Raw genomic sequence first — 102,725 nt, forward strand, 5'->3', positions numbered from 1 at the left:
AAGCAACAACATTTTACTGTACTGAAAACTTAAGTAGTTTTTCCTTTGATCATTCATATCCCTGAACTGAACTGGTAAAAGTGGCAAGGTCCCATTAAAAGCATAAGGGACTTGCATTTGTGAGCAGTGTTTGTGCATTACCTAGAAAAATGGGGTCCTGGCTTTGTTTGATCCCCAGGCACTTCCATAATAAATAATAATAATAATAATACTATTTAAATTCATGGAAGTTTGGCCTGTTTAAGCATAGCCTCAGTGATGTGGGGATGTTAATCTCTCCAAAGCCAGCAGATGGCAGTGTACTAACAACTTGAACACAGACAACTGCAGCTGTATTTTGGGTTTGTGCTGCATTTCATCTGTAAAAAAAATGTATAATTAACTGTGTTAGATAAATGCATATTAAATAATGTTAGAGAAGTAGCTAGTATATATTTAACAGTGTTATAAGAAAATATAAAAGGGACTTTTTCTGTTTTCTTTGGGTGTCTTTTTGACACAGATCTCAAAACTCTGCTAAGACAGCTTCAGAGGTTGTAAAAAACAGAAAGCTGGTTTGTCCGGTCTTATCTACAGTGGATTCTTGGTCTGTGTAGATAATAGGGCAAAGCAACCCAGACAAATGGATGATTTACTAGCCAGGTGCAGATCTCCCTAGTGAGACAAGCTAGGTCGTAGACAGGCAGTGACTGATCAGAAGTAGCCATCCAGAAACTCCCAGGCCACAAGAAGCATATAAGTAAGAATAAGACCGTTGTAAGAAATAATGGAACACAGAAAAACAATGAAAAGACAGCTGGATTGAGTAATGAGGAAGGTGAAATGGTTAAAAAAATATAGACAAGTAGGTACCAGTTAAAATTTTACCACTACCAGGATAAATAAAAAATGTACTACAAGGATTTGGGGTTAGTTATTATGTTGTGTGTATGAAAATATACTGTTGGAAAGATCATAAACCTGGGTCATGTATACAGGCCAGGGTAATATGCTTGCTCAGCTAACTGACTTTGGCCTAGTCATTGTTTTTATTGCACAAACTTCTGTTGGTGAAAGAGACAAGCTTTCGAGCTTCTGCGGAGCTCTGCTTCAGGTCTTGGAAAGAAAAACTCCTCTCGCTCACCTACCTACAGAAGTTGGTCCAATAAAAGATATGACCTCACCCACCTTGTCTCTCGAATATCCTAGGACCAACATGGCTTCAGTAACACAGTATGGTCTTCGCTTGACATGAGTGTTGCCTCGTGTGAGCTTGCTTAAATGACGCTGCTAGGACAAAGGTGATGTTTGGTAAGATCAAGATAAAGTGAAGCTAATCAGTACCCTCTTTGTACTCCAAATATAATGGCCAAAAAGTCACTGTACTGGGAAAAACAGGGAAGTGCCTGTCTGGAGGAAGGTGACATGCTAACATGAAAATAGCGTGGTCAGCAAACATTAAGTAAACTGTAGCAAGCGCATGCATATTGTAAGGTTTATTGGACTGTCACACTGTGGAAAAAGCATAAACCTGCTAGAGAGTAAGGACATGGTTGGAGACTCGTGGGAGAAATCCATCATGACCCACCTTTGCCCCAGAAGGTAATTGGCCAATATCCTTTTCTGTATCTCTGTCATTCGTTCCTTTCTAATTGTAAACACAAGGCCATGCTTTTGGTTCAAATAAAAAGTTTGAATTAACAAACCAGAGGGTCTTGGCCCCATGTGTGGCATGCCTCATCCAGCAATATTTAGAACAGAATCTTTATAGTTAAGCTCTTTTTAACAATCTGCACCGGCATAAAGGATGTGTGTCTAACACGGGGATGGAGCAACATAGGACAGCCACTCAATTGGACCAGATGATGGCAGAAACAGCCTACCTGTGCCCAGGACTGGGTAGCTGATAATTACGCTATCCTGCTCTGTCCCTTATGCATGATTCAGGTAGTGATATACGCTCTGGGCATTATCTTATTAAAGCTTTAAACTACAGGTAGTTAAGGTTCGTAATTGATGGGGACTGGACTTTTCATCCAACAGGCCTCTGCATCAATCTTAATTATCTGTAAAGCAGAAAAGAACCAGGAGGGCGGATCAGTTTTAATCCCTCTTTTACAGGTGGAGAACTGAGGTACAGAGAACCAAAACGATTTGCCCAACGTCCCACAGTGGCTTGACTTCTATTCGATGGCAAGCTGGACAAGGGTTGCTGGCATGTAAGGATAGGACAACCCCCTTCAGGTATCTGTCAGAGGCCGGTTTGGTCTGCCCAGGGTAGAGTCATGTGCTGTGTTCAGGGTTCCATCCCCCCTGTCCCTTTGTCAGCAATGTCTATTTCTGAGCTGGTGGCAGGTGGCTTTTTAGGGCAATGCCATCTGTGCCATCTCTCTCCATTGCCCAGAGTCAGGCACAGTTTGTCCTCGTTGCTTTTCAGTGAGACGCCTTTTTCCGGGTCCTGATCATCTAAGCAAATATCTTTCTCACCCTCCCTTGTATTTGGGACACTGGAATAGGAAGTACCTCTCTGTTCCCATCTCCTAGTGTCATAGCTAAACAGAAGCTACAGCTTCACCAGCCAATGTTCTAACATTAGGCAATCCTCCCTGCAGGCACTCAGGAACCAGAAGAGCGGGGCGGCAGGTCTTGTATGACATCTTTTTTATATCGATTGCTGGCATATTTGCATCGAGACACAGCTTTCTGATGTCTTCTGTCTCAACCAGGGCAGTGCATACACCAAGGGTGCAATAGAAAGATATGGAAAGAGTGATAGATTTAGGTTGTTTTCTGCAGAATTTAAAACCCCGGAAGAACCACACACACAAGTAAAAGCAGCAAAGAATCCTGTGGCACCTTGTTAGCCAAATTAGGCTCGTTCTCCCTGGAGCTAGCCAATTACTCCAAAGAGAGACACAGAGAGCTTTACTGTTTATTGTACGATCAGCTGAGCGGGTGTCCCCCTCAACTAATGCCAGAGGAATGGCACACCGAGACAAGCTTTACAATGTATATTTATAGCATTTTATACGTCATATTGGACCACACTGGTCGGAACATGTTTTTCTTGAGTCATCCTGAGGCAGAGGTCGTGAGTACATAGGTTCATTTACCTGCTGATGTCTACATTCCACGTTGCTCTCCTTGACCAAAGTACTAGCAATCTTTACCGACCAGTGCTTGTGACAGCAGGTCATAGTCACAGCAGGTCATAGGCTAGTATTGCATACAATAAATTTTCAATTCATCGATTTACCTATCAATCCCCCCTTTGAATAAAGCATTGAGAGAGCTAAACCCCCCAATCTTCAGGTTTTATTGGCTGATACAGCACCATTATTCGTTGATAGACAAGTTGATTAGCAATTCGCCGGACTACTGCAATTAAACAGGGAGCAAAGTAAGCTAGAGTTAATAGGGCTATAATAAAGACTGCACCGATAAGGAAGCCCTTTCGAAGCCACCCTATTTGTGGTAACCAGGACGTAAACCAATCCATATTCCACCCTCCCCATGTCTGAACTGGGACGTGGGCTAACTTTCTCATTTCCTTTGTTAGCTGTTTTACCACTTTTCCATTATCATCGATTTGTATACAGCAGTTAGACTCATTTAATTTCGCACAGACTCCCCCTTTCTTCAGCCAGTAAGTAATCGAGGACCATATGATGTTGATAGATCGCATTTCTCATTTGAGTTGATTGATCGGCCAACAGATCAAGGGCTGCGGCCGTTTGGTTAGTTATTATCTCCAAAACAGCCTGTAACCTGATTATCCGATTTAAATTATAAATAGGCTCTGTGGCCCCTGATATTAATTCATTTGGGTTCCAAGTCGCTGGACCATAATGTTTTATAATTCGTTCAGGGGGCCATTCCTGAGCTTCTCATGTTTGGGAGCTTCCGGCAGCTAGGGTGGAGTCTACGAATCGTTTTTCTCTAACTAAATCATCATATACTTTAATTCCTAATTTATTTCCTTGCGTTTGAGGTAATAAAAAGAACAAGGGCATAATATATCCAACATAACATACTCCTGACCAATTTGGAGGCAACCTTCGGTAGGCATATTGCCCACAAATCCAGTAATGGCCTTTCAGGGCCCAGGTTCCATTAGCAAAAGGGCCATCCCAGGTTTCGGGGTCCAATGGTTCTTCATAATACAAGTAATTCCCTGACCCTAAGGGCCCCCCTACTATGGCGTGTGAGCCGTTGGAAGCGCAATATTCACATTTCCATGCCCCAGCCCCTGGTTTCCAAGTACAATTACAGCCCCACTCTGGGTTGTTAGTACTAGACCAAAAGTGTTTAAAGTGGGTACGGGTGCCATTATGGTGCTGCCATGCCCACTGAAACCACTGTACTACGTGCTCTTTGCTCGTGGTATTATCTCATTGGCAACTTAAACAGAGGGCATCACAAAATCCATCCTGTCCTACCGCCCTGCAACCTGCACCTGTATGATGTTGGTAGGAACATTCTACCCAGCTATTATTAGTAAGTTTTACATGTGTATGGTTCCATCTCCCTTGATATTTAGAGCAGTCATACGGGTGGCAGTGGGTTTGGTAACAATCAAATCCGAGGGCTAGGGTCCACTCACACTTACTTGTCCCCAAATATACTCCCTCCTGTTTCGTTCGATTAAGACACAAGAAGCCCATTGCGGAGGAATAGAGCCGCCAGGGACTACTATCCGCTGTCCATATTCCTGTTCCATTATGCACTATACTTAAGTTACTAATCCACCACTTGGGTTGCACTGGCTGGGCTACCCAAGGCCATTCATCTAATTCTCCCGGTCCCCCACATACCCAACAGTTGCTAAGATTAAAGGAATTCGCTATAATTTCCCCTAGTTGCATGAACCTGTTTTCCCAACCATAATTATAATGAATGTACAGAAACAGAAATATTACTGATTGCTTCATTGTCTCTTTTTCTTAAAGAGTCCTTTTAGTCCGTCAAGTCCTTGATATTCCCAGGTAGAGTTTTCACCTGTGCCACCCCGGGCCTCCGGAGCCGGGGCGGACAGAGGGCTGGTCCAGTCGTCAGAGGTTTCGCCTGTGCCTCCTCGGGCTTCTGGTGCCGAGGAGGGCAAAGGGCTGGTGTCCTCTACTGGAAACTCAGTCCCTAAAGCGGGGTTTACGTACCGTTTTACCCGTGTGTGATGTGTCCATTTACTGTTTCCAAGGAGTTTAACTGCAGCCTGGCTGATGAGCGAGACTGTGTATGGGCCGTCCCACCGTGCTGTTATAGGATCATGTTTCCATTTCTTAACAAGAACCTGGTCACCGATCTGGAATGGATGTACAGGTTGGTCCAATGGAAGAGACTGGAAGGCTGCTGCGTAGTGATGCAATCGGGACAAGACAGTCTGTAGAACAGAAACCTGTTTCCATAAAATATCTTTTCCCACCTCCCAAGGTACATCCTCTTGAAATCCTGGAATAAGAACACGAGGGGGAAAGCCAAAAACCAATTCGAAGGGTGATAATTTCAATCCCTTCCGTGGAGCCCTTCGAATTTTAGTCAAGGCCAAGGGTAAAGCATCTAGCCACTTTAATCCAGACTCCATACATAATTTAGTAAAAGTTTCCTTCAAAGTTCGATTCATTCTTTCTACTTGCCCAGAGCTTTGAGGTCTCCACGAGGTATGCAATTTCCATTGTATACCAAAAGCTTGGGATATTTGTTGGGTTACCTTTGACAGGAAATGACTTCCTTGATCCGAATCGATAACCTCCGGGAGGTGATATTGAGGAATGATTTCCTGCAGTAAAGCTTTAGTAACAGCTCGGGCCTGGCAATGTCTGGTGGGGAAGCACTCTACCCACCCAGTGAGTTGATCAACAAAAACAAGTATGTATTTGTAGCCTCTGCATGGGGGCATTTCAGCAAAATCAACTTGCCATTTCTGAAAGGGTAGGTGGCCCATGGTCGGCTGCCCATGGGGAGGGGCGGACCACACCCTTTTTGATTTGTTTGTTGACAAGTAGGACAATTTGTAACAATTCTCTGGGCTTCCATATGCATGCCCAGTCCCTTAAGAGTTCGGGTGGTCAAATCAACCATTGCTCCCGACCCCATATGTCCTTCTTTATGTAAGAGCATAAGAATTTCTCTCAACACGGGTCGGGGAACAAAGATCTCTCCTCCGGGTAGTTTCCACCATCCTGAGGGGATCTTTTGAGCCCCTATGCTCTGGGCATATTGTATTTCCTCCGCTGTGTACTGAGGAGGCGGGGCCTTGGCTTCAGTATCCTGTGTCAAGAGGAGCCATGTGGCTCCTTCTTGCGCGGCTTCTTTTGCCGCTTGATCAGCTAGTTGATTATACTTGCGTTGTTCAGCTTGAGGGGTCTTCCCATGGGCACGCACATGGATTACGGCGACCCGCAGGGGAAGCCTCAGGGCATCTAGGAGGGTTTTGATAAGACCCCCATGTGCAATCTTTTGGCCTGAAGCCGTAATGAATCCTCTCTCTTTCCACAGAGTTCCGTGGGCATGCACCACCATGTAAGCATAACGACTATCAGTATACAAATTAAGAACCTTTCCAGCTCCCATTCTAAGGGCTTCGATAAGGGCTACTAATTCTGCTGCTTGAGCAGACATGTTAGGGTTCAATTTGAACTTATATACTCCTTTGTTTTTAACCACCACTGCTGCCCCAGTATGCCGCTTACCATTTAACATGTAACTAGACCCGTCTACATACACTTCGATATCAGGGTTTGACCAGGGCACATCGGAGAGGTCTGTCCGGGGTTTAGTTTCTTGCTGCAAAACTTCAACACTGTCATGAGTGGGACTGGATTCCTGGGAAATCCGAGGGTCTGGTAACAAGGTTGCTGGGTTAAGAGAGCTAACAGCCCTAAATGTTAGATTGGGGGCTAATAAAAGCCCTACCTCATATCGTGAGTGCCTACTGGGATTTAAGTGTTTCTCTCCGGCTCCTGTCCCTAATATTTGAGGCACTCCATGGGGAACCACAACTGCAGTGTCCCCACCCAGGGTTAACTTTTCAGCTTCCTGAACAAGGAGGCTGGTTGCCGCAACAGCTCGTAAACAGGCAGGCCATCCCCTGGCAACAGGATCTAATACTTTTGAATAGTAACCAATTGGTCCTGAACGTTGACACAGGACCCCTGCTGCTACTCCATTTCTTTCATGGACATACAGGGTAAATGGCTTTCGAGGATCTGGAAGAGCCAAAGCAGGAGGCTGAGTTAAAGCTGTCTTAAGCTCTCGAAATGCTTTCTCCATCTGCCTGGTCCATTTCCAATAGAGCAAACCTTCTTTAGTTAGGGATTCATATAGGGGTTTGGCTTTGTTAGACCCCCAAGTTGGGCCCCAGGGCCAGACAGCGGGTGCTCCGGCCTCCACCCCCCAACGGAATTTTCCCCCAGCCCCCAGAACTGCCACTGATCACGTAGCTGCTCAGAAAGCAGAACTTGTAACAGGAAACAGCACCTTGCGGTCGGCCGACCTGAGGAGGGGAAGTTCCCCCACGACAGTCGCTTCCTGGGTAGAGATGCTGGGGCCCGATTGCCTCCCTTGTATGGGCATGGGCCACTCGCGACCCCGCAATTGGCTTATCATAAATTATGACGAAAAATTCGTTATATATTGTTGGCCCCCTCCCGGGGACGGGTGGAGAGAACACGAATTCCCGTCGAACCGTATCCAGGCCTGATCACCCTGAAGATCTCTCTCTCGGCTCACGCGTTTCCTGAAGCCTGACTGCTTGCCGGCCGTAATGAAACTTTCGTGGTTTGTATGTGTAAGTAGAATTAGCTGTTAAGTATAACTGTGCTGCTAGATAAGAGGCAAAGACTGGTTCCAGCCGCCCCAAGGCTCCTGCTAGGGGAAACCCGTTGACCAGGAACCCTTGAAAGCAAGGGGGGCCAGTCAAGCCTCACGACCTGTGTTTAGTGAGATTAGTTGCTGCATTTATGGTTACTAATAGTACCAATATCACTTTTATTAACCCCTGGGACGACCTGCATAATTACTGGGACTTAGAAAAATACCAGGGCCAGCTTCTATTTGTAATTGTAGTGTTTGTGTTATTTGTTCTAGTATTATATTGTAAGCCCAAGTTGTAACTAATCGTGTGGTCCCTTATCCTTATCTGTGACTCATTTAATAAATCCTCAATCTTTAACACTACGACTGATTGCTTGCGTTATCCCCGTCGCTACCCTTGGGCACTTGTCACCCCCCCCCCCAGGGCATCCAGTGATCGAACCTCCGCCCTACCCCAACGCTCATTACCCGGTAGATAACGGGCACCTGGTGGTCATATCGGTGGAGCGAGGGGTGAGAGCAATCTGTAATCAACAGGCTTTTCCCCCATAGTCAGGGATCCAGAGTCTACAAAATCCGGTCAATCCTAAGAAAGCCCTTAACTCCCGGGGATTTCGTGGTTGGGGACAATCGAGTATGGCCTGGATTCTTTCTTTTCCCAATCTGCGATTTCCTTGGGAAAGATGATATCCAAGAAAAGTGACCTGTTGCTTCACTAATTGGACTTTTTCCTTTGAAACTTTATACCCCTGCAACCCGAGGTAATTAAGGAGCTTTACTGTTTGCACTTTACAGGATGTCTCACTGTCAGTACTTAAAAGCAGATCATCGCAATACTGAACTATGTTACATGAGGGGTGTTTAGCAAGGAATGGGGCAAGGTCTCTTTTTAGCTGGCTGCCAAAAATCTCAGGTGCACAGGTAAGTCCTTGTGGGACACAGTCCACAGATACTGAGCCTTGTAATGGGTGTCTGGATCTTCCCATTCAAATGCAAACAGCTTTTGTGAGTCAAGGTGTAGAGGAATAGAAAAAAGGCATCTTTTAAATCTATTACAGAGAACCAGCTATGAGTCTTGGGAATCTGACCAAGAACAGTATGGGGATTCGGAACTACTGGAAAGGGGGCTTCTATTTGCTTGTTCACCTGTCTTAGGTCTTGTACCAATCGATACTGTCCGTTAGGTTTGGGCACCCCTATTATTGGAGTATTGTATGGGGACGTGCCTTCCCTGAGCCAGCCACATCGCACAAATTTGAGAATTAGGGGTTTTAGACCAATTTGTGTAGCCAACTTCAGAGGATATTGTCGGACACGGATCGGACTGCTCCCTTCCTTAAGATGTATCCGTACTGGGGAGGCATTCCGAGCCCGTGGGACACTTCTCTTCTCTGCCCAGACCTCAGGATTAATCCCCGGTATCAGGCCCCTTTCTGTACTCTGGTATTCCGTATTTTTGGCAGACAATAAGGCCATCTGATAGTTCGAAGTTTGTTGTTTCGGAAGCCTAACTTCAATAGTTCCATTGCTGAACGAGATTTCTGCCTGCAGTTTAGTGAGAATATCTCGTCCTAGCAAGGCAATGGGGCATGAGGGGCTACAGACGAACTGATGAGAGATCTGATGGTCTCCTATTTTAACTAAAAGGGGAAGTGTTTTCTTTAATGCCATCTTTTGTCCTTCAATTCCCTGTACTATTTCATGTCCTACAGCCTTACTTTGGGGGGCCTCAGTACTAGGGAGTAAACTAAGGGCAGCACCGGTGTCAATTAGGGCCTCTATTTGGCGGTCCCCTATCTTAATTTGTACCGTGGGATCCAACTCACCAGCCTGTGCTGCTAAGAGGGGCTGCTGGGTCCCCCAGCCCCCCTACTGGGGAGAAGCACTGTCCGAATCTGTTGTGTTATAGAAAATTGGGAGTGCTGGAGCCTCATTCTTACGTCCCTTTTCCATAAATCGTCTTTTAGGACATTCATTTTTCCAATGTCCCTCTTCTCTACAGATGGCGCACTGATTGCACCCTAAGCGGGGAGGTTGCTTCCTACCTCTTTCCCCAACATACCCAACGCCTTCGTTTCCCTTTCTTAAAGCCATTGCTAGGGTCCGAGCTCCCTTCTTACGTTCTTCATCTTCCCGTCTATCATACACCTTTAGAGCAATTTGTAACAGCTCCTCTATATTCTTTCCGGATGCTCCCTCTAACTTTTGCAATTTCTTTCTAATATCTTCATAGGATTGACCAATGAAGAGAGGAATTAACACACGTTTCCCATTTTCATCCTCTGGGTTCAGGTCTGTGTATCTTTTACAGGTATCACAAAGTCTCTCATAAAAGGCGGCTGGATTCTCATTTCTCTCTTGTCTGATATTATACAGTTTAGCCCAATTGGGGGTTTTTCAAATGCAACGTTTCATACCCTGCACTATAGTGGCGGCATATCGAGCATGTTCAGCTCGTCATACTTTGGTATATGACCACTTAGGGTCACACTCGGACACTCGATCAGCCACTGAGGCTGACTGGTCCGTCTCTGCGACCCACTCACGGGCTTTTGCCACAACCATTCGCCTTTCCTCTGCTGTCAGTAATGTTCTCAAAGCTATTTGCATATCAGTCCATGTGGGGTTATGAGCTGTTATCAGCATTTCAAAGACTGTTGTAAGGGGGGCCGGATCGTCTGAGAAAGACGGATTTTGTTGTTTCCAATTATATAAGTCACTTGTAGTAAATGGGACATATACCATGGTCATTTTACCATCTTCTCCTAAAGTTTCACGTAGGGGCATTAGATATGCCGAGCCACCTTGGTCCTTACTTCTTAATTCATAAGTATGTATGGGCCCTTTCTGTGTGGAGTCAGGGGAAATCCGGGTGGAGTCCTGTTCTACGCTTTTATCCTCTTTGTCCCCTGCAGACACAAAAGGGGTCCTAGTGCCTGTTAGTGCCACAGCCCTAGGCAGTTTTTGCCTTGGCCTCCATGTTCAGGAAACGAGCATGCACGTACTCTCAAACGAGAAGCATTTCCCAAAAGTAACCGTTGGGGCTAGGCAAATTTTGTGGTCAGCCAGTTCCAGGAAACGCCCCCCCCCAAGGGTGGTAACGAGGCACCTGTAAATCTCCTAATTAGGAGAAACCTGGCCAAAAAACTGAACACGTCATTACCCTTATAAATTGCCCACCGTGCAAGTGGTGGGCAGGGAGAAATGCAGAAACCCGTACCCGTAACCGAGCCTGATCAACTCGAGTTCTCCCTCGGCTCCGTGTTCTCAGAAGCCTACCCGTTTGCCGGTGGTGATGAAACTTTTGTGGTTTGTGTGTGTAAGTATGCCTAGCTGCTAATTCTGCTAACTAACTGAGCCTGTAATTGTCTGTTGTAAGCCGGAGACGAAAGCCGATTCTAGCCGCCCCAAGGCTCCTGCGAGGGGAAACCCGCTAACCAGGAAACCTTGAACGCAAGGGGGATTGGCCGGAGTCTCACGGCAATATTTGACTGTCTTACTGCATTTTTTTTTACTTAGACGAGTAATTGCATTTATGCTTAATAATAGCACCAATAGCACCTTTACTAACCCTTGGAAGGACCTGAATAACTACTGGGACCTAGAGCGGTACCAGGGTCAGCTTCTGTTTGTGATTGCAGTATTTTTATTATTTGTTCTAGTATTATATTGTAGGCCCAAGTTGTAACTAGTATTAAGTTGTTCCTCATCCGCACTTGTGACCCATTCAATAAACCCTCAATTTTAACGCCACGACTCATTGTTTGCGTTATCCCCATTGCTACCTTCGGGGGCACTTGTCACCCCTCCCGAGGACATCCAGTGATCGAGCCTCCGCCCTATCCCAACGCTCATTACCCGGTAGATAACGGGCACCTTGTGACCATATTGGTGGAGCGAGGGGCGAGAGTAATCAGTGATCAAAAGTGCCCTCCCCTTTCTGCAGGTGAGAAAGGTTTGGGTACAAGGGAGGAGGAGGAACCACATATTCCGGAGGTTGTGGGATTACAGGGGGAGGGCATGGCCTTTTAACAGGGGTATTGGGTTTCTTAACCGGGGCTCGGGCCAACAAAATCTTAAGGGTCTTCTGCCTACATTTTTGTAACCAGGGAGGGGGATTGGCTACCAGATCCTGCCAAATGTCTATGTACGGATACTGGTCCCAATGCCCATCTCGGGTCACAATGCCATGCACAGCCTGTACAATGTCTAATTTTAATGTACCACCATCTGGCCAGTCTACCTTAAATGTCGGCCATTCTACCGTGCAAAATTTTATCAGATCTTCTTTACATAATACCGTCCCATAATCTGCCTGGCGTCTAAACGCTGTCCAGTTATCTAACATGCATCCTAGGGGTGTTCCAGAATAAGAACTTTGAGTGAACCCCATAGACCCCATACTTAAGACTCAAACGCTATGTACATACAGATTCACAACAGATATTCACTGAGGTTCGGCTGACCCCCCTTGCAATCAAGATATCCTGGTCATCGGGTTTCCCCTTGCAGGAGTCTTGGGGCGGCTGGAGTCAGCTTAGTCCCAGATATAACTAGTAGCACTCACTCACCTTCCACACAGAAACACCAAATGCTTATACACGAGTTGAACTTCCAATACACATTAAGGAGAAGGAAGAAAAGTGCGAGTAGGAGCAAAAGAGCTAGGAGTTGTGTTAAACAACCCAAAAACTAATACTACACAAATTATTCACAAAACTATAACAATGCTACTAGTAGTATACCTTCTCGTCGCAATTTCCGTCGTCCAACCCACACTTCGGGGGCGTTAGTCCTCAACCCTTTGGAGGGAAACGCACTTACCACCCGGAGTGGCCGCGTCTGGCTTGGGGACGTTGAGGAACCAAAAACTCAGTGCTCTTGTGTCCTTTTGGGACTTACTCTACAGAGGACACCGCCGCCCCGGTTGGCCGTGGTGGTCCGAGAACACGAGCCGCACAATCAGCTCGGGGTGGCCACTTTTCTTGGTACCAACCTACTAGCCACCAATAGCGTCAGCGCCCTCTATAGGGAGAGTCCTGCCGTGGTCGCCAATTTGTTAGTCAAATTAGGCTCGTTCTCCCCAGAGCTAGCCAATTACTCCAAAGAGAGACACAGAGAGCTTTACTGTTTATTGTACGATCAGCTGAGCGGGTGTCCCCCTCGACTAATGCCAGAGGAATGGCACACCGAGACAAGCTTTACATTGTATATTTATAGCATTTTATACGTCATATTGGACCACACTGGTCGGAACATGTTTTTCTTGAGTCATCCTGAGGCAGGGGTCGTGAGTACATAGGTTCATTTACCTGCTGATGTCTACATTCCACGTTGCTCTCCTTGACCAAAGTACTAGCAATCTTTACCGACCAGTGCTTGTGACAGCAGGTCATAGTGACAGCAGGTCATAGGCTAGTATTGCATACAATAAATTTTCAATTCATCGATTTACCTATCATAGACTAACAGACGTTTTGGAGCATGAGCGTTCGTGGGCGAATACCCACTTCCTCAGATGCATGACATGCAGACATGCATCTGAGGAAGTGGGTATTCACCCCCGAAAGCTCATGCTCCAAAACGTCTGTTAGTCTATAAGGTGCCACAGGATTCTTTGCTGCTTTTACAGATCCAGACTAACCCAGCTACCCCTCTGATACTTGACATACAAGTAAAGTTTCAAATCCCTTGCAGGTTCGTTTGATTCAGGGAGATGCCACCGGCTGTCCTGGTCCTTGGGCCTCGGGAACTTGTCTCCAGTGTCACACACTAACACACTAGCAACTGCAAAGGTGCAACCCCTAACACTTCAGCAGCACTTCCCTTCCGTGCGATGTGAATATACCAGTTCCTGGGTGGGACCACAACATCCATCCATCAAAGGCAATCAGCAGCCGCAGGCTTTCGTGTCCTCCCCTCCCCTCTCCAGGCGAGGCTCATTGCAGGGGAGTCAGAAATACTTCAAGTCTTCTGCTCTCTGCGCTGGAAGGAAACTGAAGTTTTCCGTTTCCCCTCCGCTCTGTGCAGTTGCAGCCAGAGACGGCGGGCACATGGCTTCTGAGAGGGCTGCTCCCCGCAGCTGCCCAGGAGCAGGCAAGGCCAGGCATGTGATGTGCGTTTATTCCTAGGCAGTGCTGCTAACTTTGCAGTGGGAGGTCCGGTCTCTCCAGTCCAGACTTAGACCGACGCCTGTTAGCTGTGGGGCCTGGAGTAGCTCCCCTGGTCCGACCCCACCCACTGTGGCTCAGCTGATTTGTGCCTGGGTGCCCAGCCGTGGCCGTTGGAGTTGGGGTGAGTAAACTGCGTGGGATGCAAGAGTCAGAGCGGAGTGAGCAGCCTTAGGATTTTTAATGTGTTTGGTGCATTGCAAAGCCTTGGGGATCATTGCAGAAAAAACCCGTGTGTGTGTGTGCAAAGTATCAGCGTCCTGATTATATTATATCCTGCAAAAGGGGTGTGTGTGTGTCTGTGTGTGCCGCATCTGGGGAAGGGTAAGGTAACAACCCCACCCCTTGCTCTATAGCAACGGATGCCCCCCTTGCAAAGGCTGGTGAAAATGTTGGTTAGCAAAGTGTTTTGCCTGTCCTGGCTTTTGTTCGCAAAATGCGCCCTTGCCTCCCTTCCTGCAGGGTGATAGGTCCCTTCGTGTTTGTAAAGCCTTTAAGGCAGGGGGGTCCCAAATTTCCCCCCCTGTGGCCTACCTGTGAGGCCTGGGGCCCACTCTTAATGCTTCTCGAGGACAATTATCCCTGTTAAGTGTTACATCCATATAAACCATACCACCGTAAATAAACAATGAATGTTTCCTTTGCATTGTAGTACAAACAATTGTTATGCTAGCAATCCCTAATGCTCTGCCCTCAGAGAAATGCCACAAAATCTTTCAAACAGTTTGAGTAAACTCACACTTTAAAAAAATGTTTAGAGCCAAATGGGGTGTTCAACACATAATTTTGTATAAAAACTGAATACTCAGCAACACAACGGTGTTAACAAAATTGTTGACAAACACATTCTGTTGTTTGATTTTAAAACAAAATCGGCGTCCAGCTTTGGACACAATACTGTGTTTTCAGTTTTTTTTAGCGTAATAGCTACATTTCTGTGCTGTGTAAGTAAAGACCCAACCCTATTCTCTACTAATTAGAAAATAATCAAATATTGTAAATACAAATATAGAATAACGTACAGACCAGGAGTCATCTTAATGTGATGGCTGTACCGGCTTCTCCTTGCACAGGGATGGGGTAGCTAGGGGTTGTATGGGGGCCGTGGGGGTAGCTCACGGTGCAGGAATGGCATAGCTAGGGGCTGTGTGCAGACAGGGTGGTAGCTCAGGGTGCAGGGATGGTGTAACTAGGGGTTGTATGGGGGCCATGGGGATAGCTCACGGAGCAGGAATGGGGTAGCTAGGGGCTGTGTGCAGAGAGGGGTGTAGCTCAGGGTGCAGACGGAGTAGCTAGGGGCTGTGTGCAGACAGGGTGGTAGCTCAGGGTGCAGGGATGGGGTAACTAGGGGTTGTATGGGGGCCATGGGGGTAGCTCACGGTGCAGGAATAGGGTAGCTAGGGACTGTATGCAGAGAAGGATGTCGCTCAGGATGGTGTAGCCCAGCCGTGCACTCAGTCCCTAGCTGGCACAGCGTGGGCATCTCCACTCCTTGTGGCTGTGTGCGCGCTGGGCTGGGCCATGCCCATCCTACACTGTTACCGCGGCCACTGGCACCCAGTGTTTCGTGGGCACCATGGACTACACCTATCTGAGCCTGGAAGGCGTGGTGGCCGTTACCCAACCCATATGAGGAAACTGCCCTGGACACACAGTGGTTGGCGTCACTGCTGGCCCCCCAAAAAAGCCTCTGCCCATGATGGCGGAGCACCCAGGACTGTGTCACGGCCCACAGTTTGGGAACCCCTGCTTTACAGTTTGTAAAGCGCGTTTTGTTCCTTGGCGGGAAGATGGGCCATTGTGGAAAGGCAGGCCAGGCAGATCGGAGTGCCAAGGGTTTGGCTTGTAGTCCTTCCCACAGACCCTGATTATGCTGGGTGCTGCGTGGAAACAAGAGACAGCCAGTTATTCAGGAATTGCTGTTCTAGTCTTATTCCTGGGCGCTCTGAAGGCTATTTCTACACTAGCACTTTTGTTGGTAAGACTTTTGTTGGTGAGGGGTGTGAAAAATCGCACCCTGATCAACAAAAGTTTCACTGACAAAAGTGCCCACATGAACAGCTCTGTGTCATTGGGAGAAGCTCTCCTGCAGACAGAGCTACTACCGCTCCTTAGATCTGTAGTGTAGACATAACCTTATTCCAGAATAAGGGCTTTTCTACAAATCCAAATTAATCCAGTGTAAGGTAACATGTGAATTTAAAGCAATAAACTATTCCTGATAAACTCCATGCGTGAATGCTCTCGTTCCAAACCCTACCTTAATCTGAATTAACTGTCAAGTGCGGACAAATCCTAAGTGTACAACTTGGAAGTCCACAACTTTTATTGGGAAAGTTTCAAACAAAAGGCTTCCCCCACCAATCTTAAATAAAAATGGGGTATTTATAAAAACCGACCTTGTCCCTGTGCTCAGCCTGCCTGGGAATTTTACGTGTTTCAAGTTCCCTTTTCAAAAACTGAAGTAATTGGTCCCGGAATCAAGTGGTCTATTTTGAGAGGCAAGTCAGTGTTGCCTGCTCTGGTGGTTTTATTGCAATATTTCCTGTTTGCCGTAAAGCTCCAGCACTCAGAGAGAAGTGGTTAGTTGAGAATCTTCATTTTCATTAAAAGACAAAATGGTGAAATTGTGACCTGAATGCACCCTGAAGGTCCAGAAAACAGAAGGAAAATAGAAAGAACCCCCCAAAATTATTTATTTTTGAAAACATTTAAAGATTTTGGGGGGCCTGACTCCATGATTTTGGAACCTTTGGGGTCAGCAGTACTGCATGTGTCTTGTGAAAATGAATGGCCAGTCCCCTGCTCTCAAAGCGCTTTATAAAGGCGCAGAAGTTTCATCATGCCCACTCTACAGGTGGGAAACTGAGGCCCAGAGAGGGAATGTGAGGTCACAGAGTGAGCCAGTGCCAGAGCTGGAATAGAACCATAACCTCCCACTCCCAGGCCTTGCTGTTTTTTGTTGCATCCATTTTGTTTTCTAGTTCCTGTCCCATTTCTCACAATGCAAGTAGGTGACGTCAGTTTCATTTTTGTTTATGGTCAGTTTCACTTTCAGGCTCTTAATGGGCCAGTGTTTGGAGTGCAGAGGGCAGGACAGTGTTTATTTATTTCAAACAGCTTTCGCTGGATTTTTGTGTGTGCAATATCCTTTCTACTGGTCATAGTTTTTATAAAAGCTTCTATTTACAGGGTGTCTAGCTGAGGCCAAATGTAAATCCGAGGCATCCATTTAAAATAGCAGGGGATAGTCCTGGGCAGTGCAGTGAATGAAAGCGGCTAAAAATAACAGGCCCCAGGCCCCTCCTGGGGCTAAGTACAGTCAGTGCTTAGCCCCTTCAGTAGGGGTAGAGAACAATCTGCAGTGCGCTGCAGGCCCAGGACTGGGCCCATGGGGATTTTTGGGTGTGTTCTCTGAAGGGCAGCAGGTGCTGTGGGGCAGGGGAGGGTTTTCCATATTTCTTGCTGCAGACGCTCAGCATAATGGATTGTACTGCCAGAGTTGCCCACACCAGTTTGCAAGGCTGCTCCTGTGATTGAAGGCTGTAGGATCAACCTCTGAGGCCCAGTCAATGGACAGTTGGTGTCCGTAGCCTTTGTATCAGGTCTTTGGTCGCCTGTCACCAGTGCTTTTCATCCATAGTGGGAATGGTAGTTAGGGGACATACTCCGGAGCTGTTCTTGAAGATGTGCAGTGGATTTCCATTAAGGGCAAGTGTCGTGTAGGCTCCACACATCCACCATCTGAGAGCTGAGCCGGTGTAAACTCGTGATGAGCAGTAAGGGGGCTTCTCAGTCAGGTTCCTCCAACTCCACTGAGCCAGCTAGGCTGAAAGCCAGCCTCTATGAACCTGTAGAGACAGGGCCTGGAAGGGGACATGGCATGTGCTCTACCACCCTATGGTGCTCTCTCGCCCTGTCATCTGGTGATTCTGGCCTACCTACTAACAGAGGACTCTCCTGTTGACCAATATATGCCGGTCTAATAAACATATATCACATTATCAATATATGCTGTTTGGGCTAAGTATATCAATATGCATTAAACACACAATAATTTACTCCTGGGGGAATTCTGCACCAAAAAATTAAGAATTCTGCGCACAATATTTTAAAATTCTGCAAATTCTGTTTGTCAAAATAACACTACATAATCACGCCGATTTCAATTATTTTGGTAATTTATTTCAAAATACCTGTCAGCAAGTATGTCTATAACAATACAGACCCACACAAAAAAATTCCCCCAGGAGTAGAGAGTTAAAGAAACCCCTATAACAACCCAGTTACTCTCTCCCTTCCCACCCTGAGCCTAGCTGGGGGAGGGGGGAGAGACACCCACAACCCTTCCCCTCAGAGCCCAGCCATGCCTCCCCAGCCCAGACATCCATACCTCCTTCCCCCTAGAGCCCAACCGCAGCCCCCCCCCCTTGTCCAGACGCGTGCTCCCTCCTCCAGAGAGCCCAGGGGTCCAGAAGGAGAAACAGACTGATGCTCGGTCCCAGGCTGAGTTTTCTGTGTGCCATACTCTCCTTTCCTCAAGGCATTCTGGGAACTGCAGTTGCCAGGATCCCTCTAGCTCCCTGCCCCCAGCAGTGTCGTCTATGTGCTAGTGGCAGCTAGCAGCACTGCACCCCATTTCTGTGGGGGAAAGGAAATTCTGAATGCACAATGTTAATTTCTGCAAAATTCTGCATTGCGCAGTGGCGCAGAATTTCCCCAGGAGTAACAATATCAACATACAGTAGAACCTCAGAGTTATGAAAACCTTGGGAATGGAGATTGTTCGTAACTCTGAACAAAACATTATTGTTGTTCTTTCAGAAGTTTACAGCTGAACATTGACTTAATACAGCTTTGAAACTTTACTCTGCAGAAGAAAAATGCTGCTTTTAATCATGTTAATTTAAATGAAGCAAGCACAGAAACAATTTCCTTACCATGTCAAATCTTTTTTTAAACTTTCCTTTTTTGTTTTAGTAGTTTACATTTAACACAGTACTGTACTGTATTGGTATTATTTGAGGGGGCAAGGGGGAGATGGTGTCTCTGCTGCTGCTTGATTGCATACTTCCGGTTCCAAATGAGGTGTGTGGTTGACTGGTCAGTTTGTAATTCTAGTGTTCATAACTTTGAGGTTCTACTGTACCATTAGATTATATTTCAATCGGTTACATGGCCTGAACTGACCTCTGTCTTTCTATAATCCTGTACGCTTGTGCTGAGTATCCTACAGCAACTTGTGTTAGCTGAAGTAAACTTTGGCCTAAGTAGATAGTAAAACTGTCAGGAACAGAACATGTGGATGTTTTACCACAGTAACGGGTAGGGTGTAACTCTCTCTGACCAAACCTGGAATTGTTGGGAGATGTGTATAGGTTATTGAGGCCTGGTATGAATGACGCGTGCTTGACCTGAATACATGTGTTTTAAGTTGACAACTGAAGCAGGAGCTTAAGGTCAAGGACTATTAGAACTGTTTGTTTTTGCACAATCTTGTTCCAAGAAAAATATGGAAAATCAGCAGAAAAGGAAACAATACTGGCTTGACTGATATACAATTGTATAAGAATTGGAGGAACTAGCACTTCTTGGATCATGGTGGCCTGCCCAGGATTCTGTCTTTGGAATTGCATGGGTGGAAGGCCTAGTAAACAAAGGCGAAGAACTGGCAACGTGACGGAATAGACTAGAAATGGTTGCCTATGATTTCTGCAAACTGGAGTCGCTTATCGATCCAGAGTCCTGTGTGGATATAGATGTGGTTTGCACCGGCTCCCTGCATCCTATGATCTGATGATTGGAAGGAATCTCAACTGGCCATGGGGACCATTCTAACCTTTGGACTCTGGTCTAGTATGTTTGGGGTGTGAATGTGGAGTGAGTAAGGTTTGTTTTGTAATCAATAAAGAGCATTTAGAGTATTATATACCAACCCTGTGTCCGCTATCTGCCTGCTCCCCATCCCGTAGGGAGACCTCTTTTGCGAGTCTAACAGAATGTCTGTCTCAAAGATAAGGACAAGATATATGAGTTTTCTACGCTGGTACAAGCCCAGGGCATGCTTTCACACCCTGGGCATCTGGAATGCCTGAGTTCAGAACAGAAAGCTAACAGGTACAGCATGGTACCAGAAAAACAAGGTAGAAAGATGATTGGCTAAATCTAGCCTCAGATGATGTATACAGTGTCTTGTTTCTTGTGAATGGGTTGGACAGAAAAGGATCGCTTGGGGGGTGTAACTTTGGACCCATGCCTTCTTTGTAACCATGGTGCATGAGCCTGCTTCCTGGAAACTGGTATCGTACTGAACCTTTTTTCCTCTGTTCCACTATTACTGACTTTGAGCCATAAATCTGACTGACTGGTTATTTACTCTCTTGAGTATATTTCATAACAAGCAATTGACTGTATGGTTTACCAATAAACTGTTGCATAATTCGGGTAAGAGAAATCATGGAAAATGAGTAGCAGCTGACTTTGGTGTGGCAGACAGGTCTGCGATCCTACTGAATTGTAGAAAACCTGCCCTAAGGGCAGGGAAATGTACTAAAGGCAAAGTGAGGAGTGTTACCGAAAAGGAAGTCAGTGGAGCTAACCGTCAATCTTCAGCGGTGATAAACAAGTTGGGTATGAAGGGCTGAGGTCTGGAGGGTAGTTTGGAAATAGCAGGACCCTCTCACTACCCCTGCCACTGAACTGTTCTCTGGGCTGGGGATGTGTGGCCTGTCTGTGCTGATTAATTGATTGAGTTATGTGGGGTTTCAGTTGTTAATCAACTGAACTCACAACACATTTTCCTCCCCACCCCTTTTCTCCCAGGGCTTGAACGTGGAGGGGTTTCGGCTTGAGCAACAGGATGTTCCCCGGAAGAGGGCACCCAAATGATTTCTTCCATGTAAGTGGCTTCGGAGGGAAGGAGTTGGCGGAACCTGGTGTTGGGGGCAGAGGTGGGACCATTGCAGAATCGGCTCGTTCCACTGGGGACAAAGAGTTAATTTCCAAATGGTTCAGCGAGCCCTGGACCTGGCTGGGGAGAGGGGGGAGTTGTAAGCATGGACAGAACAATAAGGTCACCAGTGACAGGAGACACCTGGTTTTCTCCCTTCTCAGTCTACCTTCCTCTCTGTCCAAGCGGGAGTGTGTATGGGGGAGGGAAATGGTGGTGTTCCACCCAGTCCCTTCCCAAGCTCCCTGAATAGCTGGGTTGTTTCCACCAATGCAACCCAGCAGCGAAATGGCTGATGGGGTCAAATATTGTACGTCTCCCTCATTCGGCTCCAGAGTTAATGGTCAGTTGAGATGAACTTGGGGGCCAGTTGCACCTCTTCTGGAGCTACACAGCAAGCTGCATCTCTGATGTAAATCCACTGTCTCCGAGTCTCCGCCAGGCTTTGTGTCGTGGCACTGGGAACAGCTCTGGCCTGCCTACATCAGAAGCTGCACTTTCGGGGGTCTCGTTGCTGACTTGTCTGTGTTTGCTGGGATGCTTTGGGGTGGGAAGAACGTGTGGAATAAGAGGAGTTTCAGTCTAGCGGTAGGTTAAAAATGTACCAGTTCCCACCCATGTAACTGTGCCCCCCACGATCCACCTGCTGAGAGGGAGCAAGGAGACCACTGTCACTGAAGTAAAGGAGAAGATCCTGCATCCCCATGTGTCATGATCATTGCTACCCTCACCCCCGTGCCACATGTCTCATCTTTGCAGTCTTGCCCTCAGGATATCAGCCCCTCCGCCTACCCTGCCGACTTTCTCAGGGATGACGAGGGCATGGGGTGGGCGCCCCAGGACCATCAGGAGGCAGCCAGCTGGGATTACCGACACGGGAGACGCGAGGAAGGCTTCAGGGACAGGTGGCACTCGGTAAGCGGGTCTGGGCTGAGCCTGGAGGGGTGTTGTGTCCAGGCAGAGTGTGGGAAGTGGGCTGCAGTTGAGCTGGGGCTAGGACATGATCAGGGGACGTGGGTAGTGAGGACGATGTCCCGGGGAGAATTCCTGGAGCAGGCATAAGCAATCGTTGCTTGGTCACAGCTCTGTGACCCGCATGCAAATGAGTGGAGCCTTCCTGAACCCAGGCGGGGTGGATGTTAGGCTGGTCAGGAAGACTGAGGCAGCGGGGTAGGGGTTCCAGACTGGTTCTGCCAGGAGTCTAGATCTAGCCTTGCTTCCCAGGGGTCACAAACCCTCCAAGCCGTAGGAATAGGCCAAGGTGTTACATGCCCGGGGCTTGATTGGTCCTTAGGAGGTGAGCCAGTATCCTTCCTGCTAATGCATCCCAGCAGAACATCTTAGATGTGTCGCCTGCCTCTGACTGCTGTTGTTCCAGGCCACTCCTGCCACTCGCTGCCATTGACGCAGAGTGCCCTAGCAGGGGCCTGGGTGGCTGGACACCTGGGCTCTAATCCTGGCTGTGCCACTGACTTGCTGTGTGACCCTTGGCAAGTCACTCGACCTCTTCTTGCCTTGGTCCCCCCAGCACTTAATCACAAACAAACAGGGCTGGCCCACCTACCTCGCAGTTAAATGCCCCAGATGCATCCCTTGCTGCTGTGATGAAGCAGCAACGGTGAGGCACAAAACAGTGACTGGCTGAGAAAAGGTAAATAGGTCGCTCCTATTCACCTTCCTTCATCGCACAGGAGCAAGAGGACATTGATTAAAACTGATTGGAGCAGGTCCTTGTGTTTACAGTACACGTAATTAACCTGGGGCCTAGAGTTCAGTCAGGTTCAAAGGGGAATAGACATTTACTGATGGGGATAATGTGAATATTTGCAGTTACATTCCACAGGATAAAAAGACCACATAAAGGCTACAAACCTTCATGCTTCAGGGTACGAGACAGCCGCTAACTGATGGAGTCAGGCAAAAAATTCCCCTCTGGGCCAGTTATTCCATAATGTTCATTGCAGGGGTTTTGCACCTTCCTCTGAAGCAGCTTGTGCTGCTCACTGATGGAGACGGGATGCTGGAATAGATGCCCCCTCCTGGATCTGATCCAGTCTGGTAATCCCGATGAATGAGACCTCAGTCCCTGTGACACAAGGGCAGGTCATGCATCCCCATGTGTCTCACTCAGGACTGCCCTCACCCCACGTGTTGGGTCTTTGCAGCCCTTTTCCCGAGACATCGAACCCTACCCCGCTGACTTTTACGGGGGTGACAAGGGCAGGTGCTGGGCACCCCAGGACCATCAGCAGCCAGCCAGGTGGGAGAACCAACCCAGGAGGCACGAGGAAGGCTTCAGGGGTGGTTGGCACTCGGTAAGTGGGATCCAGGCTGAGCCCTGGTGCACCGCTGTGCTCACACAGACAGTGCAAGGACTGTGGGTGGCAGGGAGAATTCCTGGTTTGTTTGGAAGTGAGCAGAGCAATCTCTGCTTGGCTGCTTGAGTTGGTCACGGCTGTGTGGGGGGAACGCCCATGAACGGAGCCTTCCGGAGGGGTAGGAAATGAGGAATTCAGACCCCAGTATTAAGGGGGTCAGGAACTAACCGTCGGAGGAGGTTGGGTAGGTCAGGAGCACAGTGCAGACAATGGGGAGCCCCGGCAGGGTCTGAGGGTCACCACTGCCTCTTGCTGGTGTCCTGACCAGCCTCGGTCACTCAAGGGCTATGAAGTCTGGAAGCAGGCCATGGTGTTACACCAGTGGGGGCTTGACTCTCTCCCAGCAAGAGCAAGGAGGGGAGGGAGGATGATCAGGCTTGTGGGAGTTAGCAAGGGCCTGAACTGCTAATGCTCTCCAGTTGAAGGGGGGCAGGCAGAGGAAGAGGATTGCCACCTGCCTGGGAGAGAAAGGACGAGAGGCTTCTATCTGGACCCGAGACCCCTGTCATCACAGGTGGTGTTCCTCTTAGTGCTCCCGCTCCAAGCCATCCGGTTTCGTACAGTTCACTCTGTGTTCTGGTCTGGAGTTTAGAATAGGGGCCTGGGCGTGAGGACACCTGGGTTCTGTTCCTGATTCTACCACTGACTTGTTGTGGGACCTGTGGCAAGTCGCTGCACCTTTGTGCTTAGGTGTCCCCCTCTGTGGAATAGCGATCCTCCAGCTGACACCCCTGGGAGCTCCCTTTGAAACCACCCCGCCCACCTTCCCTCTGTGATTTAACAAGGAGGGAACCCCTGAGAGAGGGTTGTAACATAAGGAATGGGGGAGACGGTAGATCGGGGGGCCCGCTGACCTTCCCAGCCGGTCCAAGAACAAGGACACAGCCAATGACCTTGGAAGGAAACTGAAAGCTCCTAAAAGAAAACACTGTTTAGTTCGGGGATATAAATTAACCTGTGCAACTCATTGCCACAAGGTATCATACTGAAGGCAAGAGCTCTGTAGGATTTCAAAGAGGATGAGACATTCATAGGGGCAGTGAGCTTCCACAGGTGTAGTCCATAGGATAAAAATACCATGTAAAGGCTAGAAACCCTCAGGCTTCAGGGGACGAGACAGCCACTAACTGATAGGGTCAGGCAGAAAATTCGCCTCTGGTCCAGTTATTCCATAGTGTTCATTGCAGGGGTTCCTGCACCTTCCTCTGAAGCAGCTGGTACTAGTCATTGATGGGGACGAGATGCTGGAGTAGATGGCCCCCCTCTCGGCTCTGATCTACTCTGGGAATCCTTGTGAATGAGATCTCAGTCCCTGTGACACACGGGCAGGTCGTGCATCCCCGTGTGTCTCACTCAGGACTTCCCTCACCTCACGTGTTGGATCTTTGCAGCCCTTTTCCCGAGACATTGAACCCTACCCCGCTGACTTTTACGGGGGTGACAGCGGTGGATGCTGGGCACCCCAGGACCATCAGCAGCCAGCCAGGTGGGAGAACCAACCTGGGAGACATGAGGATGGTTTCAGGGATGAGTGGCACTCGGTAAGTGGGGTCCAGGTTGTGCCCATGAGAGGTGGGCAACGGTCAGACTGGGATTTGTTGGGGGCAAGGAATAACACTAGTATAATCTCTGCAGGGCTGATAGTGCTGGTTACAGCTCTGGGGATCTCAAGTGAACAGAGCCTTCCTGTGCTGGACAAACCAGAGGGAATTCTGGTCCCACTCTGGAAACTGGGTGAAACACCATGTAGTCTGTCCTCTGTCATGTTCTGCAGGAGACCTGCTGGAGCTGATTTCTTTATCACTGTACACAGACTCTCATGGGGCGCACTGTATGTTGGTGAATCTGGCAAGTCTGAGCCTGCAGATCTATCCATCTGTCACTTGGCTCTGCCCTGCCCCAAGCACCTAGCTCCCTGCACTGATCCCTGGAGCATGACCCATGCACATCCGTGTCCTGATGGCTCTTTGCTGAGGGACTGGTGCTGAGCAAACATGTCCCCAGTGTGCACGCACCCACCCTCGCCCCTCTTATACTGCACTATGGCTGGTGCGTTGTCTCCCACTACTGTTGTTCTGAGTCGTCACATTTCGTAAGAGTCCCTTCCAGAGAAGTAGCATGGTCAACTGTATTAAGTAGGTGACTGGGAACCAGGACGCCTGGGTTCTATCCCCAGACCTTGGGAGGAGAGCGTTGCCTGGTGCTTAGATCAGGTGACTGGGAACCAGGATGCCTGGGTTCTGTTCCTTGCTCAGGAGGGCAGAGTGAGCAGGTCTCCCCGTGCACTGCCTTGTTGAGCTTCTGCAAAGCACCCAGAGTCACCCCGCTGCCCCCACAACCTCTGTAACACGTGTCCCTTTTTTCAGGCCATGCCACCTAACCAGCACTGCCCGGAGTCAGTATTGAGGGAGGAACATGGCAACTCCTGGGACAGGCAGGTGTCCGCAGGGGAGGCGCTCGGGTGGCGACGGGAGAAGGGTGTTTTGGCTGGTGGGGATGCTGGGCTGGGCCTATTGCCTGGGGAGCTGAGGTTCTGAAATTCCAAGGTTGGCCCAGCAGAGAGGTTCGCTGAGTGAGCTGGATCCCAGGCGAGGGCTGCCCAAAGAGCACATCCAACCCCTGCAGTGCTGGCGTGACCCCCGTTCTGCACTCAAGTGATCCCAGGATATCCCACTGTTCTCAGGCTCATCCCTGGCTGGCCTGTTCCCACCGCTGCCGCTTTCCAGCTGTGACTGTCTGGGCAGCACCACTCTAAGGGGGATAATCTCATCTGGAGGGAGAAGGGGAAGGACACGGGTGGGGCTGCCAGGGGGTAGATACCAGGGGAAGGAGAAAATGGGTGTGCTGGCCTGGGGAAAGGTAAAAGTAGCTGGCCAGCCCTGGAGGTTGGAGCGCCAGGGTGGGATCTCAATGCCAGAGGAGACCTGGCTCTGCCCTTTGTCTGGAGACCTGGATGGGGGTTGGCTCAGAGAGAAGCTACTCACAGGCCACCTGTTCCTTCCACAGGGAGCAAGACTTCTTCCCCAGGAAGTACCGTGGCCGCGGCTGGAAGCATCACCGTGGTCCTTTCCGAGGCGGCTACCGAGGGAAATTCACCCCTCACTACCACTGCTTTCAGTCCTACTCCTCCAGAGGTCAGTCCCTCGGGGATGGGGGTGCCTATGCCATATGCCATATGAGCTCCTCAGCCCTAGGAAACAGCCCCTGGGTGGCAGTGCCCCATCCCGAGCTGCATTCCAGTGGCTCAGCACTGGGTGAGAAAGTCCTGCCAGTTCTGCCTGCCACCGAGGTCTCTCTAGCCTGGGGAGCAGGGGCTGGATCCCCGGGGATCTATTACAGGGGTCCCAGAAAGAGCTGCAAGCAGGGCATTGTGGACCACAGCTGCTGGCATGTGGCTCTGTTAGGAGAAGGATTCAGGGTGGAAGGAGGAACCCTGAAGCCCATAGGAGAGGCTAGATGGCAGAGTCTACCTGGGCTGAGGAGTGGCCCAGGAGGACCTGTTTGATTTTTCTCCACCCAGCATGGGCTGAGACTGGAGGGCAGAAGGAGTCTCAGTGCTAAAACCAGAGCTCCTGCCCCTCACTCAGGAGGAGGAACGTGGCCCAGCCCCCGAAGGCCCAGCATCCCTGCTGCCCCCTGGTTCTGTCTGCCTCATTCTATCCCCATTGATCTCTTTGCAGAAAAGTTCAAGTCATCCAGGTCGTCGGCCTCCCGTTCCCCAGAGAGATGCTTGGTGGTAAGAGGAGAGCGGCGTGTCTCTGCTACCTCTCTGTCGGCTGCTTCCCACCAGGAGGGCGGCGGAGGGGATGAGCTGGGTCCTGGGGTCTAGTCCCTCAAGCTTCCCTGCACCCCAGCTGGGCAGGGGGCAGAGGAGCTGCTGGGGAGGAAGTGGTTTTGTAACCACCTGCTCGTGGCTGGGGTTCCTGCTTGCGCTACCTGGCCAGTCCCGGAGGGTGACTGCCTGTGGGTATCCACCGAGCAGACGCAGGGTGGGCGCCCCCTAGGTGTGACTAAATCCTCCCCCTTTACACGAGCATGTCCCAGTCAGTGGGGCTGCCTCAGCATAACCGAAGGGAGAACTTGGCCCGTAGTTGCTGTGGAGCTGATTGTGGTGGGCATTCCCCAGAGCAGCAAGCCCCACAAAGCTAGAGCCCAGTTGCCCCCACCCCCATCTGGTGAACTGCAGTCTGGAAACAGGCTGGTGCTTCCAAAGCTGACTGAGGGATTGGGATTTCTGGTTCCTGCGGCAATTGAATACGGACTGGGCAGCCAACCCCTGGAGGCGACTTTGGGAGGGTCAGACTGTCTTTCAGCCAAGGACCCTCTGTGGGCCAGGGAGGGGAAGGGAGATGTCCACAGTCTCACTGGAATTCCCAACCACAGCTAGAAAAGCCTGCAGACTGTTAGCCAAGGACAGGAAGGCTGGACCAGTGGTTAGGGCCTGAGCCTTGGAATTCAGAGATGTGGATTCAGTTCCTGCTCTGCCGCAGTGTCCCTGTGTTACCTTAGGCGAGTCACTTAGTCTCTCTGTGCTTAGCCCGACCTCGCAGGGGTGTGGCGAGGATAAACACAGTAAAGAATTTGAGGGGCTAAGATATGGCCGTAATGGAGGGCCACAGGAGGACATGAGTGATTCCAGCCTCTGCTCTTTTTCCTTCCTACAGTCGAGTAGAAAGAAAAGTGTTTCTTCTAAGACAGAGAAAGCGAAATCAGCAGCGCCCAAAAAGCCTGGAAAACCCAAGAAAGACTCTGCAGCTCCAGTGAAAGAACCCAAACCACCCCAGGTCAAGGGCCACAGGGAGGGGTGGGGCGGGGCGGAGAACGGGCTGGGTTTCCTGGGCAATGGATGGGTGTCAAGGACGAGGTTGTGTCCTAAGTCCCTCAGGCGTAAGGGGATTTGTGTGACACTCGGGTACTGCAGAGTACGGGGAGAAAGGTGGGTATTGTCCCTGCCCCAAAGAGCTTCCAATCTAAGGTGGGGCCATACGAGAAGATAACAGGCACAGCCCATTCCCCTAGGCACTTTTTGGTGCCTACTCACTCTCTTAGAGCAAGATCACTGTCTTATTGGAACTGCTTTTTCCCAGCATGCCTTGCTGGGATTGGCCCTCTATATTTGGCAAAGGCAAGCGGCAGCAACCTTGCCAGGGCCATTTTGCAGCAGGCAGCTGCTGGCTGCACCGCCCTCTGTTCCAGCAGAGAAGTCCCTGCTACGGCTTCCCCTTTCATCTACTTGCTGAGGGCTCAGTCAAGTTCTTGGGGACACTGAGATGAACCCCAGGCACAGCAGCAGCCTGCTAGGGGGAGATTCAATTCCTCTTTCTTGGACCCAGGTGCAGGCTGGCAATTGTTCTGCCGTAGCGAGGGTGTGAATTAAGTGCTGGTGAAAGCTGCTGGACTGGCAGCTTTATGCCCATCTGTAGCCTGGGCAGATGGAATGCAAGCTCACCAGTTTGCTATCCTCCTCTGATTGTCTAACCTCCTTCCCTCATCCCGTCTGAAACCTCTGTAGATCCAGCTGGATGCTAACCAGACAGCCACAGACCCTTCCAGCCAAGCCGGCTCTGCGCTGGATACTGAACCCCCAGCTTCACCCGAAACCACAGAGGATCTTCATCCCTTGGGAACGGAAGGAATTGAGCTGGTAGGAACTCACTCAGCTCTTCTCACTCTGCTTGCAGCAGATGTGTTGGTGCCCTAGGGCACTGCAATAGCCTCCACATGCTAGGTGCTGTACGTACCTGTAACAAAGGGACACTTGCTGCCCAAAGGAGTTTGCAGTCTGAGGAGGACAGGACGGGATTTGGTTCCCCTTGTCCCTACATGTTGCTTCCTTTCACTCGCCCACCATGACTTGTGCAGGGCTCCCCTTTGGATCTCAGAAGCACCCCTGCATCCTTAGTGATGGCTGTGGCAGCACAGCAAGGAGGGTGTCAAAGCAGCCAGTGTGAAAGATTCTGGGTAGCCTCTTCCCCTTTAATCTTGGGACACTTTGCCAAGACTCACTGTAAAGGAGGCTAATGATGATGTCAGCTTTTTGTGGCTTGGGCAGCTGTCTGGGGGGAGTTCGAGCTGAGACCCACCAAACTCACTTCACACAGGCCACCGGATGGCTCTGTGTCAATAGGCTGGTTTTCAGGGGGAGCCTGAATTCCCGTGCAGCAGCAAGCTGGAAATCATACACAAGGAACGTTCTGCGTGCGTCTCTGCAACACTCCCCATTGCAGAGAGAAATGGGATGGGGGCGGATTTTATTCCGGGCTTCTACAGTTGCGGAATCTCCTCTAGAACCACAGATTCTGATTGACTGTCAGCATTTCCCAGAACCACTGTTCACTCCTGCACCCACAGCTCCTATCCTGCCCTGGGACTGTCCTCATCTGTTTGAAATCTCTGCAGGTCCAGCTGGGGGCCAGTCTGGAGGCTGCAGACAATCACAGCCAGGCCTGCTGCATTCTGGCAACTGACTCAGTCCTGGCTGACACCCCGGAGGATCTTTGTCTCCCGGAGGAAGAAATCAAGCTGGTATGAGCTTATCCGTCCCCCCTTTCAGCTATTCCCCAAGGTCAGATGTGTTGGTGCTCTGGGGGGAGATGGGATTTGAAGTCCCTTCCTCATGCCCATCTGGCATTTATTGACAGTGGATTGCTGTTAAGTCCCAAACACACCTCATAAGCCTTGGCGCCAGCTGCAGTAGTGCTTCAAAGGAATTTCCAAGACAACTGGCTCAAAAGTTTGTGGGTAGCGTCTGCATGGTCCATTCAGTCCTTTGGACTCTGCTAAGGCAGTCCAGGAGACAGCTAAGTGCAAACAAGGGGGATGATGGGGATGGGGGCATATGTCCAGCAGCAGCAGTAGCACTGTTACATCGCTGGTGATGTCGAGGTGCAAGGCTGCTCAGATAGGAGTCTGCCCCCTCCCCTAACTTGGGTCGCAAGTGCATTTCATGTGTTCTGTGGTGTGGAACAGGAGGCAGTGTTGTCTAATGGCTAGAACACTGGACTGGGATGCAGGAGATCTGGAATCTGTTCTCAGCTGTGCCCCTCGCCAGCTGGGTGACCTTGAGTGAATCACTTCCCCTCCCCGTGCCTCAGTTTCCCCATTTGTAAAATGGGACTCATGATACTGACCTCCTTTGTCAAGCGCTATGAGCTCTAGGGATTAAAAGCACTAGCTAAGCGCTAGGGATTATTATTACAGTCGTCTTTGTAATGCTCCCAGTTGCTGTGAGACATCAGAGGGATTTTATCCCTGCAGAATCTGCCCTGAAGCTGCAAAGTTTGGTTGCAGTGTTGGAGCTTCTGGTGCTCCTGTTTTGCTCATGCACCCACAGCCCCATCCTCCCTTGGGACAATCTAACTGTTCCTCACTCCATCTGAAAACTCACAGGTCCAGTTGGAAGCCAGCCATGAAGCCACAGACGATCCCAGCCAGGCTGGCTCTGATCTGGCTGATGAGCCCCCAGCCTCACCTGAAACTACAGAGGAGCATCATCCCATCAGAACAGAAGATACTGAGATGGTATGAACTCACCCTCCCTTCTCCTTCTCCTTGGATCAGATGCACTGGGGCCTTAGGATAAGGTGGGGTTTGATGCCCTCTTCCCACACATTACCTGCTTCCATTTGCCTGCCCCATCCCATGGAATTGATGCTTGTTCCCAGAATCCTCTGCGCTACCCCAGCCGTGCATCAGTGGAGGCAACAAGACTAACTCGTGCTAAGGGTTCTGGGGAACATTCCCACGGCCCAGCTTTGATTTGTCAGTGTCTTCGCTGCTGCCATAGGAGGTGCCTCTGGAATGGCATAACCTCCCTCATCCATCCCCCCTGCAATCTCCACAGCTCCAGCTGGAAGACAACCTGAAGGCCCCAGATCTTCTCAGCCAGGCTGTCTCTGCTCTAGCTGCTTTACCTCCAGTCTCGTCTGAGATCACAGAGGAGCTGCCTCCCGTGAGAAAGGAAGAAATTGAGCTGGTATGAACTGACCTGTTTGCCCCATTCTCCCAGGTTGGCACCCTAGGCCTGGGAGAGATTAAGTCCTTGCCCAGCCCGCTTTTGTTTCCCAAAACACCCCCAGAATCCTTTGCATGGGTGCTTCAAAGCAGGTGCCAAGGCAGTAGATTCTGGGAAACATCCCCCGTGAGCCATTAATTTCTTGGCAGCTTTGCTAGGGCTGTCCGTGGTGGTGGTTTTTGTGCCAGGGGTGCCTGCCCACCGTGAACTGGACTGAGAGCCGTCAATCTCGGTTAAGGCTGGTTCCCCACTCTGGCACTTCGAGCGCAGAAGGTGGGGCCCTGCAAGGATTTTAAAAATCAATACTGGCCACTCCAGGCTTGTATTAAACTCCCAAGGTTACAGCTTCTCTCTGGCCTTGGATGGGTACATACTGCTACCACCTAAATGCAAAACCCCTTGGGACCCAGTAAGGTGCACTTGGGAATTCCTTCTTGTGGGATACCCTCAAGCCTTTTCATCCCCCCTCCAGGGAAGAGCTGAGAAAGAAAAGAAAGGAAATTAGCTGTTGCCCCCAGCTAATTAAACAACATATGCACAAACCTCTTGGGACACCAAAAATCCAATCCTGTTCTTAAAAAAAAAAAAAAAAAAGGTAAATTTTATTAAAAACAAAAAGAGAGAAAATACATCTGGAACTTAGGCTTTTGCTATATTTAAAAAACCCACTTACAAAAATTAAACTTCAAGAATAACCTTCTTGAGGTCCAGCTTCAAGGTTACAAGCCAAACAAAAAAGCATTTGGGGTTAGCATAGAGGAATCCGCAAGCCCATAAGACATAACCAAAAATAAAGCTAATCGCATCTTTCTAGACATTTTCCGATTCGTGAGGAGGTTTTAGGTATGATCTGATGATTTCCATACCTGCTAAAAAGCTTTTTACAGCACAGTCCCAGCCCTGTCTCTGCTCTTTCCCCTCGCTCCAGAGAACAACAGACCAGACAAAGGGAAGTTTTTTCCCATTTTAAAAAATTCTAGCCTTCCCATTGGCTCTTTTGGTCAGGTGCCCACTCCTTTCCTTTTACCTGGGGACTTTTTAACCCTTTACAGGTAAAGCAAGTAGAGAACAGCTACTAAGAGGGATTTCATAGCTAACTGGCTGGCTGGGTGTCCATAAAAGGGAGCTACCCCGCCTTCATTTATCACAACCTCCCTTCACATAAAGGACAAGAACAGCGATCCGACTGTAACGACTTTTCATCGCAGCTGACTTGGACTGGTGCCCGTTTCTGTCACCCCCTATTCTTTTTTTAAAGGGAAACTGCCCCTTGCTACCCAGACAGGAAGCTGGGGCAGGTGGCATAAAGCTCAGAAAAATGCTTTAAAATATTCTACAGCCATCCCTCTAATGCTCCCACTTTCACCAAGCGATGATGGGGAGAGTTTATCCCTGGCTTCTCCACTCACTATTGGATTTGATTTGGGGGACGATTTAATTTATCAGTAGCCCTGTTTGCTCATGTACCTGCAAACGTCCAACCCTGTTTTCCCCCAGAGCAGGTTAACCTCCTTCCCTCACCCTGTCTGAAATCAACGCAGGAGCAGCTGGCCGCTCATCAGGAGGACGCAGGCTATCCTTACCAGGCCTGCTCTGCTCTGGCTACCTCAGCAGAGACCATGCAGTACCTTCGTTCTGCTGCCATACTGGCCAGAAAGGAAGAAATTGAGCTGGTAAGTTCTAACAGTCCCCTCTTGCTCACCCAGAAGCAGGGTCGGACCTAGATGCATTGAGGCTCTTGATGTGTGTAGGATCTGGGTTTCCCTTCCCCTCCCAAACCACTTCCATCATCTGCATGGCCCGCCCCAAATCCCTTGCAACAGCTGCAGTGAGGGCTTCAAAGCAGGTGCAATAGGTTCAGGGAGAGTGTTTCGTGTGTCTGCTATCCATGAATGACCAGTGTGATCCTGGGTTGGGAAGAGTGAGGTTAGAGGTAAAACCCCAACGCCAGCCAGGAGCAGTTCAGGACTAGGGAGTTTGGTGCCAGGAAGTCAGAGCAACCTCACTCCTAGCCCAGTCCTCCTCCTTGATTTGTTTTTGGTGCCGTGATGGCCACAGGCACGGGAAAAATATTCTTCCTCCTGGATTCACACTCCTCTGGGGAGTGGCTTAAACGGCCAGGGACTGGGAGCAGTCTGAGGGCTTGCCCTGTTGTTTAACACTCCCAGGTGGATTGGCTAGCTGGCCCATCTGTCACCCCTTTGGCTGAGGCTCCAGAGCCTGACCCCTTGCAAGGTTCTCAGGATAGCAAAGTGTTCTGGGCGGAGGGAGGGAACGGCCAGACAGGAGCAAGGAGAGGTTCTCGGGCTGCCCAGCAGAGGTTCATCATGCCAGCAGCAGGGATCAATGAAAGCACATTATTGCCCCAGCCCTAGGGGGTGCCACTGGCCTGAGTCGTAGGGTGGCTCAGTACATCTGGGGGGAATCTCGGGCACCCAGGTTGAGTTTCGGAACTTGCCTGCCCGCCGCCTTGTCTGACAAGCTCCCCTTCTCCCCTCCCTACAGTCCTACCAGCAATCCAGCCTGGCCTTTGCTGTGGTGGCCACCATGCTGCTGCACAAGGAGCCCTCCATGGAGGCGGCGATGGGGTCTGCGCTGCGGGCCAACCTGCGGCAGGTCGGGGGCCACTGCCTGCGGGAGCTGGAGCGCTTCATTAGCAGCTACGACTCGGGCTCCACCCGCTCATGAGAGGCGGCACAGCGAGAGACATCTGCTCCGGCTCTGAGCCTGATGGGGGGGAGGAGGGGGGAGCGCTGCTGGGGACTGGGGCTGAAGCCCCAGCAGTGGTTCTGGCTGGGATGAGAAACCAGCAGCTGTGGACTTGTGCGGCTGCAGCTGGAGATGATGGAGTGGGAGCAGAGTCCCAGCGTGGAGGGCTGCAGTCCTGGTGCTGATGCTGGACAATGGCATGGAACGGGAAAGGGGCTGTTGGCTTGACATGGTGGGGAGGGTTAGTAATTTGGGAAGGGAGGGAAGGGGAGGGAAGGAGATGGCCTAGGGGAGGGCTGAGCGGTGCTAGGGCCGAAGGAGTCCGTAACCGTGGGGATGGATAAGTGGTGCCAGGGGCTGGGTACGGGGATTGTTGGGCGGGGCTGACTGAAGCCAACACTGTGAGTGATGGGCGACAGCCTCCTCAGAACACTTGCAGCAGTTTCACCCGACCAGGATCGGGGCCCCTGAGCCTCATGGTTTCATTGAAGGAGAGGAGTCCCTGAAAGTCCCTGCTTGTCTTCTCTGAACTTTGAAATGTGTGCGTGTTTGTGGAGAAAATTGTTTTAACTCTGAAAAATAAAATGGCAGGGGGCGGGCGGAGCGCCCCCTGCAGCTGCCCCTGTGCCATCAGCATTCCTGTGTAAAGGCAGCAGCTGTTCGGTTGAGGCTGTTCTATGCTTGTTTCAAAACATTCAATGTGGGGTATTTTTCCCATAGGAGGGACTGGTGGCTCTGCTTGCGTGAGGTGTGATGCAGGTAGCTACAGGAGGTGGGATTTTTAAAGGAGCTAAGGGCTGGATTATTTTCAAGCCCTCAGCACCCAGTGTGCTGGGCTCCTCGGGAAATCTCTCCACTTAATTTTCTGTCTAAATTGGAGCTGGCCTTAGGCCAGTTTAATCCTCAGTCCCACGCAGAAGCATGGCTGCCCTGCTCCTCTGTGTTTGCAGTCCTGGACTCCCCACCCAGCTCTGCTGATGCACCTCTCTTCTGACTTGCAGCTCCCCTGCTCTTCCTTACCTGGGCTCCTTACATCAGCCCTGCAGCACTCCCACCACCTCCTGTTTCAACGCTGTGCTCTGTCCCGCCAGCATATTCCATGCCAGTGGCTTAGATCTGGTCCACTTCTAAAATTTAGGCCAACCCAACCCCCTGTGTAGACGCAGGCAGGCCAGCAGAAGGATTCTTCCATCGAGGTAGCTGTCGCCTCTCAGGGAAGTGCATTAACTGCATCAAGGGAAAAAATGCCTTCCATGATTGTGGGAAGTGTCTACACTCCAGTGCTACAGCTGGAGCCCACAACAGCAGCTGTAGTGCAGACAGACCCTGAGTGGAAGGGAAGCCCCTTGCTTTGCCTTGGGCAGCGAGTGAGGCCCTTTTCTTCTTCCTCCTGCAGGAAGCAGTCAGGCAGGTGGCAGAGCATGTCCCACCTGGGACCTGCTTCTCTTATCCACACACCAGCCCCTTTCAGTCCATGTTGAACTTTATTGGTGAAGCTTAGGAACTGATCTCTGGAATCCCCTGGCACATTCACCGTCTGCCCCCCACCACCCCCAGCTTGGGGGCGCTTCGCTGCTTACAGTTTGGTTCTGGGATTTCAAAACCCTCCTTCCCTCTCCAAAGTCCAGTCATCCTCTTTCAGAGCTTTCATTGCAGATGAGAAAGCTGCACCCGGCCCTGAGCTGAAGGAGCCGGTGTCCATCTTCGATCGGTCCCGGTGGGCTGGCGAAAGGGCCAGGCCACCCCTGTCTGAACGGGATTCTCAGCAGGGAGGTCCTGAGAGCAAGAGTTCCCCTTTGGCGGAGCAGCCAAACTTTGCCGCCTGTGTCCTGCCCCTCTGAGCTCTCCAGTGCTTGCAAAAACCTAGGATAGGACAGTGGAAAGATTTGGATTGTAGGCAGCCTTGCTGTGTAAACAACCCCTCTCTGAGTTTCACAGTAAAATGGGCTCTGGAGAACAAACGGCTGGCTGGTTTGTCTTTTCCCATGTCTGGGTGTGAGGTAAGAGAGGGGATGTCTGTGCCCTCCGAGGGCTGTCTGCCTTCCCGTCCCCGCTCGCTGTACCTGTTCTTCACCATGGGGCTACTACTCGTCCCCTGGCTTGTCTGCTGGGGCGGACCCTCTGGTTAAATACACTTGGCTAAGTAACGAGTTCTTCCTCCCGCCGTCCACCCCCTTTCTGTCCTTTCCATGCTGCCTGGGACCCCTTGCTCTTTGCCCAGCCTTCCCCCTGCTAGGAAATGCTGCAGTGTTTGCGACTGCTTCGCAGCCTGGCCAAGTGCTTGCTCCTTCCTGCCGCTCTGCCAAGGCCACTCTGTTCCCTGCCAGGGAGGGCTGGCCCAGCCTTTGGGATCGGTTTCCCAAAGAAGAAACCCTCTGGCTCCGAGTCTGAGGAGGAAGAGCAGGTCGGGCACCAGGAATCTTCTTCCTCCATGACGTCTGGTGGGCAGGTGTCCGTGAGCGATGGGACCGGGCTCTGTCGTGCAGCCATATTGGGGTTGGTGGATGAACCGATTCTAAAGTGCGGGGCTCCACCACCTGGCTGAGGCCTGAGCCTCCCTGGGAGCTGGTCACCCAAGGCCCCAGGTCCATTCAAACCCAGTTCACTGGGCAGGGTGGTGGAGGATTGTTCCTGCCCTGTGGGGGCGGCATCTGGCTGTGCCAGCGCACTGGGGTAGGGAGTTCCCTTACTCCCCTCCTTAAATGCTGTCCTGTGGCCATCCTGGCTTCTGAATGTGGGGCACGTGGAGGCTTGATCAGGGGAGTCCTCCATCTCTGAAAGAGGGAAGCAGGCGAAAGAAAAGGATCTGAATGTGCGTCTCACCACCATACCCCCCACCCCCGCATGATGACAACTGCCGTACAGTGCTGGAGCCCAAGCCAAGTTCTGCCTTGACATGTACATGGAAGCCGATGGAGCTGCATAAATAATGGCAGAATTTTCCCCACCCTACATCTTACCCTGTGGTATCAGCTGTTGACCACCACTGGAGATGTTCCCGAGGCCCAACAGACTGTCGTGGTAGAGCCTGTGGGCCTGATTCTGATCCTGCTGATCATGCAACCTCCCAGTGACTTCACTGATGTGAGCAAGAGGAGAAAGGTCCTACGCTCTAGCCAGCCCTGATGCTATGTGCTGGCAGGAGCCCATGCCCTGGCCTCTAGCTGCTAAGGGAAAATTCCTTGTCCTGGCCATTTGGGATCAAAGTTCTCCTTGCCCCCAATTCCCCCCCACCCCCACTTTTGAAAGCGGATTGCACATGACTGTACCCTCCGCCTCTGCCCTCTGTTGACAGGAATCGCCACCCATTGTTGGAGCTGGAGGGGCGCTCCCTGGCCCCGGGACATTCCTGCCGCCCTCACTGCTGGCCCTGGAGATGGGCGTTGAGTCGGGAGACGGAGCCGAGATGAAGGCGGAGTCGGATGAGTCCGAGGCTGTGGAGGATGCCGCCGCCTTCTCCAAGCTGCAGGCCTCGGAGCAGTAGAGGAGGCTGTGATGGGACGTGACCGGCTGTCCTAGCAGTGGTTTCTGGCAGAGGCTGCAGCAGAAGCAAGAGGCCCGGGCGTGCCAGTGCCGGCCTTGGTGAGTGGCCTGCTCGCTGTCGACACCTGAGGCACAGCATAGTGAGTGACAGCCCACACAGAGCCATTAGAAGGATAGGAGGCTTTTGCTCAAGATGGTGCCCGTCCTCTCCCAGTGAGGCCTCAGCTGGGCCATCCCAGGCCCACTGCCTCCCATTCATTCTAATCCCTCTGCCCTGGAACTCTGACTGCTCTGAGCTTCCCGCAGAACCCTTCAGCCTATTCTGCACCCCCTCCAATGCCTGGTGTGATCACCGAGCTCAGAGCTGTGCACGGCTCACCTGCTACCTACCAATGAGCTCACCACAGGCCTGGCAGAGCTCCGCGTAGAGGCTCTCGAAGCAGCTGCAGCAGCAGAGTCTGCCGCCCTTCATGACATACCTCTGCCCCCCAAGAGGCAGGTCGCACTCTAGGCAGCAGAAGTGCTCCGTGTGCCAGCGCCTGCCCTCTGCCTCCGTGCACTCATCTGTGAAGATCAGCTGGTGAGAGAAGGCACAAGGGACACCTCAACTGGACACCAAAGGTGGAGATGGAGACTCAAAGCTGGTAGCATTTGGATCTGGATTGTAACCCCTCCTCCTGCAAATTTTGGGGGATTTGAGCTTATTTCTGATGCTAAAATGGGGATGATCAAACTTCATGCTTCAGGGCATAAGTGGGTAGTTGCAGGGGTTAGGAAGGAACTTCTGCTGCCTCTGTATACACCATGGACAGCATTGTACAACTGGGCATCTTCAGCTTCCTCTGAGCATCATTGGCCGGAGCCAGGATGCAGAAGTAGATGGACCAATGGGCTGGTGCAGTATGGCAGGGATACCGGACTAAATGGAGCCGAGGCCTAGCATGGCATAGCAGTTCCGGTGACTTCAAAGTGGACACAGTCACACACAGCCCTCGGTGCCTGTGCAATCGCTTGTGTGCCTACCTGATCACATGCAGAGCAGCGTGGCCGGAAGAACTCCGCGTGGTGTCGGCCGCAGTAGATCTTCCCATCCTGGTGGAAGTAGATCAGGTCAACCAGAGGCTGGTGGCAGGAGTGGCAGACAAAGCAGGAGGGATGCCAGCAGGACCGGTCTCCCAGCCTGGATGCAAAAACCCCAAGGTCCCCTGTGTTCAACCTCCTGCCGCACTGCAAGGCAAATGGATATCATCAGACCTGAGAATTGTCCTGGGACCTGTGAGCTGGCCAGTCAAAGGGGAAAGGGGCATAGCTGCAGGTGCTGATGGACCCCAGGCTACAGCCTGGCATGTCCTGGAAACAAAAGGAAGTTGGAATGGGCATGGCAATGTCTTACCTTTTCACAAAGGCAGGCAGAGGGCACAAGGCATGCAAATCCCTGCCCCAGTGACTCCTGCCTGCGACGGGCACTGAACACTTGCAGTTGTCTCCTCTCCTCCTCCCCAAGGCCAGGGCAGTACCTGTCCTGGAAAGGAAGCAGAAGATGGCATCACAGCAGCAGGAGCATTGGGGGTTTCATCCCTGCAACCTGGTGCTCAAATGTGGAAGAAATGCTTGGACGCTGTGGCGATGGGCATCACATCAGAGTGTAGGCACAAGTGCCAGGAGTTTGGTTGGAATCGGGAGCCCATGTGGCCGAGCAAAAAATAATAATTTAAAAAAGGCCAGCTGGCCAATCAGGAGTGGAGGAACTAAGCTGAGCGGCTCAGCAGTTGGGAAGTTGGGTGCAAGGGTGATGCCATGCTCCCCTGCCCCTCGAACCAGTCCTGGTTGGAGAGGTCACAGCTTTGGCCGCCATGGGCATGTGTCCACATTGCAGAACTAATGCAGAATTTAGCATCACTGGCTTCTGCTCTAGAGAGCCAGGACTGCGAATAGCAGGGGCAGCAGCAGGCCAGGGATAAGAGGCATTGGCAGAGCAGAATATGGGGGACCAAGGAACTGGAATACTGGCAGGAGGGGTGGAGAGGCTGCAAAGCAAGATTGAGAAGCATCAAAGCTGTCTTTGGAGTGGGAGGACTGAAGTAATGGGTTGCTCCAGGACAGGACTGAGGTGCATAGGATGATATGGGAGAGGGAGCTAAGGCCAGAGTAGCAGAGGGTGGCAAAGCCTATGAGGTGTGGAAGAACGAGATTGTCTCGTGCTCTGGAGTGATGGATGCATGAGCCATAGCCAGCATAACGAATCCCCATGGGAAAGTCACAGCCCATCTTACATTGCAGTCTTGCGGGGGCAGCTGCTGAAGGAGAGATTTGATGCGGAGCTGGCTCCTGATGGCAGCAGGTACCGTGTCTGCTGAGAGAGCCTTGAAGCACAAAGATACCTGGGGAATTTACACAGGAGAGATGGTGTTAATACTGACAAATCAAGGATTAATAATTGGTCAATAATTGATACAAACGTTAATGGTGATGATCCGTTTAGTGAGAGGGGCTCTCTCGAGTCCAGATTAGCTCAATAACAAGCCTCAGATAGATCAGCTCCGAGTGGATACATTGATTTAACAGTAAAGACAGCACAAACCCAGTGAGACAGACAGTTACTAACAGCTGCAGATGGTTGCTGACAACCTGCATCCACTCTGCAGATGCTTGTACTTCCCCTATGATTTCTTAGGTTAATTATGCCCTTATCTCATATTGTTTATCATTGCAGTCCTTCTCTATTTCCCTCTTTTGGTGTATATGTCTACTTAGGTTATTTTCTAAGTTCCCTTCCCCTTGTCCTTTCCAGCTGCCTAAGCAAGATCTGATTAGAGATTGTTTGTTTGTTCCTTTTTCGGTAGTAACGTTGTGTTGTACTGCCTGAACACATTTTGTGGTTACTGTTCCCACACTATCTGCTGCAGCAGTTTTCTAAAGCAACGGTTCTTAACCCGGGCTACGCAGAGGTCCTCCAGGGGATACATCAACTCATCTAGATGTTTGCCTCATTTTACAGCAGGCTACATAAAACACACTAGCGAGATTAGTACAGGCCAAAATTTCATACAATGATTTGTTTATGCTGCTCTATATGTTCTGCCCTGAAAGGTAAGTACAATATTTACATTCCAATTGATTTATTTTATAATTATATGGTAAAAATGAGAATGTCAGCAATTTTTCAGTACTAGTGTGTTTAGCCACTTTTGTATGTTTATGTCTGGTTTTGTAAGCCAGTAGTTTTTAAGTGAGGTGAAACTTGGCAGGCAAGACAAATCAGACTCCTGAAAAGGGGTACAGTTGTCTGGGAAGGTTGAGAGCCACTAGTCTAAAGTTATTGCTAAATTAGTTTAACTGCAAAGCAGCATGGGACTCTTGCTCCTAAAGCAAACCCGAGGTTCATTCTTTGGCCTGCTTTAAGAGGCAACAAGGCTCTAAAGCTCCATTGCTGAGTTAATCTCTCTCAGGTGAAAGGAGAATGCAGATCTGGACCTGCCGTGGACCTGAGCTGGGTCCCAAATAAAGGGAGTTAGATTGTCTCAGGCTGTGCCTGGAAGTTTTGTTTCTTTCATGTTAGCAGCCTGCTTGCTGGAGAAACCCGGGCCCGAAATAAACGCCTTGGCAGGGCTATCGGCAGCAGTTGGCGTAGTCCCCATCAGCACTATCCCCCACCTCCATTTGCAGGCGCCCACTGACACAAGCCCCTAAAGAAGTCCAGTGAGATGGCACCCCACTAACATAACCCTAGCTCTGCTCTGTCCTCTACGCTGTGGGGATCTATGGACTCACTCCAGGGAAGCCAATCAAGCGACGCCATGATGCAGCGAGAGGTTTAAACGGGACCAATCGCAGCCCTCTCCCCTCTTGCCTGCCACTGGGCGTGAGCCACTGTAGGGCTCGCATGGAAGTGGAATGAGTGGGGGGGGGGGGCAGAGCTGATTGTGGGGCAAGTGACATGATGGCTCTCAGACACAGTGACAACAGCGTCCCAGCAGGGACCGGAGGTGGGCTCAACAGCGAAGGGGCATGCTTCATTGGGGGAGGCGCAGCAAAGGTGGCCTGCTAAGTAGGTGCAGTAGCCCATGCTCAGATCCTAGGGGAAAATCTCAGCCCTCAATACCATCTCGCAGGATGCTGATCAGAGGAAAAGCAGTAGCTACGGCTGGGCCAAAGAAGGAATCCTGCCTACCTCTGCTGGGGCAGCGTCTGCTGTGGCTTCCAGGTACTCTTCCAGGGCGCAGCCGGAGTCACTGTCCGAAGAGGAGGTGGGTGTGAGGCCAGCAAGTGTCCCACTGCAGGGAGCTTTGTCTCTCTGGGGCCATGTAGGGCTCAGCAGGGACATCAGCAGGAAGCGAGAACTGAAAGAAAGCTAAAGTAAGATGGGACAGGGCTGTTAATGGAGCAGGCTGGTGCCTCTGCATCTGCTGCTTGGAGGGCTTTCAGGTGGGACCTGAAATCTTGTTATGGTGCCTCTATCCAGACCAGGCCCAGCTGGTCAAACAAAACCTATATGGAACCAGAACTCTTGTGGGGGTCTATATGGGATATTGACCTACATAGTGCCTGGATTTTTTTCCCCATACAGAACCTATATAGTGCCTGGTAGCATTGCAGAATTGGTCTGGTGCCTTGACCCATACAGAACACTTGAGTGCCTATGTAGAACCTGTATAATGCATGCTTAGTGATGTACATTTACTGCCTTACAGAACTGATATGGAACTTACTGTATGTACGTATGGCATCAAAAGAAAGCAGAGGACCTTCTGTCTTTACTGGGGGGGATGAGCAGTTCAACCCAGAGGTAGCTGCATTTCAGTAGCAGGCAAAGCAATGCGGGGGCATACCGAACTTCACAGGTCTCAAGAGCCTTTAGTGAAAGGCAAAAAAGAAATGGGAGCGTTTCAGCTGAAGAAAGAATTATTCAGAGAGACCTTGGAAAGTTAGCTGGAGATAACAGGAGCTCTCTGGCTCAACTAATGACCCTGGAAGGGCGCATGTTGCTTTGAAAAGCAGGGGAGACTGGATTCTGTGCTGAGCCATGGCTGGAAGGAATTAAAAGGGAGCCGTGACAGTCAGACAGACCCTGGGAGAGGCCCCTGAGGTGGGAGGGAACCTGAATTGGATTTCTGAACCCAGCTGGAATGGACTCTGGCTCTGTGGCGCGTATAGGCCAGGTAGGGGAGAGTTCCCCAGCTGGCGAGAGCCCTATGCTCCCATAGTTATTCCATGATTTAGCATCCTGTCACTCAGTGCAGCAGCAGGAAACAGCTTTAATCTGTCTACTCCAGTTCAGTGGAAAACGATTATTTTTCCCTGTGAGCCCCCCACAGGTCTGTTATTAATCATCCTTCCCTCCAGCCCAAGCAGTCACCTCACCCATCGGACAGCAGGCACCTCTCCTGGCTAATGGTTACACTGTGGAAACCAGTCCCAACCCCCACCCCCCACCCCCCACGTCTCTGTTCCACCGCTGGCTTCCTTCCGCACTTCGGTTTCCAAAACAAAGCCGAGATGTCAATGTGATGGCTCATTCAACTCCTGCAGTTCCTTGGATGCTTTCCCAGAAGCCGACGCTCTGCGACTGGTTTTCCTGTCCTAGCGCTGAGCAGAGAGAAACCTGGGAGACCAGGGTTGAGGAAGAGCAGAGGTGGTGGGTTTGCAGGGCCATGACTGATCAGCAGCGCTGCCCAGGGGAATGAGCGGAGGAATTTACGAGCCATACCACACAGATTGCAGCATGTGGGGGTTTTAAAGTGTTCTTTGATCCACGCTGCATCAAGCCAGTCGCCCCACTGGATGAGAGTCCAGAGCTGGACAAAGTGAGCTGCTGTGAGAAATCTCACCGGCATCAGTTCATTCATGAGGCCCAAGTCAGAGAAGGTGTCTAAGCTGCTGTAACTTATGCTTTGTGTCAGCGCCCAGCATTGGTGATTGTCGTGAACTGTGCTCGAGTTGCGCGGCCTGATATATGTATCTCTGCGGCACACCATGATCCCAACGTGTTCTCCATGGGCACCCCTCTGCATTGGGCAGACTCGTCTATACTCCGAAGTATGCCCATCTCCAGCATGCACATGTCTCTGTGCTCCCACGATGTTTCCAACAAGCTATCCAATAAACAGTCAACCTGTGGAACTCATTGCCAGGGGGTGTTGTGAAGGTCAGAATGATAACAGGGTTCAAAAAAGAATTAGCTAAGTTCATGGAGAATCGGTCCATCAATGACTATTAGTCAAGTTGGCCAGGGATGCAATCCCACACTCTGGGTGTCCTTAGCCTCTGACTGCCAAAGGCTGGGAGTGGACCACAGGGAATGGATCCCTCAATGATGGTCTGTTCTGATCATTCTCTCGGAAGCATCTGACATTGGCTGCTGTTGGACGACAGGATACTGGGCTAGATGGGCCATCAGTATGACCCAGCATGGCTGTTCTAATCTTGTTCTCTGTCCCCTTCTGCAATATACCTTTGGGCATCTGCCTTGTGACGAATGTGTACCCATCTGCAATGCCATTTCAGCCTGCCCCTCTGCTACACTATCCCACCGCACCAGGTGCAACACATTCCCATCCGCAATACAGATGCTACTCCAACTACATCGCACTCCAATGTTTGTGTCTGCAACATGCTCCCCTACCCTGTCGCCCACATCCCAGGATAACCTGTACCTTTCTAAGGTACAGAAATATCATCCACAAGGTAGGATCAGTCTTACAGAAAGCATGTGAAATAGATCCCCCCCCACCCCTCTGTTGTGCCTCCATTCAGAAGAACCTGGAATTCTGACTGCTCCATCTGTGCCAGGGGCTGCTCTAGGTATTTTGCTGCCTCAAGCACTGCAGGCAGGCTGCCTTCGGCGGCTTGCCTGTGGGAGGTCCCCAGTCCCGCAGATTTGGTGGCAGCCTGCGGGAGGTCCGCCGAAGCCAAGGGACCAGCGGAGCCTCCGCAGGCATGCTGCCAAAGTCAACCTGCCTACCACCTTTGCGGTGACTGGCAGAGCGCCCCCTGTGGTTTGCTGCCCCAAGCACGGGCTTGGCGTGCTAGTGCCTGGAGCTGCCCATGGTCTGCGCCTAGGATCAGGAAAGTAGCTTTAGGGCAGAGCGAGCATTGTACGGAGATCTTAAGGGGTGCACTGGGGCTTTTAAATCCAGTCATCGGTACAGCTTTTTGGAATTCTTGATTTTAATGAATTAACGGCTCTTTTTCTGAGTCTCATCCACACTCTTCTGTGGGCCTGAGACCGCTCCTCCAAGGTAATTAGCACAGGGAGCTCAGGTTTCTCTGTTGGATGCCTGGGTCAATAATTAACTTAGCAGATTGGCACATGAACAGGAGGAAAAAACAAAAAGGACTGATTGCCTTGTTCCCAGCACCCAGCCCAGGAAGGGAGCAGCAAGTGGCAGGCTCTAGAATTCATTGCAAACTTGGAAGAGGGAAGGGAAATCTGTGGTTCCTCCAGAGAGCCCACAATTACCGCTGGGAAAAAAGGGGGGAAAGATACAAACTTGCCTGATCAATCTCTGCATTTTGCTGACCAAATGGCACCCCCGACTGGCTGGGCTGGCATCAGTATGTGATGGCACTGGTGTTGCAATGCCAGCAAGGGAGAGCTTTGCACTTCAGAACTCCATCTCTGGTGCATGAGCCTCAGAGGACAGAAGCCTTTCCCTGGGCTGGGACTGAGGAGATCTGGACTCTATTCCTGGCTCTGCCACTGACCTGCTGCGTGACCTTGGGCAAACCACTTTGGCCCAGATATTCTGCTCAGCATTGTAACACCTAGCCCGGCCCCTAGGTGCCATGCTGTCTAGTGTTCGCAGCCCTCGGTGCCCACGCTCCCCATACAATGTATGGTCATAGGTGTGTTCCGTACACACCTAGAGGATCAGGCCCCCCAGCAAGATAGGAATTCCCTTGCCTGGCTTGAGAATCCTGCTTCAGGGCTTCCAGGGGTCCAAACGGCTGGTTTGCTGCAGGGCAGCACCGGGGCTTTGTGAATGCTGTCCAGCAGGGGTTTAGGGGATTTAGGTGCCTATGGGGTTAGGCAATAGCAGAGCAGCAGTTTTGAAAATGTTAAGGGTATCTAAATACCTAGAGCAGGGATACTCCAAATGAGGCTCGGGAGCTGCAAGTGGCCCTTCAGTGTGTCTCCTGGGGCTCTTTGCAGCATGTGATATTAAAACCTGTGATTTTAATGATTAACCAATCAGGATGCTTTACTTTGTTTATTAACCAATTGTAGAATACTTGGTCAGTCATTTTGCTGTGAGACTAATAGATATGCATGTGTATAGCTAGTAAATGAAGCCATGAATTCACACTACTGTGGCTCTTCTGAGTACAGTTGATCACTAATTTGGCTCCTGAACCACTGAGGTCTTGAGTCTCACTGGCCTAGAGGATCAGGGCCATCCTCTGTGCTTCTGTTTTCCTAACTGTAAAATGGTGATAATGCTTCCTTTTTCACATGTTTTGTCTGTCTTGTCTATAAGCTCTGCAGGACAGGGTCTGTGCCTTACTATGTTTCTTTACAGCACAGGTTCTCAAACTGAGGGTCAGGACCCCTCAGGGGGTCATGAGGTTATTACATGGGGGGTTGCGAGCTATCAGCCTCCACTCCAAACCATGCTTTGCCTCTGGCATTTATAATGGTGTTAAATATATAAAAAAGGTATTTTTAATTTATATTGGGGGGTCACACTCAGAGGCTGGCTATGTGAAAGGGGTCACCTGTACAAAAGTTTGAGAACCACTGCTTTACCGTGTTTAGCACAGTGGGGCTTGATCTTGATGGGGTCTTCTGGGTGCTACTGAAACACAAATAACAATAATTCCGCAGACTTTCAGGAACAGCTTTTCCCCTTGATTTCCAACCATGGCCTTCCAAATAGTAACCTCCCCCAGCTCTGCACCCTGGCCACCAGGCCCAGTTCTCTTCCTGCTACTGCGGCTTCTTGCTGGGGTGCAGGCTTCCACCCTACTGATGTTCCAACTGGGGATTGCACACCAATTTCCAAGGGACTGGGCCTTCCGTCACAATGGTGTCCTCCTGGCAGTCTCAGCAGAGAGGCCAAGGATGGACTGGAGTCTGAAGTCCTCTCTTCCTCCAGATCGGGGTGAAGGTAACATAAGAGGAGCTGGCATTGATGCTGCTGAGGCTGTACAGATCTCGGACTTCTGGGTTGGCAGGAAGGGACCTTCCATCAGAGCCGTAAATGGTGTTTAGAGAGAAATAACAGGGTGGTATCCCTGGCTGGAGTAAAGCCGTCAGGGAGGGTTAGGCTTGAGATTAATCCTGCCCCTGGAGTCCTGCCCTGTGTTTGGGTTTTATGTGACTAATCAATCTGGCCAGCTGCCAGCTGAGTTGTGGACAATTCCCTGCAATAGCTAGCACCTCCCTAGGCAGAGCCAGGCAGCTCCCACAGATTCATCTCCTCTGTTTCTCTTCAGCTCCTTCCCCCTCCTCAGTTTGTTGGCTCAGTCCTTCCTTCCCCAGGTCCTTGTCTCGCTCCCCTCCTGTCCCCTACCTGCTCTGAAGGCAGCTCCATTAATCACTGGTCTTGGTGCTCGCTCATCCATGTGAAAGAGGATTTAATGACCTTGTCCAGCTCGCCCCTGTGGAGCGAGGTCGTTCTCTTTGCTGGCAGGCTTATTCCTTTGCACAGAAGTGAAAAAATATCTGGGGAAAACTAGATTAGCCATGAACTTTAGGTGCTGAGTGGCTCATGGGATCCCTTGGGAGAGTATCTTGTTGTCTCCACACACACTCCTTGCTGGGGCTTTTCAGCAGCAAGGTCCCCAATTCAGAGCTGCTGTGAGTAGGTGCAGCTCCACCACTGAGTTTCTCCTGTTTACACTAGGCCTGAATTTGCCCTTAGGGCTTGGAACCCAAAAGGGTGAGGCCAGCCTCCTAAGGTCTGTTCCTGGCTCTGACCTGCTGTGTGACCCTGGGAACTTCCCCCTTTGGGGTTTGTTTTCCTAGCTTTAAAAGGGGCACAACAATAGTTACATGAACCTTTGTGAAGTGCTTTGAGATCCTCAGATGAAAGGCACTAAATTAATGTGAAATTGTATCTTGCTTTCCTACATTAGCTCCCCATGGGCCACGCGTGCTACCTTCCATCTCTCTTATGCCAAGACCATAACATTAACTTTCAAGTCATGCTCAATGTAACCTACTTCTTCCTTGGTTCCAAATGCAGTTTAAGACTAAAGCGATAAGGATTTACCTTCGTCTTTCATCACTCTCTTTCTGCGCACACCATCATCTTAGGACTCTTCAATTTCAGTTTTTATGTTATTTAATTTTTCCTGGGCATTTATCAGTGTTTGTTATCACAAAAATAAAAACAGGTGAAAATCAGTGCAAAAATACTATTTTTCTTCTGGGTAAATATTTGGGTTTATTTTAGTGAATGGAAAGACGGGAGTGGGAAGTGTTCAGTAGATTCATGTTCTGAATTACATTCATCAGTGTGGTTTGCTGCAGAACTAAAACAGAACTCAAAACACAATGCCACCTTTGAGTTTAAGAAAACAATAGCTCTCTAATCCCCAAATACAACTTTTCATTTGAATAAACAGTTTACTGTTGTAGACTTAGAACTAGTAGCCTATAAATATTTATGTTTAATAATTGGGCCACACTGTTTGCAGCGCATATACTCAACTTCATCCTTTTCTCCTGTTTTTTAAAACCTTTTGAATACTTCCTTGTGTTCTGAAATGTATTCTGATACAGATTTTCATTTTCTTCCCATTTTAGTGTGTGTCAGATCTTTAAAATGTTATCTGCTAACAGCTTGAACTGTGTACGTGGTGCGCATGAGATTCGTCAGTACGTTCAGATGTACACGCACTACAGAGCTTGCGTGCGTGCTTGCATGCCTGTTTGTTTACTGTATCTTCTAGACCAGGGGTGGGCAAACTTTTTGGTTTGAGGGCCACATTTGGATGGGGAAATTGCATGCAGGGCCATGACTGTAGGGCTGGGGCAGGGGGTTGAGGTGCGGGTGTGTGTGTTTGTGGGGGGCGTGCGGTGTGCAGGAAGGGGCTCAGGGCAGGGGGATGGGGTGCATCCGGGGTTGAGGTGTAGGGTGCAGGAGGGGTTTGCCTTACCTGGAGTGGCTCTGGAGTGGCAGCGGCACACACCGGGGCTAAGGTGGGCTCCCTGCCTGCTCTGGCCCTGCGTCATGCCAGCACCACTTCCCTGCAGCCCCTGAAGAAGTGGGGGCAGAGGGTTCCGCTGCACGCTTCCCTCACCTGTGGGTACCTCCCCCGAAGCACCCTTTGGCCACGGTTCCCCATTCCCGGACAATGGGAGTTGCAGGGGCGGTGCCTGGAAGCGAGGGCAGCACATGGAGCCCTCTGCCCTCCCTCCCCCAGGGGCCGCAGGGACATGGTGCCAGCCACTTCCAGCAGCGGCGCGGGGCCGTGGCGCCATGGGGGTGGCAATCTCGCAGGCCAGATCCAAAGTTCTGATGGGTTGGATTCAGCCAATGGGCCATAGTTTGCTCACCTCTGTTCTAGACTAATACATAACCTTATTTCAACAGGCAACTTTGCATATACACACAGACTAATACTAATGTATTATAACAACACATATATTTCATGCCCTGTATAGTACTTTCCTAATAAAACAAGGTTTTTTATATATTTGAATGATACAAAAGTAGAGTGAAAACCAGAAAAAGATGAATAATGCTTTTTGTAAAACCTGGGAATTTTTTTGTAAAAATGGGTTTAAAATGAAAACGAAGGGGCTTACATATACTGCATTCTCACTACAGCCTGTATTTTCAAACATGTCCACTAATTTTGGGTGCCCAACATGAGGCACCTGGGGGCTGATTTGCTAAAGCAAACCGAAGGTCAGCAGGCGCTGCAGTTACTTGGCACTCTGCGAATCAGGTCATCAGTGTCTTACTCAGAGCACCCAAAATCCCAGGCCACTTTTGAATATATAGATCTATACTCAATTTTCACCATATACAGTAACCTGCCTACTATACTAAAAGCTCTAGAGGATATGCTTGTGATTCATTATAACAAGAGGTGCTGAGCAATCTGCAGATACATCTCTTTTTTTTCCCCCTAAGCTGAGTTGAGTGCTGATGAAAGAATCCAGGTTGGCAGCCCTGAATCCATAGCAACGTGCAAGCAGGTGTCAGCTAATGCTAGTCAGAAAAATTCAAATGAAACTTTTAAAAAAAAAATAATAAATCAGCATTTGCTATTTCATCAAAATGTTCCATGGACGTGGAACGATTTCAACTAAGTTTCAACACATCCCTGCTTTCTCACCTGGCTTCTTGGCAGCCAGCCTCAGGAAACCTAGGCTGTGGCTATGGGGCAGCCCATGGGGTGGACTACCTTGGGGTCAGGATCTTTCAAGATCTGCATTAAACTAGGTGGTCAGGATTGAAAGAAGGACCTCCAGGCTCCAAGATAGCCCACCAGGTAGACTTGAGCCAGGGCTCCCTTCCCTTTGGTGGAATATTTCAAAATTTTTAGTTTTCATTCCGAATAAGAGCAAATGTTCAAAATATCAAAATCCCTGCAAGACAGAATGGCCTTTTCCCACCCAATGCTATTTCTCTCACACAGGGCTAGATTTTCCTTCCCCCTTAGGCACATAAATGAAGGGGGAGCTATTTCAAGCACTCAGTGCCCAGTGACCCCCTCTCCCGGCTGTGACAATTACAGCCAGATTTGCCCACCTTGCTGGGCTCTTTTGCAAATCGAGTAGTGTCTACATCAGAGCTGAGCTCTTTGCAAATACACAGACCTGGAGTGGCCCCCATTGTGGGCACTGAGCTCTATTGAATATCTGGCCCCTGTATCTCACCACCTTTGGGGAGCAGGGAGGGAGGTGTTTTACAGTCCACCACCCCTGCCCATTCTGTGCTTGGCCTGCCTGCTGGCAAGGGGGTATAATCAGTGCCAGTCTCAGTGGTGTTTTCTGTCCCACTCAGAAACAGGCAGATACGTGAGCTAGAAGTGAGAACGTTCTGTTTCCCCACTACTAAGCAGCTGAGCCACCCAGTTCTTGTTTTATGGGGGGGAGGTCCCCTCTTCCAGAATTCCTGAGGCTTGTTCTGTGGGAACTCCCTCAACTTCCCCAAAACCGAGGGGGTGCCTCTATTATACACCCTGATGCTATTTTCACAGGGGGAAACCCCCTCCCCAATTCTTTTCCCCTTCCGCTGCCAGTGCCTCCACCCTGCCCTAACTTCCCAGGCAGGGAGTGTAGAGATCTCCTCCGCTGTAGGATATTGCCTTCTATTCTTTGCCCCATGTGCCTGCCCAGCTCCCAGAGCTTGGTGCAGTAATGCCCATAGGTGCTGGAACTGGGGGTGCTCCTGCACCCCCTGGCTTTGAAGTGGTTTCCATCATAACCAGGGTTTAGTTTGGCTCAGTGGCTCTCAGCCCCCCCGCCCCACGTAAAATTGTCCCAGCACCGCTGAGCATGCCACCCCTAAAGGACCTGCCTGCCGGGAATCACAGCACCGCAACAGATCACATACCTGCGGCTTCCTGGGGTCCCCTCCTTCCAGCGCCGGAGCGCAGATCTGCTTCGCCCAGACGCCAAGAGGTTTGTATTCCTGCCCCTTTCCTGTCGCACCCCAGCTAGGGTGACCAGAAAACAAGGGTGAAAAATCGGGACACTTTTTTTTCCAGGGCGGGGGAGGATCGTTGCTTATACAAGACAAAGCCCCATAACACTGGGATGGCTGGTCACCCAGTTCTCCACCTGCTCCAAAGGGCCGCAGGCAGAGGGAGAATGGCTGAAAAGGCTGCGCAGCAAAGCGAAAGGAAAACACCCAGGCTACACCAGGGAGATTTTCTTCTTCTTTTTTTTTTTTTTTTAAATCTGCCTGCACAGGAACCTGGCTCTGTGTCAGCTGGGGTCCTAATTACGGGGCTTTGTAGCTTAAACCTACAGAGGCAGCCAATGGCAGCAGGCAGGGAGGAAAACGAGCAGAGGAGGCGAGAGGAGACTGTTGTTAACCCTGCAGGGGAAAGAAATGGGCGCTGCTCTCTGCGGCTCACATCTCTCTGTCCTCTGCCTCTCTCCTTCCCTCCATTTGTTGCCTAGTTCCCCCCGCTTCACTGGTGTGGTGCTTTCCCTCTCGGTGATGATTATTATGCTACACAGATCGCAAACTCTTTTGAGGCTTCAGGAAAGAAGGTCAAGAAAATCATCCCCTTTTTAGGGATGGGGAAACTGAGGCACGGAGCAGCGACTCCTTCCTTAAAACTGATTTCTGCCATGATGCCTAAAATAATGAAAGGAACAATGGTCAGGCAGCTGGAGAGCCCTCACTGCTGTTAATCACATTTATCATAATTGGCTCACTGATACCTTGAGTTCCCCTCTGTTTGCTGTGTTACCCATTGTCTCATATTTACTCTGGAAGGTCTTTGAGGCATAGATTGGCTTTGCGTTATTGGTTTGTCCTGCACCTAGCAGAAGGGCTGGGGGCTCTAAGAACTACTGCAACACAAATAACTCAAATGATGCTGCTGACTGTGAAGTGACTTGTCCAGGGTCACGCAGCCAGCCAGTAGCAGAGGTGGGAAGAGGCCTCCCCAGTGTGCCCTGCTTGTATCAGCACATCTGTTCACTCCTGTTCTATAGCATTTTATTTCCTTTGCTGTCCACCTGTCAAAAACAACAAGGGACCTATGCCAGTCTCTAGGTGTGTATGAAAGAATACTACCCCTCAGTTCACCCAGGATGGCTTTCTAAAAGGAGCTCCAATCCCCAGGCACATTCAGCTAGACCAGAGTCCTAAAGGGAACTATTCTACCAACTTGTACGCCGTGAAAGTTAATCTGTTGTGTTTGGGTTTGGTGTCAGCTTTATCTTGACTGCTTGCTGTTATGGACTTTGTCCCATTGAGCCGCTGGGCCTTTCTTTACTCTCTCTGTGTATTTTCTGCACAATTTGTACTATTGCTGCCTCCTCTACGTCCTCCTTGTCCATTCACTCACTGTCATTTGTGTCTATTCACACAGAAAAGGAAGCATTTCAATCACATCTGAGACCCCATCTCTACAAGACCAGACATTACAACACAACCATAGCGTAAGATTCTGCCTCGCTAGACAGAACCAGTCTGTATTCTAAGCACGTTAAGGGAACTGTGCTACAACCCTGAAGATATAATCATGTAGTCAACCTTTCACAGCGCTGTGCTGTTTGTTATTATTTGTACTCCAGAAGAGCCTGGAGGCTCCAAGTGCAACCGGGCCCCTGTTGTGGTAAATGCTGTGCAAAACACAAAAGGCAGTTCCGGCCTATAGCATTGTTACGGGCTAATAGACAAAACAGAAATAGCTAAGTAATTCGTCAGATGTACAGACCTAGTAAGTAATGCCTCCCTACTGTCCCTCTCACAAGACAGCCCCCTACCATCCCTGCAGGGCTGTCCGGGAGGGGAGGGCAAGTGGGGCAATTTGCCCCAGGCCCCACAGGGGCTCCCACGAGAATCCTATTTTGAAAACTCATGTAGCATGTATGCCTTCAGACGGCCCCCTCCGCAGGGGTGAATTTCACTGGGGGATCAGAAGCATGCCAACTACAGGCAATTTCCATCACTGCTGTTGCCAGCAGAAGTCTCACATTAGTTCCCCTGACTGGTGTGGACAAGGATATTTTGTCTGAGTCATGTTCAAAACTTGTTTAAAACATAAACCCGCACGATCTCTCAGAGATCAGGATTAAATTCTTCTCCGTTACACCTGTTGACTTCAGAAGAGAATTTAACTCTGAAGTTAGAGAATAGGTTGGCTAGAACAATCATAAACTATCCCTGTCCATAAGTCAGGGAAAACATGTTAAGCCCACCTTTAATGAGTTGTCATTGCATTATTATTATTATTATTTGTATCCCATACATTCAGACTGCATGCAATGGGAATTCTACTCTGAGAGGTTATGGGGACATTGTGAGCAGTTATAGGGCAACAGTTGGCTGGCGTGTACATGTTTGCTACTTTAGTTGAATCAGGGAATATTGTAGTTGGCAGAGAAACAGCTGGGGAGAAGATATAGTGCCCTGGGAAATTTGTTGTGCGTGTCTCTCTATCCACATGCAATCTTTCCACCAAAAAAATTGAAAAAGCACATTTTTGAATATTGGGCCATCCCATAGCCTCTGATGGATAATGGGCCAGGTGTGGGCACTTTGCCACTACAGAGAACACTCCTACCAAATTAGGATTTAATACATGGCATCACCTTGCATTTCTACAGCATCTTTCATCACACAGGAGCCTCCCGTGTTTTACAAACCACACAATTAGGGATCACTATACATCCATGGAAAATACAGCCACTTCCGATATTGTTTAAAGCAGACAGCAACACTACCGAGCAGTTTAGTACAGGAAATGAAGAATATTGTAAAAATATAATTAATATTATCTAATCTGTAGGCATTTACCATGGTATGTGGGGATGAGCTATTATTAATATGAATTATTCTTTTATGTTAATATTGCAACATTACTGGCAGCTACTGGAGTGTGTAGGTATTTGAAAACTAGAAACAGGATATATGGCGAGGAAAAACAGGGACACACCTTTTGACTGCATCTAAATCCATGGGGACAAAGGGAGGTTTTTGACTGGTAGTAGTAATAATTTGCTAGAAGAAAGGGATGATCTGTCTGAAACGGGTGTGGGGGGTGTGGGGTTAGTGTGTGTGGAGTGCTGGCTGTTTTGTGTATATGGCGGGAGTGCACATGCGGTTTTGGCTGTGTCGGGGAAGCCTGTGTGTGAGCTGTATGTACATTGTTGTGGCGGGGGGTGTGCTGTGGCTGGATGGGTGGGGTGAGGTTTTTACACTGCACTGCCCCTTCCTCCAGCTGCTTTCTCTCTTTAGGTGCAAAAATTTTCAACTCAGCATCAGCTCCTCTACTTTTCCCCCCAAATACCCCAGCTCCCCTCCTTCCATACCCCCAAATACCCCAGCTCCCCCTCTCTCTCTGCCCCCCAGGACCAGCTCCCCTGGCCCTAGAACCCCTCCCTTGCTCCCGACCCCAAATCCCCTCACGCTGCCCAGTCCCAGAGCTCCCACACCCACAAGCCCTATCTCCCCGCCCCGCAGCTAAGCCCCGCCCCCTGCTGACTCCAAGCTCCCGCCCCTCCCCGCCTCCCTGTGGAGCCCCGCCCCCCGCCAGAGGACCGGAGCCGCGTGTCTCCAGCGCCACCTAGCGGCGGCATCGCCTGCCCGCCCGGGTCCTCCCAGCGAGAGACGCTCTAGGCTACGGCTGCTGGACTCGCTGCTGCCGGCGGCTCCGAGTCCGGGCCGGCCCCGGCCCCGGCCCGAGCTGGGGTGGGGGGAGGGAGGCGGCGCTGGCGGCTCCCGGAGCCCGAACGGGGCCCTACGGCGCCGGCCGGCGGGGCGGGCCCGACCCGGCCCTCAGCGCCCGCACGGCAGAGCCGGGCAGCGCCGCAGGTACAGAGACCCCGCCCCGAGTCCCCCGCACTGCCCCTGCCCCCTCCCGGGGACCCCTCCCGGCTCACTCCGCCCCGCCCCCTGGGGCCCTCGGCCGGCATCTTCCCCCGGGGGTCCCCCTGGCACCGCCCCCCCGGCCCGTCCCTTGCGCTGACCTCCCGTTATCCCCCCCCGACCCCCCAGCGCCTCCTGCACCGACCCCCGTTATCCCCTCCCCCTGCTCCCCAGCACTGACCTCCCGTTATCCCCGCCCCCCGATCCCCTGCGCTGACCTCCCGTTATCCCCTCCCCCTGCTCCCCAGCACCTCCTGCACCGACCCCCGTTATCCCCTCCCCCTGACCCCCCAGCACCGACCTCCGTTATCCCTTCCCCCTGCTCCCCAGCACCTCCTGCACCGACCCCCGTTATCCCCTCCCCCTGACCCCCCAGCACCGACCTCCGTTATCCCCTCCTCTGCTCCCCAGCACCTCCTGCACCGACCCCCGTTATCCCCTCCCCCTGCTCCCCAGCACCTCCTGCACTGACCCCCGTTATCCCCTCCCCTGACCCCCCAGCACCTCCTGCACCGACCCCCGTTATCCCCTCCCCCTGCTCCCCAGCATCTCCTGCACCGACCCCGTTATCCCCCCCAGCACCTCCTGCACTGACCCCCGTTATCCCCGCCCCCCGATCCCCTGCGCTGACCTCCCGTTATCCCCTCCCACTCCCCAGCATCTCCTGCACTGACCCCCGTTATCCCCTCCCCCTGCTCCCCAGCGCCTCCTGCACTGACCCCCGTTATCCCCTCCCCCTGCTCCCCAGCGCCTCCTGCACTGACCCCCGTTATCCCCTCCCCCTGCTCCCCAGCACTGACCTCCCGTTATCCCCGCCCCCCGATCCCCTGCGCTGACCTCCCGTTATCCCCTCCCCCTGCTCCCCAGCACCTCCTGCACCGACCCCCGTTATCCCCTCCCCCTGCTCCCCAGCACCGACCCCCATTATCCCCGCCCCCCGATCCCCTGCGCTGACCTCCCGTTATCCCCTCCCCCTGCTCCCCAGCACCTCCTGCACTGACCCCCGTTATCCCCTCCCCCTGCTCCCCAGCACCTCCTGCACTGACCCCCGTTATCCCCTCCCCTGACCCCCCAGCACCTCCTGCACTGACCCCCGTTATCCCCTCCCCCTGCTCCCCAGCATCTCCTGCACCGACCCCGTTATCCCCCCCAGCACCTCCTGCACTGACCCCCGTTATCCCCTCCCCCTGCTCCCCAGCATCTCCTGCGCCGACCCCCGTTATCCCCGCCCCCCGATCCCCTGCGCTGACCTCCCGTTATCCCCTCCCACTCCCCAGCATCTCCTGCACTGACCCCGTTATCCCCTCCCCCTGCTCCCCAGCATCTCCTGCACTGACCCCCGTTATCCCCTCCCCCTGCTCCCCAGCATCTCCTGCACTGACCCCCGTTATCCCCTCCCCCTGCTCCCCAGCATCTCCTGCACCGACCCCGTTATCCCTCCCAGCACCTCCTGCACTGACCCCCGTTATCCCCCCCCGCTCCCCAGCACCTCCTGCACTGACCCCGTTATCCCCCCCCAGCACCTCCTGCACTGACCCCCGTTATCCCCTGTCCCTGACCCCCGAGCACCTCCTGCACCGACCCCCGTTATCCCCTCCCCCTGACCCCCCAGCACCTCCTGCACCGACCCCCGTTATCCCCTCCCCCTGCTCCCCAGCACCTCCTGCACCGACCCCCGTTATCCCCTCCCCCTGCTCCCCAGCACCTCCTGCACCGACCCCCGTTATCCCCTCCCCCTGCTCCCCAGCACCTCCTGCACCGACCCCGTTATCCCCTCCCCCTGACCCCCCAGCACCTCCTGCACCGACCCCCGTTATCCCCTCCCCCTGCTCCCCAGCACCTCCTGCACTGACCCCCGTTATCCCCTCCCCCTGACCCCCCAGCACCTCCTGCACTGACCCCGGTTATCCCCTCCCCCTGCTCCCCAGCACCTCCTGCACTGACCCCCGTTATCCCCTCCCCCTGCTCCCCAGCATCTCCTGCACTGACCCCTGTTATCCCCTCCCCCTGCTCCCCAGCACCTCCTGCACCGACCCCCGTTATCCCCTCCTGCTCCCCCGCATCTCCTGCACTGACCCCCGTTATCCCCTCCCCCTGCTCCCCAGCACCTCCTGCACCGACCCCGTTATCCCCCCCAGCACCTCCTGCACTGACCCCCGTTATCCCCCCCCGCTCCCCAGCACCTCCTGCACTGACCCGTTATCCCCTCCCCCTGCTCCCCAGCACCTCCTGCACTGACCCCGTTATCCCCCCCAGCACCTCCTGCACTGACCCCCGTTATCCCCTCCCCTGACCCCCAGCACCTCCTGCACCGACCCCTGTTATCCCCTCCCCCTGACCCCCCAGCACCTCCTGCACCGACCCCCGTTATCCCCTCCCCCTGCTCCCCAGCACCTCCTGCACCGACCCCCGTTATCCCCTCCCCCTGCTCCCCAGCACCTCCTGCACCGACCCCCGTTATCCCCTCCCCCTGACCCCCCCAGCACCTCCTGCACCGACCCCCGTTATCCCCTCCCCCTGCTCCCCAGCACCTCCTGCACCGACCCCCGTTATCCCCTCCCCCTGCTCCCCAGCACCTCCTGCACCGACCCCCGTTATCCCCTCCCCCTGCTCCCCAGCACCGACCCCCGTTATCCCCGCCCCCCGATCCCCTGCGCTGACCTCCCGTTATCCCCTCCCCCTGCTCCCCAGCACCTCCTGCACTGACCCCCGTTATCCCCTCCCCTGACCCCCAGCACCTCCTGCACTGACCCCCGTTATCCCCTCCCCTGACCCCCAGCACCTCCTGCACTGACCCCCGTTATCCCCTCCCCCTGCTCCCCAGCATCTCCTGCACTGACCCCCGTTATCCCCTCCCCCTGCTCCCCAGCATCTCCTGCACTGACCCCCATTATCCCCTCCCCCTGCTCTCCTGCACCGACCCCCGTTATCCCCTCCCCTGACCCCCAGCGTCTCCTGCACTGACCTCCCGTTATCCCCCCCGACCCCCAGCACCTCCTGCACCGACCCCCGTTATCCTCTCCCCCTGCTCCCTAGCACCTCCTGCACCGACCCCCGTTATCCCCTCCCCCTGCTCCCCAGCACCGACCTCCGTTATCCCCTCCCCCTGCTCCCCAGCACCTCCTGCACCGACCCCCGTTATCCCCTCCCCCTGCTCCCCAGCACCGACCTCCGTTATCCCCTCCCCCTGCTCCCCAGCACCGACCTCCGTTATCCCCTCCCCCTGCTCCCCAGCACCTCCTGCACCGACCCCCGTTATCCCCTCCCCCTGCTCCCCAGCACCGACCTCCGTTATCCCCTCCCCCTGCTCCCCAGCACCTCCTGCACCGACCCCCGTTATCCCCTCCCCCTGCTCCCCAGCACCTCCTGCACCGACTCCCGTTATCCCCTCCCCCTGCTCCCCAGCACCGACCTCCGTTATCCCTTCCCCCTGCTCCCCAGCACCTCCTGCACCGACCCCCGTTATCCCCTCCCCCTGCTCCCCAGCACCTCCTGCACTGACCCCCGTTATCCCCTCCCTTGACCCCCCAGCACCTCCTGCACTGACCTCCCGTTATCCCCTCCCCCTGCTCCCCAGCACCTCCTGCACTGACCCCCGTTATCCCCTCCCCCTGACCCCCCAGCACCTCCTGCACTGACCCCGGTTATCCCCTCCCCCTGCTCCCCAGCACCTCCTGCACTGACCCCCTCGTTATCCCCTTCCCCTGACCCTCCAGCACCTCCTGCACTGACCCCGGTTATCCCCTCCCCCTGCTCCCCAGCACCTTCTGCACTGACCCCGGTTATCCCTTGCCCCGACCCCCCCAGCACCTCCTGCACTGACCCACCGTTATCTCCTCCCCCCACCCCTCCTGCACTGAGCCCCCGTTATTCCCTCTCTCGACCCCTCCTGCTCTGACACCTTCCCCCTGTTATCTCCTCCCCCTGCCCCCTCAGCACCCTCCCATTATCCTCTTCCACTGACCCCATATACACTTTCACAGTAGGGTGACCAGACAGCAAGTGTGAAAAATCGGGATAGGGAGTGGGGGATAATAGGAGCCTATATAAGAGAGAGACCCAAAAATCAGGACTGTCCTTATAAAATCAGGACATCCTATTTCACAGCTCCTACCTCCAGACTACCCCTTCTTACTCCCCAACTTACCACTTTACAGAGCTCACACCTCCCCCTAATATCCTTTCCCTCATTGTCTAGTCCCCCATGATTTACCTGACTACCTTTCATCAGCTTCTCTATCCCATTTATTATCTCTTCCATCCCTCTCCTGATGCTCCAAGATCCCTGGCATCCCCTCATTAAATATCCCTTCTTACTCACATGCCAATCGCTTCATTTTGTGCTGTCACTAATATAGTGGTCTCCCTCTTTAAAGCCCGCTGCCACCTCTTTTTACCTTTGTAATTGCCACACAGGACCCTAGCAAACCAGGGCTTTAGGGCATCCATCCTGCTTCCGAAGCCAGGCTTGGGGCACTGGCATAGGATAAACCTTGCCCTTTCCCTACTTTTTCACCACTCCAGGCCTCTGTAGTTTTGCTAGTTGCTCGTGTGATCAAGCATGGATTTGAGGAGCTCACTGACTGCACTGTGCTGTGTGCCAAGGGTTTTGTCGTGGGTTATGTCCTGTGGCACTTGGTGGTGTCCTGTGCCAAATGGTGCTTTTTGCATGCAAGGTGGTATCCAGGGGCAATTTTGCTGTTCTCTCGTCATTGCTCAAATCTCTTGCTTTTTGAATCATGTAATTAATAGTGTTTGCCTACCTGATGTGTTGCACATAAGGGAGAATTGCCAACTTTCTAATCACACAAAACTGAACACTCTTGCCTTGCCCCCGCCCTGCCCCTTCTCTGGGACTCCACCCCTGCTTTGCCCATCTCCGAGGCCCCGCCCCCTGCCCACTCCATTACCCCTCCCTCTGTCGCTCGCTCTCCCCCACCCTCACTCAGTCGCTTATTTTCACTGGGCTGGGGCAAGGGGTTGGGGTGCAGGCTCTGGATAGGGGTGTGGGTTCTGGGATGAGGCCAGAAATGAGGGGCTCAGGGTGTGGGCGGGGGCTCTGGGTTGGGGCGGAGGGTAGTGGGTGCGGGGTGTAGGCTTTGGGAGGGAGTTTGGGTGTGGGAGGAGGCTCTGGGCTGGGGGGTGGAGCTGAGGGGTTTGGAGTGTGGCAGGGGGTTGAGGTATGGGAGAGGTTCTGGGCTGGGGATGCGGATTCTGGAGTGGGGCCAGAAATGAGGGGTTCAAGGTGTGGTAGGGGCTCTGGGCTGGGGCAGGGGGTTTGGATGTGGGCTCTGGGTGGGAGTTTGGGTGCAGGAGGGGGTTGGCATGTGGGAGCATGTGCAGGGTATGGGCTTCGGGAGGGAGTTTGGGTCAGGAGGGGGTTCCAGGCTGGAGCAGGGGGTTGGAGTGCAGGAGGGGGTGCAGAGAGTGGGCTCCGGGTGGCGCTCACCTTGGGGGGGGCTCCCTGGAAGTGGCAACATGTCCCTCTGGCTCCTAGGTGTAGGGGTGGCCAGGTGGCCCTGTGCAGTGCGTGCTGCCTCTGCCCCAGGCGTCACCCTCGGAGCTCCCATTGGTTGCAGTTCCTGGCCAATGGGAGCTATGGAGCTGGTGCATGGGGCGGGGGCACTGCATGGAGCCCACCTGGCCATCCCTCCACCTAGGAGCCAGAGGGACATGTCGCTGCTTCCATTAGCCACGCGGTGCCAGGTAGGGAGCCTGCCAGCCGTGCGTAGCCAGGTTTTTAATGACATGCTGACCAGAGCCACCAGGGTCCCTTTTTGACCAGGTGTTCTGGTTAAAAACTGGACACCTGGCAGCCCTAGTTGTGCAATGTTGCACATGAGATTCCAGCAGAACATGGAATTTGCAAGTAGGTGTGTACAGGATACTGCATTAAACAGACCATTAGATGGACATGAGTCTTCTTAGGAGTTGGGCACAGGGAGGCAGAAGTCTCTGCTGCTGGCTGTGAAGAGACAGGGAATGTTGGACAGAAATGTGAGCTAGTCAGAGAGCGGAAGAAAACTGTCAATTAGAGATGAATTCAAGTTTGGGGGAGTCCATGGAGGAGCATGAAGACTCACAGGGAGGTTTGGATCTGAATTCTAATGGATAGGAAGGCAGTGAAAATTTTTGAACTTGGGAGTGATGTGCCTTGTTTCCAGAAATAAATGGCTGGATTAAGCATTGCCTTTCACACAGGCTGCAGCTGTGCTACAGTAGGTAGGCAAGATTGCAATGTAGATATACCCACAGGATAGGCAATCTCCAGATTGGGATATGAAGACACAATAAATAGGGTTAAAGACTCCTGAAAGCCTGTGTTTTATTAACATTTAGCTCCAGGGCAGGTTTCTGTCTAACATGGTCTCTGCTGGTAGTGTTGTGCCAATTGGAAGGGTATTCCCTGAAATGTACAATGCTGTCTGTCAGTCAGCTTGCAAACCAAAAGCTTTCAATTTGGTGTTATGCATCCACTGCTGATAATGAGGAGTGATAGGCGCTCCCCACCTGTGTGCTGCACATAAACATAGGGTCTATAATCACTTAGGAAACCGAACAAAGCAGTGCAGTAGATTAGCATTGGAGATGCAATACACAGTGCGTATCAGCTCATTTGAGTTAGAAGTGCATTTTTATTTGTAAGCTCCTTGGAGAAATTATCAGACTCTGCCTAAAATTGTCATCTTTGTGTAAAACTTTAAAAAATGTCATTCTAAAATGAAGATTAGATTATTTCTCATCTACCACCCTCCAGAAAAAGGAGCTATATCATCATTTCACATGATAGTTTTTAACCCACATTATCCCACATTTAACCCACATTTCTCAAAATCAAAAATATGAAAAACACAGGAAGAGATTACAGGAGGAGAAGGTGAAGGCACTATTGTGAATTATACTGCTGGAGAGTGTTTGGTGCTGTCAGAGTTCTGGAGGTGACCACCAAATTCACACCCTTGGTAGGCCAAAGGGAATCGAAGAGTTGAGCTATGCACTGAGACACTCAATAAGAAGAACCAAGATATGAGCTGGAGAGGATGGAGTTTTGTATGTGGATGACTTTCCGTTCTTTGGTTTTTAAAAAACGCTTAGAAGATATTTTCTAAGGTGGAAACAGGAGTTAGGCATCCAACTTCCATGGAAAGTTAATAGGAGTTTGGTGCCCAGTCCCCAGTTCGTGTATTTGAAAATCTCCACCTTTATTGACAGGAGTATCACAAGAAAATTTGCCAGCTGTGATTTCAGAATCTATCCCTCACAGTAAGATAGAAAATGAGATATGTCCTGCCTTAGGCCTTTTGACAGCCATGGAGCCTTGTATCTTTTTGAGAATACTCCCATCCCTTGGCTGCAGGCAGTTCTCATGTTAGGGTATGTAGCTGGGAGAGAGCCTCCCAGCTGGGGGTGCTAGCTCTGCTTGAGCTAATATGCTGGGAATAGCGCCTCACAGGCAGCAATTCTGGGTAGCTACCTGCGTCCAAATCCTCCCGACCCTGTGGGTACGAGCTGGGGTGGCTAGCCCAAACTGCTCCCTCCGCCGCAGCTGTCCATCTTGCTATTTTTAGCATGCTAACTCAAGCAGAGTTGAGAGGCACATTTCCAGCTACAGTGTAGACGCACTGTCACTGACTCAGACAATCACAGGTGTGCATAGGGCTAGGACTGCTCGCTGGTTTCATTTCCCCTTGAAAGCACAGCCAATTAAGCATGATGAGCAAGAAACCATGAGAAATGGTATTGTAGATATTAATATGCCAAAGACGCAACTGACGTCTGGGCCTTTAACAAAGGATAGCAGCATTTTGCTTCGCTTGTGTATAAGCTATGGGGGATTTCAGCAGATGACTGGAGCAGCTGGTGTGGGCAAAGGGATCTGGATGATGGAAACTCAGAAAGAGCTTTGAAGCACTTGTGTGTGTACAGTTTGTAGGCAGGCAGTAAGTAAGGAGGGTGCTTGAGTTCTTTCCACTGTCTTGTAGAAAGTGATGTTTAAAATACATTTTAGTCAATATGAAACATTTCCTAAAAATGTCCCACTGGGATAGACTGGCTTGTGGGTTTCTTCCAGTTGCAGATAAGTTGTTTTGGTCAGCTAGGATATGCTCTGGATGTGTAGCATAGTCAGAAAAAGGCATGTTTTTAAAGGATTGCTCATTGAAGATTCTGTGGCCTGCGTTGTGCAGAGGTCAGACTAGATGATCATAATGGTCCCTTCTGACCTTAAAGTCTATGATTCTATGAAGAGCAGAGTCTCAAGAATCTAGGTATCTGCACCAAATGGATACAGCTAAAATAGTCAGCAACAAGGCATTGTCTGTAATGACTAGTTGAGTAGGGAATCTGCAAAGATCATTACATGAGTAGTTTTATAATCTCATTTTTTCAGTTCTGAGCCTTACAGCCTTTCAGTGGAAGCCCATAACACTCCCAAACATTTTACAGAGCCAAAGAACCGAGTGACAGAAATACTAGTAGAGGGAGAGAAAAACAAAGAGGCAAAGGAAAAGGTTGAAGTTTTCTACTGAAATTTAAAATAGGATGGAGAATTGATATAGTGTGTGGGGGAGGATGTTGGTAGTGGCAGGAGTTGCAGAAGAGAAGGCTCCGTGTGCCAGCAGTGACCAGATTAGTTGAAAGACAGAGAGGAGGCTGATGCTAGATTAGTGGGCAACGTCTGTGAGGTCTGCTGGAGCAAGTTCATGGAGGGTTTTACAAACGAGGCCAATTTTGAACTGAGTCATGAACCTATGGAGTTATTCAGCATTGAGGACGATGTGAATGTATTGGCTGTAAGATGCAGGCTGCAGAATATTGCATTTTCTGGAGTTGTGGGAGCTGGGACAAAGAAAGCCATTGAGAAAGTCATTGTAATAATGAAGTTGAGAAGAAACTTAATGTGTGTCTACTCTGCAGGGGGTACAGTGGCATAACTTGTGCGGCAGCTATACTGCTACAATCCTGGAGCATAGATGTACACTGCAGTGACAGAAGGGTTTTTTCTGTCACTGGAGTAACTCCACCTCCTTGAGCAATAGTAGCTACTCAACAGAAGAATGCTTCCGCATCTACACTGGGTGTTAGTTCAGTAGAACTGCAGAGCTCAGGGGTGTCAGTGCTGTAGCCATGTCAACTTAAGTTTTAAGTATAGATTGGGATGAGGATTCATCAGAGGTAGGACTGGGGCAGTGGCAGGCAGAGGCAGTGTTTCAGAGGTGTGATAGAGATACCCAGGTATGGATAAGGAAGGAGAAAACTCTGTCAGACTTGATTCTGCTCTACGTACAGAGGAGGCTAATGGGATATTATTTATAACTGTGATGGTGGAAATGTGCTAGCTATACATGGTCACTGCCACAGCCTATACATGTGGGCTTGAGGATACTGCTTTTGCCCAGGAGAATCATCTTTGTCTCTGAACTGTTGCTAAGCTGAAGTGACTGATGATGAAACTGATTATGTGCCAGAGCTTGAAATTTTCAATAGCATCTTCATTTCATTTACTCTTGTAATGTCAGGCTAGTTATCCATACAGTTTTACTCTCTCACTCCTTGGACTACTAGATAATTAACATGAGGCGTCCTTTGGTAGTGACTGGTTCTGATTCTAGTGCCCCGAGTTTACTTTGAATTCAGTAAACTAAAGTCTGTAATGCCAGTTTTTCCTATTACTAGTACGTGCATTTCCTGTACGCTAGGCACTTGCATTCTCTGACAAGTACTGAATAGTTGTTTGGTTTTGTGTATATCTGGAATTTGTTCCTTTTATGATCCGAAATAGAATAGCTATTGTGTTGTTTGTCCACAGGCTTCTGTACCTTCTTGCTCTCTGAACCTTGTTAGGAACTTTCTATCTAAGTCAGATGCATACAGATTCCTAAAGCAGCAGATGCATGTGATTTCTAGTATCTTTGATGCTGCTTACTAGTATTATAATTTATTTATATTGCAGTAGTGCCTCGGACACCCAGTAATGGATAGGGATCTCATAATTGAGACAAAATTTGTCTTATTTCTGGAGATTAGTTGTCCAAAATTGCCCAGTGAAAAGAAAGTTGCTTGTGTTCTTTGTCTGAAATTTCATTTGTCCGTCTGCATTTCCAGCCCCACTTCATTTATGAACGGTGTTGAGTTAATTCCTTAATAGCTGCACACGTGTTTGGTGTATTTGAAAATGCTTTGCAGGCATTGTTCCTTCTGCTGTAAATGGTATAACTCCCGTGAACATCTGTGCCAAGTTCAACAATGACATTTGCTGGGTGGAAAATGGATGTAAATGGCAAAGGAGGGAACCTTGTGCTGAACAGGCAAAGGCAGTGTAACTTACAAAACAAGAGAGGAATGTGGGAAAAAAGCAGCCAATAGGAGGGAGTAAGCAAATGCTAGTTGCATTTCCTGTTGACCGACCTCTCAGTTTGCTCGCCCAGTGAGTTTTGGATTGATCTGTTTACACCTACGTTCTAATTTACCCCCAAAGTGTTTTTTACTTGTCAGGTCCCCACTGTATTTGTCCATGCAGTGTGTTACATAAACTTAAATTAAAGCAATAATTTATAAATGTAAGTTTTCCTTAACTTTTTAGAAAGATTAATAGAGAGATGATTAAAAAAACTAGCTCTCTGTCTTTCTTTTCTCTGCCATTCTCTTTGATTGGATTCTTGTCAGGTGAAACATGGGACAGTTTCTACGGAACTCTAGGTGACTTCTTGACATCTTGGTTACCATGACACTCAGCAGAGGACTGTGGGAATAAAGTGGGAATCCCTCCCTGCCCTTAAAAAACCACCTAATGGCCTCAACTGGGTAAGAATCAAGTGAGACTAAAGAGTTACGGACTTTCTTCTGTCCTCGTGGATTATCTCAAAGGCACTGCACAAAGGCTAGGTCTACACCAGCGTTTCTCAGCCTGAGGGTCGAGACCCAAAATTGGGTCGCCAGAATGTTTCAAAGGGTTGCGTGCTTTGGCTTCTGTCCCACAGGACTGGCTGGGCTTGCCTCCATGCACTGCAACTTCGGGCATCTGAGTGACACTCAGGTTTGGCCCAGCTGTCATGGATGGGACAAATTTGAGTGAGTGGCACTGCAACCCCATGAGCCAGGTCACAACTCCACTCATGCAAATTTGGTCATCGGGGGGCAGGACCAAATCTCTGTGGCGCTGCAACCCTGAAGGTTGTAATGTGGGGTTGCAACCCACTGTAGGGTGAGTGCTGGGCAGGACCTGACCGAAACCCTTCAGGGTCTCCACCCCCAGACTATTTACAACAGGCCATAAACATTTACAAAAGGGTCCTGAGCCCCAAATGGTTTAGAACCACTGATTTACACTACAAACTCTTGCTGGCATGGCTTTGTTGGTCAGGGTTGTGATCCCTAGCCCTCACATAGTTATAGTGGCAAGATTGTGCTTTCGCTTCTCTACGCTGTTTTCACACAAGAAGTGCTTTGCTGCTATACCCTCCCAGGATAGCTGTACTGGTGAAACACTCCTAGTGTAGACCTGGCTAGTGCTTAAGGAATCCTTCCTCATTGGGAGTAGTCATAAAATGGGTAGTTGGTGCCAAAACTCCAGAGTAACTTTGTTTTATGAACAGCTTCCATAGTCCCATTGTATCACATTCACTGTTTGTTGCTCGATAGATGGATAACTATGAAAATATTCTTCTATTAGAAAAATCACGTGGTGTGTATGTGCACTGTGTGGCCTGCCTGTGGCATTGCACCCTGGCATGCAGACCCACTCCCCATATCCTTGAGGGCATTTAACATCCAGTAGACTTCCAGGGCTCCACTGAGCCATCCCTGCCTTTGCTCCACCACTCTAAAAGCCTGGGTCATTGGTTGGGATGAAACAATAATTATGGATCAAAAGTGCAAATGAAATTGTGCCATTATCCTCTGTTTTTTTTTCTTCTCCCGCACCCTCACTCTAGGGCTCACCTGGTATGCTAACGTCATGGGGAGCTGCTACAGCTACTTGTGCAGAGACAGTGTCCCAGACAACCACCCCACCAAGTTTAAGGTAATACCCTTTATCCTAGAGGGAAAGCTCTGCAATTGACAGCAGCCACTGGGAATCAAGGCCTGCAAAGTACAATCCAAATTTCATGGAACCTACGCATTAAAGCCCTTTCTCTTATGGGGAAATTCTTCTATGGGGAAAGATTTCCAAATGTGTTGCTAATTTTTAAGTAGGGAATCCCCTGCTTGCTGGTTCCACCCTCTGTCGTGTAGAAGGATTTGCATTGGCATCGAGATTCAATCTCCCAGTGCCAGAGAAGAAACAGATGCAATGAGAAGGGAAAATTGGATGGCTCTCGTGTTGTGGAACCTTTCAAATTGGGCCCAAGTCAGTGGGCATCAAAAGTTATCACCTTATGGTAGCTATTTGGTGGCTTGTGTGAAATGAGTCCGTGTGTTTCAGCCTAATTGGCTGTAAAAAGGTCTCCACCTTGTAAAAGCAGCAGCACAGCTGGCAGTGGTTGAACCATTTGACAGTCTTAACAGAGAGGCCAAGAATTGGAGAAACTGAACTCCTCTTCCCACTCAAGGTTGTCCCCCGCATGCCTGTGTTGAGGCACATTAGCTGAGCTGGTATGGAGCTGCAGTTTTCAGGGCTGTCCATGTCGCACCTTTCACCAGCAATGAATTCACACCCAAATGACCTCCCCCTGTCATCCAAGAGCATGGCATGTTAATGAGTCAAGGGAGAGAGTGTGCTGGGGCTTCCAGGCAAACTTACATCTGTCACATCTCCTGTGTTGAGCCTCCTGATGTGAGCTTTGGTGTCTCTGCAGGTAACAAACGTCGATGATGAGGGTAACGCCCTGGGATCTGGGATTATGGAGCTAACGCAGATGGAGCTCATCTTGCACACACACAAGCGCGATGCTGTCAGATGGCCATACCTTTGCCTGCGCCGCTATGGCTATGACTCCAACCTCTTCTCCTTCGAGAGCGGACGCCGCTGCCAGACCGGACAAGGTGTCATGTCTTTTGGGGGAACAAACCTGTCTAAAGCTTTCAGTTGCAGAATGCTGTAACTGCTTGGTGCTCATTCCTCCCCTGCTTATTACATCTGGGAAACCTGCTTTATACCCTGCTTCACATTCACAAGCGATAGCGCACCCCTAGGGACTGTAGTGTGTTTGCATGTGCATTTAATACTCCCAACTAAGACATTAATGTTGGAAACTTGTAACTGAGGGCAGCGCTATCACGTGGTATCACTCTTGTGCCTTATTGTGGCTCACTTGTTTATAGAGTTAAAGTAATTAGGCTATTGCCTTATTAATGCTCAGCATGGAGAAACACTTCTAGAATTGGGTCTCATTGTATCTTAAGGTAAGCAGTTTTGGAGTGGGCTTTCAATTGGATCAGAGATGATTAAGGAAAACCCGGGTGGCAGAAGAAGTTAGTGATTCTGTGGGCTTACTCTTCTGTGTTGGTACTGAGGAGGTGCTAGAAAGCCACCTTTCTATGGGACGTGAAACCAAGGTCCCCCATGGTGCTTTTTGCAAGGGTGAGGCTGTTGGCTCTGGTTTCCTAGGCATGTTTCAACTTCAGATACTTGCTTTTGCATGCATGTCATCATCTGTGTCCTTTGTACTACTGTCTGCCAAGCCTCTGCTCTGTCTTCGTTTAGGTCCCTTCTAAAAGGCTTGGTTATTCCGCAATGACCCCAAAAAGTGAGTCAATGTTAGTTTTTAAAAAATCCTGTCCTCCTCTGTTCTGGTCTTTCCAGTGCATTCTGTCTTCTCTGTCTGCCTTGTTTAGCAGTACGACTACTTTACTGTTTTTTATCCATTGATCCTGCAGCACTTTGCAATGTGGGGGGAGGGTGTTTCCAAAAGTGCCCTATTTTTTACATAGGGGGAAACTGAGGCACAGAGATGACATGACTCACCCAAGAACACACCATTCAGTCAGTGGCAGAACTGGGAATAGAGCCTATGTTTCCTGGTTCCCACTACACCATGCTGCCTGTTAAACTGTAAGTTTCTTGGCATAAGGATTATCTGTATATTACTTTGAAGAGATGAGCATATTCTTGGCACACAGCAAAAGAAAAAAAAATCAGGCTATGTCCCCCAATTAGCATTGTGTGTTGAAAAGTCCTCTGCTATCTGAATGAAGTCCACATCCACATGTTCTGTGTCTGTTTATAAAGTACTGTGTGCATTTACAATGCTATGTGCTACTCTTTTATAATATTTATATAAACAGGATTTGCCTTTAGTGGAATTCCATGCTTATCGGTTGTCAGCAGGGTTGGACCTGTGTCTTTTTGTGTGTCTACTTTGCCTTTTGCAGGATTCAGATCAATCGTTGGAATGCTGTTACGTTTATTTGGGTTTTCCATGGAGCTCTAGATAGCATAGATAGAGTTATTCACTCTTCACCTACAAAGAGAGCTTTCAGAGGGCACAGGCTAAGTCATCCATGTCCTCTGTATGCAAAGCTAAATTGTGTGGAAACCATACTGGTTTGATCTGCGTATATTTCCTCTGCTTTTCCTGCTCTTAGGAGACTTTCTCACTTAATTAATTTTACTTGGATCATTCGTCCCTAGCCCCGATGAATAAGATGGATGCATATATTTTCTGGCAAGAATATTTTTCAAATTTTTCTTCAGAGTAGCAGCAACTGTTGCCATGCTGTTGTCCTTGTTGCTATGGCTTTTGTGCATTCATGTGTGTGCGCACCAGCATGTGATTGGTTAGTTCTGCACGCACTGGCTATTGGTCAAACTATTTATCTGGGGAGCCACCGTTTAATCTGATACATTTTAAAAGTGGGGTGCAGTTGCCCCTCCTTTCCACATGCATTCCAGGTGCCCAATCCAATTCCCATTAGAGTCAGTGGAAAGACTCTATTGACAATGGGAGTTGGATCGGGCCCCAGGTAAAAAGAAAGAATGGAAATTACAGGTGAACAATCTCATCTGTCACCCAGTATACCATTCATATCTCCAGCAGAGTTAACTAATGTAAGGTTGGCATTAGATGCACCAGTTCATGGATCAACTAGCAATGGTGGTGTTATGTTTCTAATGATGTAACAACAGGATACACTATACAGAAATATTGCCTCAGGGGGTGTTTAAATATTGACAATATCTTACAAAATATTTTCCTGTAAATCATAAATTTGTGTAGAGAAATACAGGGCTTGCCCACCAAGGTCAGATGACTTGTCAGTTTAATTTTGTATCCTGTTTGAAATGTTGGCTCGCACCATGACCTTTAGAGGAAAATGGAAGAAGCTTCATAATGAGCAGTTGTGTAACACCAGGTGTATAGAGGAAATTACTTCCTAACCCCAGGCGTTTAGTATGTGGCTTGTACCCCGAAGCATGAGGGTTTATACCTCTTACAAATTTGGGTGCTATCTAACGGAAGGGTGAATATTCCCATTACCTATATAAATGTCTAATCTCTTTTTGAATCCTGCCAAGCTCGTGACCTTATCCTGTGAGAGTGAGTTCCCCAGGTTAATTGAGTTTCTGTTTAACACAACACAATCAGATTTTACATTTTTTTGCTTTCCAAGGACTAGACTACGCTCTTCTTAAACTAAGATTGTTGTCGTCTCTCCCCCCCTGCCTTCTTTGTGTTTGCACAGGGATATTTGCCTTCAAGTGTTCAAGGGCGGAGGAGATCTTTAATCTGCTGCAGGACCTAATGCAGTGTAATAGTATCAGTGTGGTGGAGGAGCCAGTCATCATGACTAGGGGCAGTCACTCCACTGAGCTGGAGCTATCCCGGACACCCCAGGCACCCAACAGTAAGGCTTCCAGAGTACTAGGTCCAGGGGAATGGAGGGGTAGAGGAAGTTTGTCCAAGTTTATCTCTGTGTTGGATGCTGGTCCCCCAGCCAAGGCTACATTTCTCCCAAGCAGCGGTTGTGAGCTTTCTGGCCTCTGAGCTGGGCCCTCGAGTCCACATATGTTCTGTGCAGCATGCTTAAAACTCCACTCTTCTGCTGATGTGATACCTTGTTCCCAAGGAAATGGGAACAAAAACTGCAAATATCAACCTCGTTCTCTGACTCCAGTTGGATTCCAGCTGGAGCCCTGCCAAGTGGCTTCTTTAGGGATCAGCAGGCTCGTAAGGGAAACCTCAGCTAGAAAAATGTGTGTTTGTTTCCCACTTTCATAGACCTGACTTAAGTACTGGTAAATTTAACCTGTAGGGCCTAGCCCGCATATTTACAATGGTGTACAGATGGTAGGAGCCTTCCCCAGCCAAGCAGGCTCTGCCTTTCCAGCACACCTGTTTAATAAGGCCCTATGAGGAGCTGGCCCATGGTGCAGCCACAGCCACATCTGTATGCAAGGCCAGTGTGATGCTCTGTCTCTAAAGCATGTCTCTCCGAATTCTCCCCCCAGCTCTGGGATACACTGTTCCAGGGTTCCCCAACGGATTCCACAGCTTCCCTGGGGAAGCCCCATCCTACTCCACAGCCCGACACCCTTCCATGAACAGCTTGAGACACTCCTCCATTGGGGAGGACTCCACACATGCCCTCATTGGGCTGGATGAGCAGGTAAGCCCAGGTCTCCTGATCTCCATTGCTGCAGGGAACTCGTAGCATGTCTTTTTCTCTTCTAGGGTTCCTGTGGGGTGCTAGGCTCATGCATCTGCTCAACGTTAAGGAAGCCCAGAGACCCTCTTACCTTGTCAGTTGCTCCTCCTTGGCTGATTTACTTAGTTTCACTGTTGCAAATTTGCACCCCTGTGACTACTTGCTGGAATAACTGCTTGCAGCGAGGGATGGGTGTAGCTTCCCCGGTCCATCAGTAATGATCTGCCCCTTGTTTAGCAGCAGGGTGCAATTCCTTCCTGAGACTGTATGTGCTGCTTCCACATCTCTACCAGCCCCAAGCTAAATGCTAGACTGGATACCAAGACTCAGACCCTTGCCTGGTGGTGTGCTACCACTGCACTGCTTGGGCAGCTGATCTTTGTTCTCTGTGTTTAGGCTCATAGGATTTATCATACCAGATCAATCCATTAGACCCAGCCCTGGTCTACAGGGCTGGGGGGGGGAAATATCGATCTAATTTATGCAACTTCAGCTACATGAATAATGTACCTGAAGTCGATGTACTCAGATCGACTTACCATGGTGTTTTCACTACAGTGAGTCGACTGCTGCTTCTCCCCCGTTGGCTCTGCCTGCTCCTCTCACCAAGCTGGAATACAGGAGTCCACGGGAGACGGCTCGGGGATCGATTTATTGCGTCTAGACTAGACACAATAAATCGATCCCAGCTGGATCAATCGCTGCCCGCCGATGCGGCGGGTAATGAAGACATACCCCTAGTGTCTTGTCTCCATCATGGTCTGATAGCCGGTGCTTCAGAGTCACACAAACCTAGGCAGTTGTGAGCTCCTTTCTCATGTCATTTCTGTGTCCTAGGATACTTTATATAAACCACTCAAGAAGACATCTCACCTGGTGTAGATGGAAATTCATATGCTCCACATCAGAGTTTGAGCTCAACTTGAGACCTGTTTAAGAACGTGTCATAGATATTTTGTTTTAAACCATCTCGTGTGCACAAGTTGCTCATGTTTGAAAGGAGCCTTTGTGAGGGCAAGTTCATGCTACAAACTTTTGCCAGCACAGCTATGTCAGTCAGGGTGTGATGATGCGTGATCCCTGGCTGACAAAGCTGTACTGGCAGAAGCCCCTGCTCTAGATGTCGTTGTATTGGCAAAATTGCAATTTTGCTGGTAGAGCTATTTTTTTTAGGGGGGGCGCGCGTTTGGAATAAGCTCTACTGGCAAAAGCACAGTTTTGCTGGTATAATCTGCGTCTACGCTAGGAGCACTTTGCTTTTGTAATATACCAGTATAACTGTACCAGCAGAGCACTTCCGAGAGTCCACACGTCAATCCCCTAATTAATAGTGGCTCTGACCCTAAGGGAGAGGCTGGGGAGTTCTGGGAGTGATGGAGCAGAACCAAATCAGGCCAGACTAATGGGGAAGCTTTAGAGTCATATTATTTCCCCTTTATAACTGCAGTTCTTCAGGGCAGTCTCTAGATGAGCAGTGTGAGGAGAATACAATTGAAGTTGCTGCTTATCCTGCCCGTTAGAAACTAAATTCACATCCATGAGAGAAAACAAAATTCATTCCTGCCTCCAGGTGCTGGGTGTTTTGGTTTGCAACCGTCGATGTGTAAACATAATTTTACCATAGCTGCATCCCTTTTGGTCAAGTTTAACACCCCACTTCCTTGGCACACTGTCCCTCCAACTTTGTTCAGCCACCAAGACTCCTCCTCCTTCACCCCCTCCCACTTTATCAGCCACCAGACCTCTCACTCTCCTGACTCACATTCTCAGTTGTACTCACACTCAGTCCCATCCCCACCCCCTGTATTTTTGGATCTGATCTCTTCCTGTCATTGTCCTCCTCCCCAGCATCACCCTCTGCCTCTAAAACACATCTTCTCTCCCTGCAGTCCCACACCTATGTGAACACAACCAGTGGTGAGGAGGAGATGAGGGGCCGGCACTGCATGCACTCGCTGCCTGAAGTCCACCCTCCTTTTCTGCACGGGAACCACAGCTGCTCTCTGGAGGACCGAAACCCCCAGGTCTTCCTTCAGCCTGGGGAGGTGAAGTTTGTGCTGGGCCCTGCCCCAGTTCACAGGCACATGGTGAAACGTGACAGCTCCTGCCGTTACCATCGAGAGTGCGGGGGACACATCTGCGCCCCTAACAACAACAATGAGTGCAAGGATGAGTGCCTCGTGCCCAGGTGCGTATACGAGAATGTGAATGGCCTGCTGCCTGCTGGGGGTGCGTCTCTCCGGCGTGGCGGGCGCTTGAAACTCACCCGGGAGGACCTGGGCTTAAACAGCTGCTCTCACCGCAGGACGCCCCTGCTGCACTATGAGAACCTGCCTTCCTTGCCTCCTGTGTGGGAGTGCCAGCCGCTGCGGCAGGACGAGGACTCTGGGGATGCGCTGACTCCTTCTCCGAATGGCTACCCTGAGCCAGACGAAGGTGATCCACTGCAAAACTACATGAACTCAGAGAACACGGCACTGCACAGTGGCCTGCGTCGGGATGACTTCTTGCAGCACCGCCACAACTGCACACCTAGTGTCTTCAGCTTCGACTTCCGCCGACCCTGCCCAGAGCAGCAGCGGCAACTCAACTACATCCAGGTAGAGCTGGAGGCTGACCCCCACAAGGGGCGCCAGAGCCTCCAGATGCCCTGCACCCCGGTTTCTGCCGCCCACCCAGCCAGCAGGATGGACTCCTACGCGGTCATTGACCTTAAAAAGACAGCAGCCATGTCCAACTTGCAGAGGGCGCTGCCCAGAGACGATGGGACTTCAAGGAAAACTCGGCATAACAGCACCGACTTGCCTCTGTAAGGGAAACCCTGCGTGCAAGCACTGCATTGTGGCTTTTGTACCTGCCTTTCAGTGTATTGTGTAGCGTGACTTTTGTTCTCTATTGCCCCGACGCCCTGTTAACCCTATTGCTCAATACAGCATCCTGGGATAGCTCCAGCATGCAGACTTTACAAATGTCTGCCTGCCTCTCTCTGTTCCTCCCATGTCATTTGTTTCTAAAGCCTTGTAGAGTAGCAGAAGTTTTGTTTGTTTATTTATTTATTTATTTATTTAAGTTCTTTTGTTCGGTGCCAGTATTCAAAACGGCACCAAGCGGAGTATAAATGTAAACAGGTCATTCATGGACCAGGGTCAATCCCCCTGCTTTCATGGCATCCATGTCGGCAGCCTGTGGAGAGAAGACCGCAGAGGGGTGGAGAGAGCATTGGGAGCATTTTAAAAACAACAACAACGTAGGAGCAGGGGAAAAACTGGGAATGCAAATGGAGTTAGAGGTTTGGGATCAGGGAGCTCTTGGTGTGTACGTATCTGTCTGCCTTTTCTGTAGATATTCATAAATGTTTTCCAGCTGTTGGTTTGTTTATTTGTTTTATTTTTCTATCTATTTATTTTATTTTGTAAATGTTCTTTTGCACCAAAGTTAAGTGCCAAGCCAGTGGCAACATGGAATGGATCCGCTTGGTGTTCACCTCCTTTTTTGGGGTGGGGGCTGACAGGGGGAATATGGTGAAAAAGGTGATGTATTACATCCAGATGCTTTGTGGAACTACAAATGAGGAAAGCATAGCTGTGACTCAAAGCTCAGTTACCTAGAATGCGCTGTATTGGGCTGCTGGGAGTGAGTGCAGAAAACATAGATGTGTGAGCATAGCTGCAAGGCAACCAAGCTTGGAGTTATATCTAAGGAGCAGTGCCTACTCCCACATACTTCGCTGAGTCCACATGAAATAACTGACTAGTGTTTTGGCTAAATGCATGGCTTGTTTCCTTGTATTGTAGACTCAAAGGACTAAATTCAGCTTTACTGTAACTCCATTGGCTTTGAGTGGTGTAGCCGGTTACCCCAGGGCTGAATTTGATGTGAACCATCAGGCCCTTCTGTAAAAAAAAAAACTTGTGTATGACGTTCTACTTCTCTTCCACTGTGGGATGTTCCAGTGATGACATTCTGTGTATGGTTTCACTTGCTGCAGGCCACGCCAATCTCTGCAGCATGAGGCATTCACTGATACCACTTTGCTATTCCCTCTCATTTCTATGAGACGTAAAAGAGCTCTTGGAATTATATTGACTTCTGCCTTATCGTTTTGAGACGCCCTTACCCTCTCCCGCAGGATTGGAATCATGCCATCCAATTCTCTGAAAGCTCACTCGGGGTTGCCAAATGGAGCCATCCAAACCTTCCTATGATGTCCTTGCCATTGGTTTGTTAACAGACTAAAGTCAGTGAAGGGGAAAAGCTGGATCATCTGCTTATATCTTGGCCCTGGTGGTCACAAGCTTAATCTGTCGATTTCTGAGATTCTTCCAGTGCTAACAAACCCAACTTCTTTTCGGTGCTGTAGTGCTGCTTTGAAAAGTGAGCCTTTTAGGAGCAATGGCAAGGAATGTAGTCACAGCCCTACAAATAAGTAAAGCTGATGGATATCCATATAATCTCTTTACCCTCTGGTCAGGAGCTGTCCACCATTTGCAGAGCTATGATTCTTCTCATTGGCTTGGTGTCTGCATTACAAATACTAAACACCACCACTACCTTCAGAGGGCAGTGAGTTTTGGCAGGCCTTTGGCTTCTTGTCTTCCAGGCTTCTCTCCAGCTCTTCTTTTGTTCTGTAACAGAAGCTAATTATTTTTAATATATGAATTGACTTTATTTATAGGGAAACTGTCACGTAGTTTATGCCCCACATTTAGGTTTCATTGAGGGTGAGGAAGAATTATCTTTTTAAGTAACCGTATAACAATATTTTCATGAACAATCTCGATGAAGAGGCTTTTTTTAAGGTTTAAACATCACCCTCCCTTGCAGCTTTTGCATCTCAGACATTACAGCACTGGACAATGCCTGAGAATCTTTAGCTGAAACTGACCAACTGCAGAATTTAAGTTGACTTGTCTAGTTTTGCTCACCCAGCTGAGAGATGTGCAAAACATCCAGGCCAAAAAAAAAAAAAAATTGTAAAACAAGTCAGGATATAGGTTTTGTCAAATTTATGCTTGATCTTGACAGAATGTCTTTAAAAGTCACAATACGAATGTATTAGTTACATGGCAGCTGATGCTGCAGAAACACTGTATTAATGTATCTGTATTCATGTAGGCCCTGATCCAAAGCCCATCGAAGTCAGTGGAAAGACGCCTACTGTCTTCGGTGGGCTTTGAATTGCCCTTTTATGGGCAAATATTGTTACCTATTACAGTGCTTCATTGGACCAGTCCAGCACTCACTGAAGTCTGCTGAGTCCTTCCATTGACTTCACTTGCAGTCCGGATCAGGGTCTATTCTAGGAATTTGTTGCTAGCATTTGGCATGATGAACTATCTAGCTTAGTGTCAAGTATCAGAGGGGTAGTTGTGTTAGTCTGGATCTGTAAAAAGCAACAAAGAGTCCTGTGGCACCTTACAGACTCACAGATGTATTGGATCATAAGCTTTCGTGCGTGAATACCCACTTCATCAGACATCTGATAAAGTGGGTATTCACCCACGAAAGCTTATGCTCCAATCCATCTGTTAGTCTATAAGGTGCCACAGGACTGTTTTCAGAGTAGCAGCCATGTTAGTCTGTATCCGCAAAAAGAACGAGGAGTACTTGTGGCACCTTAGAGACTAACAAATGTATTTGAGCTTAAGCTTTTGTGGGCTACAGCCCACTTCTTCAGATGCATGCAGTGGAAGATACAGTAGGAAGATATATATATAACACACACACATACACAGAGAACATGAAACTATAGGTGTTACCATACGCACTCTAACGAGAGCTATCAATTAAGGTGAGCTGTTACCAGCAGGAGAGAGAAACTTTTTGTAGTGGTAATGAAAATGGTCCATTTGCAGCAGTTGACAAGAAGTTGTGAGGAACAGTGGGGGGGGGCGGAAATAAACATGCGGAAATAGTTTTACTTTGTTGCTTTATCTAGCTTATTGTTGTTATTACTAGGGATGTGGGGAACCTGGCACACATCCACAACCGTAAATCAAGTCCTCTAATCCCTTTATCCCTTCCTCACTTCCTCATTGGTCTGTAGCGAATGTATTGATCTAACAGGTTTATTCAGTTAACGGAGACGATAAAATGTTTTTATTTCCCCACATCTAAGATAGATTTTAAAAAGTGACTAGGGGGCTGTTTACAAAATAATGTTGGTCACAAATGACCACGAAATAAAAAGTGGTCACAGGATAATAGTTGCCTGCTGCTAGATGAGTGTCCTTAACATAGTGATAAAAGAAATAGCAGGTTCTCTCACCTCTCTCTGTCCCATATTCTGCTTAGCCTGCATGAACTGCAGAGTTTCAGGCCTTGTCCACATTACAGTTCTAATTATGCTAACAAACATCTTTAGCAGGGCCCTATCACAATTCCTCTGATCAGCAAGAGTTTTCTGAAAACTAGGTTAATCAGACCATGCTATGATGCTCCCCCAAGATGCCCCAGCTGGCTATCTCCCTGTTGTTGTATGTAGCATGATTTTCTAACCTAATTCTTGGACATTGCGTCCATCTACACTACGACAGTATTAGGGGGTCTGGTTACAACATGCCTTTCGCCTGCACAGTTAAAGCAGAGTTGGTCTTATAATGCAGATGGGAAATGTCTGAGGCTTTAGCCTGTGTTTGGTGCCCTGTTTACAGCTGTATTTGTAGTGCAGATGAAATGGAAAAGTTGCTGTCCACATTGGCCTGGGAAACAGCCCTAGCAACACCTTCGTTGAAGAGGAGTTCTTACTAGCATGGTGTAAGTCATAGTGTGGACAGTCTAAGCACCTTTGAGAGTAAGGGGGACACAGGAAAAAACTATGTGACAGGAGCCATCATCTCTGTTGTATTGTGGTAGCTCCACTCTTGAGAAGTTTCCTGCATTTGCTGGTGACTCTGATAAGATTTAGGAAGTGTGCCGCTCATTAAGAACATGTAATATATTAAAATTGAGAGTGGCCTTGTGGTGGCAATCCTTGGACTTCAAGATCATCTCCTGATGGAGATAAAGGCGGAGAGGGAAGGCTGAGAAGGCTTGAGATAAGAGAGAAGATCCTATGAGCTATTTGTCTTGCACTCACTCATTTGGCAGATGGTGCTAAGGCACTTATAAGGCTTGTGCCATTTTCTTTCTTTCAGTAAATCATGGGAAATGACCTCAGGTGATGTCCAAGCCTATGAATCATTGAGCATCCTCCACTCCCACTGCGTCTCGTTGCCTTGCTGGATCAGGGCCTAGGAGGTTTAACAGCAAAGTTAATCTAGTCCCAGACAAAAAGGTAAATTTCCCCATTCCGCCCCATGTGGGCTTGCTATTGGCTAGAACTCACCCAAGATCACAAAGGACTCTTGACACTACTGCAATTGCAGAATAGGACTCCTTGACCATTGGACCAAGTTCCTCCTGGTTGCAGCCTCATTAGCTTTGGTAGGGTTACATCCAGGATCAATATGGTTCCTGGCATTGGAATAAGATATCTCGGACCCTGTCCTTTCCCATCGAAAGGGGAGAGACCTTCATTGCCTCTTGGCAGAAACTTTGGGTTCCTTTAAGTGTATCCAAAGCCACTCATCTGCACAGGTGAGTGCTTACCTGTCTTTGGAGAAGTCAAATCAGGTGTAATGTAACAGGTGAGGCCCGGAGCCATGTTGTAGAGTTTGCTGTCGTGTTCTCTCTCTAGAGCGGGGGAGTTGGAGGGAACAGCCAATATACCTGAATGAGTATTTTCAAAACTCTAAATGAGCTGAGAGGCTGGAGTCGATCAGACTGGTCTCTTCAAGGTGCTGTTTGTTAGCAACTCAGCTCTGCAGGGCTTCCTCCCCAGTGCACCCACACAGGCTGAAGCCCCTAATATGCCCCGGTCTGGAATGCCATTCACATGGTTTAGTGCCTAGTATATGGGGTTGGGATTAGGGCGATAGGTGTTTAATTATTGTCTCAGCCACAGACTTCCTGGATGATCCTGGGAAAGTCACTTTAACCCGTGCCTCAGTTTCCCATCTGTGAAGGGGGATAATACTTCCCTACCTCACAGGGGTGTTGTAAGGCACTTGTGACTGGGATACTATGGCGATGAAGGCCATATAAGTACATAGGGATTCTGACACTTTGACTTGGTTGCCTTATCAAAGCTATAGTCCAGTTTATAGTGGTTGATAATGAATGATACACCTGCTAAGGAGGGGAGATGAAGTAGCTAGACGTTCTCTCATCACTGAGGTTAGAGAAGAAGCCTCTGATTCCATCCTGGGTGGTTCTGATTTAGTACATGTTTGGTTTGATTTGGAGTTTGATTTTGCAAATTGCCATCTGCCTGTGTCTTGATTTACTGTCTCTCGAATTCTCCATTCCTTATGGCATCCTTGGGTAAGAGGAGTGCAGTGTTTGACTCAGCAGGCTTTGTTCATGAGAAGTTGCAGGTCTCACGAAGAGGTTCAAGAGAGAAGTGCCAGGTGCGGATTGGCTCTTGGGGATGGCTGAATAGAAGTGAATTTACAATCCAGTGCTCATTGGAGCCATGCATCCATAGCACAGAAGGTCAAGTTCAGCTTTTGAGCTGGGTGGGAAGACTTTAGGGGATGGAGAGAGAATCTGTGCAGGCAATTGGCCACACTGTGAATGGATAAAGGCTTCTTAGCAGTTAGTCATCTCATGGGCTTGGGGGAGACACAGCCCTGGTCACCTGACTTGAGTTAGCCAGGAATGTATTAGACCAGTGTCTCCACTGCTCTTTCATTCTCTGGCGGCTTCATAAGGGTGAGATCTCCTTCCATGGACAAGGTCCTCTCCCAGTCTCCATCCTGTTGCTTCGTTTTCGACAGCCAGGAGAACAGTTCATGGAGTGCAGCGTGAGCTCAGCTGCATTAGAGCTTCAGGGACCAGAAACAGAAAGGAAGCTCCTGCTGATGAGGTTTCAATGTTAACAACTGTGGTGTGGTGTTATCCAGCCTCATAGCTTCCTGTAGTGGTCAGATGTGGGACATTCTCAGGTAGAAGATAGGAATTTTCGGTGGCAGGTTGAACAGGCTTGGACCTTTTTTTTTTCTTTTTTTTTTTTTTTTGACTTTTCCTCACCACCAGGTTCCTTGCTCTGTTTGATTAGAAGTTGCTTTGGATAATAGATGGTAGGTAGCCTGTCATCCAGTGGTAATTCTGTTGGAATCTCTTATCCTATGGTTCTCTTTTGGTCTGGAATTATTTACATTATAGAGCACCATTGGTATTCCTGACACTGTTACAGATCTAAAATAAGACAATAATGCCTTGAGGAGTTCATAATCTGCGGGGAAAATTCAGCCCTGCTGTAACTCCACTGACTTCATTGGGGTCACACGGGAGATGAATTTGGCTCGTTATCCTTGTTAGAAACCTTGTAGTTCATGACAAGAAAACAGGACATCTTCTCATTCTATATTTTCCTCCATACCATGTTCTTTTAATGGTTTTCTTTCTTTTCCTTGCATATCTTGCCATGAGCCTTGCAAGGAACAGATTATTGGACTATCCAAATTCCTGTTCACCTGTGTCTTGGATGTGGCTTAAATTAGGAACCATCATCCACATCCCAGTGTCTCCCCTCCAAACATGCTGTGACCTCAGCTAATACAACATAGGCAAAAAATAGAATGTTTCATCTTTTGTAGTGGCCTTCATAAACCTTGGTCTCAAGAATCAAAGGTGCTTTCCAAAGCATTATATATCTGACTGATGTCACACCGCTGGACACAAGCTCAGCATTGTAAATGGGTGCGTACCTGCCCTAGAGACCCCGCATGTGCTAACACAAAAAGGAATTAGCCCCTGAACTGAATTGGCTCCATGATGAGCATGTCATCTCTTAAGGCTTATCCTGTGGACGGAAGGCTTCCTCTGGGATCATCCCTGCACTGATCTGTTCTGTGTGGGGCTGATAACATGGAAGAGACCATGTGTCCCCAGGAGGCTTTCAGCTTGAGGAGATTTTCTTTGGGTTTTTGAGTGGCTTAAATTTTTAAGTGTTTTTTCTTTGGGTTTTGAAGTTAGGCAGTTGGACTCCCTCTCCCTTGACATCTATTTGTGGGATGGTCTCATCTTAAGGAGTGTGTCTATTTCTAGCTTGTTTTATCCAGCCTAGATGCCTACTTTCCTCTCTAGGAATGGAGGGGAACTGTAACGCCCTTGGTCTGAATGCTAGTAATAGCTACCTGCCTTACAAGGGTACTGTGAGGATTAATTGATGTTTACAGAGTGGTTTGAACATGAAAAAAATCACACAAATGCGAAGTAGTATTATGTAAGCCACTGTGTCCACTGGAAAAAATTCCCAGTTGTTGCTGTCTTTACCTCCAGTGGAAGCGGCCGTCTAAATACCTCTAACCCTCAGAATCTCCTCTCACCCGCCCTGGGAGGGGATTGTTTCTGTACTTCTCATGTGAGAGACCCTTGTGGCTCACACTAGGACAGGTGAGGGTATGTGTGTCTCGAGCAGTTAGTTTCTGTTGATCCCTATGTGCAGTGTGGCCACTGGGTAGGCCTTAAGAGACTTGGGTTCTCTTCTCAGCTTTGCTGCTGGGTGTCCGTGGGAAAATCACATCACCTCCCATGCCTCTGTTTCCCCATCTGTGAAATGAGCATAATGATACTGATCTCCTTTGTAAAACACTTCAAGATCTGTGGATTAAAAGTAATATACAAGAGCTAGGTGGTATTAACGTAAGTTCTCTTAGTCATCTCCGAAGCCACTTCCCTCCCTTTTTCCGTAGGCATGTTGCTACCCAACCGCATCTGACTTCACTGTTACTGTGCAGTATCATTCATCAGTTGCATAGTAGTAATCTCAGTTCACCTGTTATGGCACGCCCTTGCAGCCTGTCTGTAGAGTTTGTCTTCTCACTAAGCTTGGTGATTCTCCTCGTTGTTACTTGTACTGGTGTCTTTGATACTAACTCTTTCTGACGCGGCGGAAAAGCAAAGGCACTTCGGGGCTCTGGTCACCAGGGATTTAAAGCTGCTCTGTCCATAGAGATCGGTCTTTCTGTGTAATTACTTCTATGGGTTATTACTATGGATATCCATTCAGTCCCTGTTTATATTTCATCCAGGTGTAACCTTCAAGGCGAAGAGCCTTAGTGCTGTTTGAGCTGAGGAGCGCTCATGTCTTCTTCTAATGTGCACTAAGAATGTATACAGAATAAATGGAATCTGACGACTATCTGGTGGAGGGTGTGGCGTGTTTGGTGTTAAACAGAGAATTGTCAAGTTTAAAGATGAATTTCAGTTGCTCATTTAAATTGGAGACCCAGTGTGCTGTCCAGAATCAATCCTAGTGTAAAAAGGCACTTTCCTTCATGCAATTCTGCTAGTGCTCCGAATCCTGACCTGCTAGGCCAGTCTTGGCCTCCCCATGCTGCTCTACCCACGCACCTCTATTCCAACCTCCTGTAACCTATGCTATTTCAGTCCTGGACGCCACCTCCAGCTCATGGCCTACAGCACTTCTTGCTATTCTATTCCTGATCTCATGCACATCTGTGCCAGTGCACCCTAGTCCTGACCTACACTATTCTCTGTTTTACAAGTCCTGGGCTCCCCACAAACAGTTATGCCAATGCACTTCAATTCTGACCTGTTGGTGTTCCAGTCCTGTGCCTTTCCCAAGCAATGGAACATAGGCTTTTCCATGTGAGATCAGCCCATTGCTCCATCAAGACCCGGTATCCTGCCTCCAGCAGTGACCTCTGCCTGGTTATTCACTACATTCACCATGTTGGGGGAGATTTTCAAAGGCAAAATGGAATTGAAGCACCTGCCTGCCATGTGTGCACTTAAAAATCTCTCCCTGTTTATAGAGAGTGCTTTGTGGAATATGAATGACAGGTTTCCTGCCCACAAGAGCTTAAATCTAACCTGGATAATACAATACAGAGCTCACTGGTTCCAATGAAAGGAAGTGAAGGGACATCGCAAGGGAGGTGTGTTTGAAGTTACATGAGGGGAGCACCTTGGCTGGTGGGATTTTGGAGGCTGTGCCAAGCACAAAGGGGCACCATCGAGCAAAGCATAATAAGGACAATGGGAGGAGATGGAGAAAGAGACTAGAGGTCCCAAAGTGCTGACTAGCTGCAATCTATTTAGCTTTGAGCAATCACTTAATAAAAGGCTCCTGTTTGAACTTCTTATCAGCTATGAAATGTACCAAAATAGATCAAACTGCAGGCAGTAGCAGTATTGCTAATCTCAAGCATTTGAAAATCACATCAGAACCCCCCAAAATCATGAGATTGGCTTAAAATCATAAGCTTTTTAAAAAATAACAAGCATTTTTGGACTTTCTTTGTACTTTCGAATGTGTGAGCCTTTAGGGATTGTGCTTTCAGGGTTTCTCTGCAAACATGAGTGCTAGAAATGTTTTGTTTTTTTAAATGAAATCTGAGAGTTCTTTGATTTCAGTGGTGTGATCTTTAAAGAAACCACCACATATCACAAGACTTGGGGACAGTTCCAGTTAGGGAAAATCATGCTTCTCTAATCTACTAGAATTTGTTGAGCTTTTTTGACTAAGTAGTGAATAAGGAGGCCTTGTTGATAGAACTTATCTGGCCTTTAAAAAGCCTTTGGCAAAGTCTCTCACAAAGAAGTTCGTAAGAAAACTGAATGATCACAGGAGTGAGAGAGAAAATTCTGTCACGGATCAGAAACTGGCTAAGAAACAGAAAAGAAGGAGGCGTCCATCGCAAATTTTCAACCTGTCAAAAGTTTAACACTGCAATGTGCCACAAAGTTCTATGCTAAGGCTAGTGTTTAATATATTAATGATATGGGATGGGATGAACGAAGCAGTGGCAACACTTGCAGACACAGTGATTATTTAGGTTAGTTAAGACCAGAGAAGTTGGCAAAAAGCTAAGGATGGCATATAAAATTCCGCTTACTAGGTTCTAAATTGATGGAAATGACGCAAAGAAAAGACCCTGGTGTTACTGAGGACAACTTGATGAAAACCCCTGCTTGGTGTATAATAGTGGCCAGAAAACTAAACAATGTGTTCTAAAGAATGAGATTGAAAATAGTACTGTGCAGTTATGCCGAATTCTCAATTAACGCTACATCTGCACCTGGGATTCTGGTTGAGATTGTCAAAGCTGACTACGATTCATCCACCCACCTGTAATTGAAATGAGTGTATGTTGTGTAGCCAAATTGCCTGGATGGCTCTGAAGTTAACAGATTTGTTCAATTCTGGTCTCTCTGTCTCCAAAAAGCATGTTAGCAGAAAGGGGGGCAGAGCTGGGTGATAGAATGATGAGTCCTGGAAAGGCTTCGGTGTGAAGAGAGCGTGGGGCTATCTGCTTTGGAGAGGAGATGAATAAAAGTGGTCATGAGAGAGGAATATGAAATAATGAATGCAATAGAGGAGGAGTCTCAGCTGCTCCTATGTACCCTAGTAACCTCTTTCTTAACACAAAACCAAATCAATATCAAAAACTGAAAGGCAGTGCATTTTAGAACTGATAGAAGAAAATATGTTTTACACAGTATGTAATTAACGTATGGGACTCATTGCCACAGAAGATCGTTGAACCTAAAAAATTTGGTAGGATCTCAGATGAGTAGATATTTAGATCAATAATGAGAACATCCATGTTTGTGACAGGCAGGATAGAAAATGCATGAGGACTATAAACCTTCATGCTTCAGGGCATCGGTCAACCACTACTGCCTGGGGTCAGAAATAAAGTTCCTTTAGGAGCAGGTTACCCCATAATTGTCCACTATGATGTTCATTGTAGTGACCCATGAAGCATCTGCTAATGATCCTGGACTTAGACAGATCATTGATTTGAACCAGTTTTTCAATTCTTACATTTCTAGTGTTGGCTTCAGCTGATGCAGCTAGGCACCTGGCCTCTTGCCCATTTTTAACGGAGCTTGAAGGAGAAGGGAACATTCTGCAAGACCAAATCAGGTCTGTGTGTGTGTGGTGGGGTAACAGGGTTCATTCCATGCCTTTTTCCCACCCATGTTCAATTTGCTTTTCTGTAATTTTGGCCCATGGGGTGAGCAGTTTCCACTGTTTATCTAGGCCCTTGGTGATAAGGGTCCCCTTGAGTGAGCTGATATTTATATTTGCCCTTTTATAATGAAAATCCAGATAACAGGATGTGGGCCACGTAGCATATACCTCTGCTGAGAACAGTCACAGTCCTTGGAGGTGGAGGGTAAGGGCTGCTGCTTGCATAGCTAAGCTTAAGTGTCTTCCTTCTCCTTGCTGCTCTGCACCTCTCCCTGGTCCCACAGATATCAAGGTGATCAGACAGCTAAACGGCTGCAAAGTATGGCACTGCTCTTAGGTCAATAGGCTGAAGAATTTACCCATCTGCAGGTAGCAAAAGAGACTATGGAGGAAGCAATTCCATAAGACTTAATTGGCGTGAAAAGTTCTTCAAATGTTGACAAAGTGAGTTTAAAAAGAAAGTGGGGTGGGGGAAAGGGGAGACAGATGCCTCCCACCTCCAGCTATCTGCTGGAAGTAGGTGCGATGCACTCAGAACAGGGCTACACACCGGTGGTTTGATCCAGACATGGGATTTGATTCAGGAATGGTTGGGTGAAATGCGCTGGTCTGTGTTATGCAGGAGCTCAGACTAGATGATCAAAATGGTCCCTTTTGGCCCTGTCCCCTGTGAAATCTTTGCAAAACCCATCACGGTTGATCACAAGGGTGCAAGTGAAGCTCCCTTTGAACTTAACAGCAACAGGACAACACAGATGCCCTTGGAACTGGAACCTCTGAAGTTTGGCTGAAATGTCCAGAGGGCTTTATCTCCTAGTGAGTGATACATATCTGGAATTTGCTCCCCTAGCAGCTCGTGTCAGAATCCACATTACTTGGGGCTCAGGAGCAAACCGATAATGATCAGGACAGGGATTGATGCTGAAGGATATCAATGGGAGCTGGATGATGAAGTGGTAGCCCTAGCTGGTGAACACAGGAGTTGAGCTAGATGCTGCTGAGGAGTGGGAAACAATTTGCTGTTCCTGTCCTGTGCATAGTGGGGCTTTGTACTCCAATGCTGAGCAAGGCCATTGATAAAGTCTCCCTTGCAGATCCAAGGGTGATCGAGTTTATGATCAGAGCTCTCCTCCCCTGGTGGTCCGCTGGGCTGTGCCTCTGAAGGAATAACAACAGTCCTATGTTATAAGGGATGCCCCTTATTTAAATAAAAAATCAGTATGAGTGCTTTTTATCCCGTATTTCAACCAGGAGTGTAGCACTGCCTGCAGCCAGAGTGGTCTGGAGCATCACTCTGGCACCTGAAATCAGGGGAAGAACAGGGCCGCCAGTTGGCAACTTGACCTGGCTGTATGGGTTCTCCATGCTGCTCAAATTAGTCCCGGCTGCTCCTCTGTCATGCCCAAGTGGCCTCTGGATCCCCTGCTGAAAGTTGGCCCTTCACGCTGCATTGAAATATGAAATGGCACCCTGCAGAGATTTTTTTCCTCGCCGCACAACAGGATCAGGAGCTGCTGAGTGCTACAAAAAAGCAGCAAGAAATACCCTGGTGAGTGTTGCTTAATAATAATAAATTATGCAAATTACAAACACCAAGTTTTGTCAGGTTGCCATCCTGGCCCAAATTACTACCTCTCAACAGTGTCAGCCAGGATCAATGTGTTTGCGTGCTATGAAAACCAGCCTTTACATAAGAACGGCTTTACTGAGTCAGACCAAAGGTCCATTTGGCCCAGTATCTGTCTACTGACAGTGGGCAATTCCAGGTGTCCCAGAGGGAGTTAACATAACAGGTAATGATCAAGTGATCTCTCTCCTGCCATCCATCTCCACCCTCTGACAAACAGAGGCTAAGGACACCATTCCTTACCCATCCTGGCTAATAGCCATTTATGGACTTAACCACCATGAATGTATCCAGTTCTCTTTTAAACGCTGTTATAGTCCTAGCCTTCACAACCTCCTCAGGCCAGGAGTTCCACAGGTTGACTGTGCACTGTGTGAAGAAGAACTTCCTTTTATTTGTTTTAAACCTGCTGCCTATTAATTTCATTTGGTGACCCCTAGTTCTTGTGTTATGGGAATAAGTAAATAACTTTTCCTTATCCACTTTCTCAACATCACTCGTGATTTTATAATAATATCAGGGTTGGAAGGGACCTCAGAAGGTCATCTAGTTCACACCCCCCCTGCTCAAAGCAGGACCAATACCCAGATTTTTACCCCAGTTCCCCAAATGGTCCCCTCAAGGACTGAGCTCACAACCCTGGGTTTAGCAGGCCAATGCTCAAACCACTGAGCTATCCCTTCCCCCTTTCTTTTTGAAATACAATGTTGGCAACCCTAAGTATTCTATTAAGTCCCAGACAAACAGCGATTTAAAATGGAATTAAGCTTTAGAGTGCATCTCCGTATGGCAAGCTGAAAAACATGATAGTGATCATCTCCAAACCCAAGAAATTCAGAGTTAAGATTTTTATTAAGAAATGGAAATGCATGGTGAAGGCACCCAAATAACTAACTCTGCTCTGTAGTGGCACCATTTAATAGCAATAAGACTACGATTAAGGCATTTTAGTGTTTGGTATCCCAGCTTAGACAAAACTGATTTTTAAAGACGCTTTTTGTGTGTCTCCCACAGCTCCATTAGTGTAACTACTGGGCAGAGTTAAGATTAAGAGTTACCACTGCACCTGCAATTACTTTTAAGGGAAAATTAATTTGTGGGGCTTATGATGACTTAAATGTTTGGTCTTTTGCATGTAAGAGTTTCACCTAACCTTGCATAATCTCTTTTAAGTACTTAGCTAGCCTCACTACTACAATTTTTACTGTAGTTACATGCAAAGATCTGATGTACTGTCACACACTCAGTGTCTAACTGCAAATGCAAATTAAACACACAGCTGCACACACAACTTGGGGTTATAAAAATCCTTCCCTAAAATTCACCTTTGGTTGTTTTTAAAAGGCCACCATGTGGACATTCCTGCCTTTCAAGGTGAATGGAGCTCCTCTAATCAGCAGAGACTGTTTCGATATGCAACCCACACCACCATGTTTTGTTCTCTGAGGGATGTTATATACCCTTGTACTTGTCTGGCCTCTTGAAAAGTTACAGGTGTGTACTGGGACGGAAACAATGCAGGTCACTCAAAGCAATTATAATCTTGTTCTTTCCATTATAAGCCAGCTGCCGTGTGTGATCAAACTTTTCCTCCTTTGGAGAAAATGTGCGATAGAACTATCAGACTGCAAGCAAGTGGATGATAAAGGAGAACAAGCTGGTGGGTTGTTGGGTGCTTTGGGAGTTTAAGAACTTCGATTCCTCTTATCATTCCAACATTTCCTTGCAAGGAGTAATTTAAGAATAAAATGGCAATAACCTTCTGATTAAGCAGCTGTTCTTGAGATAAAGGGTCCTTAGCCCTGTTAGGGCAAGCCGCAGCATGAAGTGGTATTGACAGTTGATAAGCTTCTGATATGTGAATGAGAGAGTCGCAAAAGGAGGTGGAGACAACAGTGCACCCTTTGGGTATATAGACAGGGAGCCTGGGACTCAAACCTCAGCCTGGTATCTAGGACTGAACCGGGGGACTGTTTAGAAACTGCTTGCAAAAGAAGAGCATCATGAAGTGGCTGATCTTCGCCTTGGTGTGTCTCCACCTCTCAGAGGGGATGGTGAGGTGAGCATGGAATAACAGCATGGCCACTTGACAGCAATTGCTGACTATGCTGGTGTGAAGGAAAGAATAGGAACGTAGTGGGGAGTGGTTTGAAAAGGAGAGTGGCACTCTTGGGTTCTGTTCTTGGCATTGCCACTGACAGGCTCTGTGACCTTGGACAAATCACTTAATCTCTCCGGGCATTAGTTTACTTATCTGTAAAATGGGGACAGTGCTACTGACCTTACTAGACTTGCAGATCAGTGAATCAGTAGGGCTTGTACAAGTGCTAAGTACTATTCTTAGGAATAATCGGCTTTTTCTTCTATGGCTTTGCATTTTCCCTGAGTCCAAAGAAACAATAGTTCAAGGTTGACCTTAACATTGAACATTGACACCATTACCCTAGTGTCCATCTCCCATTCTTAGCTTTCCAGTGTGCTACTTCCCTACTTCAAGAAGAGAGCCAAGTTCTCTTGGTCTTAAGAGAACCAAGTCTATGGAAGAGAGGGGGTCAAATTTATCCCTGCTGTAATTACAATGAAGTCCGTCCCTGTGGAACCCCACTAATTAGTCCCAATGCATTGGGTTCTTTCAGTGGCTGGAAAATCATACCACTAAACTACCCCATCCCAAACCTATTGAAGCTATGGAAGAGAAGCAGGAAGAGTGAGACCAAAAAGGAGAGAGGGGGAATAGGAAGAGCAAAAATGATGAGGGGAGACTTGATTGCTGTCTTTACATTCTGTGCAGAATTCCCCTGAAGAAATTCAAATCCATGCGGGAGGTAATGAAGGAGAAGGGCGTACTCAGGGACTACCTGAAGAACCACAAGTCTGACCCAGCCAGCAAGTACTTCAACAACTTCGCTGTTACCTATGAGGTCCTGTCTAACTATCTGGATGTAAGTATGTGCCTGATTTGGAAAAAATGACAAAAATGGAGGAGAGATGAGGAAAGATGGAGGCTGTCAACCGTGGAGCAGGAATGGGAGGAGCAAGAGAATTCAAATGGAAAATATGATATCCAACTTGCACCAGCCCATCGTCTGTAGGACGGTTCTTGTAGTATACAAGAATTGGGTAGTATCCCTTTAAATAGTTTGTGGGCCCTCTCGTGGTGGTCACCGTGTTCTAGACCAGCCAACCAGAGCAGCCACATGTATGTAGCTAAGCCTTGCATGTTTGTGTCTACAGGAGAACCTCAGAGTTACGAGCACCTCAGGACTGGAGGTGATTCATAACGCTGAAATGTTCAGAACTCTGAACAAAACGTTCTGGTTGTTCTGTCAGATGTTTACAACTGACCATTGACTTAACACAGTTTTGAAACTTTCCTATGTAGAAGAAAAATCCTGCTTTTAGCCAGTCTGCAACAAGCACAGGAGCAGTTTCCTTACCTTGTCAAATCTTTTTTTTTAAACTTTCCCTTTATTTTTTAGTCATTTACGTTTAACACAGTACTATACGGTACAGTATTTGCTTTTGGGGGGGGTCTCTGCTGCCTGATTGTGTTCTTCCAGTTCCAAATGAGGTGTGTGGCTGACCAATCAGGTCATAACTCCGCTGTTCGTAACTCTGAGGTTCTGCTGTAGTTAGTAAACACAGTTATTTGGGACTCAGCTATGCCCAGTGGTTCCTCCACATAGATTTTCTTCCGTGAGGAATAAAAGACCCAACAGTTCTCCCGGCCCTAATAAAGAGCACAGGCTGCCCTCTAGCTAGAATATATATTAAAGAAATTGAATCTCTCTGGGGAAGAGAGAAGGGTTAAAATGGAAGCAGGGGAAGTTTTCCCTTTTTTGGAAACCCTCTAGCATAGATGGAGTCGTTTGCAAAACCTCTAACTGCATGTGATTCCATTGTCTTTTATCACCATTCATCCACCTGGCAGCCCCATTGGTTTGAGATTACATATGTGGTGCAGATGGCAGTAACTGTCTCCAGCAGGCTCAACAATACTATTGGTTGGCAAGTGACATAGATCATGAGGAGGAGAACCTGTGATGAAAAGAATGCACCCTTTTCTCTAGATGTCCTACTATGGGGAAATCAGTATTGGAACCCCACCCAAGAACTTCCTGGTTCTCTTCGACACCGGCTCATCCAACCTGTGGGTGCCCTCGATCTACTGCCAGAGCCAGGCCTGCAGTGAGTAATCCCCATGCACAAGGGGCTGAGGGAAATGTCTCTACCATGGAGGGAAATTCTCTATCACACTATCCCATCCTGGGCACTGACCAAGCCATAATCCAGATTGTTTGTCAGGAATAATGTAGACATCCTTCAAATCCCAATATGCTAGGAGTGTTCTGAAGTCCCACTGCAAACAGAAAGATAGCCGAGGCTATGGAAGTTCATGTCATTTACGTAGATTGGACGCTCTGTGGGGCAGGGACCCTCTTTTTGTTCTGTTTTTTGTTCTGGCACAGTGGGGGCTGGTCCATGACTGGGGCTCCTAGGTTCTTACGGGAATTCAAATGATAGATTTATTTATAGATATACACTCACACATAATTTAAAATAGATACTGTTTAATTATATAATACCAACATGGACACACACATTATTCTTCTCTTCTTCTTTGCTTCTCATCCATCAGCTCAGCTGTGACCCTTGAGGCCAAACAAAGTCTGTCCACCACTTCCTACCTTGTACCAGCTTCGTGGTTTTGTTCATCTTTAAATCTTTTTGTTGTATGTCAGTCTCTACCATGTCCGTCCAGTGCATCCTTGCTCTTCCTCTATTTCTACCTGCTTGCAAATTGGTATCTTTCACCCTGTCTGGTATCCTTTCTGTGTCTATTCTTAACATGTGTCCAGACCTTCACAGTTGTCTTTCTTGGCTCTTCTGCAGCAGCGTTATTTCTTGCACTGTTTATATGTCTATAAAAATAAAATCAATCCATGTATTACAAAAGGGGAGAAATTCCTGTTCAAATGCTTTCAGTCCCATAATGGCTTCACTGCTGAGGTGTCTGGAATCCCGAAAAGCTGTTTCAATCAGTGTAGGCACATGTGACAGTTTCAGATGGCTGCTTGCAAAGAAAGAGGCAAGCCAGGGAAGGATGGTCATGTGGCTAAAGAACAGGATTGTGGGGTTGGGTTGTGTCCCATTGGGCAAATCACTGCCCAGTTTTGTGCCTTCATCCCCCACCTGTAAAGTGTGGGTGATTAGACCTGCCTCAAAGAGGAGCGGTGTGGCTTAATTGATTAGTAACGGGTGGAAAGTGTTTGAGAACAGCAGGGGGAAGGTGCTATAGAAAAGTCAAGTTTTGTCATTATTGGACCTTTCTAGAGGGGATTAGTGGCAGGCTCAGTTCGGGGTGGGGAGCTTCAACTCTGAGTCTGAATCTGTCATTCGCACGAGCTGACAACTGATGCTGATCTGTGTTTACTCCTAGCCACCCACACTAGATTCAACCCCAGCGACTCCTCCACTTACTCTTCCAATGGACAGACCTTCTCTCTGCAGTACGGCAGTGGCAGTCTCACTGGAGTCTTTGGCTATGACACCGTGACAGTAAGTAATAGCATCAGCTGAGGAGATGACATAGTTATTAGAGCTTCACATGAGCTGGTAGGTGCTAGCATCCAAACTCCTTCAGCAGGCAGCGGTAGAAAGTCTCTGATTTCCCCTGTAGGCTCTGCCACAAAGGGGCTGAGATCACTCACTCTAGCTAGTGAATATATGGCCCATCACTCATTGGGGAATTTTCTGTTCAAACAGTGCCTTGCCGAGACCCAGAACGGAGACATTTTTTCCACTTTTAGTCTCCAGATAAGGATATAATCTGGGCTTTTGAAGTAGGCTTTCAGAAATGAGGTGGCTGGGGAACTGGATTTTTGGGATTATTTCAAACAAAACCCAAGGCACTCAGCATTCATTTTTCAACACCGTGAACCTTCGGGCTCCTGGGCTGTGTATGGCGAAGCACCTGTAGCTGGGAAGCCTTTCTTTAGTTGGACATCCGCTAGCTGCAGAGCTTTGGAGGAACGTCTGAGCCTCAGTGGGTCTTGCTAGTGGTAACAACCTATTATTGTAAGAGGCAGCGTGGTCTAGTAGTGGGAGTCAGGAGATCTGGTTTTTATTCTCAACTCTGTTTCTGACAGGCTGGATAAGCTGTAGGTAAATAGCTTCCCCTGTTTGTGCCTGTTTCCCTATCTGTAAAATGGAGGTGATGATACCCACAGAAAGTGCTCTGAGATTTCTTGGCTGGTTAGATAAATGCACCCAAAGTTCTCCTTCCTGGGTTTGCTAGGTTCAGTGGCCTGCTTGCTTTGTCTGGTTGTAATGGCTATTCCCATCTCTTGCTCTGCAGATCCAGGACGTTTCCATCACAAACCAGGAGTTTGGCCTGAGTGAGACCGAGCCTGGCACCAGCTTTGTCTATGCTCAGTTCGATGGGATCCTCGGTCTGGCTTTCCCTGCTATTGCTGCTGGTGGTGCCACCACCGTGATGCAAGGTCTGATCCAGGAGAACCTCATCAGTGCCTCGCTCTTCAGCTTCTACCTGAGCGGGTAAGTAGGAGGAGGAGGCCATTCCTCTGTCTCCTTAAGCCCATCTGCTGTCTTTATATTTCCCATGATCCTTTTCCCTTTGTGTCGGCTCCTCTGGCTCCCATACTCTGAGGAGGGCCAACAGCAGAATAATGGTTAGGATCAGATTTCATCCCTTCCCCTAGAAATGCGTGCTGCTTCTCTGCAGCCCCTTCTTCTCCCGCTCAGAGCTGGGCAAACCGATCAGTGTGGGGAAGCTCACTGAGGTCATTCACCTTCTCCTCCCTGTGGTGAAGGTTCTACCCAATCAGACGTAACATGTTCCTCAGGGGCTACAGTCACTAGGCTTCACTGTGCTATTTCTGCTCTACTCCACTCTGATTAGGCCTCAGCTGGAGTATTGTATCCAGTTCTGGGCACTACATTTCAGGAAGGATGTGGACAAATTGAAGACAGTCCAGAGAAGAGCAACAAAAATGATTAAAGGTCTCGAAAACATGAGCTATGAGGGAAGATTGAAAAAAATGAGTTTGTTTAGTCTGGAGAAGAGAAGACTGAGAGGGGACATAACAGTTTTCAAATATGTAAAAGGTTGTTACAAGGAGGAGGAAAAAAAATTGTTTCTCTTAACCTCTGAGGACAGGATAAGAAGCAATGGGCTTAAAGTGCAGCAAGGGAAGTTTAGGTTGGACATTAGGAAAAATTTTCTGTCAGGGTGGTTAAGCACTGGAATAAATTGCCTAGGGAAGTTGTGGAATCTCCATCGTTGGAGATTTTTAAGAACAGGTTGGACAAACACCTGTCAGGAATGGTCTAGATAATTAATCCTGCCACCAGTGCAGGGGACTGGACTAGCTGACCTCTCGAGGTCCCTTCCAGGTCTATGATTTGCTCTGGACACTCAATGCCAGCTTTTTCCCAGATGCTGAGTACCCACAGTTACTTCCATGGCACCTTTGAATGCTGGGCACTAGATTGACAATTCTGCCCTTGTTACAAGATGATTCATTTCCTTCAAACAGTAGATGAGGCTTTTCTGAAACACCTCATTGCAAACTGACTGGCACCCACCCATCATCATGGTATTTGGGGACTGCCCACATTTGCCGCTCACTGGAGAATGTGCAGGTGTCACAGCACCAATGTGTCTGGTGCATGATGATCGAAAGCTCTCCATAAGCTTGATTTCCCCCCGCCCCAACCCCTTGTCACCAGGGTTCTTGGTCTATCTCTGAGAAGGTTTTTGTGCTATAACTCCAGCTAGGATCCTGGATGTCCCAGTCACAGGCTGTCTTTGGACTCTGTAGATGGCTATAAATAACCAGGCGCTTTCTCTCCTGTGCGTTTGTTTAGGCAAGAGGGCATTCAGGATGGTGGCGAACTTCTCTTTGGAGGGATTGACTCCGATTTGTACTCTGGTCAGATTGTCTGGACGCCTGTCACCCAGGATGCTTATTGGCAAATTGGAATTGAAGGGTAAGGTTGTTGTCATTGGTATTTTCTGAGGAATGTAGGGCCTGATCCTGAGCCCATCATAATCAGTGGGAGTCCTTCCATTAATTTCAATGGGCTTTGGAACATGCTTTGATCATAATAACAAACGTAAGAACGGCCATACTAGGTCAGACCAATGGTCCATCTAGCCTAGTAGCCTGTCTTCCAACTGTGGCCAATGCCAGGTGCTTCAGAGGGAATGAACAGAACAGGACAATCACTGAGTGATCCATCCCCTGTCATCCACTCCCAGCTTATGGCAATCAGAGGCTAAGGGCACCCAAAGCATGGGGTTGCATCCCTGACCATCTTGGCTAATAGCCTTTGATGAACCTGTCCTCCATGATCAGACAAAGGACTCTGGGAGCCAAGACCTGGACTCCTGGCTCCTACTCCTGACTCGGCTCCTGGGTTCTACTCCTGACTCTGCCCCCAAGTATCTGTGGGACCTTAGATAACCTACACTTAAAAAGTTCCAGAGATACCACGAGAACACAAAACAGTGGCTCTAACATCTCTAATGGAAGGACCCCTGTGTTCTTGGTTCGTCACACAAGAGATGGGTACATTGCTGCCGAATTTTCCTGCTGAAGTGTCCTGTGTTCTGTTCTCTTAGTTTCTCTGTTGATGGACAGTCCAGTGGCTGGTGTAGCAGTGGCTGCCAGGGGATTGTGGACACTGGAACTTCCCTCCTCACTGCTCCACAGTCAATCTTTTCGCAGCTGATGGAGGACATTGGCGCTCAGGAGAACAGCGACGGTGAGGTACGGAGAACAGCTGGCCACAGGGAGGCTTAAAAGTGGAAGAGGGAAGAACTTTGCTGCTAAGCAGGTTTCTGTTAGGTGAAGCAACTCAGAGAAAGTGTGGTCTAGTGGTTAAAGCAAGTGACTGGTGGTCTGGGCTCTTGGATTCTATCCTTGGATCTGCCACTCACTCTCAGTTGGGTCTTGGGAAACTCATTTAACCTTCTTGTGCCTGTCTGCCCATCTGTAAGGGGGACCTAATAATCTCTGCTTGTTCAGGCTGTTGAGGCCTTTTGACTGCAGTAAAACATTTGTCTTCCTTCCTTTTCCAGGTGATTGTTATAAAGAGCTTTCCCAGGTTGATGGAATGCGGCTCTGTGTGGAGAAGTGGGGGGTTGAGAGTCACACGGGATGTAGCGTTTTGTCTGCAGTGGCTGTACACAGTACGCAAACTTGCTCATGCTTTCTCTTTCCACAGTATGTGGTTAGCTGCAGCAGCATTGACAGCATGCCTACCATCTCCTTCACAATCAGTGAAACCAGCTTCCCGCTGAGTCCCTATGCCTACGTGCTCCAGGTATGGATTCTCATAGCAGTGCACTATCCTCACCTTCCTCTGCTTGCATAGTCTCCTCTGGGTGGGCTCCTGGAGAGCTGTAGATTTGATATGGGTCTGCTGGGCACATCCGTATTTGTGTTATCCATGTGATAGGTTATGACCAGAGCTTCCAAACCAAAGGGCTTTAACTCAACTTTCTATCTTCTTCTCAACAGAGCGATAGCACCGAATGTGTCGTGGGTATCTCACCCACTTACCTGCCATCCCAGAACGGGCAGCCCCTCTGGATCCTGGGTGACGTCTTCCTCAGGTCATATTACTCTGTTTACGATCTCGGCAACAGTCAGGTGGGCTTTGCCCCAGCAGCATAAGCACCACCGACTGTCTTCCATGGTGCTCCGAACCGTCTCCTGTCTCTCCTCCAACCTACTGGGCTGACACACTCTGGTCCCCCCATGCCTCTTTCCAAGGATTTTGAATGTCTCTCTGTACTGAACTTCTGCAAATTTCTGAAGCCTCTCTCCAGTGAAATCTGTGCTATGGAACTCTGGGCTCCCCTTCAAAGGTGACTGTAAATAAATAAAAGACATTAAAAACATGAAGCAAATGTGTTTTGGTTTGATCTCTTGGTGCAAAATAAACACATGGCTGAGGGAAGCATGGCATCAAAGTGGTATGTCCTGGGCACAAACATGCAGCTGCTCTGAGTAGGGGCGAATATAAAGCTAACCCAACCATAGGAATTCTATATAAATACCACCCACACTTAACATGGTGTTATAGGATAGCCATGCTGCAGCTCCAAGTTTAAACAACACTCGGCTCACACTACACCTTCCCTTCCTTTGTTGGGACTAGTTGCTTGATAATATGCAGCTCGTTTAATCTGTAGATGTCAACGGACTCTGAGATGTGGAAACAGAGGCCCAGGGAGGGTGAGGTTTAAGCAGAATCCTGGTCACTTAGAAAATGATCATCCTGCCTTTAGTTAAGTTTGATAAGAATGTTTGGTGGTTATGGCAAAGGCCTGAGAATCGTGAGTGCTGGTTCCATTCCTGACCGTGACAATGAATCCGTATCTGAACTCGGGCAAGTCACTTTCCTGCTGTGGGCCTCAGTTTACCCATCTGTTAACTGAAGGCTACAGCTGGTCAGAAAAACTTCTGATTCAACAATTTGCCGATTCAGCAAGACCAGAACATTTCACAGATCTGGCCCAATTTCACTAAAGAGCCAACGGAACCAGGAAGGTGGAACCGTAGGGAACCTGGCACATTTCAACACCCTGGAGGTCGGGGGGACTTGTTGGCCTCTAATCTTCTGCTACAGAATCCGAGTTGATGTCAATGGGACATTGAACTCATGGGCAGAAACATCTAGACACTCCTGATGAGCTACTCTGAGCACGGGCAAATCTAGGGGCCAAATTTTGCTCTCAGGTACAGTGCGCTCATCTGCAATCAGTGGGAGTCACTCGTATCCTGCTTTGGGGTAACGGTGCCCCAGAATTTCAGTCCTGGCTGTACTGCTGACATTTGATGTGACAGAGGGCAAGTCACTTTCCCTCTCTGCCATATGGGGATAGGAACACTTTCCTCCTTACTTATTTACCCTCACAGCCGCCTAGGGTTGCCAGTCTTGGCTGGACGTCTTCCTGGAGGCTTCATCACATGACTTAATCTTGAATTAAAGTTTCATCCTTAATTCCTGGAGACTCCAGGATGATCCTGGAGGGTGGGCAACCCTGCAGCCTCCTCTTTTGACATTTGTGAAGGCACTTTGAACTCTGAAGAGTGGATTTTTATCTCCGCTACACCACCATAACCTAGAATAATTCAGCATCGGGCTGTTCCTTGCTAGAAAAATAAGTCATATGGGAACGTGATGGTTGTGTCTTTGCTCTCTGTATGTTAAGAATATGTGGAAATCACACAGCCCCAACTGGGTTCCAAAGAACCAGGTTTACTAACTGCATGCAGATAGACAAAGACGACTACATGGGATGGTGCTGCTTGGGCAGGATTCCAGTGGCTTCAGCAATAGAAGACAAGGATCCTGACTTCAGCTTAACCTCCCCACCCAGATCTGGGACTGGCAGGGCAGAAAGCCTGGGTGCTCAGCCTCCATGCCCCCTTCAGCTGCAGGCAGGCAGAAATGAAATTGACAAGAGCGTCTCAGCCTGCCTGCCTGCCGGGGAGCTGTCACTTTGATTTTCCTGACAGGGAGTTGACTATTTTTTGGCGAAACCTGAAGTTTTCCCATGGTTTTGCAAAAAGGGTGTTTTTCTTGGGAAATGGTTCAGACAAATTATTTCCCACCAGCTCTAGTAAGAACCGATGGTACTCAGGGCCGGTGCAAGGATGTTTTGCGCCCTAGGCGAAACTTTCACCTTGCCCTCCCACCCCCGCGCAGCAGCTCCCCACCCTCCATCCTGAGGCACACCCCGCCCGCCCCAGCTTACCCCTGCCCCTTCTCCACCCCGAGCACCCCTTCACGACTTCACTTCTCTCGCCTCCCAGGCTTGCGGCACCTAAGCTGACTGGCACTGCAAGCCTGGGAGGCGGGAGAAGTGAAGCAGCCATGGCGTGCTCGGGGAGGAGGTGGGATGGGGGTGAGCTGGGACGGGGGGTTCCGCTGCGTGCCGCCCCTACCTTACTTGCTGCAGGCCGCCCTCCCTGCGCTCCCCTGACCCAGCTCCCTCTGCCTAAATGCCGGCGGTGGCTGAAGATCTGGCCACTGCGGTCACTGTCGAAGAAAATGCCACCCCCCGAATCCCAGGGCCCTAGGCGACCGCCTAGGTTGCCTAAATGGTTGCACCGGCCCTGATAGTACTAAATGACCAGGCCCCAGAAGGCACGTAACCGTAGGGCACATTTTGTGGCTAGGTTGTGCTAAGAACAGATTCAGCTTTCTCTTGGAATCTGTGTAACCCGTCTGGTCAGTGGTGTGGCCACAAGATGTATGTGACTCTGTGACAAGTTCACAGTTCCCCTTGTTTGCTCTAAGCCCCTGCCCAGCCAGCCTCACAAGTAACTTTTGGAGGGTCTCAAAATGCTCTTCATAACTGTCGCCAGGACTAGTATATTGTCTTAGTAAAACTGCGTCCCAGGAATGACCTATGATACGCAGCCCATGGCTCACTGCCAAATAGCAGGTGCACAAATGATTCCAAACACTAGCTGGTTAGATTGGGTCAACCTTTACCTCTTAATCTGGAGACAGGGTTGAGCGAGGTTGATCATGGAGGAATGCTCTTCATAGCAAATGAGGCAAATCTAATCTCTCTTCCATGTAAAGTACACTGATCCGCATGCAATATGGGCTTTATGGTAGGGTGACCCAGATGTCCCATTTTTATAGGGCCGGACAATCCTGTTTATTGGGACTTTTTCTTATATAGGCACCTATTATCCCCGCCACCACCTGTCCCGTTTTTTCACAGTTGCTATCTGGTCACCCTACTTGATGGGATTCTTGAAACGGCCTCTATAGGGGGTGCTGCATTCACTCCAGTTAACCTTAGATAGCTCTCCAGAGCTGTCTCTGTCTCTGGCTGTATTGCAAACAGTAGTGGATGCACTTGAAAAAATGTAGGCATTGCCCTCCGGTGAAATTTTTGCTTTCATGTGTGTTACCTTGAAATCGCTGTAAATACCGACAGCCCCATTCTTTTCCTGCTGACGCTATAAGGGTGCGTCATTCACTGCAGTTAACCTTGGATACAATTTCAGCCTCCTGTAGCTGCTGCAGCTCTTCCTCTACCTTTTGGCCCTATCACAAAAGGTTACTCGATGAGCTCCCATCATTAAGCACAATTTTTGCTTTTATGTCTTATATTTGCTTTCGGAAGCATTGGGGAGCAGTGACTTGACAGAATTTCCATAATCTCAGCAAATCTTTCATCAGTCGGTTAAACAAGTGTAAGGCTGTGCAGCAAGTTATGGGTTTCAGCTGCCATTACGCTCAGTAAAGCCACCAACTTTTTTTCATCATAGATATTGTTAGCTATGTGAACTGTTCCTGTCTTGCAATATAGGTAGCTCAGCCCTCTGCTGAGCAATCAGACAAGTAAATGTCACCCAGACATACAAACATTTATAAAGTAATTCTTTTATCTACGTGAGCAGGTCACTACCAGTTCCTGTGTTGCAGGCATCCCAGGATTAGGAACCTATCTTCATCACCAGTTGTGATTTTGCTCACTCGAAAAAAATGGTATGTTCCTACCTCATGTTAGCGAACACAAGGCAACTAACATGAGGTACAATCCTAGTGGCGACAAGACAATACATGGTTTTCATGTGTGGGAGTGTGACATTGTCTAATTACAATATGACCTTGCAAATCATTGTTGCTACCTCTGTTATATAATTGCAACAAATCTTATGCAAAGTGTGATGTATGGCCAGAAAGGGTTAAGCATCCTGCAGCATAACTGACCCAGAGTCTCATAGACTTTAAGGTCAGAAGGGACCATTATGATCATCTAGTCTGATCTCTTGCACAATGCAGGCCGCAGAATCTCACCCACTCATTCCTGTAACAAACCCCTAACCTATGTCTGAGTTACTGAAGTCCTCAAATAGTGGTTTAAAAACCTCAAGGTGCAGAGAATCCTCCAGCAAGTGACCCGTGCCCCATGCTGCAGAGGAAGGCGAAAAACCTCCAGGGCCTCTGCCAATCTGCCCTGGAGGAAAATTCCTTCTCGACCCCAGATATGGTGATCAGTTAAACCCTGAGCATGTGGGCAAGACTCACCAGCCAGCACCCAGGAAAGAATTCTCTGTAGTAACTCAGGGTATGGCTACACTTGAAATTTCAAAGCGCTGCCGTAGCAGCGTTTTGAAGTGTGAGTGTGATCGGAGCACCAGCGCTGGGAGAGAGCTCTCCCAGCGCTGCATGTAAACCACATCCCTTACAGGTATAGCTTGCAGCGCTGGGAGCCGCTCTCCCAGCGCTGTGGCACTGATTACATTGAGGCTTTACAGCGCTGTATCTTGCAGCGCTCAGAGGTGTTTTTTCACACCCCTGAGCGCGAAAGTTGCAGCGCTGTAAAGTGCCAGTGTAGCCAAGCCCTCAGATCCAACCCCATTAGAGAAATGTTAGAACAATATGTAAATGATAGTTAAGGCCATTCCATGGTAGGTAGGCTAGAACTTTGAAATGCAAACCTATAGTGTTAGAAATTAGAGGGAATGCTAATTGTTTGTGTGTACTCATATCTTGTTTGATGTTAGCCATGTAAACAGGCAGTTTTTGTCTGTCACTATAGCTATTGATTCAGAGACCAAAAGAACATACTAACATTTAGATGAACTGTATACATATTAACATCACTGTGTTCGTTTCTCTTTGAAACGTATAGCAAATCACCCGAGAATGATAGAAAATTGGCACTTGTCTAAGTTAATCCGTAGCTAATTACCAGTAATGCTTAGGAAATGGATCTACTTCAAAAGTCCCCATAAGTGCCTATTGTTCACCAAAGGACTTGGAGCTGTCACGAGGCAGCCTGAAATTGTATAAAGATGCCTTAGGTCCCAATTCTTTTTATCTCCGATCTGCTTGATGCTTCATGCAGGGGAAGCTTAAGCCACAAGGCTGAGATCTCCAGTCTTAAACTGGATTCACCCTGAATATAGACATTGAACTATAACCTATGGACTATTTCTGAAAGAACTCTTTGTAATTGCAAAGCTCTACTATGAATCTTGAGTTCAGAACTGTTCTCCTGTCGGTATGTATACTGATTTTTAATCAATACTCTTGCTCTTTTCTTTTTTAATAAATTTTAGTTTAGTTGATAAGGATTGGCTGTAAGAGTGTATTTGGGTAAGGTCTGGAACATTCATTAACCTGGGAGGTAATGTGTCCGATCCTTTGGGATTGGTAGAACTTTTTTATATGATGAATAAGATTTTCAGTAATCCTCATCATATTTGACTTAGATGTCTGGGTGGAGGACTAAGGGTTTGGCTACACTTGCAGCTGTATGGCGCTGGGAGTTAAAGCTCTCTTCGTACAGCTGTGCAGGGAAAGTGCTGCAGTGTGGCCACATTTGCAGCATTTGCAGCGGTGTTGGGAGTGGTGCATTATGGGCAGCTATCTCAGCATTCAAGTGGCTGCAATGTGCTTGTCAAAAGAGGGGGGTGGGGTGGAGTGTGACACAGAGCGTGGGGGAGAGAGA

At 49.2% G+C, this 102,725-nt stretch overlaps 4 protein-coding genes across 15 annotated transcripts; 3 read left to right on the forward strand and 1 right to left on the reverse strand.

Moving 5' to 3' along the window:
- Nucleotides 1-13,843: 13,843 nt before the first annotated feature.
- LOC127052303 (periphilin-1-like) lies at nt 13,844-34,230 on the forward strand. Of its 7 annotated transcripts, none has more exons than XM_050955857.1 (15): nt 13,844-14,119; nt 20,781-20,856; nt 21,667-21,822; nt 23,073-23,222; nt 24,677-24,826; nt 25,652-25,723; nt 26,296-26,419; nt 26,966-27,021; nt 27,950-28,069; nt 28,798-28,929; nt 29,685-29,810; nt 30,675-30,806; nt 31,129-31,260; nt 32,802-32,972; nt 33,805-34,230. In XM_050955857.1, exons 2-15 carry the CDS (start codon nt 20,818-20,820, stop codon nt 33,985-33,987), a joined length of 1,743 nt encoding a protein of 580 aa, XP_050811814.1. In that variant the 5' UTR covers nt 13,844-14,119; nt 20,781-20,817; the 3' UTR covers nt 33,988-34,230. The 7 variants fall into 7 exon arrangements, with proteins under 7 accessions (XP_050811814.1, XP_050811813.1, XP_050811815.1 ...); XM_050955856.1 differs by having other exon boundaries at nt 13,844-14,082; XM_050955858.1 differs by having other exon boundaries at nt 13,844-14,082; nt 32,841-32,972.
- Nucleotides 34,231-35,473: 1,243 nt separating this feature from the next.
- On the reverse strand, nt 35,474-51,385 carry PRICKLE4 (prickle planar cell polarity protein 4). 4 transcript variants are annotated; one of them, XM_050955863.1, is made up of 9 exons: nt 51,006-51,094; nt 42,201-42,343; nt 41,663-41,842; nt 39,765-39,872; nt 38,885-39,013; nt 38,515-38,718; nt 37,882-38,068; nt 37,278-37,616; nt 35,474-36,782 (listed from the first exon to the last, which is right to left on the reverse strand). In XM_050955863.1, exons 2-9 carry the CDS (start codon nt 42,216-42,218, stop codon nt 36,241-36,243), a joined length of 1,707 nt encoding a protein of 568 aa, XP_050811820.1. In that variant the 5' UTR covers nt 42,219-42,343; nt 51,006-51,094; the 3' UTR covers nt 35,474-36,240. The 4 variants fall into 4 exon arrangements, with proteins under 4 accessions (XP_050811820.1, XP_050811823.1, XP_050811821.1 ...); XM_050955866.1 differs by lacking the exon at nt 42,201-42,343 and having other exon boundaries at nt 51,006-51,385; XM_050955864.1 differs by lacking the exon at nt 42,201-42,343 and having other exon boundaries at nt 41,663-41,831.
- A 3,407-nt stretch (nt 51,386-54,792) lies between these two features.
- FRS3 (fibroblast growth factor receptor substrate 3) lies at nt 54,793-88,593 on the forward strand. 3 transcript variants are annotated; one of them, XM_050957105.1, is made up of 9 exons: nt 54,793-54,947; nt 65,667-65,804; nt 66,935-67,023; nt 67,799-67,985; nt 70,626-70,787; nt 71,392-71,549; nt 73,478-74,397; nt 85,437-85,530; nt 86,830-86,915. In XM_050957105.1, exons 3-8 carry the CDS (start codon nt 66,958-66,960, stop codon nt 85,450-85,452), a joined length of 1,509 nt encoding a protein of 502 aa, XP_050813062.1. In that variant the 5' UTR covers nt 54,793-54,947; nt 65,667-65,804; nt 66,935-66,957; the 3' UTR covers nt 85,453-85,530; nt 86,830-86,915. The 3 variants fall into 3 exon arrangements, with proteins under 3 accessions (XP_050813062.1, XP_050813061.1, XP_050813063.1); XM_050957104.1 differs by lacking the exons at nt 85,437-85,530; nt 86,830-86,915 and adding an exon at nt 88,550-88,593; XM_050957106.1 differs by lacking the exons at nt 85,437-85,530; nt 86,830-86,915 and having other exon boundaries at nt 73,478-75,056.
- Nucleotides 88,594-89,140: 547 nt separating this feature from the next.
- Nucleotides 89,141-97,113, forward strand: LOC127052962 (gastricsin-like). Its single transcript, XM_050957119.1, has 9 exons — nt 89,141-89,264; nt 89,997-90,147; nt 91,276-91,393; nt 92,646-92,764; nt 93,564-93,763; nt 95,096-95,218; nt 95,853-96,000; nt 96,458-96,556; nt 96,754-97,113. The coding sequence occupies exons 1-9, from the start codon at nt 89,209-89,211 to the stop codon at nt 96,907-96,909; spliced, it is 1,170 nt and encodes a 389-aa protein (XP_050813076.1). The 5' UTR covers nt 89,141-89,208; the 3' UTR covers nt 96,910-97,113.
- Nucleotides 97,114-102,725: the final 5,612 nt, after the last annotated feature.

Source organism: Gopherus flavomarginatus, chromosome 5 (genome assembly GCF_025201925.1).
Source record: "Gopherus flavomarginatus isolate rGopFla2 chromosome 5, rGopFla2.mat.asm, whole genome shotgun sequence".
NCBI lineage: Eukaryota > Metazoa > Chordata > Testudines > Testudinidae > Gopherus > Gopherus flavomarginatus.

What these genes read in the sequence shown, in the direction of transcription:
- LOC127052303 (XM_050955857.1), top strand. Translation starts at nt 20,818, where the DNA reads ATGTTCCCCGGAAGAGGGCACCCAAATGATTTCTTCCAT. An exon ending in GCAACTCCTGGGACAGGCAG is followed by an intron (nt 25,724 to 26,295) that starts GTGTCCGCAGGG and finishes TTCCACAGGGAG; the next exon opens with CAAGACTTCTTCCCCAGGAA. An exon ending in GAAAGGAAGAAATTGAGCTG is followed by an intron (nt 32,973 to 33,804) that starts GTAAGTTCTAAC and finishes CCCTCCCTACAG; the next exon opens with TCCTACCAGCAATCCAGCCT.
- PRICKLE4 (XM_050955863.1), bottom strand. An exon ending in TGCCCCCGCAAGACTGCAAT is followed by an intron (nt 39,014 to 39,764) that starts GTAAGATGGGCT and finishes CTTCCTTTCCAG; the next exon opens with GACAGGTACTGCCCTGGCCT. An exon ending in GCTGCTCTGCATGTGATCAG is followed by an intron (nt 38,069 to 38,514) that starts GTAGGCACACAA and finishes TTCTCTCACCAG; the next exon opens with CTGATCTTCACAGATGAGTG.
- FRS3 (XM_050957104.1), top strand. Translation starts at nt 66,958, where the DNA reads ATGGGGAGCTGCTACAGCTACTTGTGCAGAGACAGTGTCCCAGACAAC. An exon ending in GACACCCCAGGCACCCAACA is followed by an intron (nt 70,788 to 71,391) that starts GTAAGGCTTCCA and finishes TTCTCCCCCCAG; the next exon opens with CTCTGGGATACACTGTTCCA. An exon ending in TCATTGGGCTGGATGAGCAG is followed by an intron (nt 71,550 to 73,477) that starts GTAAGCCCAGGT and finishes CTCTCCCTGCAG; the next exon opens with TCCCACACCTATGTGAACAC.
- LOC127052962 (XM_050957119.1), top strand. Translation starts at nt 89,209, where the DNA reads ATGAAGTGGCTGATCTTCGCCTTGGTGTGTCTCCACCTCTCAGAGGGG. An exon ending in CTCTCAGAGGGGATGGTGAG is followed by an intron (nt 89,265 to 89,996) that starts GTGAGCATGGAA and finishes CATTCTGTGCAG; the next exon opens with AATTCCCCTGAAGAAATTCA. An exon ending in TTGGCTATGACACCGTGACA is followed by an intron (nt 92,765 to 93,563) that starts GTAAGTAATAGC and finishes CTTGCTCTGCAG; the next exon opens with ATCCAGGACGTTTCCATCAC.